Consider the following 139,238-nt stretch of genomic DNA (forward strand, 5'->3'; position numbering starts at 1 on the left):
GACAGGGTGCGGGTGGCGTCTGGCTGAGATCCGGCACCTTTGCTGGCGTGGCTTGAACGTGGCCCTCGCTCCTCCCCAGTCCAGACCTGCCCGGAGAGGGGGCCCGGGAGGCTGGGGAGGGGCTTCCCGCCTGGGCTGCTCTGCACCGCCACCCACCCAGAATGGCTCCCCTCAGCCTGTTGGGGTCCCCTTCTTCTCCCCTCCTCTCCAGCTGCAGTTCCACGGGGCCCACCTGGAGGGCCCCCCTCCTGTGTGACCCCTCCCAGCTCCAGCCCTTGTTGCCAGCCACAGACACCCCTGGGGGCCTGAGAAGCCTCCGTGGTGGGGGCAGGGATTTTGAAGCCCCCCCCCCAGGCTGCTCTACTCCCCCAACCCTGCCACTGAACCTCCGTGTGCCCAGACCACGTGGGCCCCAGTGAGCACTGGTCACCTCATGGAGCCAGGTTCCTCCGTGGGGGCAGAGGGGGCCCCTCTCACCTGCCCCAGCCCAGCCCTGGAGCCCCCAAGGGCTCTGGGAATCGAGGCCCACACAGAGCCCCAGCCGCTGTGCCCACTACTCCCTGTCCCCAACCCCCTTGGTAACAGCAGCAGTGGGCCGGGGGCCACGAGCTGCAGGGGGCAACGGACCAGGGTGGGGCCTTTTTCTGACATTCCCCCAGCCTCAGTTTCCCCCCGGAGTGGGATTCGCCTTTCCTGTGGGTGGCATGAGACACACAGGACTCCAGCAGGTCAGTCATAGCAGCACCAAGCCCTGGCGTGAAGGTGGCCACGGCCCAGCCCCCACCCCCGCCCTCCCCCCAGGCTCAGCTCCCAGGCCCCTCCCCCACCCAGCGCTCCTGTCCCTCTGTGCCCGGAGCACAAAGCGCCAGGACAAAGCCCCTGGGTCCTGCTGACACAGCAGCCTCCTCCCGGGAGGCTGACAAAGGGACTCGCAGAGGCGAGCTGGGATTCGGGGACCCAAAGGGTCGGATGCCTCAGTTGCTTCTGTCCGCAAGGCAGCCAGAACCAAGGACGGGCAGAGGGCAGTGGACACGGCACTGGGGGCAGGGGCCCGGCTCCCCCTTCTCGGAAAACCAGGAGACTCAGCCGGGCTGAGTGGCCGTCCCAGGCCAGCAGGACCCTGGTTCATGATGATCCTCCCAGCCCCCGCCAGCCAGGGCTTGCAGTTGCACCCAAAGGCCCGGAGCTGGGGAGTGGGTCCTCGCCACGCTCCCTCCAGCCAGGCGGGTGGCCAGACACGGCATCTGTGGGTCCACCCCACCCTCGTGGGCAGGCCAGGTGGGAAGGCTGAGCCCAGGACGGAGCCCGGCTGGTGGAGCAGGGCTGGTGGCAGGAGCCGGCCCTGAGAGCTCAGCCTTGCGCTGCGCAGGGTCAGCCACACCGGGGACAGGAAGGCTCAGTGCTCCGTGGCCCCAGCCCCTGGGGCGTTCCTGGTGGGACAGTGTGGTGTGGCACCTGCAGGACAGGCTGGCTCAGGGCGACCCCAAACCGTGAACCCAGGGCGGGGGGATGCATTAATGCAAAGCCCTGCGCAGGCCCACGGCAGCTCAGAAAGGTCCTTGTGGACACGGCCAAGGAGCAAAGGGCTGGGCATGGCTGCTGGCTTGAACCCCAGGGAGCAAAGGAGTGGGAAGGCTGCCGGCTTGAACCCCAAGGAGCAAAGGGGTGGGCATGGCTGCCGGCTTGAACCCCAGGACCCCAGCAGCCGCTGGCCCTGAGGGACACAGCCAGGGAGAGGGAGAAGGCCCAGCCCCAGGGGCTATCAGGGCCTGGGACCTGCTCCGCCCACTTGCACCTGCGCCCACGTGGGGGCAGGTCTGGACCAGGGAGGTAGTTGCACACTGTGGGGGTGGCAGGTAGCCAGGTGAGCCGGGTGAGCCGCCCCCCACTTCCCAGACAGTAAAGCCAGGGCAGAGAAAAGGAGACCCTCCCTCCCCCACCCCAGCCAGGTCACCCAGGGCTCGGTGCAGGGCCCCCCGACAGGCACTGACACCCTGGGACCATCTGCCCCTTTCCCTTGTAAGATGTGGAGAGGAGGGGAGATGAACCCCCAAACCCACAGCCAGATCCCTGCCCTTCTGTGGGCAGCAAGCCTGGGGCTGGCTCCAGCAGCTGGGGGTCCTGAGGGCGTCCTTGGAGGATGGTGGGACACCCTGTCCCCAACAGCCCAGCCCCCTTCTCTGGCTCCTCCCTGTCTCTCCCCACCCCCCAGCTCCATTGCCAAGCATGAGTCCAGAAAGCCTAGGTTTGAACTGACTTTATTATTCTGTAAATGTGAATTTTACAAAGCGCTTTACAATTAACATCACATCCTTCTGTTTGTAGGAGTTCCACTCCCTGGAACGGCTCTGGGCGCGCTTGGAGCCCTCGGTTTCCCTGGTCACGCGCGGATGTTTCTGCTGAGCTATTGGTACAGTGTCAGCCGTGGCTAAACGTAACAGTCTGGACGCGACAGTAACAGCCCGGAGGGAGTGAGGTGCACAACACAACTGAGGCTTCCGCCCTAAAAGAAACAAAGAAAGCTGCGACTTCCGTGGCTGAGCTCTAGCCAGTGGTGCTGCGAGGCCTTCCCCGACGACGCACAGGAACAGTTTGTTTTATTTTTAACAGTCGTGAGTTACAGTACTGCTTTAACCCTACGCAGACTCTCCAAAACCACCGCCTCCTTGTTGAGAGTCTCTCTTTCCCAAACATCCCGTCCAAAGGATGAATGTTCTATTTGCACCCAGCGCCACCCAAATGTTCAAGTCAAAAATATTTATACATTTTATACTTAGTTTTTTTTTTTTGTTTGCTAAAAATAGTATTGCAAGTTTTGGCTTCTTTTGACATAGAAATCACAATCATGTGCAAAATGCTAACAATGGAAGCGACTGATCAGAATGTGAGCAGGTCGTCCAAGCCAAATGCTTTAGATTCTGCATAATTTTCCTTTTTATCCCCAAAGAAACGAAACGAACAAACAAACAAACACAAACAACCTTTGCCATTTTAGAAACATCTTGTACCAAGCCCTAAATGCTCCAGTGTGGGGGCTGTGTGTGTGTGTCTCTCTCACTCTCTCACACACACACTCACGTGTGCACACACACACATGCACACACGTGTACACACACGCACTCAGTCATGCACATGTGCACGCACGCGCTCACACACGTGCACACCCCATACACACATGCACATGTGCACACACATGCATGTGTGTGTGCACGCACATGCATGTGTATGTGCACGCACATGCATGTGTGTGTGCACGCACGCACTCACACACGTGCACACACGCACGGAGCCGGCTGGCTGACAGAATGACAAATCCATGCAGCAGCAACATTCTGAAACAGTAGTTAAAGCTGGAGACAGCTACGAGCTCTCCATTCTGAGCGTAGGACTCACTGCCGGCAGAGGCAAACAGAGGTTTTCTCCGAGTTTTCACTTGGTTAATGGGCCATCGGCCTTTTCCACTTGCAGCAAAGACGTTTCCATAAAGGTAGCTCATCGGAGGGGACCCAGGCAGTCAATGACTGAGGGGGGCGGGTGGCACTGGGCCTGTGCTCAAAGTCCCAGCTGCTGAATGAGGACTGGTCAGGGCCAGGCACACCAGAGTCCCCTCGTCCCCTCGGAGGGGACGGGCCACCCCTCAGCGTCCACCTTCCTTTTGCCTTCCTCCCAGCTCTGGACACAAACACTTTCAAAGAATGAGTTTTCATGGAGGAGAAATGACACCTGACAGCCAGTTTCACCTTCGTGGAGCCCCCTCCCCCCGCTGCGGTCCCCGAGCCCGCGCCACCCGGCGGGGCCGGTTGGCCTGCCGCCCACGGCTCCACCCACATTCGGGGGCACAGACAGACACCCAAGTCCACGCGGAGGAGGCGACGACAGAGAACGCGGCGAGCAGACACAGTGCAGGACACAGACAGAATTCAAGTACCGAGGCGCGCCGGCCGGGCGGGCCCGCCGGCTCACAGTATCTGTCCCATCTCCGGCGCTTCTCCTGGACCTCCGCCCTCTGCACGGCTGCCCCGCCCGGCCCGGCCCGGGGAGCCGAGGGCGGGGCAGGAGAGGGTGGGGTGGAGGCTGGGTCCTGGGCCGGCCGCCCACCACCCCGGCAGCTCCGTCGCGGCCCAGTCCCTTCCGTCCCCCCCTGAAAAGGCGTGGCTATCGCTTAGCTCTACAATAGACTCTATACAGGGTAAGCGTATTGCTAATAGTCAGGCGTAGGGATGGAGGTGCAGGCGCCGCATAAATACCGAGTGGCTGTCTCTCGCCTACAGGGTCTGGGTGAGCCAGGGCCTCGCTTGCAGGACGGGACAGCCCCGGACTCTGGAATTAGTCGTCTTGTAAACAAAGGAGAAGGGAGGGTCCGGTTGTCTTAATTGGTTTTCCTTGGGAAAAATGATCAAAAGATGCTAAGGCACTCTGGAAGGCCCCTCCGAGCCCAGGCCCGCCGCTGCCGCCGCCGCCCCGCGGCACATCCGGGGTGCGGAGGGGGCACCCCGGCCGGTACAATCGTCACCTGCAAACGCTCGCTCCCACCCGCGGCCACCGCCACGGGACACATTAGTGCAAAACGCTCGGCCTGGCCCGCCCGGGGCGCAGGGAGAGCTCAGAACCCATTCACATTAAATTGTCACCGTGGAAGTCCCACCCATCACAGCTCCCGCCTTCCTCACCCAGAACAACAGAACCGAAGGCGACCGCAAAGATAAGGGACAGAGGTTGCGGGGCGTTGTGCTAGCCCGAGCGGCGCCAGTGTCCCCCGTGCAGCCACCAAGTCCCGCTGAGGCCGGCGGCACCCCTCCCTGCGCCGGGGGGCGGGGCACAGCCCTTCTGCTGCCACCGGGTCTGCCTCCCGCAGGCCCCCAGGGGTGGTCAAATTAAAGTGCAAACGTGGGTGGGGCGGCGATGAAGGGAAGCTCCAGAGGGGACAGGGTGCAGTGCCACCTCCCGCCGTCCCCTCCACACCCACAGCCGCTCCTGATGCAGAGGAAGTCTCGGTCCTGGTCCCCAGCGGGCCGCACGGGGCTCCGACCCCACCTGGGCCCACGGCAGGGGAGGAAGAGGCCACGTCTGGGCCAGGTGGCTCTCTGTGGCCACCTTCGCCCCCGGAATGCAGGCCTTGGGGCTCCCTGGACGTGGCCCCGAGGGGGGGTGGGGGGTCGAGGTTGCCTCCACGGTGCCTGCCCATGGTTCCTTCCCCCCTCCCCCCGGCCCCCTTCTGGAAGGCACCGTGTCTTTCTGAAGGGCAGGCGCATGCTCGGGCTGGCTGGAGGAGCCCAGGAGGCTGGGTGCAGGGCAGGAAGCAGCCCCCACTGCTGCCTTGGGAGGGTGCCCAAGGCCTCCCCACACAGGGAGGGTAGTGTCAGCACACGTGGTCCCCACGCCGGGGCACAAGCACAGGGCCCCCACTGCGGGGCGGGCCGGGCCGGGCCTGCTGCGCTCGCTGAGCCAGGCCCGTCCGGCCCGTGCCCTGCGGGGGCCGAGTTCCGGGTGGGCTGGGGGCAAGGGGGAGCAGCAGACCCTTCACGACCTGGGATGGGGGGTTCCTCTGGCCACACCTGGGGACCTGCCTGTGTCTCTGAAGCCAGGCAGCCCCCAGACAAGAGCAAAGGCACCTGGGCAAGTGGCCACACCCGCAGCTCACACCCCTGTGACCCTCACCACTCAGGAAACAATGCCTAAACGTCACAGCGAGCACTCACCCTCCAGCAGGCCGCCCTCCGCCCGGGCCTCCCCACCCCTGCACCCCTGGTCCCCTTGCAGCGCCCACACCTGCAAACCTGCAAACCGCACCACCCGCAGGCTGGGCACCCGCAGAGGCACCCACACCCCAAGTGTGGTGGCCTCCTGCCCCCGCAGAGCCCCTCCCTCCCCGGGCTGGCCCTGAGCTCGGCCTCCACACGTCCTGGCTGCACTTCCTTGGGACCCCTCGGCCCCCACCGGGGGGTGAGTGGACCCTGGCCCGGGCCGGGGGCGTGGGCATACACCTGCCCACCAGACGTGACCTGCCCCAAGCCACGGCGGGCTTGGCACAGGGACACACATCCCCCCCCAAATTTTTTGCTCTGTTGGGTTTGACGATTTCCAAACAATATATGAAACAGACCTAAGTTACAAAAACAAAAAGACAGACAAGCACATTCCCAAAGTGGCAGAGGAGGCAGCGGGTGGTGTGGCCACACCAGCCACGCATGTCCACGGTGGGGCTGGTGGACCACGGGGCCGCAGAGCCCAGAGGGTCCAGCAGGGCCAGGACGGTGCGTGGGGAGCTGGACAAGCACCCTGCGTCCACCCCAGAGTGGCCGGCCACGGCCACTGCTGCACCCTCACGGCGGCCCCCGCACGCACACACGCCTGCACACACACGCCCCGCGCAGGTGGAAGACCCGGTGGGCTCGGCCCCCTCTCCCCCAGCCTCAGGAAGAAGGAAAATAAGGAGTTTGGCGCCTGGGGCCGCAGCCCCGCCCACCGTCCACAGGGGCCCACCGGGAAGGGGCAGAGTGTCACGGGACGCACAGCCCGGCCCAGCCCAGGCCTCCGGGGTGGCGAGGGGGCAGGGTGGGCACCAGGGCCCTGGCAGCCTCTCGACCCCTCCCCGGGGAGGGGGGAGCCCCAGCTCGGAGACTAGCCTTGTGGATGTCCAAAGGGAGCCCCGGGGCTCTGCAACTAGGTCCCCCGGGGCCTAAGTGTTTACAGTATAATGAATGCATTTGTTTCCTTCATCAGTTTTAAATACAAGCAGAATAAAAATCACATTTTTCTCAGGCAACAGTAGCAGTTCAGTAGGTAAGTGGCTTGATCACATTGGTTCGTATTAGTAACGCATGCAAGCAGCTCTAGTATCGGTCCCTCCCCCGCGGCGCGGCGCCCGGCCCGGCTCACAGAGTCCCCGCGTAGGCGCCCTCGGGCCTCCTGGCGGCGGCGGCCGGCGTCTGGGGCCTGCCGGGGCTGGCGCTGCCCTGCTCGAAGGGCGGCGGGGGGCTCTGGCCCTCGGCGGGCGGCGGCTCGGGGGCGGCCACCTCCTGGATGACCGAGCCGGCCCCGTCCGCCTCCTCGCCGGCGGCCTCGAAGGCGGGGTTGGCGGCGCTCAGGTCGACGCTCACGGCGTCAGTTCTCAGCGCCACGATGGCGGCCGCGTCGCCCCGCCGCTCGGCCGCGTAGATGCGCTGCTCGAACACCTGCGCGGCGGCGGGCGGGAACTCGGGGTCGAGGGGCACGCCGGCGGCCGAGGCGCCCATGACGGTGCGGTACATCTCCACGCCCTCCGGCAGCATGGACTTGATCTTGGGCAGCCAGCGCTTGCGCACCCGGCGGGCGTTGGTGCACATGTCCGCCGCGATCACGTTCATCTCGCTCTCCTTGAAGCTGGGGGCGAAGTTCTGGCAGTACACTGCGGGGACAGGGCCGCGGGGAGCGGGGCGTGAGCGTGGCCCTGCTCGGCCCACGCCTCCGGGGGGCCACGGGACCCAGGCGCCTTGGACCAGGCCGCTGCAGACCGGCGGCCACTCTCCCGCTGCCCAGGCCGGCGGGCCCCCCGCCCTCGGTCCTCTGGGACGTCTCTGGCCTGCTCAGGTCCAGCAGCCCTGGCCTCCGCCCACCTGTTTCAGCCTCTCCCGGCCTCCCCCCTTCCTCCTGCAGACTGGGACTGGTGGGAGGGTCCTGGCACAGGCGTGGGCAAGGACCCAGCCTCTAGAGTCCCTGCCCTGTCCCCGTCCCCAACCTGGAGGAAGAGAGTGACAGATGGCTACCGCCATCATCGGCTAAAGCCACTCTCCTCCCTTGTCTGTGGGAGCCGGACCGAGGCTGGGCCTGATGCTCCGGGGGCACCAGAGCCAGAGGCAGGTCCCCGGGGCCAGCGCCAGCCTCACCCCCTCCCGCACCTGGAGCTTGGGGGCCGCGCTCACCGGCGGCAAAGGCCCCGTGCTGTTGAGAGCAGAATGAGCCTCACAAGGCTTTTTTTTTTTTTTAAAGCAAGAAGGCAAGACAGCGTTTCTCAAGCGGGCAGCCCTAGGAGGCCGTGGTCTCGGCCGGCCCAGCCTTGCGGGCGGCAGGCGGCCTTGCCCACGTCGGGGGTCTCGGGGCAGGCCTGGCCCCGCCACGGGCTGGGCCCCGCCCGCGTGCCCAGGAGCCGGAGGCAGAAGCCGGCCGAACAGATGGCACAGCCTCAAAATAACTGCGAAATGTAAATAAGGGGTTTTGTTCAAAAAGGAAAATTAGATCTATTTCACGTATTAAAATAGTTTCGCAGCTGAATTCATCACACTTGGAAACCTACCAAGAACGTTAGCACCTCGAGACCTGGCTGCCAGGGCTGCCGGCGCTGCTCTCTTTGCCTCCTCTCCCCGCCCCCGCCCCATCCCGCGGCCACCCCCGGGCACCCTGCGTGGCCCGAGCTCCCCTCCCCCGGGGCCCTCCGGCTGGTGCCCGGCCCCAGCAAGCCCGCCCCGCCCCGGAGGCCCCGCCCTCACGTTTCACGGCGTTCAGGACCCGGCTGTCCAGCGGCTTGCGGCTGGGGTCGCTGGTGGACGATCGGATGCCGGTGCCGCAGCTGTTGGCGAGCGTGTTCCTGCGGAGAGACGGGCGGGGCGGCTGAGGCGGCCAGAGCGAGAGCTTCCCTGCCCCGCGGCCTGCCCGTCCACCCGGCGTGTGTCCCAGGGGTCGTGGGCCCAGGGCAGGGGCAGGGGCGGGGGCAGCCACCCTCCGAGGGATGAAGGAGAAGCCCCCCGACCCCAGGCTCGGAAGGGGACTCAGGTGACAGGGTGGGGAAGGTGACAGGGCCAGTCTTGAGCCGTGTCCCCGAGGACCCTGGTCATGGGAGCGGGCTGCTCCGCCCTGGGGACGGGCTCGGCCGACCCTTCGAGCATTGGAGTGAGTGCCGGTCTTCACCTCGGGGTGCATGGGCCCTCGGGGAGACGCCAGGGGACCCCCCAACCCCCCAAGACCCAAGTCCCAGTCTACGCCCTTCCCAGGGGCCCCCGACATCCCGGGTGCAGGGGAGTCAGGGCGCACAAGGGGCTTGAGCGCCGAGGCTCGGAGCTGGAGGAGACTGGAACCTTCCGCCGCCCACTCGCCGACCCACCTGTCGAAGAAGGTGGCCAGGAGCCTGCGCAGCAGCACTTTGTGCTTCACGCCCGCGCAGAGGTGGCAGTTCATCAGCTGGCCGCGCGTGATGTACACTCCGGAGCCTGCGGGCGGCAAACGCGGGAAGGCGAGGCCTTGAGTTCGCCTCCGAGACCCAGGGCTCCCGGCCTCCCCAGGGCAGGGGCAGGTGAGCCGGGGCCACAGCAGGTGGGGGGCAGGGCGGGGCCTCTGGGCCTGTTTCTGGGAGAAGCAACCTCCTCTCCTGCCTGCTGGCCACCAGGAGGTGCCACGGCCAAGGCCACGGCCCAGCAAAACCTCGCAGGCTGGGGAAAGCCACTGTGGCTCCCGCCCCCCCAGGGAGTCCCAACCTCCCAGCTGTCCTCGCTGGGCTGAGGCCCTGTCGGCAGGACGTGGCTGCCCCACGTGGCTGCCCCCACGTGGCTGCCCCGGCCACCTTCCTGGGAACACACTTCCAGGGGCCGTCCCTGGCCTGGCTTGGGGAACACTCTGTCCCTGCCCAGATGGGAAGAGCCTCGGCCGGGCGGGGGGTCTGCCTGCAGCCTCAGTGGGCCCAGCACTGACCCCCCCGGGTGCTCTGCAGGGGAAACAGAGTGAGGCAGGTGCGGCCGGGGCCACGCCGCGCTGCCCCCCTGGGGAAGTGCCTGGGTGCCCTGGCGACCAAGGCTCTGAACCCACAGCAGGATAGGACCCTGCGAGGAACAAAGGGGACGTCGCTGCCTGGAAAGGGAGCTTGGGAAAGAGCCGGAAGGCTGCCCGACTTGGTAAGGGAAGGCAGAGTGAGGGTGCAGCGTGACGGGCCACGGGAAACCCTCCCGGTGCTGGGGGCTCCGGGAACTTGGTCTCGTGTGGCTCCTCCTCTAGCCTCACATAGCATGCCCGGAACCTTCCATGGGGACAGAGGCTCGGCCGTGCTCTTTCTGGAGGGCTGGCCCGAGGGAAGATATGAGGACCCTGTTCTTGTGAGGGGACCCTCGGTGTGGCAGCCTCAGGGCCGACTGGTCCCCGTAGCGGTCGCTGCCCCTGCCCAGGGGCCTGTTTGGCCCGCCCAGGGGCAGCCAGTCTCCACGACCCTAAGCACCCCACTCCCCGACTGGGGCTTGAGCCTACGAGCCCCCCCGGGTCAGGGCCCATCTCTGGCCCCTGTGCAGGCGCTGGTCCGGGAGCTCTCCTGGGAGCCACGCTCCGAGCCCAGTGGCCCCCCCAAACACAGGCCACTGCTGCCGGCGCTGGGACAGCCAAGGGCCGCAGCCACAAGGTGACAGGAGCCCACCTGGCCTGTAGAGCCGCTGCAGCCCCACCTCGATGGCCAGGTGGCCCGGGAAGCTGCTCTCCCTCCCGCAGGACGAAAGGGGTCCCAGGCGGAGGCTGGTCCCAGGTGGGGCTCCCAGCGGAGGGGACAGCACCCGGGGTGCCCAAGACACCATCCAGGGACTGGCCCCTGGGGCACGGGGCAGGGCGGGTGCCTCAGGAGGACACTGGGCTCTGGGGCCAAGGCCAGGCCTGAGGGGCCTGCCCAGGAGGGCTTGGGACTTCCCGAGGGGAAGACTGACCAGAAAACAGCTCAAGAGTCACCAAGGAGGGCGGCCGCACGTTAAGTCTCATCTTTCTGCAGGACGGCCTTCAAGACCCACGGGAAGATGAACCTTTGGGCGGGGACGGGACTGGCGGGCCCGAGTCTGCTCAGAACCCCGTTTCTGCGACTGGCTGCCGTTGGGAACCTGGCGGTCGCCCCCCGGGGCGGCAACTGGATGCTCGGGGTGGGGGCTGGGAACCTGTACTGGACGTGGCTGCATCCGCGCCCTAAATTAAGGCTCCTCGTGACGCAGGCCCTGCCAGCGAGCAGTCCCAGCCCAGGGGACTCAATTAAAATGCGAAATTAATTCAATTGAATAACTCCTCTTAATGACACATTCTTCTAAAAGGAAATTAGGGGAAATATAAGATGTTCTATCCTTTTTCTTTTTTTTTTTTTTTTTGACTAATTGGTGATGAGTACATTGTTCATGGCTCTGAAAAAAAGTAAACAGCGAGGACATTTGCATACAGTAGGCAGCCGGACGCAAGGCCTCACCTGCCACCAACTCCAGCTTCTCCCCAGGGTCCCCCTCGGAGTAGAGCTTGGGGTGGCAGCGGTACCCGATCTGGCTGATGAGGCTGGCGGGCAGGGCCACCAGGTCTCGGCGGATGAGGACGCAGGAGCGGCTCTCCAGCGGCACCGGCTCCGGCTTCTCTTGCACTGTGGGGCCAGAAGCGAGTAGGTGAGTGGTGACCGCTGGCCGGTGGGCGGGTCCCAGCGCGCTTTCGGGGCCCGCTCGTCAGACCTGCCCCGGCCACCCCCTGTGCCCACTTGGGGTCCCCCTACCCTGGCAGGGAAGCCCCAGAGTGGAGGGATGCAGGAGATGCAGGGAGCGGTGCCCGCCCAGGCCGGGGACCGGCCGGTGGCTGAGCCCAGGCGGCAGGCGTCCACCCAGGCTGGCCTGGCCTGGGGCTGAGGGGGGCAGGGAGGAGAGTGCAGGTGCACAGGACAGGGTGGGGGCCGGCCCTGTGGGAGCGTCGAGGCTGGAGGTGAGGCTGGCACAGCGGGGCCCACAGTCGGGGTTCACCCGGGCGGGGTGGCCCCCACGCTGCCAGGAGACTGGGCAGAGGGGAGGCTGGGAGCTAGAAAGGGTCCCAGGTATAGTCGCCCCGGCTCTGTCCTTTTTTTTTTTTTTTTTTGAGACAGAGTCTCGCTTTGTTGCCCAGGCTAGAGTCAGTGCCGTGGCGTCATCATAGCTCACAGCAGCCTCAAACTCCTGGGCTCAAGAGATCCTCCTGCCTCAGCCTCCCGAGTAGCTGGGACTACAGGCATGCGCCACCATGCCCGGCTAATTTTTTCTATATATATTAGTTGGCCAATTAATTTCTTTCTATTTATAGTAGAGACGGGGTCTCACTCTTGCTCAGGCTGGTTTCAAACTCTTGACCTTGAGCAATCCGGCCGCCTCGGCCTCCCAGAATGCTAGGGTTACAGGCGTGAGCCACCATGCCTGGCCTGGCTCTATCCTTGACGCCTCCCCGTGCCAGAGACAGCCGGGCGTGGCCAGCTGTGTCACAGGGGAGGGGATGTGGGGCCCTGGCACTTCCAAGGACACAGCCCATCGGACCTCGCCAGGCAGGTGGGAGGAGCAGCCCCGCAAACGTTTATCAACTGCAGGCGGAGCGTGTCGCTGGGGCAGCCCTCCCGGCACCCCCGGGAACATTCCCGACAAGCTGCTGCCGCCGTGGGGCAGACAACAGTCCGGGGTCCCGAACATGCAGCTGCGCCAGCGCGTGCCCCCAGCTCTGCTCCCCGACAGGCCCCTCGGCGTCCCCATGAGGCTGGCCAGCTGGCGCTGCTGCTGTGACCCCAAGAGCTCCGCAGGCCACCTGCCGGCCCCGCCCTCGGTGCCCTCCCGGCCCGGCCAGGTCCTCTGGCAGGACCTGCTGTAGTCGGGCCGAGGGTGCCCTCTAGGGGTGCTCAGGGGGGAGGGGGGGCTGCGGCCCAGAGCCCTCGTGCCACGACCACCACGGGAGACTCGGCTCGCTCTAGGCGCTGTGAGGAGACGGGGCCCCGCCCGGCACCTGCCGCTTCCCCATTGCCCCTCCTGCCCCGAGTCCCAGGAGGCCTCACAGGCTGAGACCTCACTTGGAGCCTGCACAAGGCCAACAGGGCCCCAGGGTGAAGCCCAGCTCCCCAGCGCAGCCCCCGCCCCAGCTCCCATGTGCCACGAGGCCACCAGCCTAGCGCTCACCATGAGGCCAGCAGGCTGCCCACGTGGCTGCCTCCCTCGTCCCTGTGTCCCCACCCATGAGGCGAGGGCCTGGGGGGGCTCCTCTCCCGGTCTGCTGTCCTCGTTATGACATCACACCTGCTCTGGGGGAGGTCCCCTCGCTACCCACTGAGCGCCCGGCCCTCCCCCGCCCGGGACCCGGAGGTAGCTCTGCAGGTTGGAACAGGCCCTCTAGCCACTGACGGCCACCCGGGATGGGGTCTTGCTCCCCGGGGGTGGCGAGAGGTCCTTTTTGCACCCCTGGGTGGAGGGGGTGGCCTGTAGAATGCCCTGGTGCCAGGACACCCGCCCAGAAGGCTCAGACCAGCCCCCACCCTGCACCTGCCACCCAGGCTGGGCCAGCACCCCTGTCCCGCTGTGCCGTGGCCCCACCTCAGGGAGTCGCAGGGAAACGTCTCAGCGGGGGCAGCTGCCTGGGGCGTGGGGGTGCAGGGGGTGCTCAGGACAGAGGGTAGCAGGAAGAGTGTCGGGGCAGGAATCCACCCAAGTTATCTCCCTGTGGGGGAGCCCCGGAGTGCCAGCGTCCTGGCTACCACGGTGGCCCCACGCGTGGAAATCCACGGCGAGAGCCACGTGGGAGAAGGCAGGGTGGGTTCCAGGCCTGAGGACGGGGTGGGGCGGGGGTGCTGGGACCCCCTGCAGCTCTGCCCCCCCCACTGTGTATCTGACCCCGCCCTGCCGCCTCCCCCCGCCCCCCGATTGTCCCAGGTTGACAGACACTTGGTGGAGGCCGAGGCAGGATAGGGACAGAGGCCGACACCGGCGCAACCCGGGCATTTCCCGCCTGACACAGCGACGGAGACCCTTCAGAGCCCAGCGTTCCCGGGGCGCAGGGAACAGGGCAAAGACAATCCGGGTGATATTTTAAAACATAATTACGGGCCCCGCCCCCAGCACAGCCTGCTGTGATTACACATGCAAATGAGCAGCCAGCCAGCGCCGTGGCATTTACATAAAGAGAGTGCGCCAACAGAAATAATCTCTCACCAGCACCGTCTTGAGATGTTTTTCTCAACAGCAGAAGTTGTTTGCGCTGCGCGCGGCCCCCCTCCCAGTCCCGGCCCGGCTCCCCGGGAGCCAGCGACTGTCAGCACCAGAGCAGCCAAAAAAACCTCTTCTATTTCTGCCCTGCGTGTGCCGGATCCGCCGCCGAGCGCTGGATGTGCCGTGGCTAAAAATACCCCGGCCGAGTTGTAGCTGGTCCGCAGAGGTGCTCCGAATGCTCCCTGCGCGGCCCCTTCCCCGGCCGGGGCCCCAGGCAGGAGCTGAGTGTCAGGGGCCCGGTGACAACCGGGCTTTGAAGACACTCAGGAGGGACTTGTTCACGGCGGTGGGGGACACCTGGCCCTGGGGGGGCTGCGGGGAGGCCGTTGGGACCACAGATGCCATCCCGAGGGTGGCGGGACCCCTCTGGGCTGTGAGCCGGGAACAGGCACCTGCCCAGGGTCCCTCCCGGGCCTGGGTCTCAGGCGCTGTCACCGGGACCGGCCGCCTCTGCCACCACCGGCCCTGTGGGTGGGCCTGGACTCCGGGATCCTGCATTCCACGTCCCGGCACCCGGCATCGGGGGACAAGTTCGCGAAAGAGCAATTAACTGTCGTGTGGAGCTGCAAGTAACTGCTCTCAGCGCAGAGGGGTGAGTCCCCGCCACCACGGAAAGTTCCGGAACAGCTGCTCCAGGCACGTGGGGCCACCCGGGGAGGGCGAGCAGGCAGCTCTCTGGGTCACCCCGGCCTCAGGGGACCCGACCTGGGATCCGGAAGGAGCCCCTCTGAGCCGACGTGGACGTTGGGCGCCAGGGCTGGGACGTCAGCGTTTCATGGGACAGAGCATCAGGCCGGGACGACGGAAAGTTCCGGAGGTGGATGGGGGTGACGGCTGCACAGCAGTGGACGTGCTCAATGCCACTGTACACTTAGAAGAAATGATTCTAACGGTCTGTTTTATACTTGGCGTATTTCACCACAATAGAGTTTTTATTTTATTTTTTTGACAGAGTCTCACTCTGTTTCTCGGGCTAGAGTGCCGTGGTGTCAGCCTAGCTCACAGCAACCTCCAACTCCCGGGCTCAAGCAATCCTCCTGCCTCAGCCTCCCGAGTAGCTGGGACTACAGGCATGCGCCACCATGCCCGGCTAATTTTTTCTACATATTTTTAGTTGGCCGGTTAATTTTTTTCTATTTCTTAGTAGAGACGGGGTCTCGCTCTTGCTCAGGCTGGTTTCAAACTCCTGACCTTGAGTGATTCTCCCGCCTCACCCTCCCAGAGTGCCAGGATTACAGGCATGAGCCACCGCACCTGGGCCCAACATTAGAGTTTTAAAAAATGAGACAGAACGATCGAGAGGAGGAGGTCACGCATGCAGGTCTGGAGGGGAACCGGGTCCCGGTCCCGGCCTCGGCCGCGACCCTCCTCGACCTCCCTGCTCACTGACTGGGCTGTGAGGGGCGAGTCCTGGGGACTCACCCAGGGGCCCCGTCAGCCCAGGCAGCCCCAGCCGGGGCCCCACGAGGGATCCTGAGCCAAAGCAGCCACTTCTGCAGGGGGCGGGGGGCCTGGTGAATCCCCTCGGGGCCCACTCCACGAAAGCACCTGCCGCCTGCTAAAACGCAGAGTCAGTAAATGCACCCCGAGGCCCCAGGTGTGAAGGAATGCACAACTTCAATCCAAACCGACAGGGGAAAGTGCTGACTCACGCTGATATTAGGAAGCTCTGCTTCCTGCAGAGCTACAGTAACCGAGCCCGCGTGGTACAGGCACCCGGGGACACACAGCTCCCCGGCGAGGTGCGGCACGGCAGGCCGCCAGGAGCCCAGGGAGCCTGTGCGGCCGGTCCTGGCAGAAGCGCACGGGCCGGGCAGCGGGGGCGCGGGGGGCCGGCCACCCACACTCGGGCCAGAACCGAGCCACCGCGATACTCACACACTTGCACAAAAACGGGCCACGGACCTAGATGCAAAACACAAAGCTGCGCAATGTCTAGGAGAAAACAGCCGAGAGTCCTTGTGACCTTGAGCTCACCTAGAAGCCCGGATGTGACCCCAGAAGGACAGTCCCCGGCAGGAGCAACTGGCACGCCGGGATTCCCGGGAGTGGCACGCTGCGGTCTGCGAAGGAGGATGGCCGGCGTCGGTCGGGCCAGGGGAAGAACCCCAGAGCCAGCTCTCCGAGGGGGGACTGGGATCTAACAGACGCAGACGGCTCTCACGGCCGCATGGGGGAACCAAGCCATCCCGTTCCGAGCGTGCGCAAAGGGTGGGAGCAGACAGACCCCCCGCCAGCGGCCGCAGCTGGAAAACCAGCACGAGGAGGGGTGCTCAGCGCGGGGCACGTGCGCAATGCAGAGGAGAGAGCCCCGAGGAAGCACCGGCTCGCTCCGCGGCTAAATGCCGGCAACACCGAGTGCTGGCAGGACGCGGAACGCCGGCACGTCCCCGTGTGCCGGCAAGAACGCGAAACGGGGCCGCCGCTCTGCCAGCAGCCCTGCGGTTTCTCGTGGAGATAAACACACGCGCGGCACGTGACCCAGCACATGCGCTTCTAGGAACGTGCCCGGGAGAAACGAGAAGCGGGGCGTTATCCCCAAAGAGCCCCCCGTGTACGTGTAGCAGCGGCCACCAGCGTTTTGGCACTGGGGACCGGTCTCACGGAGGACCATCTCCCACGGACTGGGCTGGGGGTGATGCCAGCACGCCACGTTCACTGTGCGGTCGGCCCTGCCTGCCAACGCCAGCCTGCACTTGCAGCCGCTCAGAGCCATTTGCGGCGGGGTCCGCGCTCCTGGGAGAGTCCAGCTCCGCGGCGACGGGAGGCCGGGGGCGGCCGTACACACGGACGACGCTTCGCCCGCTTGCCTCCTGCTGCTGCTGTGCGGCCGGCTCCCAACAGGCCACGGTCCCGGTCCGGGTCCCGGTCCCGCAGTGGCACAGGATGCTCACGTTCACGAGCGCCCCAGACCAGAGACAGCCCGAGCGTCCTGCCGCAGGAGAGGGGATGCCCCCGCCCCGCCCCGCTGAGAACCACCACACGACGCTGCTGTCCGGCGACCGAAGGAACAAACTACTGACACACGACGTGCACGAGTCTCACGTTCTTCCTGCTGTGCAGACCGCGCTCGTCTCCACGGCGACACGCCGGCGTCCGACGTCCTCCGGAAGACAAAACAAGAGGGACGAGGACGGACCCGGGTCTGCGGGGCTGGGTGTGGGCGGCTACCCGAGGGACTGGGGGTCGCGGCTGTCTGTGTCACGGGGGGTCAGGTCACACGACACCTGTGCCCAGGTGGCTGCCCGGCCCTCCCCGGCCCACTCTGCTCGGCTCCGGCACAGACGCAGGGCTTGTGACCTGTCACCCGCCTCTGGGGCTGCCCCCCTGGCGCAACCTGGACACGGCCACGCCCGCGAGGGACCCAACAGTGCACAGGGATGCCCAGCATGGGAGGGGGTGCGGGGATGCCGTGGGGGGGCTGGCGTCACGGGGGAGACCGGAGATGGGGAACCAGGTGGGCTGGGGACACTCTCAGGATGGGGGCCCCGTGTGAGGAGCAAGGGGAGCCCCAAGTGCACCAGGGAGCCAGGAGGAGCCCCCCAACCTTCTGCTGCTGGCAACACACGCCTGTGCATGGCACACCCTCCTACCAGGCCGGGGCATGCCTGCTTTCCTGACGGCCAGCGCCTGGGCAGCAGCAGGGCCACTGTGTGTGGCCGTGGCACGTGGCATCTGACGTGGTCAAGGCCACCTCAGAAAGCTGTCCTCCCTGGTGCCACGGCTTCCCGAGCTCGGCCTTAGGCGGCGGCCCCACTCCCAGCTCTCTGCCCACTGGCTGGTGAGCCCGTCCCGGCCCAGGGCACTGGCAGCGCAGGGGACCACCTGCTGGTCAGTGTCCCCGGGACGTGGCCTCGTCACCGGCAGCACTGGGCTGGGGCGGGGCCGCTGACGCCCACGTGGGCCCTGCCTTGTTCTCGAAAGGCCCCAAGAGACTCCAACACGCTGCGTTCGGTGGAAGCAAAGAAGCCGCGGATGACGACCAACACATCGCTCCTTCATGCGGCAAAGGACAGAAAGATGCTACCGGTTTAGCCACGAAACACCACGATTTGTGGCTCTAAACCACGTGGGAAATAACACATCTCGGAAGCACCGAAGGGCTGCGCGTGTCGGACAGGAACAGCGAAAGCCCGGCCGGGAAGCCAGGGAAGGGCAGACAGAGGTGGGCCCAGGGATTCAGAGTCAGGACTGAGGGAGGGTCCGCCCGTGCCCACCTCCCACCCTCTGGGCTCCCGGAGCGGGGACAGAGGGGCACACGGGGACAGCTGCTGGGGGGCCGGGGGCCGCGAGAGGTCAGTCCCTCACGGCACCCCAGGGCCCTCCCGGCTCAGCTCCCAGAACACTGGGGAACCCCTGGGTGATGCGGCCCCCCTGGGGTTCTCCCTCCAACTGGACCAGGCCCTGCACACGCCAAGCGGCACTGGTCGGTAGTGGCAGTGGCAGGGCTCCGCGTGTCTGAGAACGACGACTGGGACACGTCAGGACAAACCAAGAGCAAGGGGCAGGACGGCACCAACACCACATGTACGCACATGTGTGTGCATGCGTCAGACACAGACGAGGCACCCCAGACACGGTGCCGGCTGCGTGTGCCCCACGGTAGCATGGCCTTTCCCTCCGTGACCTTTTTCCAGTCTTTACGGCGGTGCGCACACGCTCGCCACGCAAAAGTAAATACGCTCACCTTGCAAACATTCCGGAGACTTCCCCGTGGCTGTGCGGGAGGAGCCAACATCAGGCTGAGCCCTTCACGAAAGACAACTATAAAAGCTGCGTTTCTGTTTGAATGCCGAGGAAGCCGGGACTTGAGGGGCCCGGACCCCGAGGCGAAGGAGCCCCGGCCACGGGGCTGAGCAGCCGGAGGCGGCCGGGCAGGGCTTGGGGAGCCTGGAGGGGCTGAGATCCCGACGGCATCTGGGTGCAGCCTCACAGCTTTCCCCGGGGGTTTTGCAGACGACCAGGCAGCACCGTATGTGGGCTGAGATTCAGAAGACACAACTGCCAAGAAACTCACAACAATGAAGTCTAGAATTTGGTGTCTCACATGTTGGGGAGACAGAATTAGATTTCGGGCCCTGCCAAGGGGAGGAGTTCTGGGGAACACCAGGCTTTCAGCTGAGACCCAGACACGGCCGTGGCCTCGGTGGGGCAGACCAGACACACCCAGCCTGGGCCGAGGCTGTGCCCGGCACTCTGGACAGAGCCAGCTCCCTCCTGCTGAAGATCTTCAACCGACAGTCCCCAGACCCTGCTTAGAGCTCCTACGGTGTTTCCAGGTGACGTCCAGCAATCAATACAGAAGTGCCAGGAATACCAGAAAACCAGCACCAAAACGACAAAAATCAGATGACTAACAGACATCGACTTTAAAATACCTATTCTTCCAGCCTGAGGAACACAGCAAGACCCCATCTCTACAAAAAATTTAAAAATTAGCCGGGCGTGGTGGCGCCTGTAGTCCCAGCTACTCGGGAGGCTGAGGCAGGAGGATGGCTTGAGCCCAGGAGTTTGAGGTTGCTGTGACCCAGGCTGATGCCACGGCACTCACTCTAGCCTGGGCAACACAGCGAGACACTGTCAAAAGAAAAGAAAAGAAAAGAAAAAAAGAAAAGAAGAAAAGAAAAGAAAAGAAAAGAAAAGAAAAGAAAAGAAAAGAAAAGAAAAGAAAAGAAAAGACGTTTATCTGCACGGTAAGAAAACTCGACGCGTCATAACGGGTTGCGTTAAGCGGTGCTGACCAGGAAACTCGCGGCCCGAGTGCTTTATTTTAAAAGGCTAAGAAATCAGTGATCTATAGATCAGTCTCAAAAACTAGGAAGACAGCCTATTAAACTCAAAGAAAGTAGAAACAAACTGAGACAGAAACACACATAAATTATATATAAGGTAAAAAAAAAAATCCAGAAGCTGGTTCTTTGAAAAGACCAATGTTAACATAACGGAGGCTCGGCGGCAGACCTGGATGAAGGAAAAACAGAAAAGACGTACACAAAGGCTACCGCGATCGCTGCCCTGCGCAGGCTCCGCAGAGTAAGGGCGTAGAAACTTTCGCCGCCCCGAGGGCCGCACGGTAGATATTTTAGTCCGTCCGACCGCACGTGGCTGCTGTCGCCCGTCCATGCTTGCCGGCTGCAGACAAGGAGCCACGGCACAGATCTGCCACGGCACAGCCTGCTCACACACTACAGACATGAAGCTCTTAAGAGGATATTGGATCAATTTCATGCCAATAAACCTGAACACCAGACGAAGCTGACAAACTTACAGAAAAACACAACTCACCAACACTGACACAGGAAGAGCCAGAAACTCTGAGCTCCTACAGCTCGTACAGAAAATGAATCCCAATAAACATCTCCCTACAAAGGACTCCGGACCCAAACGGCTTTGCCTGCGAATTCTTTCAAACACCTAAGAAACAGCACAGTATCATACAGACTGTTTCAGATTGTTTTTTTTTGTTTGTTTTTTTTTAAAAAGGAAGGGTATAATTCTCAATCCATTGTGTGAGGCCAGATAACCTTAATATCAAAATATGAGACTTTAAGGGAAATTGGGATGCAATCTCGTTCGTGAACACGGTGGCAGAAATGCTAAAGAAAATTCCAGCAAATAAGGAAAAGCATGAGCTCGTCCTACACAGCCAGCGTCACAAACCCGAGCGGCCTCGATCCCTGCTCAAGGGCCTGGCTCTGAATTCCCACCTCCTCTGCTCCTGGGGTCTGGGGCGCAGCACCGGCCCCCACTGCATGTGGCATGCCTGGGGGTGGCTGGGAGACAGGTTTCCCAGGAGGCATGTCCTGCCTCTGCGGCACCTCTGGTCCTCAGGCCCGGCCAGGCTCCACTGCCCACCTGGCCCTCACCTGGCCGTCCTGCTCCAGGTCTCTTCCGGGATATTAACACCGATCACGTCTCACCTCGGGAGGGACAAGGATACCTGAAGGTGAATTCAGAGGCATGTAGAAGGACACCACGTCCCAACCAGGTCGCATGTATTCCACCGATACACGCGTGTTCCGATGTTTGAAAAGGCGGTCAGTGCAGCCGAGCACGGGAACAGAGCCGAGGAGGGAAACCACACAGGCATCTCAGATGTTTAGAGAAAAGGCGTTTGTTAAAATTCGACACTTATTTATGAGACAAAAAAAAAAAATCCTCTTAACCTAAAAGACATTTCGTCCGTCTGATAAAATGTATCACAGCCGGGCCTCGGGTAAACATCCCACTTACAGATGAAATCCCAAGAGCGTTTCCTGAGCTTGGAAACGGGACGGGATGCGTGAAAAGTTCTGGCTGCTTCCACGAGGCGAGATAAAAAGGTTAAGATTAGAAATAAAGAAATAAAATTGTCATTGTGAACAGATGACATGATGATACCGTGTTTCCCCGAAAATAAGACCTACCCATAAAATAAGCCCCAGCGGGATTTCTAAGCATGTGCGCAGTAGAAACCCTATCCGGAAAATCAGCCCTAGCGACGGGCGTGGCTGCGCAGCATCTGCACAACCCGTGCATTTCGTCGTGGAGCGGGAAAGAAGACGAGCAGCCCTTCTCATCCGCCCCGTGAGAGCTCTGCTGCTCGACATGAGAGATCGGGGCCGGTGGTTCTAAAGGAAATAGAGTCGCAAGACATTCAGGATGGAATTCAGGGTCTGGAGAGTGATGATGATGTTCCAGAAGACGACTTCACTATATTTGAATAAATGTAGATTGTTGTACTGTACTTAAAAAAAATAATACATGCCCTGAAAATAAGCCCTAGGGTGTCTTCTTGAGGAAAAATAAATATAAGACCCTGCTTTATTTTGGGGGAAACATGGTACACATAAAAAATCCCAAAGAATCCGCAGGTAAGTGCCTACAGAAGTCAGTTTAGCAAGGGGAACAGATTTGTAAAATAATCCCATTTGTTTCTCTCTGTGAGCAACAATGAAAGCAAGAAAGGTGAATACTGTGTAACTTAAACAAACAAGCGAGTCTCTAGGAACCAATCTAAACAGGCTAGAGTGAGTGCCGTGGTGTCAGCCTAGCTCACAGCAACCTCAAACTCCTGGGCTCAAGCGATCCTCCTGCCTCAGCCTCCCGAGCAGCTGGGACCACAGGCATGCGCCACCATGCCTGGCTAATTTTTTCTATATATATTAGTTGTCCAATTAATTTCTTTCTATTTATAATACAGATGGGGTCTCGCTCTTGCTCAGGCTGGTTTCAAACTCCTGACCTCGAGCTATCCGCCCGCCTCGGCCTCCCAGAGAGCTAGGATTACAGGCGCGAGCCACTGCGCCCAGCTGACGGTAAGAAACTTTTTTTTACAAAAGCAAAAACAAAAAACTCTACAGTGACAGTAAACAGATCATAGCAATAAAGGAAGAAATAAAATCAATCAGTGGGGAAATGGGGAGAGCCCGTCCCACAGAAGACGGCTGACTAATCCACAGAGTTGTAGGGTCAGAAATGACCTCATCTGTAACTATCCGAGCAGGAAATGGCTCAGGCGAGAATCGCCAATAAACACTGCATTTCCCCGAAAATAAGACTGGGTCTTATTTTTATTTTTATATTTATATTTATATTTTAAATATCTTATATTTATTTTTCTTCAAGTAGACACCCTAGGGCTTATTTTCAGGGAATGTGTTATTTTCCCCTCAAAGCCTCAGCTTGCAGCACGCACAGGATGGCCAGAACCTGACAAGGGGAGCCGACCTTGTTGGTGGGGCTGCCCACTTCTTTCCGGTCATCTCTGGGATAGTAGCTGTCACGATGGGCAGGTGAGAAGGGCTCCTCATCTTCTTTCCCGCTCCGCGACGACATGCACGGGTTGTGCAGACGCGCTGCGTAGCCACGCCCGTCACTAGGGCTTATTTTCGGGGAAGGGCTTCTATTGCGCACATGCTTAGAAATCCTGCTGGGGCTTATATTATGGGGAGCTCTTATTTTCGGGGAAACACGGCATTATACGAGGGTGAAAAGTTGGTGACGCAAAAGACGTTCACACGGCCTCTTGTCACGAGGGGGAACAGCGGCTCCGTCTGGCAGAGCCGACCGCAGCCAGACCCTCCGTGGCGCCCTGAGCGATACGGAGCCCGGCGGGATGGCACGACTCCGGACGGGACGCGCTGGGAGGGACACGCCGCTTCCCCTCGCGCGACGATCTGCGGAAGAGACTGAGAAACTCCTGCACGCACGGAGGCCGAAGAGAACAGCCGCGAAACGGAGGAGCGTGTGGCTCCGGATTGCACGCCCGGCCAGGAAAACAGTGTTGCCATAGAAACACGGAGTTGGGACGCCGGGGAAGCGTGAAAGCAGACCGCAGACCGCAGGATGACGCCGCGCGGGGGGAGAAAGCTTCTCGAATTTCAAACTCTGCGCCGTGCCTACGCAGGAGAACGCCCTGGTCTGTAAGGAAAGCTCAGGGTTTTGGTGTGAAGCAGCAGAACACCTGCAACTCACTCCCCGATAGTTCAGGGGAAAACCTACACACGTACAGAGGAAAAGAATGAGAAAGCAAACGTGGCAGATTCCCGCCGATCGGTGACTCCGCGTGGACGGGTGTACAGGGGCTCTTGGTACCCGACTCACAACTTTCCTGAAAGTTCGAAACGATTTCAGAACAAAGTGAGTTTTCGCGTCTTTGTGAGCATATACGGGGGAACATCATGATGATCTCGAGGTGAGAAAAGGCTTCTCTACGTAGGACGCAAAACCTGCTATTAACAAAACAACCGATAAACGTCACTTCGCCAAAACGGTATTAAGAAAACGAAAAGTTGCGCCGCGGGAAAAGGCATTCGCAACACGTCCGACAAGTCATGCCGACTCGCAGCATAGCGTGTAAAGTGTTGAGAAAAGGACAGAAAACTCACCGTGGGGTAAGGCGGGGACAAAGGCACTTCACAAAGGAGGACGCCCAAGGGCTCATGAGCTACAAAAGGTGCTCGACAGACTCACGCGTCACCAAATTTCAAGTCAATGTCACTGAGACTCAAGACAGTGAACTGCCCATCAGTGGAACAGTCACAGTGTCTCTGATCTATCAAAAAATTATCAAGGTAATTATTTCATAGGAAAAAAAAATTCATAGACACATTTGTGGCTCACGCCTGTAATCCTAGCACTCTGGGAGGCTGAGACAGGAGGATTGTTTGAGCCCAGGAGTTTGAAGACAGCCTGAGCAAGAGAGAGACCCTATTTTTCAGGGGATGTGTTATTGTTTTTCTCTACCAAAAAAAAAAAAATAGAAAGAAATTAGCTGGACAACTAAAAATATGTAGAAAAATTAGCCAGGCATGGTGGCACATGCCTGTAGTCATAGCCACTCGGGAGGCTGAGGCAGGAGGATCGCTTGAGCCCAGGAGTTGGAGGTCGCTGTGAGCTAGGCTGACACCACAGCACTCTAGCCCAGGCAACAGAGCGAGACTCTGTCTCCAAAAAAATAAAATAAAATAAAAAAAAATAGACACATGAAGAAGCACAAAAGGTGATCCTGAGCGGAAAAATCTGTCAATTGAAACAAACTAAGAAATGACCAAATGACGCAGCAGCTGACAATGTTTACACCGGATGCTACACATACATTGAGTGTGTTATGCACAAAACAGGAACTCAAGGAGGACAGACGGGAAACACAAAAACAAAGGAACTGCAGAGCAGAAAGCCCGTGAATGTGAAGAAATCACAGTAGAAATTATTCAATCCGAAGCCCAGATCGGAACCAGGCCGCTGAATGATGAGTAACCAGAGCCTCCCCAGCAACACAGAGTTTAATTGGGGGAGGGGCACAAAAATATTTGAAAAAGTGATGGTAAAAAACATCCCCAAATTTGGTTTTTGAAAAAGTATAAATGCACATGTCCAGAAAGCTCAGCGAACCCTAAAGCACAATAAACACAAAGAAAACAAACGCATGTGATAATCCAGTTGCCGGAAACTAGAGACAAGAGCCCCTGAGAAGAAGACACAACAGACATGGAGACACACGAGAAAGGCGGTGGTTTCCCGGGCAACTTGGAAGACAAGCATGCGGTGTCTTTAAAGTACTGAAAGCAAAAAGGAACCGTCAACCTAGAATTCTATACCCAGCAAAACTATCCTTCAAAAATGAAAGCAAGGATAAATTATTCAAGGAACAGTGATGGCTTCTATCATAAATAAAAGTATACCTCAAAAAGGCAGGGTTTTGTTTTTGTTTTTGTTTTTTTGAGACAAGGTCTCACTTTGTTGTCCGGGCTAGAGTGCCATGGCATCATCATAGCTCACTGCAGGCTCCAACTCCTAGGCTCAAGTAATTCTTCTGCCTGAGCCTCCCAAGTAGCTGAGATCACAGGCATGCACCACCATGCCCACTAATTTTTATATTTTTAGTAGAGACGGGTCTTGCTCTTGCTCAGGCTGGTCTCAGACTCTTGGCCTCAAGCAATCCTCCCTCCTTGACCTCCCAGGGTGCTAGCATTAAAGGCATGAGCCACCAAACCCAGCCTAATTTTTCTATTTTCGTGTAGAGGCAGGATCTGAATATGTTGTCCAGGCTGGTCTCAAACTGCTGGCCTCAAGTGATCCTCCCAACTGGGCCTCCCAAAGTACTAGGTTTATAGGAGTGAGCTACTGCCCTTGGCCTGTAAGCCAGTTGTTTTTTTAAAGGTGACACAAAGACATTTTTTATAATTTTTCAGAATTCACCACTTAGTGTAACACTAGGACTACAGGAAATGTTAAAGGAAACTCTCAGGCAGAAGGAAACTGACCGCAGATAGAAACTCCAATCTGCACAAAGTGTGGGGAGCTGGGTTAAGGCCAGTATGGGGGGTAAACACGTATTTTGGTTTTTTTTCATTTTAAAAATTTCTTTAAACAAAAATTGAATTGGACCCCCACATGAAAAACCCCAACCCATACATCCCACTTTGGTATAATTTGAGTTTTTCCCACCAAAATTCATGCCGAAATTTGACCCCCAACGTGGAGGTGTTGGGTCATGGGGTGGATTTCTAATTCCTGGCTTGGTGTCCTTCTCCCCCTCTGGATTGGTTCTCTAGGGAAGGTTTCCTCACCAGTGGGTTGTTACAAAGTCAGGGTGTCCCCGGGTTTTGCCTCCTGGCAAGTGTCCCCTTCCATGTTCCCCTTCCCCACCACGCGGACATGGCCCAAAGTGCTCACCGGAGGCTGGGCAGGTGCTCCTTCCTGCACAACCGGGAGCTCAGAAAACCTCTCTTCTTCCTACATCACCCAGCCTCACAGACTCGGTTCTAGCCACAAAACGGACCGAGACACACCCTGTACAAAAGTTAGCTCGAAATGGGCCGTGGGCCTAACTATTAAACACAAAGCCACAAGCAAGCGGATATGCAGATGGCAGGTAAACACATGAAAGATGTTCAACATCCTTAGATCCTAGAAAAGTATGAATTAAAATCGCAATGAATACATGTGGCGCTTGTTTTTCCATTCTTGAGATACTTTGGTTAGTAGAATGGGAGGAGGGCGGCGGGTATATACAAACACAACGAGTAAGATGTGCAACGTCTGGGGGGTGGACACACTTGGAGCTCGGACTCGAGGGGGGAGGGGGGGCAAGGGCAATATGCATAACCTTAACATTTGTACCCCCATAATATGCTGAAATGAAAAAAAAGAAAGAAAAAATAATAAAAGCTTGTTTAAAAGTACGACGACAACAAAAAATCGCAATAAAATATCACTTCGGACCCACTGGAATGGCTGCAAGGAAAAACCCCGGGAACTGTGGAGAACAGGGACGCTGCTGGTTGCAACATGAAAAGACAGAACTGTTAAGGCTCTGGAAAGGGCTCGAGTGGTTTCCGTAAAGTCAGACGCACACTCGCCCCACGGCCTGCGACCCTACCCCTGGGTAACTTACCCAGTGGAAATGAAAACTTACCTGCACACAGAAACACACTTGCAAATGTTTATATTGCAGCCGCTGCATGCACGATTACTAAAAACCTAACGTCCTTTAACCGGCAAGAGCGTTCACAAACCGCGGCGCGGCCGCACGGAGGAATACCACGTGCTCGGCAATGAGAAAGAATGAGACACTAACAGGCACGGCAGCGCCAACGGGCCTGGAACGCGTTCGGAGTCCACAGGCAGGTTCTGCGCATGATCCGCCCACACGACAGCAGCAGACGAGTGGTCCCCAGGCGCCGGGCAGGGATGAGAAATGACCACACGGGGCAGGACGGGTTTCAGGCTATGAGCAGTTCTGCATCTTTTTTTTTTTTTTTTTGAGACAGAGTCTCACTCTGTTGCCCAGGCTAGACTGAGTGCCGTGGCATCAGCCTAGCTCACAGCAACCTCAAACTCCTGGGCTCAAGCGATCCTCCTGCCTCAGCCTCCCAAGTAGCTGGGACTACAGGCATGCGCCACCATGCCCAGCTAATTTTTTGTATATATTTTTAGTTGGCCAATTAATTTCTTTCTAGTTTTAGTAGAAGACAAGGTCTTGCTCTTGCTCAGACTGGTCTCGAACTCCTGAGCTCAAACGATCCTCCCACCTCGGCCTCCCAGAGTGCCAGGATTACAGGCGTGAGCTGCCATGCCCAGCCCGGTTCTGCATCTCGACATCGGAGCCGGTTACACGGCTCCTAGTTGCATTTGTGTGAGCTGAGAAACCCGCACCAACGGGTACCTGTCGGTGCAGGTGAATGTTAGGTGACCAAACGTGGAAAAAAGACAACTGACTGTTCATGGTGAAATAATAACATATTGCAAGGCTCACAGTGTATGGAGACGTAAAACACACAGAAGGAACATGAAAACATGCTGTTTCAAGAGCCCTGCGTGGCACAGGTGGGCTCTGGCAGGCTGAGGAAGCCACAAACCATAGGGCAACCACCGAGCAGCTGATGGGAGACAGGAACAACCAACTGGTAAGTTCACAGCAGAGCTGAAAAGCAACACTAGAAAGCACTCGATAGGCCGGGCACGGTGGCTCACACCTGCAATCCTAGCACTCTGGGAGGCTGAGGCAGGCAGATAGCTCGAGGTCAGGAGTTGGAAACCAGCCTGAGCAAGAGCAAGACCCCGTCTCTACTAAAAATAGAAAGAAATTAACTGGCCAACTAAAAATATATAGAAAAAATTGGCCGGGCATGGTGGTGCATGCCTGTACTCCCAGCTACTCGGGAGGCTGAGGCAGGAGGATCGCTTGAGCCCAGGAATTTGAGGTTGCCGTGAGCAAGGCTGACGCCTCGGCACTCTAGCCTGGGCAACAGAGTGAGACTCCGTCTAAAAAAAAGAAAAAAGAAAGGGAACATCTAAGTGGTTCTGTGTCTAAAGTCAACTGTGATTTGTAAGAATACCGGTAATTACAGCAAATCGGTAATTAAAAACCTTCTCATAATTAACAACAGCAACATACTCCAGGCCCAAGTGGCTTCATTGGTAAAATAATTCTATCAAAGACTTAGGAAACATCATCAAACTTACACAAACTCTTTCGGAAAGTGACAGAAGGAGCCCAAGGTCTACCCTGATGCCAAAACCAGACCAGGACACTGCAGAAGTATAGACCAACAACCTTTGTGAGCAGAGGCACGAAATTCCTTGAGAAAATATCAGCAAACTGAATCCAGCAAACTCATATACGACATAAACACCGTAAAACGAAATGGCCAAGCGAGGCTTATCCCAGGAATGCAAGGGCGGTTCAACCTTTGGACTGTAACTGACGGGATACCCCTTATTAATGAAATCAAGGAGAAACCCACATAGTCACTTGGACAGAAAAGTTTGTGGAAACTTCCACAAATCAATAAAGGCGTCTACGCAAAACCCACAGCAGATGTCGCCCTTACGATAAGCGACTCAACGCTTCCCTGACACTGAGAATGTGGCAGAAAGTTCTGTCTGCTTCGCCGGTCTCCACTCCAGCCCGGGTGCAGAGAGCCGCACAGACGGGGCAGAAAGCAGCAAAACTGTCTTTATTCAAAAGCAATGTGGTTCGTGTAGAAAATGCCAAGGAGTTTACAGAAAGCTACTAGAACGAATCACCAAGTGCAGCATGGTGGTAGAACACAAGGTCAATGCACGAAAAAATCAATTTAGACCGGGCGAGGTGACTCACGCCTGTAATCCTAGCACTCTGGGAGGCCGAGGCGGGAGGATGGTTCGAGGTCAGGAGTTCGAAACCAGCCTGAGCAAGAGCGAGACCTCGTCTCTACTAAAAATAGAAAGAAATTAATTGGCCAGCTAAAAATATATAGAAAAAAAGTTAGCCGGGCATGGTGGTCCATTCCTGTAGTCCCAGCTACTCGGGAGGCTGAGGCAGGAGGATCGCTTGAGCCCAGGAGTTGGAGGTTGCTGTGAGCTAGGCTGACGCCACAGCACTCTAGCCCAGGCAACAGAGTGAGATTCTTGTCTCACTCTATTGAGTGAGACAAGAATTTTTTATGTAGGAAAAAAATTTTTTATGTAGGAAAAAAACATTTTTTTCCTAAATTTTTTATGTAGGAAAAAAAAATCAATTTATTCCTACATACTAGTGACAAACAGCTGGAAAATGAAATGATAAACAATATAATTCACAAAGGCACCAGATTAAACAAAATATAGGAAAGAAAACGTATGTGCAAAAAAATATAATGCCAGAAATTCCACTCCTAGATACACAGCCAAACATACGATAACATGTCAGCCAAGCATACGATAACATGTCTGTCAAAGCTCGTACGCCAATGTTCATAGCTGCGTTGTTCATGGCAGCCTAAAAGTGGAATGCCTGTCCACTAACGACGTGATAGATAAAGTGTCCATACACAATGGAATTTTATTAGGAGGAAAAAAAAAATGAAGCACTGACATTTTGTTCACTGTGGATGCCCATGAGGCCAAACGAAAGAAACGGTCGCAGAAGACCTCATATCGTACGAGTCCCGTTCATCTGAAACGCCCAGAACAACCTACAGAGGAAGTAGACCGGCGACTGCCCGGGGCCGAGAGGAACGTTCCGGAAACGGAAGTAACCGCCAACCGGCTCTAAGTTTCTTTGGGGGCTGACAAAGCGTCACGCATAGTGGCGATGGCTGCACAGGTCTGAATACACCGAAACCCACCGAATCCTGCGTTCTGAATGAGTGAGGGGTGGGGCGGGTGGGTTAGGTCTCGGTGGAGCCGTCACACCCAGGATTAGCTCCAGTGTTCTACTGAACACTCGAGATCACAGGTGAGAGAGACCGGGGGACACCGTGCTCCTGGATGAGAAGACCCAGCGCCGTGAAGAGGCCAGCTCCTCTTGCACCCACCCCCGGATTCAACACCACCCCCGGATTCAAAGCCACCCCAGCAGCCTTGTCATCAGGAACCAGCAGGCTCGAGCAGGGCTCGAAGGGGACCCGGCTTTGCGTAAGAGCAAAGCAGCTCCGAGAGCTCCCGAGAGCTTCCGCAGCCCAGACCACACATGGACGGGACAGGACGCAGGAGCGGACCTGCACACACGGCCACCTGGGCCTTGCGAAGGTCACCCGGTGGGGACACGGCGCTGGGACAGCCTCACGTCCCCGCGGAAGGGATCGAACCTCGCCCCTTGCCCGACTGCTCACACGGAAATGCATCCAAAGTGAACCATCGACCAGAACGTGCGAGCAAAGAAAAAAAAAAAAAAAGCAAAAAAACACGACAAAACTTCTGCAAGAACACACACACACACGTTAACAAAAGAAACCTCTGAGTTCAGGTGAGCAAAGATTTCTTGAGCAGGCCACAGGAAGCACTAGCTATAAAATGAAATATTAATAAATTGGTCTTCATCAAAATTTAAAACCTCTGGTCTTTGAGAGACACCATCAAGGTAATAAAAAGGTAGCCGGGCCAGCAGAGGATGTCTGCACGACAGGCGTTTGGCGAGGGGCCGGTCTGCAGATGCCGGGAGGAACCCCTAAACCCACTTTGCGTAAAGGGGCAAAAGATCGGAAGAGACGCCCACAGTGAGGTTGCAAGGTGAGCTGCTGAGAGCCTGAGACACGCTCGGCCTCGGTGACCATCGGGGACAGACACGCAGCCGGGACCGCCACGGGCTGCGGCTGGCGCTGCCCCCGCCAGGAGCCGAGGACGGGAGGATGAGGACGCTGCCATCCGGGGCTGCAGAGCACCTGCCGGGGAAGGTGGCCTCCCTCGGGCCCTGGACGTCACCGGCGCGTGCACAGTCTGTCCCAGCAACGGCTGCTCCTCGTCACTCACCCAGGAGCGATGAAAACAGAGTGACCCCCCCCACACAGGCACCCCTGCTCCCTAACGGGGCAGAACCTTCTAGATGGTGCTGAGCTAGGAGGGGTGGGCAGCTGCAAGCAAGACCACCCCAGCCGGGAGCCCTGTCTCCACTCTGGTCCTGTGGTCCCGGGCCGGAGCCCGGGTGCTCACCTGGGGGGGTGGGACTCGGCCAGCGCTGACCTCTCGGCCTCTGCCGTGCCCCCTCCGCCCCCCGCCGGACACACAGGAGCCCCGCCCAGGCGCACCTGCTCAGCGTGCAGGGGTGTGGACGGCTGGGCTGAGCCGCACGGGGGACTCCCGGGGTCCCTGAGCGGCCCCAACTTTCTCCACGTTTTCCCTGAGTTCAGGCAGCCCCCGCTCGGCGCGATTCCCCGGCCGCCGGAGCAGCGAGGAGGGCAGGCGGGCAGACCCCGGGAGCCAGGCGGCCCCAGAGGGAAGAGGGGCGAGAGGCACAGGGACCCCAAGGCCAGGCAGGTCCCCCCCGGGACAGGGCGGCAGGGGAGGGCGAGGCTGGTGTGAACGCCACGGTGTCGTCTCTGACAGCCACGGAGAAAACATCTGCCAGCGACAATTAAACATCTGGCTGCCCGAAGTCTCTGCCGGGGGTGGGGCAGGGCAGCTGGGCTGAGGACAGCGCCACACGCTGGGGCGTCCCGGGGCCTGGGCCATTCGTACGTCCCCGCCAGTGGGGAGGGCAGCGGCCACACCCGTCTCGGCCACCACTGCCTGGACCTGCGGGTCCGGGTGTGCTAACGGGACCCGTGGACACGTGGAGACCACAGAAGTGGCCCGGGACACCCCGGGAGCCCTCCGCCCCGCCGGCCCGAAAGGCGTCGTCCAGTCCCCGTGCCGACCCCCAGCAGGCCGGCGGCCTTGACCGGGGCAGCCCCAGCTCCGGGGTGGGGGACACGCAGACATCTCCCGTCCCTGGCCCTGCGCCCCCCGGGGGAAGCCCAGCAGGCTCGGGGGGAAGGGAGGACTCGGGGGACGCCGGGGTGGTGGGGGTTGGGGGGTGCTGCTCAGGCCGTGTTCTCAGCTGGACCAGGCCCAGGACTGGGGCTGCCTCTGCGGGGGCCGGCGCCCTGCTCTCTCCCCACGTCGGGCTGGGCCCGAGGCAGAGGTCTCAGTCCCCAGCTCGGGGCCCCGACACACCTGTGCTGTGCCCCGGGAGACCTCGCCATCGGCCTCAGAGGAGCTGCGCCGGCACCCCCACTCCTGGGGACAGGGGCGTGCTCTGCGTCCCACCCTCCTTTGCCCCGGGTGGCCCGTCAGCGCTGTCACAGGGCTGGGAGCAAGTCGCCCACGTAAGCCACAGCTCGGGCCCTGCAGGCGGGCCCCGAGCCCCCTGCAGGTGTGGACAGCGACTCAGTCGGACGGCAGAGAGCACCCCAGGCCGCACGGGGGACGAGCCTCCCTGGGTGAGGGCTGAGCACACGCCAGCACACGCCCCCCACACAGGCCCTGCCCAGCACCATCCCTCCAACAGCGACCACCGGCACGTCCTCCAGCAGGGTAGGAAAACCACGGGCAGAAACACCTGACGCCGGGGAGGCCCAGAGATGTAAACAGACGGGCCGCGGCGGCACAGCACACGGCAGGGGCTGCTGCGCTCCAGGGGCAACTAGCCCGACCTGCGACGTCTTAATTCCAACAACAAGAGGTGACCACGCAGGACACGCTGCTCACGGGCTCCTAACGGGACGGGGCAGGACGGGGCTCACCTGTCCCTGCACTGGATGCAAGACTCCGGAAGATCACTCGGGCCAAACTCTCACCTAGCAGGTGGGGAAACTGAGGCCAGAGAGGAGACGGGGCTCGTCATGGGGGCACCTCGGAACATGCTGGAATCCACCGGGTCAAAGACAGCCACCTGCTCGGCTCCTGCGCTGGCCCTGGTGGCTGCCCCTGGGTGGGTGTGAGGACGGGCCCCAGAGAGACCAGCCCCAGGGCACGAAGGGACCCGCAGCAGGGGAGGGGTGGCACCCCAGCAGCACCCCGGGGGGCAGTTCTGCGCAGGGGACAGGCCCCGCATCCCCGCTCACCCCGAGGCACCGCTGTCCAGCACACCCGGTGACGCCGGCCACGTCACTGCCAATAACCTAGATTTCAACCAAGAAATCTCACACCCCCTTTCCCTGCCCCACTTATGGGTTTGCCGAAGACAAAACCACGACGAGAAAACCCAGACTGCAGCGCCCAGAGCCGGACCGTGCGGCAGGCAGGGGGGCGGGGGGGGGGAAGCAGGGCAGCCCCACCAGCCCGATTCTTTCCTCCCTGCTGTCCCACCGTTGACACACCTGCAAAGGCGGGGACCTGTGTCACCAAGGCACGGACAAGCCCCCGCGGGAACACAGCCCTGGGGGTCCCCACCCTGCACCCCATCTGGGTGTGGGGAGCTGGCACAAAGGCCTCCTGGCGACACCTGCAAGACCCGGGACCCTGCAGCCTTTTCACCCACTGTCCCGCTGGCCCCCGAGACCCCCGTGAGGCAGTGGGCTGTCCCGGAGCAGGAGTGAGGCGGGGGCTCCCGGCTGACCCAGCACCAGGGGCCGGTGCCTGAGATGAGCTAGCAGACCCCGCTGTGCTCCAGCAGTCCTGCCACCCTGCCCTTTTCCTCGCTGTCCCAAGCGTGCCGGGCCAAGGTCACGCCAGACCGGCAGCGCTTGTGCAGGGAGGACCCTGGGGAGACGTTCAGGGACTAGAGTCTGTTCCCTGCTCCATGGTGCTGGGCACTGACCCACCCGTAGGGCCCTGTCTGGCCACTGCCACTGGGGGGGGCCTCAGGGACTATAGGGGGTGCCCAGCCCGCCAGGGGGGCTGCGGGGACTAGAAGCCTTGTGGCTGCTGGGGCAGGGGGTCCCGGGTGGCTGTCGGCAGGGACAGGAGAGTGCACACTGGGTAGATCCCCCCGGCCCACGTTGGGGACGTGACTTTAGTGTCCTGCACTGGCTCCGTGGTCGAGCCAGAGCCACGTGTTCTCCCCCCTCTGGAAGGGCCGGTTCGGGGCTGCCAAGCCCTGCTGCCGACCACAGAGAAAACCAAAGCCTGGAAGCCCTACAGTCTGCGGGCCGGCGGTCTGCAGGGTTCCCGAAAATGCAGCAACATGCCCTTAACCTGAGTAAGGGGTCGAGGGACCCACCAGGAGCTGGGTGTTTGGCGGGGGGCAGTGGTCCCTCCCGGGCTGGCCGAGCAGAGGCCTCTGTCCAGGCTGCCGAGGGGGGACCAGCTCCCTCCGCCCCCACGGCACCGACCAATGAGGGGAGGTGGGATGGGGGAGTGTCCCACCAGGGCACAAGGAAGTGGGGTTCACAGGGGAGGAAAGAGGCCTCACGCTGCCCCGGGGCGCCCACCCACTGCTGGCACTGAGCCCAGTCCAGGCCACTGTGCTGGGTCCCGCATGCAAATCGGCCCAGGCACACAGCGGGGTGCAGGGACACCCAGTCCTGGGCCCCAACAGCAGGACGCTCTGCCCGGGAAGCCCCGCACGCGCTCGGGGACCGCGGCCCCGTCTGTGGTGCCGGCGTCTCAAGCCGGGGCTCCCTGAGGTTGCAGGTCCCCAAAGGGGGAGCAGCCCTCCCTTTGACGAATGAACTGGAGCTCCCCACCCCCACCCCCTGCGTGGGGCTTGGCGGGGGGGGGCAGCACAGAGGGGGAAGGTCAGAGCCAAGGTGGGACCTCGCAAGTGAGGAAGCAGCTGAGGTCAGAGGGAAAGGAGGCAGGACCTCCACGGTGCACACAGCACCAGGCACTTGACGGACAGAGAAACTGAGGCCCTGAGCCCTCAGGCAGGTCCCTGGACCCAAGCAACCCTCAGTTTCTTCATCTGTCCAGAGGAAGCTGGGCCTTCCCTGCACCTGCACCCGCACCCACATCTGCACCTGCACCCGCATCCGCACCCACATCTGCACCCGCACCTGCACCTAAACCTGCACCTGCACCCACACCTGCACCCGCACCTGCACCGCGGGTCTTACGCGTCTCCCGCGGCCTCCCGTCCCAGAGCTCAAGTCTGGACTCCTTGCTTAATGGAGCCTGGCCGGGTGGGGGCCCAGCCCGCGCCCCAGCTAGCTCCTGGCCCGGCCGCGTTACCTGCGTAGCCGCCCGAGGCCTTGATGTACACCTGGCCGTACTGCTCCTCCACCATGGTGTCGTAGGCCTCGTCGTCCTCCTCGTCCTCCTCGTTGTGGTAGGAGGTGGGGCTGTCGGTGGTGGGCAGGCTGCTGGCCCCCGGGCTGGCCCGCTCCCCCTGGGGGTAGGGCACCTGCTGGATGCCGGGGACCAGGGTGGCCAGGCCGGGCACCCCGTAGTAGGAGACGCGGGGCAGTTTGAGGGGCGCCGCACCCGCCACCACCGCGGCCCCCGCCACGCTGTCCCGGGGCCCCGTGTCCAGCGGGCGCTTGGAGGCCAGGCCTGGGCCGGCGGCGGCCGGCGGCAGCTCCACGGCTTCGTGCTTCACGCGGGCCAGCAGCGGGATGGGCACGGAGGGGGACGGGGCGTAGGCGGCGGCGGCGGCGGGCTGCAGCTGGTTGCAGGGGCTCTGGGGCTCGGAGCTGGCGTCCTCGATCACGGCGGTCTGCGAGTCGCAGTGGGGCGAGCTCACCTTGAACATGAGGTCGGTGCCGCGCTCGATGATGTGCTGGATCTGCAGGAAGCCGGCCGTGTACATGACCACCAGCTGCTCGCTGGCCGTCATGGTGAGCCGGCCCGTGTAGCAGAAGGACAGGATCTGCTGGAAGCAGGCAGGCGGCACCGAGCCCGGCAGCTCGAAGGCGCTCTTGCTGTTGCCGCTGAACAGGTCTCGGAAGTAGAGGCTGCTGGCGGCCAGGACGGCGCGGTGGGCCTTGAAGGCCTGGCCCTTGACCACGATGGACACATCGCAGTAGAGGCCCAGCAGGCGCTGCTCGTTGAGGCAGCCCAGCACGGTGCTCCCGAAGTTGGGGATCTCGATGTGCAGCGTCTGAGACATGGCGGGCGGGCGCTGGCGGCGGGCCTCAGACTCTCAGCGCGGGGCGGCCCGAGCGGGGCACATCTGCGGGGGTGGGGAGACAGGGCGGTCAGTTCCCGGCCCCCCCAGAGGGGCGGGAAGGAGCGAGCCCTCCCCACGCACGCCTGCCCCCAGCCCCTCCCCGCGGGGACAGTCCAGACGGGTCCCCGGGGACCCCGCGGAGGGACCAGGCGCTAGAAGGGCTTGGCGGCTCAGGCCGGACTGCACTACCCTGCTAGGCCCCTAGGAGGGGGCTTCCGACACCCCATCACGGCACAAGGCAAGGACAGAGGCCCGAAGCCGCCGCAGGACAGGACAGGATGGGGCGCGAGCCCAGCCGAGCGGGGCACATGCGGACAGGGTCAGCAGCAACTCCTCTGCCAGGAAAAAGTTCCCGGCCCCCCGCGTAGCCCCCTGCACTGCCCTCGGGAGGGACGGGCGGGGTGGGGGGCTCTCGGAGGCGTTCACTTTCTGGCGTGTTTCCCTTCCTCCCGGGGCAGCCGGCCCTTGGGGGAACCAGGACAAGCGTCCTGCCAGCCCCCACCCTCCGCCCCGGCCCCCCGCAGGTGGGGAAGGGGGTGCACGCAAGTGAGCAGAAGCAGGGAGAACTCCGAGAGGCTCCTGCGTCCTCCGTGTAGGGGGAGACCTCCCTGGGCGCGCCCCGCTCTGCTCCGCTCCGTCCTCCTGGGTCCCCCAAGCTGGGACCCCAACCCGGGTCCTGGAGCCGCCCGAGTTGGGTGCCCTCCCTCCTGCCGGCTCCCGGCTCCCGCTGATCCCCGCTGGCTCGGTCCCAGCCCAGGTGACTCGAGGGGTCCCGGCCCGAGCCTCGGCACCCGGGCAGGGGAGGCAGGGCGGCCGCGGCTGTTTATCTGCGCCCGTCTCTGCGAAGGGGGGCGGGGGCGCCAGAGGAGGCGCCGGCCAACTCCGCAGGGCCGCACAAAGGGCCGCTGTGTCCGGCGGGAGGAAAGTGCGGCGGCCGGCCGCAGAGCCACTGGGCTCGGGGAGGAGGGCGGAGCCTCCCTGCACCAGGAGTTGGGCAGGTGGGCGCCACGCAGAGTGGCCCGCAGTGGCCCTGCCTCCGAGAAGTTGCCGGGCCACGGGCGCCAGCCGGCGGGGAGACCTACCTTTGGCCGCTGCGGCCAGCGGCCCGGCACTGCCCGCTCGGCCCGGCAGGGCAGGCTCCCCGCACGCCAGCCCGCCTGCCCAGCTGCTCCGGGAATGCAGCAAACGGAGCGGGAGCCCTAGGGTGGGGAGGGCGCGAGGAGCCGGGGAGGGGGAGCGGGAGGGGGGGAGGAGGAGGAGGAGGAGGAGGAGGGCAGAGCGCGGGGCGCGGGCCGCCGCAGCTCAGCTGCACCCAGGCCGGCTCTCCCGGGCAGTGCACCGCATCTCAATGAAGCGGCCGGATGCAGACGCACATTCAGGCAGCTCCCGGGAATGAATAGCCGCCTTTGATTTCGGAGCCCAAGTAAATGCCAGCTCCCAGCCCCGGCTTTAAAAACAGTGGAGCGCCGGTGCCAGAGGAATGCGCGGCTCCGGGTGTTGGTACAAGACAGACTTTTGATGACTCACTGCAATGCAAACAAAGATGGCAGAAATACTGTACTGTACGCGGAGAAATGCTTCGTGGTGCCACGGCAACTGAGACAGCCTGGAAATTTATGGTGCAGTTTTGCATATGAATTACCCAGTAAACTGCCTCCTGGCCTTCCAGGACAGCCCAGTGTCAAAGCATTTAAACTATTCCAAACAGTCTGCAGGGCTGGCAGAGAGCTTAACTCCTCCAGGGCAGGCAGGGCTGGTGGAGAGGGCCGTGGGAGGGCGAGGGGGACCCAGGGCCTGGGACGCACTCATGGGGGGCTGGGGGAGGGCGGGGTGGGGGCACAGCCAGGGGAAGGAGGCAGGAAGAGGGGCAGCACCCCACTCCGAGCTGCCACCACCCCTCCTGGGGGACTGGCCTTGTCCCCTGCCCTGCTGGGGTCCCAGAGCAGCTGGCCCTGCTGGTGCAGCCCAGAACCCGTCCCCACCCCACGCCCCAGGCCCCTCCTGGCACTTTCAGAAAACAGCAACTTTGTGGCCCGGCCACCAGGAGCTGGAAGGACCAGCCGGGCCCTGACGGTCCGGGCAGAGGTGGCAGTGAAGGCGCCCACTGCTCGGGCATACCCTCGGCCGTGCCAGTCCTGCAGCCCACCCGCTCAGCCGGAACCTGGCCATGCTGCCCGCCCAAGGGGTGCTCAGTGTCTGACCTTTATTGAGCCTCTTTCTGGGAGGGGCAGGCACACAGGCTGGCGGCCAGCCCCAGGCCTGCTCGGGAGGACAGGCTCACCCCCCGCTGCTGAACTGTGTGGGCCCCGGGGCAAACCACTGGACTTCCCAGCCTCAGTTTCCCCACCTGCCACCAACAGTGACCCAGGAAGAGCATATCCACCCCAAAGAAGGGGAGCAGGGTCCAGGGTGGAAAGGTCAGGCTTGCTCCTCCCCACCCCACCCCCATTTAAGGAGTTGTCACCCCCACCGCAGGCCTGGGAGGAGGGGAGGTGACAGCTCCCTGCTGTTCACCCCAGTGTCCCCTCCCACCGACCTGGCGCCTATACACGCACCTGGGCCTCCCCATCTGAACACCAGACAGACCAACAGCCACCGGACAGGAGCAGGAGGAAACCCTGGTACAGGGAAGCCACCAGCACAGGGACCCCCAGAGACGGCTTTGCGCCTGGTGTTTTGATGACAGAAATGGCCCTTGCTCAGCTGTTAACCCCCGGCGAAACCCTCCACCTTGTGCTCTCTGCTTAGTTGCTGCCTCCTCCAAGAAGTCTGCCAGGAGCCCCTTGTGAGCTCAGCGGGGGCAGGGCCGGGTCTATCCGGTGCCTGGTGGGCGACTAACTGAATGCTGGGCGCAGCCAGCCAGGGCCACTCGGCAGGGGCTGTCGTGGGCGGCGACACAAGGCATGGCCGTCCGCCTCACCCCAAGGGAGGTGGGGTCGCCTGAGCCAGGCAGGGGCTCTCGGGCCACGGCAGGAGTGGCTCGGCCTGGCCAGGGGTGGGCAGAGGCCAGGTGCCCGGTGCACAGGCCCCAGGTCCTGCAGGCCACCGGCCACTTCCTCAGGACGCTGCAGCCTCACAGGCCGATCCGTGACTTGGGTCACGGTTCACGCTCAGATGGCCACAGGGGTAGGACAAGGGTATGTCCGTGAAGACTGCAGCCCAAGCCTGGTGCATGGACACCGGTGACGTCCACTCCTGCCGTGACCGGGCAGGAGGGCGCCGGGGGGAGGGGCGTCTCCATCAGTGCCAGGCCGGCCCGGCTCACCTCTGCGCCCCGAGCCGGCCCCCCAGGGCTGGGCCAGACCAGCTGCCCCAGAGAAGGGGCCATTATTCCCCTGGAGGGTGCTGGGGCCGCCGTGGTCCCCGGGGACCGAGGACAACTGGCGCCTTTGCTACCCTGTCCTTAAGCCACCTGTGCCGTGAGCTGCCACCCCACGCCCAGCCGCCGAAAGCTGGGCAGGGGCTGGTTTCAGGTTGCTTTCTTCGAAGCCTCGAGAACAAAGCTGAACTTTAGATGGAAGAGCACACTGGAGGCTTGGCGACGCTCCCAGGGCCGTGAAAGCGGACGCGGCCACGGCTGACCCTTCGTCTGCAGCCGGAGGAGGGCCCGGCCTCAGTGGGCCCCGGCTGCGGGCAGGGCTGTCTGCTGCGGAGCGGGAGGGACCTAGCCTGGCCCTGGGACTCCAGGGCCTCCTCCCCTCCCAGCACGGGGGGCTAGCCCTGCTCTGTGACCACATCGCCTCTCTGTGACTCAGTTTCCCCACCCCTTGTGTCCCGGTTCCCCTGCACCGTGAGAGTACCACGCCCATCTGTTCAAGGAGGGTTCCAGGGGGCCAAGAAATCCGAGCTCTCGGTTGCCCCAGCCGCCACACTCAGAACAGCCCCTGGTGACGGCCCTCCAGTGGAACCCACTTCTGGAAACCTCTGCAGACCACCCCGACCCCAAGTCCAGTCCCTGCAGCTGTGCCAGCCTCGGGGCGCCCCCACCCCACAGGGAGACACGCAGAGGAGGAGGGGCAGGTGGGTGGAGGGAGGAGCCCTCTGGACGGGCATGCAGGGCGGGTGGTGGCGGGCGGAAGGGCTGCCCCCACCTGAGTGTGGTCCCCAGGTGGGACTGGAGTGACACGCGGTACCCAGGCTGGGGCAGCCACGCCGGCTCCAGCGGGCGCGAGACCACGCCGAGGGCGTCCGCCGGGCCAGAGGACGGGGACGGGCGGCTGTCCCTCGAGCAGGGGCCCCCCTTTCCGGGCCCCCACCCCAGCCACAGCCCCACAGCCTGGGGGGTCCTGCCCAGAGTCCCGGGGAACCCCACGTCCCTGGGCGACTCCCGGGCGGGAGCACAGCCGCACGGAGTGGGGCTGACTTTCTGCAGATCGCCACCAGCCAAAGGCGGCGAGAGAGATTAAATTAAATAAAATTATTTTGCAGGATTTAATTTTACCAATCTAATAAGAGGTTCTGGACCTCGGGAAACGCACAGCCATTAAACACGGGGGAGAGGGCAAGGAGGGGGGGCGTGGGGACATTCTGCAGGGAAAGAAGCAGCTCCCCCTGCCCCCGCCCCGCCCCGCCCCGTAGGGAGGCCTGTCCCCACGGAAGCCCCTCCCACGGGGCCAGGCCAGTGCAGCCCGCCCCTCCCCAGGTCCAAAATAGCCCAGGGCACCTGCTACAGGTGGATCCCAGGCTTTGGCCCCAGGACAGAGGACGGGGCACACGTGAGAGGCTCAGGGACCGGGAAGACGCTGGGGACTGGCCCACTGTGGCCTCAGTCTGCTTCCACCCCATCCCTAAGGGGGCACAGCCCTGCTCTACGGGGGCCTGGGAGGTTGACCCTTCCAGGGTGGAGGCTGCCCAGCTCGGGTGTGCCCAGGCCCAGGGAGCCGGGCAGGGCGCCCGTCTGACCCCAGCTTTGCATCAGACTCCTAGGACGCCGAGCACAGGGCCGGCTGGAGCCACCAGCAGGAAGACGCAGGAGCTCCGGGGCAGGGTCTCAGCTGCCAGGAGCCGTCTCCCTGCATCCCCACCACTCACCACCGCACGCTCTATGTGCCTGCTCCCCAGCCCCCCAGACCAGGAAACCGAGGCACAGGCACAGTGAGCCTCTTGCCAAGGTCTCGGAGCTGGGAGGCAGCTGTGTCCAGGCACCTGGTCATCACCTTTCCAGGTAGTCTTCCCTCATCCAGTACGAAAAGCCAGAAGGCAAGGACTGGCCCCGGCCCGACAGACCCCGGGTCACCGAGACTCCCGGAACTCCACGCAGGGATGAGAATTCCATCGGCCTTTGCACGGGCTGTTCCGCCAAGAATTGGGGCACACAGGCCCCCGGCTTCAGGGTCAAGGGAGTTGCCCAGCCGGGGGGGAGCGTCGCTGCAGTGGGCACGGCGCAGGTGAGCCCCTCCGTTCAGCCAGGCCCCCGGGTCCCCCCACCCCGGACCACAAGCTCACCGAAGCAGCTTTAACCGCACTGACTTTAGTGCTTGCCTGGGAGCTTTGTTTTTCCAGTGGGGAAGGGCAGCTGCCACAGTCTGCAAATTCAAAGTCCTGCTTGTCAATCCTCAGGTACAAGCATGGCCCTGCCCAGGGCCACGGCAGGGCCACCAAGGCCAGGGGTGCACCTGCCACCAACGTGCGTCTCTGATCTTCACTCTCGAAATATTTTGACCTTCTCAGGGGTCAAGGGCCGGGGGCCGCACAGAACACAGGGAAGCCAGCCGAGCGGACCACTCAGAAGAGGAGCAGCGGAGGGTGGGGGAGGGCGGGGGCGGGGGCTGGGTGAGAAGTGGCCCCCAGAGCCCACCGACCCCCCTCTGTGCCTGGAACCATCATGCAATGCTCCCACGAGCTACCATCGATTCTGGAAGGTTCCCAAGGAATTGGGCGTTGTTTTGAAAGGAGCCAGCAGTCCCCCTCACCCGTATGTGCGACTTAGATAGACTGAGCTACACGCGTGTCCCTGGGCACAGCCTGGTAACTGCAGGAGCACACGGCAGGGTCTCCCAGCACACGGCTCACAGGTAGGGCAGCTCCCCGGGCCCCGTGTCCGGAGGGGCAGGCAGGTCCCAGAGCAGCCCACACCTGACCATCCCCGAGGCTCTGAAGCGGGAAGACCCCAGGAACTGGCGGGCAGAGGCGGGCTCTGGGGGGCCTGGCACGCAGGGGCCTGTCGGTCACCCGACCCGTTAAAGACAGCACGGGCAGCAACTCCCTCGTTAATATTCATAGCTCCCTCATCTGCATATCATGCCATAAATAGTCGAGGGGAGGTGAGACACAAAGCTCCCTGCATTTCTAATTATGCTTGAAAGTCTAATGTAAATCAGACCCACACAGAAATCCCAAATCAGCGCTGGGGGGGGCCAGCACACGCGCTGCCCCCACCTCTCTGGTCCTCTCTCCTCTGGTCCTGGCCACCTCGGCTGGAGTCAGGTGGGGGGCCCAGGCTGTGCGCTTGGGGGTACCGACCCCCCATGTCTTCTCTGAAGTAAGAGTGGGGTCATAGGGCAGCTCAGATGCCACCTGGCGTCCCCTCCCACGTCCTTCTGCTCCCCGGGGGCTCCCAACCAGGGGTCGCAGGCCTCCCGTCCCACGCAGGTGCGGCTCCCATGGTAGCAACAGGCACCTGCGCAGGTGTGGTGGTTCTCGGGGGTCCCGGGCCTGGCCGCCCACACTTCAGCTCTCCACACCCCCGTCTGCACGGGGCCTGGGGCTCCCGCAGCTCTGCAGAAGGGCGGGACTCACGGCCCGTCGATTAGGGACGGCCCCTCCCCCGCACTCCGGGGCAATGCCTCACTCTGGGGCACGGAACCGGGCAACAGTCCGAGGCAGAGCTCGGGCCACCGAGGGACCACTGGGGGGTCACAGGAGCGAGGGTGCCCCCACCCCAATGGACAGCACTGGCCTGTCTGCAGGGAGAGATGGCAGGTGCAAGGGCTGCAGGACGGAAGGCTCCGGGCCAAGGACGGTCGGCCTGGCCCCAGCCTAGCACCCACATCAGAGCTCAGGATGGCACCAAACCCAAGGGTGGCACCGAAACAGACAGCAGGGTCCCTGTGGGCAGAGCTTTAGCTGGGACTGCAGGGGCAGCTGGGGAAAGCTGCCACCCAGTGGGGCTGGGGCCGAGGGACAATTCTTGCTGCAGAAGGAGCCCGCCCCTGGGACCAGGGGACACCTTGGGGCCATAGCCAGGCTCCAGGCCCTGAGCAGCACACAGGCCTGCAGAGCCCAGCAAGGGGCCTGAGCAGGTCCTGGTGGCATCAGACAGGCGCCCCCGCCCTGAGGACTCCCAGGGTGGCCCCCCCAAAGGCACGAGGCAGGCTGGGCAGCAGCCGGAAGCCGGGCCTGGAGCTGCAGAGAGAGGCAGCCCGGGGAGAGCAGCCGGATTGCACCTGCGAGACAGGGCCACCGTGTCCACCACAGGGCCCCTGCACGGCCCTTCCCGGCCTCGTCACTGGGGTGTGGCTCAGGGACACCCAGGAAGCCGTGGGCTTGCCGGAGTCTGTTAGACGTTAAACAAAAGACAAGCCTCGGCCGGGCGCGGTGGCTCACGCCTGTAATCCTAGCACTCTGGGAGGCTGAAGTGGGAGGATCGCTCGAGGTCAGGAGTTAGAAACCAGCCTGAGCAAGAGCAAGACCCCGTCTCTACTAAAAATAGAAAGAAATTAGCTGGACAACTAAAAATATACATAAAAAAAAAAATTAGCCGGGCATGGTGGCGCATGCCTGTAGTCCCAGCTACTCGGGAGGCTGAGGCTGGAGGATCGCTTGAGACTAGGAGTTGGAGGTTGCTGTGAGCCATGTTGACGCCACGGCACTCACTCCAGCCCGGGCAACAGAGCAAGACTCTGTCTCAAAACAATAAAAAGACAAGCCTCTTCCTCCGAGAAGCACCCAGGTCAGCAGGCCCCGCGGCAAAGCCAACCAGGCCGCAGGGACGACGGCCTCCGCGCCTCTGGCCTGGGTATCTGTGCATGACGTGGGCAGCACGGTCTGCACTGACCGAGTGTCGGCCACACGGGCACTGCGGGCCCGAGAAGGCGTGTCCAGCGTGGCTGTCCGTGTGGCCTCGGGCAGGTGACCAGGCCCCGAGGTGGTCCCCCCCAGCCAGCCCAGCCTCCACCTGACCTCCGCGGGGGTCCCCATCTCCCACCCCCCAGACAGACCTCGAGCCCCAGCCTCCCCTTCCTGGGCGCTCAGAGACCAACCAGCCCAGGCCGGACCCTCGGCTGCAGCCAAGACCCGGCCGCCCACAACCTGGGCGGAGGGGGCTGCGCCCCGCCCTGCCCCCGGGGACTGCGGAGGCACGCCCGAGTGGCGGGGTTGCCCGCTCTGCCGTGGGGCGGGGACGCAGGGATGCCTGCCGCCCGCATCTGCCCTGGCAGCACGCCCAGACCTATTTTTAAGCCCATTTACTAGAAATCCCACAAATTAAAGGAAATACGGATAGTGCCGTGAGAATCCTGGGGGCCAAATAAAAGCTGCGCATAATCGTCCTGGCGCTCCGGCGGTGTGAGGATCTTAACCACAAACCCCAGCTCCCCAACGCGCCTCTGCAACAGGACGCGGCCTCACGCAGAACGGGGATGGCGGCGTGGGGTCCACGCCGGGCTCTGGGGCCCGGGGAGGCTCAGAGCGGCTGGGGCCGCCGTCGCCGGGCCATAAAAGGTAATTGCTGATATGAAAAATAAATAAAGACCATAAACGCACACGCCCAGTTTTATGGCCCGGGACGGCAGCTGTGGGACAGAGGCAGCACCGCCCAGCCCCGACTCGCCTGGGCCTGTCCTGGTCCCCGGCCGGAGGCCAAGCCCCACGCGGGAGGACGGTCGCAGCTCGTGCCGCCTCGGGTGGGGCTGCCAGGCCCTGGCTTTGCGGAAACTGAGTCACAGGGAAGAAGACCGCCCAGCGGGGATGGTCCCAGGACACCAAGGCACGTCACGTGTCCGGCTGCCCAAGAGTCCGGCTTGGGCCTGCTGCTGCTGCTCCGAGGCTGGGGACCCCGCCACCAAGACCGGGGATGCCGCCTCCAAGACCGGGGACCCTGCCACCCTCCCGCAGCCCCTGCCAGGTCTCAAAGCAGCATGGTGGGGCCGCAGGACACACCCAGTGAGGGGCATGGAAGACGCTGCGGTGGGCACCCACCCCTGCGGCCCCGGGCACATCCTCGCCGGCCTCCCTGCCCTCCCCTGCTCACTCCCCCCTGCCAGATATCCAGGGACCAGCCAGCCCTGCACCACAACCTCCCCCCTGCAGCCCTGCAGCCCCCAACAGGGCCAGCCCCAGACACTCCAGGCCCCAGGACACGGTGGGTGGAGCTGGGTCTGCCCAGGTGGAGGACGAATGGGGGAGGGGTGCATGTGAGTCACCTGGTCCCCGGCCTGAGGCCGTCCCTCATCCTGCACTGTCGTGGGGGGGGGGGACACCACATCCTAGGATGGAGCAGACCTTCCCCTCCATGTCTAGGGGAGAAGCAACAGTGTGTGTGGGGGGAGCCGGTTCCTCCCCAGGACTGGTCCACCTCCTCCACCTCCTTTTTTTTTTTTTGAGCCTGAGTCTCACTCTGTTGCCCAGACTAGAGTGCTGTGGCGTCAGCCTAGCTCACAGCAACCTCAGACTCCTGGGCTCAAGCGATCCTCCTGCCTCAGCCTCCCAAGTAGCTGGGACTATTGGCATGCGCCACCATGCCCGGCTAATTTTTTCTGTATATTTTTAGTTGGCCAATTAATTTCTTTCTATTTTTTTTTTTTTAGTAGAGACAGGGTCTCACTCTTGCTCAGAGCTGGTCTCGAACTTCTGAGCTCAAACGATCCGCCCGCCTCGGCCTCCCAGAGTGCTAGGATTACGGGCATGAGCCACCGCGCCCGGCCTCTCCCCTTGACACCCCCAAATCCCATAGGGGTCAGGGAAGCCACAGCCATGAGCTCACTCTTTGCCAAATGCCAGGTGTCTCGCGCTGCCTGGCTGGGGTGGACAGGCAAGAGCTCCTGGCACACCAGGTTCAGCAGAGCGGTCACCAAGCACCTGCTGCCTCCAGCCACCGCCCCCTGCGGGCATGGGCAATGGTGGCAGCTCCCAGCCCCCTTGGGCACTCACTGCGTGGGGCACTTCCCTCTGGTGAGGTCCCCTCCCTGCAGACCATGAAGCTGAACCCTGCCAAGCCTGGCTGCAGGGACCCCAGCCACCGAGGGTCCCCTGGGAATTCCGCCTGCAGGGAGAGGCTGGGGGCAGATGGCAGGGGGAGCACCAACCACGCCCAGGATGACGGGCGGTCCCTACTCAGGGGCTGTGCTGAGAGGCCCCTGCGGCACCTGGCCCCAACAGGTGGACTCCCGACCCAGGACCCACAACCCAACACCGCCAGGTGGTGGCCCCTCCTGGTCAGAAAAAGGCCCCGGGCTCTGCAGCAGGCAGGCAGTCTGGGCCCAGAGACACAACAGCTAGGTCTGGAGGGATGGCAGATGGTTGGGAAAGTTGTGGAAAACTGGAAATAAAGCCAACTGGCGGCGCAGGGCCTTCACCCTCAGGTCCAGGGTCCCCAGCCACCATTCCCTTCTCGGGGATGCCCCTGCATCTTGCACCTACCTAGGCTCTGTCGAGGCACAGGTAAACACGTGCATGTCTGCCCAGGAAAAGATGCAAAGGTTTCTCTCCGTAGAAGAGACAACCCGAAGACGATGGTTTGGGCCCTCAGGACGCCGGCCAGGGGTGGGCCTGGGCTGGCAGGACCCGGCAGGGCAGAGCAGAGCTCGGTTCCTTCCTCAACGCCCAGGTGCAGGGTCCCGGGTGCTCCCTGGCCAGGTTTCCTGCCCCACCGGTGTCTTCGCTAGCGGGTCAGACAAACACGCGACACACACTTCCTATGTATTTGCACAAGTCTCGTTTACAGCTTTTTAAAAATTATGCTTGGGCAGGATACCAGACGGGACACACCTGCCAGGGCGGGGCAAGTCGCAGGCCAGCTCTGTGCCCCACACCTGTCTGCCCACGTCACCCTGGGGGACCCAAACCACAGCAGACCTCGGACGCCACCGTTTTGTCTTTTTTTTAATTAAGACAGAGTCTCACTCTGTTGCCCGGGCTAGAGTGCCGTGGCATCAGCCCAGCTCACAGCAACCTCACACTCCTGGGCTCAAGCGATCCTCCTGCCTCAGCCTCCCGATTTTTCTCCTTTTATGTCTGCTTTTCCCCTGAGACAGGTCATGTTGTCACTTGCATCCCGTCTGACTTGTGGTTCAGGTCATGTCCCTCTCTCTTGATGAGGACCAGGAATGAGCAGGTGACCAGGACCACTAGGCTGGTCTCGGCCACACTGCCACAGCACCCTGAGGCCAGTGGGGCAGCGACAGCTGTGTGTGGCTTCATGGTTTGGCTACATGGGGACCTTTGCAGGACCTACTCCTGTCCCTACAGGTCACCTCTGTTCACTCATGATCCAGGAAGTAGCCCATGCACACTACAAAGGAAAACGTCTCTCTCTGAGATGAGAACAGGTGAGCCACTTTCCACAGTCACTTGTGACCTGTGGCCAAAGCTGCAAGTTTTCTGTGTGTGTGACCGAGACGAGCCTCTCCCTCCCGTCAAGTGTGCAATTTCTTCCCCCTCCTTGGAAGCGTGTTCACAAAGTACATTACCAAACCCCCTCACGATCTGTGCCCTCACTGGCCAGTAGATAATATGCGATTTCATAAATCTCATGTTTTCAGAATTCCCAGAATATACAGGAACGGAATTTCTAATATTTAAATGAGCTAGGATTTAAGGGGGAAGGGGAGAGAAATCCTTTCAGGAAAACTACTAGCTCAAAAAGCATTTCTCCATCATAACCCAAATTCTTCCAATCTAAAACCACAGGACACATAATACACAAATAACACATGAATTGCTCAGCACATGAAAAACACTCTAAGTAGGAACAAGCAGGAACTTCCTTAAGGTGATCGTGGGATCTTGGTGGTAAGATTTCGTGTTCCCCGAGAACACAGCCCAGAGTGTCTGCTTGACAATCCTTGACAATCCTGCTCAGCATTTTACTGGTGGTTCTGCTGGGGGCCTTAGGCAAGGAATTGAAATGAGGCATCCAGCTGGAAAGGAAAAATTAACACTATCTGTAGATGATGTGATCATGTATACAGGAACCCTAAGGAATCAACTAGGAAACTACTAGAACTAATGAACGAGTGCATCAAGTTTTCAGGATATATGACCAATATACAAAAAATCAAATGTATTTCTACACACTTGCAAAGAGCAATCTAAAATTGAAATTGTAAATAATTCCATTTACAGTGATGTCAAAAATTATGAAATATTTAGGCACAAATTTAACAGAAGTAGTGTAAAACTTATACTTTGAAAATGGCAAAACTTAGTTGAAAGAAATGAAAGGTCAAGATTCATGGAAATATTAATATTCCCACATTCATGGACTGGAAGACCTAACATTGCTAAGTTGAGAACACTCCCCAAAATGATCTGCAGATTTAATGCATGCCCTGTCAAAATCCCTGCTGACTTCTTTGTAGAAGTTGATGCAAAAATTGATATGGAAATGCAAGAATAGCCAAAACAACATTGAAAAAGAGGAACAAAGTGAGAGGGTTCACATCTCCCAGTTCTAAAACTTACTGTTACTATAAAGCTACAGTGATCGAGACAGTGCAGTACTGACACAAGGACAGACAGATCAATGGACTAAAAGTGAGTCTATAAACAAATTCATGTGTCCGTGGTCAGCTGATTGAACAAGGATGCCAAGACCATTCCGTGGGGGAAGGGACAGCCTTTTCCAGATGTGATGCTAGGACTACTGGGTACCCACATGCAAGAGGACGAAGTTGTACCCTTTCCTCACACCATATACAAAAATTAAACTGAATCAAAGACATAAATGTTACAGGTAGAACTATAATATTCTTATAAGAAAATATAGGGATACATTTTTTCTACCTTGGGTTCTTAGATATGACAACAAAAGCATAAGTAACCCCAAAGGAAAAAAAAAACAAACAGATAAATTAGACTTCATCAAAATTAAAAACTTTTATACTTCAAAGGATCAAGAAAGTAAAAAGAAATCAAAGAACAGAAGGGAATATTTACCAACCGCATTTCTGAGAAGAAACTTTTATCTAGAATACGTAAAGAATTCTGAAAACTCAATGATAAAAAGACAAATAAACTAATTTAAGAATGGGCAAAGCACCTGAAGAGACATTTCTCCAAGGAATATCCACAAATGTCCAACACACACATGCAAAAAACACTCAACGGCAGTAGCTATCGGCAAATGCAAATCAAAACCACAAGATACCACCCTATACCCATGAGGATGGCTATAATCAAAGACAGACAACAAAGTCTGGTGGAAATGTAAGACTATGCAGTGGCAGTGTAAAAAGCTATAGACGCTTGTGGAAAACAGAGCCCACGAGTTCTTCAAAAAGAGGAACCACATGACCAGCAGTCCCACTCCCGGGTACGTGGCCGAGAGAGTGGAAACACATGCCCACAAGAAAACCTGCCCATGAAGTGTTCCTAGAATATTATTTGCAAAAAGGGGAAATAACCCGAATGTCCACCAAGCAATGAACGGACAAAGGAAATGTGGGCTGTCCACACAGCGTCACTTAGCAGTAAGCAGGACAAGGCACCAACTCCACACAGATGAAGCTACACTACACTGAGAGTAAAGAGCCAGTCACAGGAGGCCACAGGTTGCGAGATTCCATTTGTATGAAACGTCAGGAACAGGCTATTTGTAGCGACATAAAACAGATCAGTGGTTTCCAAGACCTGGGAGTGGCAGAGGTTGGGGAGAGACAGAGGGCAGGGGGACGACCACTATAGGGTACAAGGTTTTACCTGGAGTGATGAAAACATCTCAAAGTTTACCATGCAGATGGCTAAACAACTCTGAACACAGTCATGTGCCGACTAACAATAGGAATACATTTTGAGAAATGCACTATTAGACGATGTCCTTGCTGTGTGAACATCGTAGAGTATACTTACACAAACCTAGAAGGTACGGCCTGCTAACCCCTGTGGGTGGCACACCAATAGGCTATGTGGTGTAGCCTACTGCTCCTATTAACAGGTAACAAGCATATGGCATGCTACTGTATGTGCACATACTATATACTGTAGGCAACTGTAACACAATGGAAAATATCTGTATATCTAAACATATCTATACATAGAAAAAGTACAATAAAAATATGGTATAAAAGATACAAAGTGGTACACTCCATAGGGCACTTACTATGAATTGAGTTTGCAGGACTGGACGTTGCTCTGGCTAAGTCAGGAGTGAGTGGTGAGTGAATGTGAAGGCCTAGGACATTCCTGTATACTAGCGTAGACCTTATAAACACTATACACTTGGGCTACGGTAAATTTATTTTTAAAAAGAAATTGTGCTACAATGTTACTATGGCTATGACATCACTAGGCAATAGACATTCTTTAGCTCTATTATAATCTTACAGGACTACCATCATATACATGGTCTGTTGTTGACCAAAACATTGCTATGCAGCACAAAACTGTATAATAAAAACCAATGAATTGTACACTGTATGGGTGAATTGAATGGTATGTGAATTGTCTTGATAAAAAAGTTATTTCAGTCTGGGCGTGGTGTCTCACACCTGTAATCCTAGTACTCCGAGAGGCCAAGGCAGGTAGATTGTTTGAGCTCAGGAGTTCCAGACAAGCCTGAGCAAGAGTGAGACTCCTGTCTCTACTAAAATTTGAAAAAAATTAGCTGAATAACTAAAAATATATAGAAAAAATTAGCCCGGCATGGTGGCGCATACCTGTAGTCCCAGCTACTTGGGAGGCTGAGGCAGGAGGATTGCTTGAGCCCAGGAGTTTGAGGTTGCTGTGAGCTAGGCTGACCCCATGGCACTCTAGCCCAGGCAATGGAGTGAGTCTCTGTCTCAAAAAAAGAAGAAAAGAAAGAAAGAAAGAAACAGAAAGAAAGAAGGAAGGAAGGAAGGAAGGAAGGAAGGAAGGAAGGAAGGAAGGAAGGAAGGAAGGAAGGAGAGAAAGGAAGAAAGGAAGAAAGGAAGAAAGGAAGAAAGGAAGAAAGGAAGAAAGAAAGAAAGAAAGAAAGAAAGAAAGAAAGAAAGAAAGAAAGAAAGAAAGAGAAAAGAAAAGAAAAGGCTATTTCAAAAAGGAAAAAAACTACAGATAAATCAAAATGAAATTTAAAAAATTTAAATGGCTCACAGGTAGGCAGAAAAAAGAAACAAAAGATAGTACTAATTAAAATCAAAATATAAAATAGCAGATTTAAGCCCTGGGCATATCAATAATTTCATTACATGTAAATGATTTAAATGTACTAATTAAACACAGAGATTAATAGAGTAGTTTAAAAAGTGTGACCCAGTTATATGCTGTCTATAAGAAAGTCATTCCAAATATAAAGATACAGTTAGCTTGAAATGAAAGGATACAAAAAGATAAATCATGCAAACATAATCACAAGAGAGCAAGGGTTGTTTTATTTCTATCAAATAAAGCAGATCTCAGGGCAAAGGAAATGACTGGAGACAGAGCGGGACATAACATAAGGATCGAAGACGACGCGGCAATCCTAAATGTGTACACACCAGACGACAGAGCTACAAAACAGACGCAACGCAAACGGACAGAACGGGAGGACGACAAATCCACAATTCTACTGGAGACTTCAACAACCTCCCCTCGAAGATGACAGAGCCACTAGACAGAAAATCGGCAAAGACACCAACTCCGCTCAGCAGCAGAACACACATTCTTTGCAAGTGCTCCTAAAACATGCCAGGACAGATGATATCCTCGCCCGGAACGCTGACCTCAAGGGGTTTTAAAGACCTGGAATCATGCAGAGCGTGCTTGCCAATCACAACGGAATCGAACTCGAAATCCTAAGGGAAAAGTGACGGGAAATCTCCAGACACAGAAATAAGCAACACATTCCACGTGTCAAAGAGGAAGACTCAGGAGGTCTCACGGCATGAGATGAAGGCACGGCATGCCAACGCATGCGGGACACGGCTGCACACGGCAGGGAGAAAAGTTCACACAATAGAAAAGAGGAAAGTCTCATATCGATAATCTAAGCTCCCACTTCGACAACCCTAGGAAAAAACCCCAAAACTCAAAGCAAGCCGAGGAAAGGAAATCAGGAACAGCAGAAATCAATGGCATTGACGACAAAAGCGATGGGTGAATCAGTGAAACGGCTGGTTCTTTGAACTGATCCATTAAAAAACTGACAAAGACAAACAGAGAGAGAAGACGAAAATTAATTATCAGTGTCAGGCATGAAAGAGGGGATATCACATTCATTCATGATAAAACTCTCGGAGAAATGAAAACAGGCGAGAACTTCATCAACTTGATACAAAGTATCTACTGAAATTCGAATGCTTTCTCCCCCGTCTAAGCAGGGCAGGCAGGTGTTCACACCACTCTCTCTGCAACCAGGCAAGAAAATGCACACAGAGTGGACAGGAAGAAATAAATAAACCTGTCCCCTTTTGCAGGTGCAGGAAATCTACAAAAAACCTCCGAGAACTAAGAAGTTAATCGAGGTTACAGGACACAACAAAACAACCCTATTTCTGTACATTACCAATAACCAAAATTCAGAATGCGATACACCATTTACAATCGAAGAAGGAGGAGGGGGGGGAGGGGGAGGGGGAGGGGGAGGAGGAGGAGGAAGAAGAGGAAGAAGAGGAAGAAGAAGAAAGTGATATCTACACATGAATCTAACAAAACACACACAGGACCTGTTTGGCAAAAACCACAGAACACTGGTGAGAGACAGGGAGAGCTAAACGAATGGAGGAATGCCCCGAGTTCGTGGACCGGAGACCCGATAGAGCTGAGCTGTCAGTCCCCCCCAGATTCACTCATGGGTTTAACGCAACTCCTTATAAAAATCCCAGCAAGACTTTCTGTAGATATAGAGAGGATAATTCTAAAATTTATGCGAAAAGCCAAAAGAACTATGGATAGAATAACGAAGACGACTTTGAGAAAGAATTAAGTGGGAGGAATCGGGCTACCTGCTGTGGAGACTTATTATAATGACAGCGCTCGAGACCACGTGGCATGGCCGGGCGTGGTGCCTGGAGTCCCAGCTAGTGGCTGAGACGGGAGGATGGATTGAGCCCAGGAGTTGGAGGCTGCAGTGAGCTATGGTCTTGCACCACTGCACTCCAGCCTGCGCGACAGAGCGAGGCCCTGTCTCTGAAAAACAATTTAAAAAATAAAAGTATAAAAATACTGTATGGTATGGACAGAGGGACAGACATATGGGTCAATGGGACAGAACAGAAAACCCCAAAAGAGACCCACAGAAAATCTGCTGACTGATTTTTTTACAAAAGTGCAAAAGCAGTCAGTTCAGTGGAGGGCAGGTGGCCCTGGGGCAGCTAACTGTGCAACTAGAGGCAAAATAATGCACAAACCTTGACCTGAGACACCTCATCCTGTACACAATAATTAATTCGAAGTGGATCAAGAACTGAAAAGTAAAACAAAAAACTAAAAAAAAAAAAAAGACTATCTTGAAAATCTAGGACTAGGCAAAGAGGTCTTCTATAAAAGGAAAAACTGATAAATTCGACGTTATCGAAATTAAAAACGTTTGCTCAGCAAAGACCGTGGGAAGAACAGACTCCTACAGACGGAGAGAAAATACAACTGACTCTTGAACCTCACAGGGGTCAGGGGCGCTGACCCCCCTGCGGTCAGGAATCTGCAGGCACCTTCTGATTACCCCAAACTTCTTTCCACTTTTTGGTACTTAAAAATTTTTTTATTTGGGCAAGTTTATGGGGTGCGTAAGAACTATTTTTACGTGTATATGATGCATAGCAACCAAATCAGGGGATTCGGGGTGTCTGTCCCCAGAATACAGCACTCAGACACTGACCTGTCCCTTCCACCTGCCTGCACATTGGTGCCCTTCGACCCGCCTCCCTCCTCCTCCCCCGGCCCTTCCCTGTTTCTCTGAGTTTTCAGCCCCACAAATGAGAACAGGCGACAACATTGGTCTTTTTGTGCCTGGCTTATTTAACTTAAGATGATGACATCCAGTTCCACCCATATGGCCACAAATGACGTCATTTCATTTACACTGTGTTTTTACAATAAAGTAAGCTGGAGAAAGGAAGCTGTTATTAACAAAATCATAAGGAAGAGAGAATATTTACTACTCACTAAGTGGATCATCATAAAGGTCTTCAGGTCTTCTCTTGGCGGGGGTGGGAGGAGGAACAGGAAGGGGAGGGGAAGGAGGAGAAGAAGAAGAAGGGGAGGGGTGGGGGAGGGAAGGAGGGGGAGGGGAGGAGGGGGAGTGAGAGAGGGAGGAGAAGAAAGGGAGGGGGAGGGGAAGAAGGGGAGAGGGAGGGGGAGAGGAAGGAGGAGAAAGGGAGGGGGAGGGGAAGAAGGGGAGAGGGAGGGGGAGAGGAAGGAGGAGAAAGGCAGGGGGAGGGGGAGGGGGAGGAGGAAGAGTTGTTGGTCACCCGTGGAGGAAAATCCACGTACAAGTGCCCCACACAGTTAGAACCCGTGTTGCTCAGGGGTCAACTATACACGCAAATGACACGTCCCACACAAGACAGTGCCTACACTACGTAAAGAATCCTCGGATCTTTCTCATATTTGTTTCTGTTAAGTAGCCTAGAGGTGAAAGAATCCTCAAATCTTAGTAAAAAAAACCAAACGATTCTATTAGAAAGTTGGCAAAAGACAAGAAAAGACACTTTGCACGTAGGGTCCACAGGTGGCACGTGAGCCATGAGGGAGACGCAAATGGAAGCCACAATTTGGCACCACTGCACACCTGCCGGCAGGGCCGCAACTCACAGCAGCCAACCCCAGACACCGGCGAGAGGGGGGAGGCCGAGCCCGGGTTGGGGGGGGGACCAGAGCGCAGCCGCGGGGGGGGGGGAGGGGGCGGCACAGCACACAGCGGTCTCTCGGCCGTGTCTCTCTCTCTCTCTTTTCAAAAACAGCTTCGTTAAGATATAATCCATACACCATAAAATGCACGCACTCAAATAGCACTCCATTCCTTTTCATGGTTAAATAATAACCCATCACAGGGCTATACCATTTTTGTTTAACCATTCATTATTATTCACAGCTGCATGGGAATCTAGAATTGTCTCCAACAAACGTTTGAAAAAAAAAAAAACAACAACAACAAAAAACAAAGTAACTGTGCTGCTCTATGGTGTGTCATCTTAACCAAAACTTCCAAAACCCTTCATTTAATACCCTATATTATTATTTATTAATTAATATTTAAATATCTGGATAATTTGCAAGTATGGGACCAAAACAGTGGGCAGTAGGCAGAGCCCTAGAGCACATGCACTGTGCTTATTGTCATTCACCACAGATGAATGACACATTCACACGTTCCCGGTCACTTTTGCACGGTGTGAAAGGCATGCGTGTGCGTGTGGGTGCTGAGGGGCTCAGGCCAAGCGTGCTCTTGGTTCGCCCCGTGTGCTCAAACGCTGCCTGAGACAAGCAGGTCCCCGTCGTCCCCTGGAACCTTCAGTCCCCTTGTTGGCGACAGCAGTTAAAAGGTTAACCCCATGGGGACCACCGTGGACTGTGGATCAAAGTCTGTCACGTGGGGCTCTGCTCATCGACGGGAAAAGAGGGGTTTTGACTTGGAGCAAAGTGCACGGCGGGTCCGGCACACCAAGGGGACAGAAGACAGGAGTCCCCAGGCCTGGTGGCAGCTGTAGTCCCAGCTACTCGGGAGGCTGGGGCGGGAGGATCGCTTGAGCCCAGGAGTCTGAGGTTGCTGTGAGCTAGGCTGACGCCACGGCACTCACTCTGGCCTGGGCAGCAGAGTGAGACTCTGTCTCAAAAAACAAGAAAAAAGAGCCCCGTGTTCAGCCTGTGGATGGAGACACGCAACCTCGAAATGTGGAAACCGACGCTCCTCTGCGGCTTGCCAGCTCTCCAGGCGGCCTGGCTGTGCGGCCGTCCAGCAAGAACCCGCCCTGCCTGCTGCCCCGGGATACGTCTTCTGTTCCCAGATGGGGTTCCCTGCGGTGGGGCTCTCGGCCTGGGACAGAAGAGCCACAGCGTCACTCTGGAGTGAGACGGGACGCTGGGATCCGAGCTCCTCGTGAGACGTGGGGAGCAGCCCGAGCTCCCGCTCCTCCCGCTGCCCCCGAGACGGCAGGACAGACCCTGCGGCTCCCTCTCCTCCCGCTGCCCCCGAGACGGCAGGACAGACCCCAAGGCTCCCTCTCCTCCCACTGCCCCCAGACGGCCGGACAGACCCCGCGGCTCCCGCTCCTCCCACTGCCCCCAGACGGCCGGACAGACCCCGCGGCTCCCGCTTCTCCCACTGCCCCCGAGACGGCAGGACAGACCCCGCGGCTCCCTCTCCTCCCGCTGCCCCCGAGACGGCAGGACAGACCCCACGGCTCCCTCTCCTCCCGCTGCCCCCGAGACGGCAGGACAGACCCCGCGGCTCCCGCTTCTCCGAGCTGCATCCGGGGCTGTTATGATCACAAAGAGGCCCTGCTGAGAGCGGCTGTCGAGACCTGGGACCAGAGTGTGAGTGGCGCCCACGTGCCCGCTGGCTGCCAGGGCAGGTCCCCCGTGAGGGCTGGACGGCCGGGGGACGTGCTCCCGCCTGACTGGCCGTCCAGTTCCAATCACACCCGGGCTCGGTGACGTGGTGACTCACGGGCGTGGGCCCAGGACAGACAAATGATTTCAGTTTAGGAGCAGAGAGAGCCTCAAAGGGTGTGGTCCTCCCACCCACGGTGACACTGAGAGATTTTTTTTGAGACAGGGTCTCACTCTGTTGCCCAGGCTGGAGTGAGTGCCGTGGCGTCAGCCTAGCTCACAGCAACCTCAAACTCCTGGGCTCAAGGGATCCTCCTGCCTCAGCCTCCTGAGTAGCTGGGACTGCAGGCATGCGCCACCATGCCCGGCTAGTTTTTTCTCTATATATTTTTAGTTGGCCAATTCATTTCTTTCTATTTTTTATTAGAGATGAGGTCTCACTCTTGCTCAGGCTGGTTTCGAACTCCTGACCTTGAGCGATCCTCCCGCCTCGGCCTCCCAGAGTGCGAGGATTACCGGCCTGAGCCACCGCGCCTGGCCACACTGAGCAATTTCGTAACCAACTGAACAACCGTGCAGCCCAATGTGCATCCTGCAAGGCCTGAAGCACTCAGTTCCTCAAATGCCTTTGGGCCTGTTTTACCGGCTACGTTATCCGGCACAAAGAGGGGAGACGTTGTGACGCATCCCACAACTCGGGGATCTGAGTGAAGGACACAAGGCGGGGAGCACTGCGCCTCCCTGACAGGAGGGACCTGGGAACGGGAACCAACAGACGGGAAGCAGCACGGGCTGCGGGCGGGGGGAGGGGAGTTACTGCTTCATGGGGACAGAGTTTCGCTTGGGGTGATGAAAACTTCTGAAAACAGACAGAGGTGACGGTTGCACAACAAAAAATGTGAACGTACTTAATGCCACCAAACTGCACAGTTAAAATGGTAAATTTTCTGTTATGTGTATCATGTACATTTTATTACCATAAAAGGTGTTCTTAAAAGTCATGCTTTGGCCGGGCGCGGTGGCTCAAGCCTGTAATCCTAGCACTTTGGGAGGCCGAGGCGGGTGGATTGCTCAAGGTCGGGAGTTCGAAACCAGCCTGAGCGAGACCCCGTCTCTACCAAAAATAGAAATAAATTAATTGACCAACTAAAAATATATATACAAAAAAAAAAAAAAAATTAGCCGGGCCTGTAGTCCCAGCTACTCGGGAGGCTGAGGCAGGAGGATCGCTGAGTCCCGGAGTTTGAGGCTGCTGTGAGCCAGGCTGACGCCACGGCACTCACACTAGCCTGGGCAACAAAGTGAGACTCTGTCTCAAAAAAAAAAAAAAAAAAAAAAAGGTCATGCTTTGATCAGACCTGCATGTGAAAAGTCAAAGAATAAAGCTTCAAGAGCATAAGAGAGACATGACTTTTGGCCAAAACAAACAAACAAACAAACACAAACAGGGTGAAAACAGCACTGACCACGAAGGACATGCAGGCAAGAGCGAGAGAGACCCCGTCTCTACTAAAAATAGAAAAAATTAGCCAGGCGTGGTGGCTCACACCTGCAGTCGCAGCCACTTAGGAAGCTGAGGCAGGAGGATCTACTGAGCCCAGGAGTCTGAGGCTACAATGAGCTTTGGTGACACCACTCACCGCACAAGAGAATGGCCCAAGGAACATCCCCAAAGAAGACATGAACAGGCACCTGCACTGTCACCAGGCAAAGGCAAGGAACCCCAAGGAGACAGGGCCACACACCCACTGCTGGGGGCAGGTACCTCCCTGGCCTCCCAACTGACAGACGCGGGACACTCCTGACAGTGGCTGTTCGCTACGGGTCCCGGAGTGGAAAGAAGCCAAAAGCCCGGCAGAGCAGACACAGGGGATGTGGGCGGCCCCCAGTGGAACATCACCTGCCCAGAACCTTCCACCCCTACACGCGGCGTCTCAAAGCACAGTGCCGTTCCCCTGATGCTGCCATCAGGGACGGTGAACCCCTCGTGGCGCCCCAAGTCAGGCTGGGGGATGTTGGGGCCACACCTGGATCTTCACTGCGGCCACACAAGCATGTGGGTTGTGTACAAATAGACCAAAGTGAGCATTTAGGATTCACGCGCTTTTGTGTAAGTTACAAACCAATAAAAGCATGTTTAAGGCTGGGCACGGTGGCCCATGCCCCTAATCCCAGCGCTTTCGGAGGCTGAGGCAGGAGGATTGCTTAAGGCCAGCCTGGTAGTGAGACCCCGTCTCTATGAAAAATTAAAAAATAAAAAATTAGCTAGCGTGATGGGGAATACCTGCAGTTTCAGCTACTCGGGAGACCGAGGTAGGAGGAGGAGCCCAGGAGCTGGAGGCCGCAGTAAGCTGTGATTGCACCACTGCACTCCAGCCTGGGCGACAAGGCAAGACCCTGCCTCTAAAATAAAAAAGTGTGCTTAAAATACTCACTTATACGGCAATAAAAGGCAAATGAAAGTAGTTTGAAACTAAATAGCGGATCAATGATGAATACCCGCGAGCACTTCAGTACCCAACAGTGGGCTTTTTTTTTTTTTTTTTTTTGAGACAGAGTCTCACTCTGTTGCCTGGGCTGGAGTGCCGTGGCGTCAGCCTAGCTCACAGCAACCTCAGACTCCTGGGCTCAAGCGATCCTCCTGCCTCAGCCTCCCGAGTAGCTGGGACTACAGGCATGCGCCACCATGCCCGGGTAATTTGTTTTATATATTTTTAGTTGTCTAATTAATTTCTTTCTATTTTTAGTAGAGACGGGGTCTCGCTCTTGCTCAGGCTGGTCTCAAACTCCTGATCTTGAGCGATCCTCTCACCTCGGCCTCCCAGAGTGCCAGGATTACAGGTGTGAGCCACGGCGCCCAGCTTCAAAGGTGAAGATTATGTAAGTAGTGTCAATCCGATCTTCGCCTTTTAATCATAAACCATGGAATACTACTCAGCTTTAAGAAGCAACGGTGATCTAGCACCTCTTCTATATTCCTGGATAGAGCTAGAACCCATTCTACTAAGTGAAGTATCTCAAGAATGGAAAAACCAGCACCACATGTACTCACCAGCAAATTAGTATTAACAGATCAACACCTAAGAGGACATATAGGAGTAACATTTATCGGGTGTCGGGAAGGGGGAGGGTATATACAACCACAACGAGTAAGATGTCCAATGTTTGGGGGATGGACACGCTTGAAGCTCTCACTCGAGGGGGGAGGGGGGCATGGGCAATATATGTAACCTTAACACTTGTACTCCTATAATACACTAAAAAAAAAAAAATAGGTTCTCAGCACTGTCTCTAAACAACCCATGCACAAGTTTTAAAAAAACAGTGGTGGGGGTGGACATTGAGCAAAGACCCTTCACCCCCATCCTGAAAGCCCAGGACCCCGCCCAGGCTCCTGCGTGGGTCTCTCCGCTGAACCCGAGACACGAACAGGAGAAACGCCATCCCCTGCCGTGTGGCCAGGGCCCGGCGCTGAGCTGGGAAGTCGCTCGCTCGCCGGCCCCCAGATCCCCGGACAGACGCCGGGGAAAGTGCCCCCCAGGCCCCTGAGGGCACGTGGACGACAGGGACAGACAGAGACAGAGCGGGCAGTGTGGGAGTGGCCGGGGGACAGCTGCAGGCCCTGGGGTCAGCCGCGCCGGGCCGAGGCCTCAGGGGGAGCTGCCGTCACGGGTGGGGCCGCACAGTGACCCCTCGCCCTGGTCCCCGCACCCACGGCCTGGCCCTGGCCTCCCTGCCCGCGTCCGGGTGACCCGTGAGCCTCGAGGACACCAAGGGGAGGCTCTGGAGTGAGTGCTGGTTCCCGCGGGGACCAGCCTTGTCACTGTCACCTGTGCGTGCGGCCGCCGCACCTCTCTGATTCCCTAACGGTTCCCGTGGGAGCAGTGACGGTAAATATGTTAATTTGACTTCAATCACGGCTTTACAAAAAAAAGAAAGTGCGCACTCCGTGAGTTTAGGGCACAGAAGCTGAAAGCTACTTCTGCACGCCCCGTCCTGGGCGGGTGAAATCTCGAGCTCCCGCCCAGAGTGCCGGGGGGATGGGGCGGAGGGGAGAATGAGGGGGCCACGGGGGTGTCCCCCCCAAGGTAGGCCACTTGCCAGGGTCCCACACCGGGCAGGCAGGGGCAGGATTCCCTCCAGGTCTGGCTGGCGCCCGGCTACCTGCCTGGCCTGGTGCTGCAGGGAGCCACCTTTGCGTTCCAGGCAGGGGACGCTTCTTGCAGGCACCGAGGGGGCCAACCCACCGGCCTCAGGCTGTGCAGGTGGACAGTGCTCTGCTGACCCTGGCGGGAGGCCGGCCACTCCCCACCTGCAGTCCTGGGCTCCCCCGTGGCCACTGAGGATGCCACGAGGTCCAGGCTGACTCACAGCAGGGAAAAGCCACTGGGATCCTCAACTGAGGGTGGGGGCAAGGCCTGAGGCCCCCGGACCCTCCCTCCCTTGCCCCTCAGAGCTCTTTCCAAGGCACCCACCGTCACCAGCAGCCCCCGGGTGCCAGCCGGGGTCACCAGAGGCCTGGAGTGTGGCTGCAGAGCAAGATGGTCCCAGCCCTCTCCTAGGACAGGGAATTCACTGAAGTCTGCAAGCTCGTATGCACCTAAGGCGTGGCCCCTCCAAAATCCAGGCCCCCAAGGCCCCAGGGCCAGCCCCCAGCCCTGCCTGCCTGTTTCCAGGAGAGCTTCCACGCTGGTCCCTGTCGCGGGCCAGGGCAGCGGGCCTGGAGAGCCACAGACAGGCACTGCCTGGGGCGGACGGGACCCTTGTCCTGTGGACCCACCTCCACCACCCACATTGCTGTGCCCTGCAAAAGCCAAAAACTCTCCTACAACCGCCCTGCAACCACAGCACACCCACCTCTGTGTGCTCCAGCCTCCCAAGCCAGCCCCTTGCCGCCCCCGGGGTGCCCTGCCCCCAGCCATGGAAAACCCAACGGGTTCCAGGAAACTCACAGCGCAGCCCGCTGCAGCGGGGGCTTGAGAATGTCGCCCCCTCTCCTGTCGGCCCCCACCCTGCAGATGCTCAGGACCAGCCTGCAAAGGATGCCCTGAGTGCTCTCGGCTGATTCGGGACAGCGGGGTGTGGACAGGGGGGGGGGTCCTTCTCTGCGGACACGTGGGGAAGGGGGGCTGCGGCTCACGCTCGAACCCTGGTGGAGCCCCTGCCGGGGGCAAGGAAACAGCAGACGGCCCCAGTCAGCCTGCGAGAGGCACCAGCTCAGGCCAGCCGGGCCCCGTCCCTGGGGCAGCCGCCCCGAGCCCTCGATCCCGGGCACACTCGGACTCACGTGGGGACGGAGGGGGAAGCTTTTACTGTGAACACCCTGGGCCAGGGGCAAGGCCTGAAAGCAGCCATGGGGGGAAGATGCTCCTACATTCCGGAACCAAAGAGGCCACGGCAATGGGGAACCTGGGGGGGACCCCTGGGGACTCTCCAGTCCCCCAGGCCCTGGAAACTGAGGAAGGAGCCAGGTGGACACGGCCTGACCAGCACCCGGGGGCTCTGCAGGGCGGGGGGAGGGGCCGGCGCGGGCCTGGCCTCAGAGTTAGTGGGGTAACACACACGCCACCCCAGGGAGGGCAGCCAGCCGAGCAGACCCGTGTTCTCCAGCCGGCCTGGCCTTGCTCACGGGCAGGTTTCTGCTCCTGTGCACGCCCCGCCAGGACCGTGGGCACGCAGGGGTGCCCGGGAGGCAGTGCCTGGCGTCTGCTTCCAGCCCGGGCTGTAACAGAATTCCCTCGTGACGTTTCTGGGAAATCAGCGGCTGTAATCACAGCTGCCAGAGCTCTGCAAGGCCCTCTCGGCTGCTCCGTTTCGGCTGCAATCACCGCAAAAGCGCAGCCACGGCGAGGACGACCATGGCCTCGAGGAAGACCCGAGAGCCCAGGCAGGGCGGCCCCGGCCCCGAGGACACACGGCCCCTCCTCGCCGGTCCCTGGAGGAGCCGTCCCGACCCAGCCATGGCAGCTCCTGGCCCCAGCCAAGCTCCCTCACCTGGACGGCACCTGGCCCAGGTGACCGGGCAATCCCAGGGCGAGGGCAGGGCTGGTGGCCGGCCCCACCCCACTGGCCCTGGGCTCCTGCTGCCTTTGCACGCACCCCCCTCCCCCTCCCTGCGCCATGGCAGCTCCCTCGAACTCAGGACGCCGGCAAAACCGGGCGACACCGTGGGCGGAGCTGTCTCGACACCCAGCTCTGCTGCAAACACCGCTCTGCTCTGAGCCTGGCGTCTGCTGACGCCTCCTGACCTTTGTTTCCTCTTCTATGATACGGGGGGCCGGGGGCATCAGACACTGTCCAAAGCCCCTCGGCCCTGACGTGACTTGCCGGAGGCTCTGGGCCAGCTCGTCTCTGAAGCAGGACCCTGACTGCCCAGGGCTCGTCCTGCACTCCTGGGGCCAGCGGGTGTGGCCCTGCCCTGGGGGTCCGGTGACGGGGAGGCCTCAGGTCCAGCACAGGCTCGGGGCTCGGCCACCCAAGTCCAAGTCCAGCTCTGCCCCTCCCTGCTTGGTGGCCTGGCCCGTGGGCTGCCCCGGTTCACCTCTCCCCAGCCTGGGCCTGCGAGGGGCCCTGGCAGGCAGGCACAGGGCCGGGCCGACTGTGAGCTCACCTCAAAGAGTAGCACCTGCAAAGCACCGGGCAGGGGACCCCCAGACAACACAGAACGGAGCCAACGGGCCAGGCGTGGTGGCTCACACGCCTGTAATCCTAGCACTCTGGGAGGCCAAGGCGGGCAGATTGCTCAAGGTCAAGAGTTCAAAACCAGCCTGAGTAAAATTGAGACCCCCATCTCTACTAAAAATAGAAAGAAATTAATTGGCCAACTAAAAATACATAGAAAAAAATTAGCCGGGCATGGTGGTGCATGCCCGTAGTCCCAGCTACTTGGGAGGCTGAGGCAGGAGGATTGCTTGAGCCCAGGAGTTTGAGGTTGCTGTGAGCTAGGCGGACGCCACGGTACTCTAGCCGAGGCAACAGAGTGAGACTCTGTCTCAAAAAATAACAAACAAAAACGGAGCCAGCACCTCGCAGCAGGTGCCACTTAGCCAACAGAGACCCTCTGTCCCACGGCCACCGGCTGACTAGGCTCCCCGGCCAGCACCGACCCCCCTCTGCGGACCCCCACATTGGCCACCAGCACCTCGGCCCTCCCCTCTCTCCTGGGGGCAGGGGCGCCTGGCTCGGGCCACTTCGTCCTCTGGGCATCAGCCACCTCCCTCTCCGAGTGACAGACAAACGCCGGTGCCCGTGAGCTGGGATGGTACCTTTGCCCATTTCACCACCCTGGAGGGCTGCTGATGACCAGGACCTGCCTCAGTCCGTCAGATTCAGAGCGAGAGGGACACACTGCGCGTCTCGTGGCTGCGATCACTTCCGCCCTGCTAGACACACGGGCCGCCAGGGTCTTCCCGGAACCACTTTTCCTCAGCGCCAGGCAGGGAGCTCCCCACCCCCCCGCTGGGCCGGAGCTGCCCCCACCCCCGGCAGAGGAGCCAGGGGCTGAGCATGCCGGGCCGGGGGGCTCCCAGGAACCTGGGGGCGCTCAGAGGCCACCAGGAGCTGTTCTCAGAGTCAAGACTCGGCTGTCGTTTCACCCCACATTTGGGGTCACCTCTGGCACTGCTGTTCCCTCCAAGACTGGGGGCTGTAGGGGGGCAGTCATGGAGAAAAGGGAAAAGGGCAGGGGTGAGTTGGCCTTCACCCCCGTCCTGGGTTGCATAGCGTCTCCCCAAAGTCCATCTGTGCCCTGAAGCTCAGGACGGGGCCTCACTCGGAGCCAGGGTTCTTGCAGACATAGTTCCTGGAGGTGAGATGCTCCCAGGTTTGGGGTGGGCCCCAAGTGCAAGCACTGGTGTCCTCCTAGGAAGGGGGAGACAGGGACATGCAGGACGGTGGCCAGGGGAAGGCCTGGCAGAGACTGGCGTGGTGCGACCACGAGCCCAGGGCCACCAAGACACGGGCACCACCTGGCCTCAGGGCTCCTCCCCTGGCACCTCGCAGGGAGCCCGGCCCTGCCACACCCCGATCTCCAACTCCCGGCCTCCAGAGAGGTGCAGGAGTAAGTGCCTGCTGTTCTGCCCTCCGGCTGTGCGGCTGTGCGGCAGCAGCCCCCGGACACAGCACCCTGCCCTGACCGACGCCAACCGTGACCACGGCTCCAGGGCTCCTGGGGACTCTGCCCCAGGCGGTCTCCTCCCTCCTCCCTGGGAGTTGGGGGCCACGGGCTTAGGTGCACCCCGACTCCCGCTTCCTGCACGGGCAGCACCGGCCGCACAGCTCGAGGCTTCTCGCCGAGGGAGCCTCACGCGCCCACTCGCTGCGGCGCCAGGGATGCCTGAGGGACCCAGCCGCTGCCAGCCGGGACAAGACCTGCCTTTCCGGAGCAGCTACTTCTGCCACGACCCTGTTCCCGCCCCAATCCTTCATGCACCCACCCCAATCCCTCCACGTCCGGCCCCCACGCACGCCCCACGCCTTAACAGAAGGCCCAGTGACTCCGGGGTTGCCCCGGAAACTCATACATCAGACGGGCATTTCCCCCAAGTGACCGGGAGCAAAATTTGCGACGTCTCATCTGCAGGTGGTGGGGGCAATGCCCCAGGACGCGGCAACTGTCCCTGGTGTCCACACCCAACGTGCCAGACTGTGTGGATCACAAGGAAGCCACAGACACTCCCAAAATCGGGGGGCACTCTGTCAAACTGGGCCTGCACCCCAGAGTCAGGGTCACGAGAGCCGAGGAAAGGCCACAGAACGTTCCAGAAGAAGGAGCCTGAAGACGCAAGATTCCAACAGATACATGTGCGCCGCATCCATGGCAGCCGAGGGCTGGAGGCAGCCCAGCATCCATCGACAGACGAACAGATGAACAAACTGGGTGTGTACGCGGATATGTACGGCGGCATCTCACTGAGCCCCAAGAAGTAACGGGCTGGGCGTGGTGGCTCACACTTGCAATCCTAGCACTCTAGGGAGGACTAAAGGCAGGAGGACTGCTTGAGGCCAGGAGCTTGAGACCAGCCTGGGCAGCAATGCAAGACCCCGCCTCTAGATGAAATTTAAAAATTGGTCTGGTGAGGTGGCTCACGCCTGTAGTCCCAGCCACTTGGGAGGCCAAGGCGGGCGGATTGCTCAAGGTCAGGAGTTCGAAACCAGCCTGAGCAAGAGCGAGACCCTGTCTCTATGAGAAATAAAAAAGAAATTAATTGGCCAACTAATATATATATAGAAAAAAAAAATTAGCTGGGCATGGTGGCGCATGCCTGTAGTCCCAGCTACTCGGGAGGCTGAGGCAGGAGGATTGCTTGGGACCAGGAGTCGGAGGCTGCAGTGAGCTGTGACTGCACCACTGCACTCCAGCCTGGGGGACAGAGCAAGACCAACCCAGATGAACCCTAAGGACATTCTATTGAATTCCATAAACCAGCCACGAAGAGACAGACCCTATACGACTCCCCTAACACGAGGTCCCTAGAGTCGCCAGATCCACAGAGACCGGCGGGGAGAAGGGAGGCTGCTGGGGCTGAGGGAGGGGGATGGGGAGTTAGTGTTCAGTGGGGACAGGGTTTTCGGAAGATGAAAAGAATGATGGAGACAGATGGCGGTGATGGCTACAGTGTGAATGTGCTCAATGACACAAAAGTACTTAAAATGGTAAATTTCATGTGCAATTAATCAGAAAGTTTTTAAAGTTTTTACTTTAAAATAGAGAGACCCAGCAAGTAACCAGACCATGGACCGTGCAAGGTGACCTTGCTGTGAAGGACCCAGGTGTGCTGGGCAGGGGCGGGGGGTCCCGGATGGGGTGGGGGTGGGGCGGCAGCTCTCAACCCTCCTTCAATAAGACACGCTGAACCACACAGAAAATTCACTGTCTGATTGTTTGGGAAAATGTTCCTCATATGGAATGTGGGGTTCCTCTCTAAGTTTAATGATTCTTATCATTTACTTTTTTCTTACCCACTGGGACCAAAGTCCCCACCTGCCAGTGCTGGGCACCCAGGTGGGCTGGGCTGGGGCCTACTTAACCCTGAACGTGCTGTGGGCACAGGCCTAGGACAAGGGTCACCAGAGCCAAGAACCGAGGCCAGGGCCCTGCTGCAGACAGGGCCACAGCCGGGAGAGACCCTCTGCCTCGGCTGGAGAATACCAAGTTTGTTTGTTTTTTTTTTTTTTTTTTGAGACAGAGTCTCACTCTGCCTAGGCTAGAGTGCCGTGGCGTCAGCCTAGCTCACAGCAACCTCAAACTCCTGGGTTCACCAATCCTCCTGCCTCAGCCTCCTGTGTAGCTGGGACTACAGGCGTGCACGACCACGCCCGGCTAATTTTTTCTATATATATTAGTTGGCCAATTAATTTCTTTCTATTTATAGTAGAGACGGGGTCTCGCTCTTGCTCAGGCTGGTCTCGAACGCCTGAACTCAAACGATCCTCCTGCCTCGGCCTCCCAGAGAGCTAGGATTACAGGCATGAGCCTCCACGCCCAGCCGAAAACCAAGTTTTGGCCCCTGTTCTGACGCCCGGAGGAGAGAGGCCCACACCTCAGGAACCCCCAGTCAGATTTCTAAACCCTGCAGAAGCGATGCCCTGCACGTGGCCAGAAGCCCCAGCGGGGCCTTCCGCGCAGCAAGCATGGCGCCTGCCTCCCTCGAGAGGAACCCCACGCCTCACAGCGGGGTACGGGGTGAGCGGCACCTCCAAACACCCCAAGACCTCCGAGCAGAGCTGGGCGACTCCCAGGGGGTTTGGGGTGGGGGCGCTCTGCATGTTCCTGCGTTGACAGGAATCGGCCAGCCTCCCAGCACCTCGGGGCCACCGGCTTCTGTCCTCCCGCCAGGCAGGCCCTCGGCACCGTGTTGGCCCACGTGGCCTGGGCAGCTGGGACCGGCCAGGAGGAAGAGAAACCCGGGACCCTGCTCGCCCACCAGGAGAGGCCCAGGCCCTGCCCTGCCACTTCTCCCCAGGTGTGGAGAAAGGCCCCAGCCCTACTCTCCAGCCAGGTAAGGCTGCCTGCTGGTCTTTCTTATTTTTTTTTAATACAAGAGTCTCACTCTGTCACCTAGGCTGGAGTGCAGTGGTGCAATCAGAGCTCACAGCAGCCTCAAACTCCTGGGCTCAAGCGATCCTCGCACCGCAGCCTCCTGGAATGCTGAGACTACAGGCGTGCGCCACCGCTCCCAGTCTTGACGGCACCCAGGCCTGGTGCCCGTGGTCCCGCTACAGCTGGGCTCCCAGGGTTGCTGTGGGCCCCACAAGGGGCGTCACATCTCCCCGAGTGCCCTACAGCCACCTGTCCAGCACCTGTCCGGCACCTGTCTGGCAGCTGGTCTGCACCAACGTGCCAGATCCCGCACCCAGCCACACCCCCAGGCTCCGCCGTGACCCACACGCCGTCTTTCCAGGCCACTTCATGTGACACGGACTCACCGCCTAAACTGGGTTACAATAATTAACACAAATCCTGCCTCTCCTGTCCCCAAATTTACATAACCACAGACGAGGCGCCAACTCTTAGGAAAACCCTCCTCCTCCTCCTCTTCCTCCAGTGGCCCCATTTCGGTCCCACGACCCCCCGCCCAGCTTTGCTCCTGAAAACCAAGCTCCTTCCCCACACCCCAGCCTGCGCCGGACCTTCACGCCCCACCCGGTGCCTGTCCCGGGGGCAGCTCTGTGTGTCCGGCCACCGAGCCTCCCGGACAGGGCAGGGACAGTGTCCCGGGATCCCGCAGCAGTATGGTGGAAAACGGGGCTCAAACCCCAAGAGGAGGCTCACTAAAACCTGGCAGTGGCCGGTAGGTTGAGGACAGCTCTGGATGGCCCTGCAAGATCCCCGTCAGGGGCACGGAGCCCTGTCTCCCTCATCTGAGCTGCCCCGAGGGACGGCAAGCCCAGGGACGGGCAGTGCCCCCAGACAGGTCTCTGCTTCTTGGCCCCAACACTGGGAGGACCCTGTGGCCGAGGTGCCAGCTCCGCCACACTGGAGCAGAGCGGTGGTTGGAGAAATGTTAGGCTTCACTGCCACCAAGCAGATGCTGTTCCTTTCCCTTTCCCTTCTTCTTTTCTTTTCTTTTCTTTTCTTTTCTTTTCTTTTCTTTTCTTTTCTTTTCTTTTGAGACAGAGTCTCACTTTGTTGCCCAGGCTAGAGTGAGTGCCATGGCATCAGCCTAGCTCACAGCAACCTCAAACTCCGGGCTCAAGCGATCCTCCTGCTTCAGCCTCCCGAGTAGCTGGGACTACAGGCATGCACCACCATGCCCAGCTAATTTTTTCTATATATTTTTAGTTGGCCAATTAATTTCTTTCCATTTTCAGTAGAGATGGGGTCTCGCTCAGGCTGGTTTTGAACTCCTGACCTTGAGCGATCCTCCCGCTTCGGCCTCCCAGAGTGTTAGGATTACAGGCGCGAGCCACCGTGCCCGGCCTAAATGGAGGCCTTGGCGCCCGGCCACAGACACTGTTTCTGAGAACCACACGCAGACAGATCTTCTGGCTACGCAGGGCCTGGGCTTGTCTGCTCTAAACTTGCCCTGCCGGCCTCCTTACAGTGGGACAGAGCATTTGGGAAGAATCTCCAAGCTGGAAGACAGTGACACCCCCACACCAGGACCGGCTGGAGGAGCTGAGGGGGTGTGGGCGGAGGACACTGTCCTTGGTAAAGGGGGAAGCCACCCTCAGCCCGGCCCCTGCCCTGCCCCCAAAGGCTCGGGTGTGCGTGTGCGTTCCACGCCATGGCGAGCCCCACAGCTGCCCGAGCCCCCGGGGCAGCAAAGCCACACGGTCAGTCTGCAAGGCGAGCTGGTGTGGCCGGGACAGGCCCTGTCTGTGACCGGGGTCCCTTCCCCAGGGGCCACCAAGCCCTCGGGTCTCATGAGGAGCCAGGTCCGGTTACTGCCACAGCCCGGCTCCACCAGCACCGCGACCTCAGGCAGGGTCCCCACCCGCCTGCTCTTGGAGACATGGTGGACGGAGCTTGGGGACAGGCCTCCCCCCACTGCTCCTGGGGTCCCCCATCCGGCCTCAGATGAGAGTGGGCAGAAAGGAGGAGGCAGACCCAGGCTGGGCGTCACCCAGGAGGGACTGCCGAGCCCCCCGGGGGAGCCAGCCAGCCCGAGTCCTGGGAGAAGGTTCCCGGTGGAGACAGCCGGCAATTTGCATAATATTCTTTGCAAGTTAATATCAGCCTCTGATAATGATCTGCATCTCGCCGCGCGGCTGAGGCGGCTGTTACAACACTAAGTAATCATATTTTAAATTATGTTTCCCTTTATAGAAAGGTGTTGCAAAAACACAGAGACATGAAATCTGTCTGTCGCAGCCCCGCTGCCAACCACCTGACCAGCCTCCCAGGCGCGATGGTCGTGCCTGCAGCTCTGCAGCCCGAGGCAGCCGGGGGACCCCAAGCCCCCCACTACAGAGGGTCCCCCCACCTCCCCAGAGACACTGCCCAGCAGGGGACACTGTCAGATCGCTCCGGCCAGGGTCGGGGCCTCAAGGAGAACCTACTGCCCACTCCCACCCGAGGTCCCTGCGCCATTACTCCTGGGAAGGTGACAAGGGGGCTCCCCTCCCCAAAACCCCACGGCCCTCACACTGGAAACCCGGGACCCACCTGACTTCCAGGAGACTCAGACTTCCCACAGCTCAGAACCCCTCATGGTTGCCTCCTCAGGAGCCTCCATGTGTCCCCAAGCCTGGCCAGGGGCTCCTGTCACCCCCTTCCCACCCTCCCCCAGGGCACCCCTGGCTCTGCACACTCACAGCCCAGGGGCCGGCGGACTCAGGTGGCCCCAGCCCCAAGCAGAAGGGCCCAAGCCCGGCAGAGGAAGCCACGTTCCTCTCCTCTCCTTTTTCTTCATTTAGGAGCCACGACGACCACTCAACCTCTATTTTCTTAAAAGCTTTTTTTTTTCTTTTTTTATTAAAAAAAAAAATCCAATTATAGCACAAATCTCTCAGCAGGGGTCAGTGTGGAATAAGAACAGCCAGAGTTAATGGACATGACACAGGCGAGATTAATGCCTAAAGGGTTTCAAAAGTTGTATGATGCGGATTTCATTAACATTTTAATTGTAATGTATCTTTTTAATCTTCTCTCACCCTAATGGCTCTATACCCAAAAAAAAAAAAAAAAGAGGAAGAAAAAACTGCTGACAACAACAAAAAGTATCAATATACAAAATTTAACAAAGGCGCTTAGCACTGCAATGGAAACTAAATTAAAAGAGCAAAACTATGTTAACATTGTGATTTTTTTAACTGCACAGAAGTCGGGGGTGCAGCAGAGATGGTCACTTCCCCTGCTCCGCACAGACGTGGCCTGGGTGGGGGCGGGGAGGGGCTGGCCACGGCAGAGCCCCCAGAGCAGATGCCAGGGCCCTGGGGGGCTCCCGGCTGGGGGCGCCGGGCGGCAGGCGAAGAAAGATGTCCCTCCTGCTCTGAGCTACAGGCCAGGCCAGGTGGGCATCCTCCATGTATGCCCCGACAGCTCGGGGAAGGGCCGCTGCCCCCTGACTGCCGGGCAGTATCCCAGAGACGGAAGGGGGGGTGCTCTTCTAGAACACACCGGCCAGCAGGCACAGCCCCACCCCTCCAATGTGGTGTCACTGTCAAGACAGGCACTAGCATCTTATGGGGCGAAGGCGAGTGCTGACAGCCTCACCCAGCAGCCTCCTAGCCCCTAACGCCCACGGTGCGGGACCCCAGGCAGCTCTGGCCGACATGGCCCGGCCACAGACAGCCTCCACCTTGCAAAGATGGGGTTCCCGGAGCACACTCAACCCTGAACATGGAGGACCCAGGAGATTTTTATTTTCAATCAACAAACATGTCGAGGGCTGACTCTGCCGTACCTGACCCCTTGCCCCAACCCAGCCCCTTCACTTCCTGCCACCCCCACCCTCCCCCCGCCCCAGGGCCTGACCACCCTCGGGGACCAGGGGCAGGGCCTGGGGCGGGCCAGACAGGGCCTGGGTGACGTCCCTGCAGCACCAGCTCGCTGCTCACCCTGGTGACTATATATGGGCACTTTCAGGCCCCTCTGCTGCCCGCCCCCAGCCCTGCCTGCTTCCCAGGCACAGGGGCAGGCGCTGGGCGGGCCGGGAGGGAGCTCGGAGCCCGACTGTGCCATGTGCCCTCCTGGATGCCAGGACCCAGCACCGAGGGGGAGGGGAGATTCCTTTGGAGAGACCAGAGCCGGCCTCTCCTCCCCTGGGACCTGCACACACCACCTCCTCCGAGAAAAGGCTGCCTCCCATCCTCCCTGGGGACTGGGCCGCCGCTCCCCTTAAAGGGCTATGAGCCCTGGCCAGACCGGCAGCTCCATCACCCAGCGGCCCCCAGGCCAGGCCACTCCCATCCAGCCTGCCAGTGGGACTCAGGGAGGGTGGGTTACTCTCTCAAGGTCACACAGTGACCTCGGGAGGCCCACCCCAGGGCTCCGGCGTGGCACCAGGCCCAGCAGCCCAGCCAGGCCCTTTCCCTCTGCAGCTCGGACCGGCTCCCTGGCCCACCCCTGTCTGGGCAGGGGTGAGTGCCGGCTCCAGCCTGCATGCCCCCGGATGACAGGGACCCGATGTTCCGTGTCCGCCCACCTGCGGCCCGGCGGGAGCCCGACACGCAGGGCGTGCGGTCCCAGAGCCCGGACTTTAAACAATAAAGGCAAGAAGGCCACAGCTGAGGAAACGCCGCCGCGGCTCCCAGCAAACAAGCAGCTGCAGGTGACACAATGAGGAAGCCCTGGCCAGCCGGGAGCATATTTTGCAAATGATCTCATCTCACCGAGAGCCAGGCCTGGGGAGAGCACGGGGAAGGCGGGAGCAGCACCCGGCCTGAGCCCAGGCCCCCGGAGGACACACCCTTCCAGTCGCACACCTGGGGCGGGGGCCGCACATCTCTGAAGTGGGGTGCAGTGGAGGGACAGGTGGAGAAAGGCTGGCCAAGCTCCCCCACCTGCCCACCTCGGGGAGCACCAAGGGGGTGCCCAGCAAAACCTGCAGCAGAGGGAAGTGCCAGGGGGACCCTGAACCTGGGCTAGCGGAGTGGTCTCTGCAGACACCCAAGGCAGGCGAACCTGGCAGGAGCCAGCCCTAAACATCCCTGACGCCCCCTCGGCAGCCCCGGCCCCAACCACACTCCGCAAACTCCCAAAGTGGGGCTGGCTCCAGGCGGCCACACTCACCAGACACAGCTCAGAGTCCAGACAGGGCCTGTGGCACCCCTCCCTCGCCTGGGGGAGCCCCTCCCCGTGCCGTCACACCATAGGGCTTTGCCTCCCTCTTCTAAAGACCAGACCCAAAAGCCCAGCCCCAGCTATCCCCAGCTCAGGGCGCCCTGTGGGGACACTGGCCAGCTAACACCCCACTGGACTGGAAGGTGGCCCATCTCGTCCTGAGACCCCAGGCACAGTAGGTGGCCGGCCAGCCGGGGCCACCAGACAGGCGCATATCAGTTGCCACCGTGCAGGCACTCAGGGGACCGTACCGTGGTCAAGTTCCTGACAGTGCCCGTCACACGGGGTCTTCAGAAGGCCCTGGTGCTCGGGATAAACACGCTGAGTGTGGCGGGGCGAGGGGAGGATCTGTTGCCCCCCCGGGGCTTCTGAAGTCTGGGCGGCTTGTCGCAGCCCATGCTCCAGACCCCCTGCAGGGCCCGACTCGGAGAACTTCCAGGACGGGACCAGGCTGGGGGTGCAGAGCCCCAGCAAGGGAGGGGTGGCCTCCAGGGGCTGTGACATGCAGAGAGGCCACATGGTGCCCGGTGCGTTCCAGGGACGCAGGTCAAAGGCCCAGACCTTGGAGGAAGGGGCACAGGGGCCCTGGGAGCAGAACCTCCTCCCAGGAAAGGACACCACCGGGGATCTTAAGTTCTGTCCCGCAAGTACCAGCCCCCTCGGTGTGACAGGGAAGGCCCTGGAGGTCACACTGCCCACCCCTAGCCCGGGACACAGACCAGCCAAAGGTCAAGATGAGCCCAGGCCCCCAGACTCTGCTCAGCTGTGAAACCACCGCATCCTTAGGGGAATGAGGCCGGCTCCCGTCCTAGCCAGGAAACATGGGGAGGTCAGAACAGTTTTGCAAGAAGCCCAAGAAGCCCGCACAAGCCCCGGCCCCGGGAAGGCCACTGTGCATCCCTTCACATCCTCCCAGCAACCAGCGGCAGGCAGAGGTCGCGCCTCAGGGCCGAGGGGCCGCCCGGCATGCCCATAGCACAGCACCGGCACCTTCTGGAACATTCTTCGGGAGACGCTAAGTGGCTGCAGAAGCAGCACTAGCAGCCACCACGATCAGCCCTCACGCAGGCGCACGGCCAGTGCCACCCTGCCCTGGGTGTGACTGCGGAAAGGTGACAAGTGGTCTTGTTCTACTCTCTCGTTCATTCCAGCTGCCCGGAAGGACAGGCCAACCACCTTGGGCCGTGGGTCGTGCCTCTTTTAGTTCCTCTGCTTGGGCTCCAGCTGAGATGCCCCCGACAGTGACCCAAGAGGAAATGCCAGAGGGCCTCCTGGGAGGGGCAGGCAGTGAAGGGCACCACAGAGGACCAGGGGGCCACTGTGGGAAGAGGAAGACTATGGAGAGGTGGGTCAGGGGCAGCGGCTGCCTGACCCTGCACCTGACTCCTTTTCTCTTGGGTTGTGAAACTGAGCAAACGGTTGGCTGGTCGCAGCCACCCCTCCTGGAGACGGTGTGAGGCTTAAACCCTGACAAGGGGCTTCGGCCAGCGGCATCTGGCCAAAGTGGAAAGTGGGGGGGAGTCTGGAGAGGAGCAGGGCCTGGGCGGCCACCCTTTCGGGGAGACGCTGCTGTGCCCACCGGGGGCCCAGCAAGGGCAGCTTTGCAGAGCAGTGGTCCAAAGCAGGGCAGGAAGGACGTCGGCCTGGGGCCTCCCCCGGCCCAGCACCGCAGCTGCCCAGTACAGGCTCACCCTGCAGCCTGAGAACACTGCAGGGTGCCCAACGGGCCCCAAGAAATGCCATTAGAAAGATGGGGCCCAACCACCACGTGGGCAAAACACCTCCAATCCGAGGCCCCAAGAGGGAGGAGGCGGCCGGAGCAGTGGGAGTGGCCTGGGAGGCCAGCTGCAGGGGACAGACCTGACAGGGACAAACCCACAGGTTTAAACTGCACCACAACGACAGTCCAAGACCAAACTTCCCACAGAGCCTGGCACAGGGCCAGGGGTGACCTCTGACCTCCGACCCCCGCACTACCCCGGCAGGAGAAGAGGAAACTCAGTGGGAGGCCTCAAGTCCCCTCAGCTGGGTGCGCAGCGGCCCCAGTTCCTGGAGAGGCGCTTGGCCAGACCTCAGCCGCGGGCAGTGACGGCGGAGGCGGGACCCCGCCCACTGCCGCCGCACCCCCGCTTCTGCCCAGGCTGGGGTCCGACGGGAGGCAGAGGCGACCCAGAAAGGGGCCCAGCTGGACCGGGAGGGAGGGCGCAGGCCCGGCGAGCCCAGCCTGCTGCGCAGACGCGCGGCGGCTCCGACGCGGCCGGCCGGGCGCGCTGGGTCGCCCCCCGCCTGGCCCGGGGCCAGTCCCGCGGGCCGGAAGGCTGGCTCGCTCGGTCCGGTCCCGGTCCCGGTCCTGGGGACGCCATGGGACTCCAGACGCCCAGCGGGGCGGGGGAGACCCGCAGGACGCGGGCCGGGGTCTCCCCAGGACGCGCCGCGCGGGGTCCCGGCCCGGATTTCCCGGCCCGGGGTCGCCCCGCCAGGACCCCCGGCGCCGCCCGGCCGCCTCGCTGCGCCGCGCCCGCCGCTGCGCGCACGCCACGGCCCGCGCCGAACTCGGCCGCACCCCGCCCCGCGGCGGCCGGCGGCGCTGCGGCAGGGCGGCCCGCGCCAAGTTGGGCGGCCGCGGCCGCGGAGTTTGCGGGAAGTGCGTCCGGGCCGCGGGACGACCCCGCCCGGCGCAGAGCAGGGGCGCGCGCCCATCGGCCGTACCTGCGGGCGCCCGGCCCGGTCCGGCCTGGCAGCTGCGGCGCGCCGCCCGCGGCAGGAAGTGCTCCGGCGTCCCCGCGCTCCGGCGCCCATGGACTTTCTCCGACCTCGCCCAGCACCGGCGGCCGCACCGCGGCGGGGGCGGGGCAGCGGCGGGGGAGGCGCCCGCGGGCCGTTTAAAGGGACAGCGCCGGCCGCGCGTTCCTTCGCTGCAGGTGGGCGCCGGGGCCGGGCCAGGGGCTCGGGCGGGGCGGGGAGGCAGCCGCTCCTCGCCCCCGCGCCGGCCTCCGGGAGTCCCGGGCGTCCGACCCTGCGCCGGGCACCGGCGGCACCGGGCGCGGCCGCGCGGAGGGCCCGGCTGGCGGCCCGGCAGGGGAGGTACTGGGCGCGCTCAGCCGGGAGAGTCCCCCGACCCCCGACCCTGGTCCCGAGCGCCCCTCCCGCGGCGGCCGCGTTCGCACGTGCAGCTGGGGGACGCGACTGCGGGCGGGCGCGGCATCCCCGCAGCCACCATGGAAGACGCGGTGCTGGAGCGCCCTGGACCGGCCACCGCGGGGCGCCGGCGCCTCCTGCCCATGGCCGTGAGCTGCCTGGACAGAGCCCGGGGCTGCATTCAGGCCTGGTGTGATCTGGGCGCGCTAGCGCGCTAACGCCCCTGCTGTGCACAGAAGTGCGGTTTTAAAACACGTGCATGGAAATAAAACCGGCCACACACCCCAAAGGACACAGACACTCCTCAGCACCCCTGCCCACCGCACCTGGGGCCTGGGGTGGGTACTCTGGGGCCAGAGCCAGCCTCACTCCCCCACTGCACAAGTGTCCTTGCAGGAAACTGGGGGTGTCATCACTGCAGTGATCCTGAGCAGGGTCACCGGGAAGAGGGGTTCCGTGAGGAGCAAGCTGCCCCACCACCCTCCCAGAGCACACTTGGGGACCAGGCCTGGGGCTGAAGCCCTCCTGGCACGGTAAGCCAAGGTCATCCCCAGGACAAAGGACCAGAAGCTTGGCCAAGCACACATCACCCCAACCTCAAGGTAGGTCCTTGACCTTGGTCATACACTGACCCTTGACCCCAGCTTTAGGTTCTATACAGCTGAGCTCCGCTGGCAAAAAACACCACACCCACCAGCTCCCTCCCTGGCTTGACCTGGGGAGGGGAGGGGAGTGTGGAGCCCCACAGGGACTCTGGGCTCACCCCGGAAGCCCACTTAGACCTAGCCCACAGCCCCCACACCCCCTGCCCCAGCCACTGCCTCTTCTAGGCCTTCGGGGCAGTCTGATGTGTTCAGGCAAGGAGGGAGGACTCTACAGGCTGGAGACACTAGGTCACACGTGGCTTGGCGTGTAGACATGTGGCCCTGGCCCATGAGGGCAGGGTGAGAGGGACACCTGGACAGCCAGCAGTGACATGGAGTGCCACCTGCCAGGCACAGGTGTAAGCAGAAGGCTCTGGGCTCAAGACAGGAGGAGGGCTCTGAGCTAGAGGAAGCCCCAGGGGAGCTGCAAGGTTCCTGGGGGCTGCTGGTGGCTCCCTGGGCCTGCACACCTGCACACCTGCCCCAGGGCCTGGGACTAAGGCTCCGTGAGTCCGGCAGGCTCCCTGCTCCTCCAGGGACCAGGGCTGATTGTTTTCGCCACTTTTGCTTTCTAAATATCAAAGAATTTCTTTAATGAAAGATGTATGGAAAACATTGAAAAGTTTTTAGAAGATGACAGGTCCCAGAAACGTGTTTCCCGAGCATGCTGAGCTCAGTGCATTCTCCGTACGTGTGTGGGTGCACCAGTATACACCTGCACATTTTAAATGCAAACACAAACACTGAACTCCAGGCCCCTGCCACGTGTCCCAAGTGTGCGAGCACATGACCTGACTTAATTTTCACACCCGTCCTGTGGGGTCAGCTCCTTCCATTCTCGTTTTACAGCTTGGCTTGGGGCTCACTTTCTCAGGGTTCCCAGGGGGGACTCTCGAAGGGAGACTCAAAACCGGGGTGTCGGGGTGCCAAGCAGCTCCTTTCCTGCCTTTGCTCATCATGTTTCCTAAGGTTGTAAACAGTCGGCCTGCTGTTGGCTGACATGCGGGCTGGGCGGCCACAGTCCCACCTAAGGGATCTGAGTAGCACAGCAGCACCTCTGGGTGGCTTCCAGCTCCAGGCCCCCCCCCCCCCGTCTGGTCCTGAGCTCCCATCCAGGAAGCATCAGGCTAGGGGAAAGGGGAAATGCACACACTCCTCTCCCTCTGCAAACAAATCGTTGAGCCACAGAGGTGGTATCCTGGGGGTGCACTCAGGAGCCGGGCAAGGAGAACTGACCCGGTGGCCTGGCTGCCTGGCTATCCTCCCTGGACCGCAGAAACCTCTGGTGGCCTGCCAGGTGCTGCTGCCATGGCTACGCAGGTGATGACCTCGTCTCACAACCCACATCCAATCTGTCCCCCACGCTGACAGCTCTGCCTTAAAATCTCAAGACCGCCAAGTCACCTCCTGGCCCACACCCGTTTTCCTGCAGGCAACTGCCACAGCCCCAACTGGTCCCCACCTCCTCTCTTGCCCCGCCCAGTCTGTCACGGCACAGCAGCTCAGGGATGCTCCTGAACCTGTCAGAGCCCCCCCCCCAGAACCCTCATGGGCTCCCCATCCCGCTTCTCCCTCAGAACACAAGCCCAGGCGTTGGCCGGGCGCGGTGGCTCACGCCTGTAATCCTAGCTCTCTGGGAGGCTGAGGCGGGCGGATTGCTCAAGGTCAGGAGTTCGAAACCAGCCTGAGCAAGAGTGAGACCCCGTCTCTACTATAAACAGAAAGAAATTAATTGGCCAACTGATATATATGTAAAAAATTAGCCGGGCATGGTGGCGAATGCCTGTAGTCCCAGCTACTTGGGAGGCTGAGGCAGAAGGATCGCTCGAGCCCAGGAGTTTGAGGTTGCTGTGAGCTAGGCTGACGCCACGGCACTCACTCTAGCCTGGGCAACAAAGTGAGACTCTGCCTCAAAAAAAAAAAAAAAAACAAGCCCAGGCGTTTCAGTGGCCGGGGGCCCAGCCCCCACCTCACACCTCGCCCCCCTTCGCCCCCCTCCCAGGGCCTTTGCACCTGCTATCCTGCAAGCTGTGCCTTCTTCCCCACAGTTTTCAAGGCTTGCTCTGTCACTGCCTTGGGGGCTCTGCCCAGATGTCCCCGGCTCATGAGGGACATCTTCCCCAACCCTCCCATATAGAAAACCCACCTGGCACTCCCGATCCAAGCCCTATCCCCGGCCCGATGGGACGTGGGCACAGAGCAGGGCCGGTTCCCGCCCGTGCTCTGAGGCTGCTGGGGGATGCTGGGCCTTCTCTGGCAGGGGCTGGAGTCCCCACCTGCCCAGGTCCTCGCCCTCTTCCCTGTCCTCAGAGTGGCCAGGGGTGCTCGGTCAGCAGGAAGGGAAGCGGCAGGCGGGGACCCCAGGGTCAGACCGTGGCCAGAGCCCCAGCCAGAGCCCCTGCACCCCAGGCTGGGGGTGGGGGGACAAACTCTCTTGCTTTTCTCTAGACCATCAGGACAGAGACAGGACACACGGAAGCGCCTGGTGGGAAGGTGGTGTGTCTGTCTCTGCAGGAGAGAGCCGCTCACCAGGGGCGAGAGACTCCTCGGGTCCCAGCTCCCGCTCCACGGGGAGGCTGGGAGGGGCTTCCTGCTCGCGCTGGGAGCCTCCGTGTTCCCAGCTGAGACCCCAACCACGAGGGGACCCGTCAGAAGGGCGGCCAGGCCACTGGCGTCGGGCGCATGTCCGGAGGATGGGAAATGCCCGGGAGAAGCACCTGCTCAGCGGGAAAGGTGAGGAAGCGGCTCCTGCTCGTGGGGGTGGGGGGGTGCCCAGGAGGAAATGAGGGGGCCACCCACCCAGGCCCCCACCCCCACCGCCACGCAAGGGCTCCCGAGGGGACAATGTACTGCAGAGTGTGCTGGGGCCCGGGGTTGGGCCCCGGACCGGAAAGGCTGAGACTGACTGGGGCGGGCTCTTCTTCTTTTTATTAATAATTGAGGTGAAATTCGCATAACAAACCGTTTCCGAGTGAACGGTCTGCAGCATTCAGCGTGTGCCCAGCGTGTGCATCAGCTCCGTCCGCCCCTGCCCGGCCTCTGCGGCGTCCCCTCCTTTGCCGGGAACTCCCCGCCCCCACCCAGTGCTCACAGGTTGCCGTCAGCTCCCCTCTTCTCCCCCCCACGCCCCGCCTTAGCCAGGTGCCCCTTTTTGTCTAAATGCACACACTCCTGTCCTTCATCATAATCCAGTTACATGTTGGGGTGCCGGCTTTGTTCCCGTCCCCCAACTAGAGAGACCCCGGCTGTCCCCAAACCTCCCCTTTCTTAGGACCCTGCTCTGTGCCCACCAGACAAAGCGGGGCGGGGGCAGCAGCCTGGGCCGTCCCTCGAGGTTGGGGGGGGGCCGCCTCACCCTGGACTCTCGGGACAGCCCTGCCCTCCTCAGCCCCCAGGCCGGATCTGCAAACTCGCAGAAGCCCGGCCCTGTCTCACCAGCGGGGTTCTGCCTGCCCCCCACCCCCGGCTGTAGGTTCAAACTGAGGCTGCACCACTATCGGTCTGTCCCTGTCCCATAGCCCCCTCCACAGGGAAGCCAGAAGGACCCCAGTAGGCCGAGCAGAGGGAGGGCGGGAGCCTCGGACTATGGCTGGCTGTGGCTCCATGGAGGGGCCACGTTGGCCCCAGGCAGGAACGGGCAGCCGCCCGCAGCCACTTGCTTATCACTTGTCGGATGGTCAGCCCCGGGCTGGGCCAGGGTCAAGGACGCAGGATGGTCTTTAAGGGTTGCCCTACCTCCTCCTGCCAGTCTTGGGTCTTTCTCCACCTCTTGCCGTCTGGCCACACACCTGGCCCACCCTCCTCCTGCAAACACCTTCAGTGGCCCCAAGCCACATCACAGTCTGGTGGCTGCCCCCCACCTGCCCTCCCTCAGCCCTTGAGACCCCCAGGGCACAAGAGCGGCAGTGACGAGAGCCGGGCCCCCAGACCAGCTGGGTCAGAACCTGCATTCGGCGGGACCCTGGGGGGTGACCAGGTGCACAGCCGAGTCCGGGACACAGGCTGGTCCGTGCTGGGACCCGTGGGGGCTGCCCTGAGCCCAGCCTGGGCTCCCCCAGCTGCAGGCCGGTGGGCTCCTTCCTGAGCCCTGTTGATGCCTCTGGGACCCAGATCAGGAGCCCGGAGGACAATGAGGTCCTTGGTGGTTTGAAGGTGTCGTGGTGGGGGGGAGGAGGGGGAGCAGCAGCCAGAGACCCTGGGAGGCTCCACACGGTGAGAGGAGTGACCTGGCGCGAGGGGGTCCCGCCAGGTGCCCACGGTCAGTCCACACTCTGCCGTTCACCTTGCTGTACCCAGCAGGCTGCACGCCACCCTCCACACCCCACATGTTGGGGCCTGCCCAGAGGAGGAGGTGGCCTGGCATGGTGGCTCACACCTGTAACCCTGGCACTCTGGGAGGCCAAGGCAGGAGGATCACTTGAGGTCAGGAGTTGGAGGTTGCAGCGAGCTGTGATGACACCATGGCACTCTAGCTGGGGTGACAGCACGAGACCCTTTCTCAAAAAAAAAAAGAAAAAGTCCAGAGGAGGAGGAGCCGCCAGGCATCGCCTCTGCACTCCTGGCTTCCTGCCAGTGCTGGGGTTCAGGAACCTAGGAAGGCTTCAGGCAGTGTACCCCAGAACAACCCAGCCTCTTGCAGAAGAGGTGCCTTCGTTCAATGATGGGATGGGGGACTGTGGGCAGGAAGCCGCCCCAGCTGAGCCCCTCACGGCGCTGGGTGGGGCCTGCTGCCCTGCCGCTAGAACAGCCCCCAGAGCTCCCAGGTGGGCCCTGCACACCTGTGGCCTGCGTGCCTGGCGCCCAGGACCGGGCCCCCTGGGGGGAGCAGTGAGAATGACACATGGGCACTCAGGGGAGCCCCCCCCCCCGTAGAGGAACCTGCCCTCCTTGCTCCCCCCGCCACGCTGGGCTGGCAGGGAGCAGGGAGCTGGCCCGGAGCGGAGCCCGGTGGCGGGAGCAGGTGTGCAGGTGCCTGGCAACCTGGAGACGCTGCCCCAAGGCAGAGCGGCCCCTCTGGTCTCCAGGGCGGGGGCGGGGGGGTTGTTTCAGGTGCTGTGTGTGTAAGAGCTGGTTTCCATGGTGCTGAGCACATAAACCACGTCTCCTCCAAAGCCCCGGCAGGGCACGTTCGTTTTCACGATGTTAATTCATCTCGTAAGGACCAAGCGCTGGTCCATAATTGAGGCACAAATTCGCTCCGGAGGGTCTGAAACTGCCCTGAGCAGGTGGCTGGGTGGGCCGGCGGCTGGGCCCCACTGAGAGGGTCCCAGCTCACTCAGCAGGGCCGGGCCATGGATCCGGCCGGCACCTGCCCTGCAAAGGACCCTGGCAGCTCAGACTGGGTGTGTGATGGGCAGCAGGAGCCAGAGCACCCCTCCACCACCCAGCCCCCACAGGGCCCAGCTGCTCCCCAAGAGCAGAGGGTCAGGGTCCCCAAGCCACTGGCCTCCCTTGGCCAGCTTCTCCCCAGTCTCTGTGGTCCTGTGGTTAAACTGGGGGGGTGGAGGGGGTCCCAGTTAGCACCTGGACGTTGCTGAGGGCTGGTCTGGACACTGGGGCCTGCTCGCCCGGCCCAGGCTCCTCCTGAAAACCCTTCTCTGTGGGCAGCCTCTGCTTCCATCGGGCCATCTTCTCAGCCGAGAGTCCCGGGGACACCTCGGAGCCAAGGGGGCCACACCCCAGTGCCCCCCGGGAAGGTACGGCTGCAGATGCTGGCCCGAGAGCAGAAGCTCTGTGACCCAGGGCCCAGGGAGGCTGGGGTCGGCCCCCCACCCCGTGCAGGCCCTGCCTGGCCTGGGACTGAGCTGCCTACATGGTCGGATCCGGCCCCTTCCCTGACGCCTCCTGGGCCTCAGCCCTGGCGAACAGAAGGTTCCAGGCCCCCGCCCAGGTCCCTGGGAGGATGGTGACCCGGGAGACCCGTGTGCCCCGGGCCAGCTGACGGGCGCCCGTCACCCTGCGGGATGAGGCTGGCTCCCGAGGGGCAGGGACATCTGGCGTGTTGAGATCCTTCGCAGGAGAAAACTGGGTGAGTATTTTGGTTTCTCATCAGTGGCTGCAGAACCTGTGACTCCCTCTGCTCCCGAATTAGGGCAGTGCCGTTCTGGTTTCCTGTGCCTCCCCTCGGTTCAAATTGGATGCTCTAATCTTCTCCTCTTTTGTCCTAAATTTCCCTCTAACGTTCTGTGCAGCTGTGAAGCAGCTGCTGCCTCCTCCTCCTCCGGAGAAGGCTGAGGGTCGGGCCGGCTGCAGATTCCCTCCGCCCGGGAGGGACCCCAGAGCCTCGCCACGTGGTGCTGGGGTGCCGGCCGCCGGGGGACGGCCCGCCCTTCGCAGGGTGCAGGTGGGAGCTGGACACACACATCCGGAGAGGAGTCCGGACAGGACTGGGGAAAGACGTCCGCTCCGTCTAGAGACACCCAGTGAGACGAGAGGAGGCCTTCCGGGGGTCGGGTCCCAGACAGCGTAGCTGCAAACGGCAGGCACCTGCTCCCACGCGGCGTCTGCCTGTGCAGCCAGCTTGCAAAGGCCTCGGGAGACCCGAGACACAGTTGCTCCGAAAAGGAGCCTCGAAGGCTGCCAAGAGCCAGGCCCTGGGGCCACCAGGGACGCTAGCCCCGCTTGGCCGACCGCAGGCTCGGTGCTCCGTGCTCTGGAGAAGACCTGGAGCCCCACAGACTGGCCCTCGGGATGCCACCACCAGGACGCCTCCCCAGAACAAGACCCAGGAAAGGGTTTGGGCGACGGAGGGCCTGGCTGCCCCGGCTCAGGGCCGCCCGCTCTGCCCCAGGCACCTTCCCCTGAGAAGGGGGCCACTGAGTCTTGGTGCAGGGCACAGAGCCTCCAGTGCTGCTGCGATCCTGCAGCCCGGCCCAGGCCCCCGCAGGACGTAGTAGCCCAGGGGACCGGAGGGCTCAGGCCTCAGCTTCGATCCACCCCCCGCACATGCTGCTTGTGAAACGCTGGCCTTGGGCAGTGCCTGGGAGCAGCCCCCAGAGGCTGGGCCTGGTCTGGGAAGAGCCAGTCCAGCCAGCCGTGGGTCCTGCCCCCGCCCCGGGGTTCTGCCCCCCTATCTCGCAGGGAGGGCTGGTCCCGGGGGGCCGGTGCTGCAGACCCCGCGCAGGCAGCCAGGATTCGGCCCGTCCTGCGGGGCGGGCAGCGCCGAGGAAGGACTCCTGACAGCTCCGAAAGCCAACTCGGTCGCCTCAGCAGGACTGGGGAACAGGCTGCAGTGGCCATTCCGGGCTTCCCTGGTCCTCGAGGGGCCTGAGGACGCCCAGACACAGGGTGGCAGGGCCGGGATGCGAGACTGGGTCCAGTGGAAAACACGCCAGCACGCCGCACATACGTGCACAGGGCCGACCGGGCTCTGGGCTGTGGCGGTGCCAGGTCGCTGGGACCCCTTCCCGCGACACGGGAGCCAGGAACGGAGACGGGGCTATCGCAGGGCAATTTGAAAAACATACAAACAGTCCATGAGTCCGTGATGTCATGGTGTGGTGGTGAATAATGGACCCACACTTAACCCGGGTTTGGCCATCGAAGGGCCGCCCCGCTGGGAGGCAGGCTCAGGGCCCGGTTCCGAGACGCCCAGCAGGCCCAGCAGGGGCTCCTGGAGTGGGGGCAGCGGGCCGGGGTGTGTGCAAAGCCGGGGGCCTGGACAGCACCCGGGTCCCCCCCAAAGGCCGTGTGCCCCCGCCCGGGACAACGGGAAACCCACACCAGGAGCGGGCGGGAATGCCTCCTGCCCTGGGAGCCGGGGCCAGGGATGGGCGTGAGGGTGCCGACCGCCCAGCACACCTGACCACGCCTGGCCCGGCCTGGGCTGTGTCCTCATCAGGGCCTTGACACCAGGTCGTGGTGCAGGCGCCCTCGAGGACAGGGACGTCACCACCACTGGTGCCTGGGTCTGGGGACACGGCACTCGCCACAAAACCCGAGCCGGCCTCTCTGGGAGATGCCCGGGCCCAGCCCCTGGCTCCCATGCCGCCGCCCACCCTGCCCCGAGGGAGGCAGGACCCGCTGGACCGCTCGGGATTCAAGGCCCCCCCACCCCCCCAGCTGTGCCCGCTCAGTGCTGGCCGCTGCCCACCTCGGCCCCTCCCGGCGCTGTTGCCAGCATGGACTGGACTGATCTCCGTGTGGACGGTTCACGTGGCCAGTCACGCACGTCCTGAGAAAGCAGAATGACACTGTCCTCAGTGGGCGGGTGGCGGACTTTTCAGGGCCAAGACGGTGGGGAGGGCACCCGCCCTCTGGCCACAGACCCCACCCGTCCTGGGGCCTGCTGAGTGCTCCAGTCCTGTCCCAACCAGACCCCTCACAGGCCCTCCCCATCTGGCCCCCGGCTCCTGCCCAGCCCGGCCCCTCTCCCCACGCTACACGGGGGAGTCTGCCCCAAACCGCGGCCAGCGCATCACGGGCACACGCGTCCCACACAGAGCTGACACCTCCTGCCCCATGCCCTGGGCCAGGACAGTGGCACCCACCGTCCCCGCCTGCCACCAGCACCCGCAGCTGGAAGCAAACCCAAACCCGTGGGCCAGGCCAGGTTCCCTGCCCTCCCTCTCCTCTGCCCAGGGTGCTCCCACGGGCGGCCCCTGCTGGCCTCTGCCCCGGCCTGGGCTTCTGGGAGCCTGGATGTGGCCGGGTGGGTGTGCCCACTAGCAGTCGGATTGGGAGGCGGTCACTTCCCGGGGACTGACGCTCCTCCGGCACCTCCCAGAGGCCTCTCCTCAGCAGGAGGCTGCACATCGGGGAGCCGGGCCTGAAGAAGGGGGTGCCTGGCGGCCGCTGCCACAGCAATCTGCCACCCCGCCCCCAAGCGCAGTGCGGGCCACACACCTCGAGCCACAGCAGCCCTGCCAGAGCCCCGTGTGACAGCTGCCAGCAAGCCTGGGCACCCTGCCCAGCTGGGCTGGGGGAGGGGCGCCTGCCCTGTAGCTGCTGAATCAGCTGCTGGGGACTGTCCCCTGGGCAAGGATGCTGGTGGGCGGCGGCGCTGCCTCTTGGCAACTGGCAGGGGCTGCCAGGCTGCCGGGGGTTTCCCGCAGAGTGGCCTGCAAGGCGCTGCTCCCTGCAGCTGGGGGCACTGGCGGCGGCCGAGCTCCTGGGGGAGGAGGGCTGGGAGGGACCCTTTCCAGACAGGACCACGGGAGAGAGAGCAGCGCATGGGCCTCTGCAGTCCCAGCCTGGAGCACGTCCCTCCCCCGGAAATGCTGAATCGGCACTCGCGCTCCCTCCCTCTCCAGCGCTGGGAGTGACGGCTCCCAAGGTCACCGAACGTCTATACTGGCAAGGAGCCACCCAGCCCCGGGGCTGCGCCCTAGTCCAGAGCACCCACCTGCCCGGCTTCCTGGTGGGGCTGCGTCTAGGCCCACCCTCAGCCACGCTGTCTGTCCTGTCCTGCCACGGCCAGGGGCCACAGCCAGCTCAATGTGGGTGCACCCTTTGTGGCTCTGCCCGTGGCAGCTGCGGGTGGGGTCCCTGCCAGGGGCAGCTGCAGGGTATGGGGACCAACAGAGGCACCCACGACAGCACCCCACGCACCCCATGTGGGGACCCCATGGGCGGGCACCCAGCCCACCCAGGTAAGCACCGTCTTTCTGGGGACTCCCCGGCACGAGCCCCTCCCCGGCTCTGGGTACCCCTCATCATCAACAGAGACCCCAGATCCTCCAAGCTGGCGTCCCAGGACGGTGGAGAACAGTCGGGTTCTCGGAGCTGCTGGGCGCAGTGCCCCTGGCGCAGGGACAGGCTGGACACCCAACCTGGCCGCCTGCTCCCCACCCGTGCCCGGCTGTGCTCTCCCGGCCCAGCTCTTCTGCTGACCTCAGAGGGAAGAGGGGCTGCCCGTCACCTCCGCTGCCCTCCCTCCCAGGGCCTCTGCTCCTCCCGCCCCTGCAGCAGCCTGCCCCCACCTCAACGCTCGGGGTCTGGGCCAGGGCTGCCCAGCCTCCTCCAGCCTCCAGGCCAAAGACGGAGCTTCCGTGCTCAGCTCGACTCCCGCACTGCTGGCCCACTGCCACCACCTCCCAGGTGCTGTCACTGGGGTCCTCTCATCTGCCCGTGCTGGGCAGCTCTGATTCCAGAACCCTGCCAGCAGGTGCCTGGCTCCACGCCAGTCTTCGGGGACCCTCAGGGCCCACCCTCCCCGGCCCTCTGTGCCTGCCCTCCCCTCAGGCCCGGCCTTGGGCTGAGCGCCCGGAAGTGTCCCTTTCCTGCCTCGAAAGCATCCTGGGCCATCTTCGGGGCAGGACAGGAGCAGGTGACTGGGCGGGACCTGGTGGGGACTGTCCCTGTGTGCTACACCAGCCCCCGGCCCTGTGCAGTTGCCAGCGCCCATGTGCTCAGGCCCGGTTTTGTCTCAGCACCTTCCCGTCCTTGGCTCCTCGCCGCCTGGGGAGCCGCCAGCACGAGGGAGGGTCATCCCCATTTTGTCACCACATGTGGAGTCCACGATGAGCAAATAGATCCGCTCTCAGTGAGACCCCCCAGCGGAGGCCCTGCCCCCTTGCATTTGCCCACCTGGCGGAGGTACAGCCGCTGCTGGGGTCCCTGGGCTGCCCCAACAGGCAGCGCCACCAGGGCTCCCAGAGATCTCTCCCTGAGCAGGCCTTAACCAGTGCGCGGAGGGGCTGGGTGACCGCCAGGCAGGTCTCGCTCTCGTCTGGGGCCTCCATGGGAACAACCTTGAAAATGGTGCCTGTCCCCTGGTTCACGCAGCCAAGGATGCAGGCCTGCTGCGGAGCAAAGCCCCTCAAGTCCCCGGGTAAGAACTGGCTCGGCGGGGACCCCCAAAGCCGCCTTTTGACCCCTGGGAAGCCCCTCGGCTGCTGGAGCCCACGACACGCCCTGGATATGATCCAGCCACGTGTGGCTCTCCACGCGGGAACCGCCACCTGGGGTCTGATTATGCAGTTTGGTCACAGCAGCGTCACTCCCTGTGCTCGGGGCCACACAGGGCCGGTGGCTCCCGTGCTGGACGGCACAGGTAGAGCGTTCCCCCCCGCTGCGGGGAGTCCTGTCCTGTGGAGATGGCCCAGACAAGGAACTCAAGAAGACTGAAGACACCCCAAATCCCCAAAGCAAGGGTGAAGCTGGGTGAGGAGGCCCAGGGAGGCTCCCCGGGAAGGCGGGGGGCCCCACATGCAGCCCCGGCACCTGCACCCCGAGTGGCCTGCCATGGCTATTGTCACAGGCGCAGCCACCCCCACCCCCACACAGCAAAGCAAAGTGCCGGCTGCTCTCCTGGGGCCAGGCGCCCCAGAGGGCGTTTGCTAATTGGCCGGGCTCTAGGTTCACACCGGCAGCAGCGCACAGCACACCGGCACCGCCCTCCCAGGCCCTGCGCCCACCGCCACGCTCAGCCGAGGCTGGCATCGCTCTGCCACACGCGAAGAGGCCCGGCCCACCACCCGCCCTCAGGTCGGAAGCCCCGAATGGGATGCAAGGCTCCGAGCGAGGCCTCAGCCCCGTTTGGTGAGGCAAACTCGCCCGCCTACGCGCCCACGCCGCTGTCAGGGACAGAGGCTTGTGCAAAGATTTCACAAACTCTCGGCCATCAAAAAACAAACCCCAGAAGTTTAGTTTTGTGAAACGCCTAGTTCCACGAAATCCCACAAACAACGGAGAGCTGCTGTGTGACTGAGCCCACAGTTTTCCTGGACACTAACGGCTGCTTGGGGGAAAGTCGCCACCATCCTCATCACATTGGGAGACGTCTTTGCAAGGAAAGAAAAAAAATGAGAAACGCAACGTTTTAATTCACAGAAGCTAAGGAAGCCTTTACAAAATAAAGATTCTAGATAATAAAGCCGCTCCTTTTTCAAACTGCTTTTTGGCTGAGCAAGAACTGCAGCTTTGGGGCCGGTCGAGGTGGCTCACGCCTGTAACCCCAGCACCCTGGGAGGCCGAGGCAGGAGGACCACTTGAGCTCAGGACTTGGAGAACAGCCTGAGCAAGAGTGAGAGGCCCCGTCTCTACAAAAAAATAGAAAAATTATCCAAATGTGGCGGTGGTGCATGCCTGTAGTCCTAGCTACTCGGGAGGCTGAGGCAGGAGGATCGCTTGAGCCCAGGAGTCGGAGGCTGCAGTGGTGAGCTACGATGACATCACTGCACTCCAGCCCGGGTGACAGAGCGAGACTCTGTCTCAAAACAAAACAAACAAAAACAAAACACCTGCAGTGTTGGTTTCCTTTTCCTCCTTTTTTCTATGCCACGCCTTCTCCCCCGAAACTGAGAGCACCTGTATTTACCGTCCCCAATCCCACTTTCCTCCCACAGCGTGGCAGACACACGTCCCCATCTTTGTCTGACGACTCTACACCACCCGACCAGCTGAATGCAGCTGCATCCCGGTGACCGGGTGACCCTCCCCCCTGACAAATTCCCACCGCAGAACACTGGCCTCAGGGTTCCTTCCCATCACCAAAAGCGAATGCTTTCGAAAACCCTCTCACTTTTATAGGAAAAGATGGTTTCTAGGGTGCTTTTGATTATCGTAGCCTTAAAAAAGAGAGGAATAAAAATGTCACGCTTTAAACAGTCACTCCGTCAACACGTTAAGAAAATAGGTTTAATGCAGGTGCTTCACCTCAGTAAGAATTTCACAGGCACCGGGACACGAAGCAGCGTGGAACGAGGGGCCGTGACTCCCTGCGCCGTGCGCCCACGGCCCGGGCGGCACAGCCAGGCCCCCGCCACCCCACCCCGTGGACACCCACCCACCTGCACCCTCGGGGCGAGGTGGTACTGAGTAACGCGTTAATCAACGAAAAGCTTCTTTGAGGAAACAGCATGATTTAGTGCAAACGATTCTCTGCAGCAAGAAGGGATCCGCTCGGCTGAGCTCCTCGCACCCGCCCGCCCTCGGGGACCCGGGCAGCTGCCCTGCCGGGCCGTCCGCTGACCTCGAGTCGGAAGATCAGCGAACACAAGCTGGCTGCAAACCACATAGCGAGATTTGCAGCCAAGTATTTTTTGCTTTCTCTACCTGATTTGGGTTTTCCTAAGTGTCTCTTCCAGCGGTACACACTGTCCTGACCGCCCCAGGGCCGCTGGTCTGCCTGGCAGGCCAGGGTCAAAGGGGCCACCACCCATGCCTGGGGGGAGAGGGGCAACAATTTGGGGTGAATCGAGTGTCGGCCCCGTGCCTGCTCCCGTGCTGTCTCTGCCTGCAGCGACTGCCAGCCCCTCAACAGACAGGGTCAGACCCGGGGGCTGGGGAGCCCCTGGGCCCCAGGTGTGTCCTTCTTGAGGTGGAAGCCCACCCTGAACTCCGTCCCTGTGCCTCTCCCCGGCCCACCAGCCCCTGCCACGGGGTCATTTTGGCTTTTTACATCCCAGATGCCTTGACCGAGCCACTCAGGGCAGAGGGGCAGCTGCGCCCTTCACCAGCACCGGACACGCAGTGGGGAGCCCAGCCCCTGTGACCGGGGTGCACACTCAGGGCCGCGAGGAGCCCCGGGGAGGCCTCTGCCATCTGATCCAGACACCAGAGACAAGCGTCTCCATCCTGGGTGTCCTCTTGAACAGAGAGCCCAGCCCCGTTCCCCCAAAGCCAGAAGGGAATGGAATTGCCTCCCTAGAAATCCACATTTGAAGGGATCTACAGCATTCGCTAACATTCTCAACAGCCCTGCCAGGCACGAACACAGATCTGCCGCTGCCTGCCCTGGAGCCGGCCCTGAGCCAGGAACCTGCCGAGGTCTCCTCCAGACTGAGCCCCTCTGTGGCTCCCGATAAACTGCATCCAAGCAAACCAAGGTGACCCAGGACCCACCTCAGGGTGAGAGAGGAGGGTGGTCTTTGGGCCCTGCCAGGACTCAGGTAGCCCAGGGCAGAGTGGACAGCTTAGTGGCAGTGTGGTGCAGCAGCTAGTGAAGCCCGCCTCCTTCCTGAGGCTGAGGCGGGGACCAGAGGTGCGAAGGAAGGGGGCTGTGTGGCCATGAGGGTGCCCCTCCAGATTCGCTTCTGACCGGCAGACCCCACTGTATCCATGGGTCTCCCGAGCCGCTGGTGATGCCCAAAGTCACCACCAGACGTGGTCCTGTAGGGGGGACGGGGGTGGGGGGGCCACATGGAGGCAGATAGGACAGACCGGCCACCCTCCAGTACAACCTGGAAAAGTGCAAGCAGCAGCCACCGGCGGGCGGCCACAGGGGACACTGCCCCAGACGTGCACACAGGGAGGGTCGGCGTGGAAAGCCAGCCCGAGGAAGGTGCCAGTGTTCCCATCACGGAAGAGTCTCAGCCCTTTTCCCCTGCGTGGGAGGCGGGGCAGCACCGCCTCACTCCTGTGCTGCAGCCCTCACCTGGGTGCTGGGCAGGGCAGACGGGAAAAGAGCCCTGACCACCCCGCCCAGAACGGAACATGGCCGCAGGGCGGCTCGGCTCGTGGGCCACGGGGGAGGGCCACGCGGCGCCCTCACATGTCCACGAAGACCATGAAGCACCAGCCCAGGCCCCCGACCAGCAGCATGGTCACGTGGATGCCGTAGATGAGCAGCTCGTTCATCAGGCGGAAGTCCACGCGCCGGCGGCCCAGCAGCAGCAGCAGCACCGACAGCTTCAGCTGGAAGCGCAGCAGGACGCGCACGCCCAGGTACTGCAGGCAGAAGAGGGCGGCCAGCGCGCCCCAGAGCGCCGCCGTGAAGAGGCTGCAGCTGAAGTAGAGCAGGAAGCGGATGAAGCCGTAGAGCCAGCGCGTCTTAACGTAGACGTCGAAGTTGTTGTACTTGGTGCGGGCCAGGTGGGAGGTGCGCACGGGCCCGCAGGCCGCGTGCAGGCAGGTGGTGTGCGGGCCGTGGAAGGAGCGCACCCGCCGGGGGATGGGCATGACCGGCATTGGTCCCGGCGGCGGCGCGAGCTTGTGGCGGCAGGGTCCAGGCGGCGGGCAGCTTACGGGTCATGGGCGCCTAGGCCTGGGAGCCCACAGCTGAGCCCTGGGGGTAGTGTCGGCCTGCAGAGAGAGGACAAAGGCTGGGTCACTCTGACCGCTCCGAGAGGGCGTTCCTCCCCCGGAAATCCGCCAGCGTTGGTGGGCACAAATGCCAGCCCTGGGGGCCCAGGATCACTGAGTCCAGGACTGGGATCTAGGTGGGCACCTGGGGCTTGTGCTTCACAAACCCTCCCCAGGATACTTCCATGAGACCCACAAACCTCGAAAACCCAAAGTGCCAGTTCTGCCCACAGCAGTGGGGTGGGGGGCCTGCCTGGAGGGGTCAACGCCCAAGCCCACCCTGAAGGGCCAGAGAGACCTGGCTGACAGCTCCTCCCCACAGCTCCCACCCACTGGCCGACCCTCCCTCCTTCAGCAGCCATCGCTGCCCAGCTTCTGTGGCCGCTTAACCCAGGGATCAGCAAAGCCCTTCAATGGCACCAGCAAGGAGCCACACAAGAGGATGGGGATGGCGGACTGGGGTGTCCACAGGTGAACTCAGAAGGTGCCAGGAGGAACAGATGACTTTCCAACCTGACAAACCAAGCCAAGTGACAAGCCAAGTGCCAGAGGGACCATATGGAGGGGTGGGGGGGAGGGGCGGGTCTGGACATCACATGCGGGGCCTGAACCCTGGCGTCGTCATTCCCTGGGAATGACCTTGGGCAGGCCACCGAACCCCAAGACTGCTCCCTCCGTCCAGCGGGGAGCCGTGCAGACCGTGCTGCGCAGGGGCGCCCGGGGGTGGCAGGCCCTACAGGCCGGGCTGCAGCGAAGAGAGAACCGGCAAGGGGTCCCCTAGTTCCACCCACTAAGGCCATTTACAGCCGGCCCAGGTGGCCGTGGGTGGGAATGCACTCAAAGTCGGGGATGCATATTAACAAAACCGGCCGGCGCGGGAAAGTTGGTAACAGGACTGGGGCCCGCGCCTCCGCGCCCCGCTCGCTCCCGCCCGCGCGGACAGCGCCCGGCCCAGCGGCTCTGCAGACTCGGCGGCGTCGGACTCGCTGCCCGCCCCGGTCCTCCGCAGACCCGCGCCGGCGGGGCCTCCCAGCCGCCCGGAGCCTGCCCCGCCGGGCGCCACTTCCGGGTCCCGCGCCCGCGTCGCCGTGGAGACGGCCCCGCCCGCCGCTCACCCGCTGCCTTCTCCGCGGCGGCGCGGGCGGCCCGCACCGTGGGACAGGCCGGCGGAGCCGGGCGCCGGGCCCGCGGGCTCCCCTGTCCGTCGGCGCTCCGGGCGCAGGGCGGCCGCATGGTGCCGAGGCCGCGGCAGGGCGCCGGCGGGGCGGCTGCGGGCCCGGCCTCACGCGCCCCCGGCTCGGGCCGCCCAGGCGGGGAAGGGGCGCGCGGGCGCGGCTGCCGACGGCGTTTGGCCCAGCGTGGGCGCCGTACGCGGTCCCTCGGCGGCCACCGTAGGACGGGCCCCCCGCCCCCTCCACCCGCGCCCGGCACCGCGAGCGCCTCCCTCCTCCTCCTCCGTGGGCCCGCTCCCAGCGCCCCGGAATCGACGCTTCCCGAGGGCGTGCGTGCGCGCGCGCGTGCGTGGGCTGCTAGCGGCCCGCAACGCCTCCTCCCTGTACGCCGCCGGCGCCGCGGCTGGCCCTGGCGCAGGCGCAGATAGTGGCCCTGCGCGCTCGTCCCCAGGGGTCTCATCTGCGCACGCGCGGCAGGCAGTGCGCAGTGCGCAGGCGCGCCTCGTGGGCGGGGCCTGGCCGCGAGTCTTCCTCTGGCTCCGGGGGTGGGGCCTCGACCTGTTCGCCTCGCGCTCGGGACTGGGAGGAGACGGCGGCGGCGGAAATGGGGGCGACCTCCCGGGTCAGCAGAGCTAGGAGGGGCGGCGGGGCGGGTGGGGGCAGCCCCCAGCGTGGGAGTCGGGGCGGGGCTCGTCGACCCCGGGCCTCGGTGCAGGCGGGGCAGGAGGTGGTGGGTTTGTCTGGGTGTCACCCGTGGGCCGCAGCGGAGGGGACAGCCCCGGAGCAGGGCATGGCAGCAACCCCGAGTTCCAGGAAGCCTCCAGCGAAGGAAGGGTGAGGCTGGGCATCCCACTGTGGAGGGACCCGCCCTGCATACGGTCCTGCCCAGTCCCTGTCCGCTGGCAGACGCAACAGGTGGGGTTTCCAGCACGGAGTTTACTGGGGTGGCTGGTGGGTGGGAGGGGAAGGCGGGATCAGGCAGCCCTGCTCACGGGGATTCAGAAAGTGGGTGGCCATTCAGACGTGTCGGGAACTGGAACCAGGGGGCTGGAACCCCCGCCCCACCCGGCCCAGTCATTGGATACAGGCGGCTCTGGATTCTGCACGCTTGCTGTTGGACTGGGGCTGGGGCCTGTGGCCTTGGTTGCATTGGTGATGAGACCACACCCCACCCACAGGACCAGAGCCACCTCTGTCCTGGCCTGAGCTAGAATCCAAAGAGAATCTGGACCAGCATAGTCCATCAGTAAGTGGTACAGCGCCAAGAGCCTTTCTCTTTTGCTGGCCACCACTTGGTGGCTAGCAGCAAGTCTTCCGAGAGAAACAAGCATCCTTCCGTCCTGGGTATCCATCGTGGGTCACCTGTCCATCGCCCAGGCTGTGAGATCCATGGGTTCGAACACTGAGATAGTAAAAGCATCTTCCTGGCTGGCCTCGTCTTTTGTCTGTCCTCAGGGGCACTAGAGCCAAGCCAACCCAAGAGGGCTCTTTCCTCCTGTGCGGCACCTGGTAAGGTCTGGGCACTGGGACATGGTACCCACCCATGGCCAGGATGAGGGCAGCAGGTAAGCCAGGTGGTCGCCTGTCACTCAGGGCTTCTTGCATGCTGCTGAGGGCTGTCTCGTGTCCACGTGCCACGGCTTCACACCTGGTCCCCCAGGTGGCTGATGCCGTTGGAGGAGCAGAGCCAGTGGCCCCCCTCACTGTGGGTTTCTGAGTCCCTGCGGGCCCCCAGCCTTGCTTTCAGTTTGCGTTTATGCTGCCTGCAACCTGCCGTGTGCTGTGTAGACACTCACTGGAGGATCAGGGACCCCCCACACCGCTACTCTGGTCTGGGTACCAAGGGCACAGATAAACGGAGTCCTCACTTGAGGTGCCTTCCACCTCGTGACAGGGACAAGCTGAGGAGCAAATGACAGGATAGGGTAGCAGGTGCTGTGCCACAGGTGTGAGCTTCAGACAGGCTGAGGTCCCAGGACCACCGGCCAGAGAATGCCTCCAAGTGGGTCAGCTTAACCCGAGGCCGAAAGCGGAGGGGATTGTTTGGGTATGGTGGCCGTCACAGTAAAGGTTCTGACCGTGGCTGTCACTGGTTGCATCCAGGCCCTAGAATGTCATGCAGGTTTTGCGGGACCTCAGACTTCCACGGTTCGAGAGACCATCCTTAAGAGAAGAATACAAAATTACAAATAACAAAATTTGGTGCAGGCCTTGGGAGAGGCCCTGAAGCCCACACTGCTTCAGGGCCAGGTGAACCCCCTCCCTGCGTCGAGAAGACACTCCCCCTGCCCCCCCCCCCCCACGCTGAGTCAGAGGCAGGTCACAAAATCAGGTTCAGTGTGACCCATTGTCAGCACAAGTGTGTTCTTAAAGTGTTGGCTTCTGGGTGGAGTCCCGAAAGTAGATAGTGTTTGCAGAGGCCGTTTGTGTATAGTGGGGATTACAGCTAATTCTCACTTTCTTTTTAATACGTGTCTGTATTATCTGATATTTTTTTCAATATGACAAAAAAGCTATTTTGGAAAATAAAAAGAGGTGTAAGTCCGCTGGAGTAGATGGAACAGATCTCTCCAAGAAAGTGGCGATGCTCACTGGCCAGTCCTTAGGTCACAGGTAGGACAGGACCTGTGGGTTCTGCTTCCTGAATTGCCTGCACGGTCCAGCCCCGGGCAGGCCCTTCTACCACTCTGGGACCTTGTCCGCAGTTGACGATCCCACACCTTGGTAAGACATCCCCCCAGCCAGGCCCTGGTCACCCAGGCCCAATGGTAGCTCAGCTGTGTGTGCAGCTTCCCAGGTGACCTGCGCCCTGCCACCCCACACCCCACTGTCCCAGCTGAGCCCCAGACAGTGGGGCAGAGAAGCCCAGTGTGGCCTTCCCCATCTCTGGGCATGACAATATGGCTGCTGTTTTATGCCACCAAGTTTGGGGTGGTCCGTTATGTGCCCAGATGGCTATTGTGGAGCAACATGCAGTTTGACATCCTTAAAACCACCCAGCACTCAGCACAGGTACCAGCCACCGCTCTGACACGCTAAGCCATGGTGCCGAGCTGTCTTACGGGGGCCACTTCTCCGCTGGTCCCTGGCTACAGAGTCCCAGCGCATGTGGGTGCCCTGCCAAAGGACCCCAGCATCTCCTCCTCTGCCCTGCTTGCTCCTCGACCCCTGTGAACCTGGACAGGATGCCCTTCTCCTTGGGGATGGTCAGGTGGCGCCCAGAGGTGGCCACAGAAATGACAGGCGGTATTTATGGAGGTCTGAGCGGAGGAGTGGCCGAGAGTGGATGCTCCAGACCCGGCCTCCCCAGTTTGGCTCCTGGCTCCGCCTCTTCTTAGCCACGGGCAATGTCTCAGCCTCTCGGGACCTCGGTTTCCTCGTCTGTAAAATGGGGACAGGTGACACAGACCTCCCAGGGTTGCTGTGGGACTAGCTTGGCTGGCCTATGTGAAGCCCACAGAAGAGTGCTCAGCTACCGCTAGCTGTTGTGCAGCCATCCCCCAAGTGGCCCACAACCATACCCTCCTGCCCAGACAGGGCGGCCAGTGTGACTCCTGAGGCTGGGCTACAAAAGGCATCGCAGCTTCTGTCTTCCTGTCTTGGACGCTCGGGAGAAGCCACCATGTCGTGAGGGTGCTCAAGCAGCCGTGGGGAGGCCTCCACCAGCGGCCAGCGCCAACTTGGAAACAGACCGCGCAGCTCCTGCCAGGCCTTTGCCCTGTGCCCGTCGGTTCTGTAGCCACGTGAGAGACCCCGAGCCATACCCGTCCACTGGGCCCTGCCCTAGTTCCAGACCTGCAGAACCAGGAGAGAGACAGTGTTGTCAGGGGCTGAATCCTGTTCCCTCAAAATTGTATGTTGGGCTGGGCGCGGTGGCTCACGCCTGTGATCCTAGCACTCTGGGAGGCCCAGGCGGGAGGATCGCTCAAGGCCAGGAGTTCGAAACCAGCCTGAGCAAGACCCTGTCTCTACTGAAAATAGAAAGAAATTAACTGGACAACTAAAAAAATACATATTTAAAAAAAAATTAGCTGGGCATGGTGGTGCATGCCTGTAGTCCCGGCTCCTCGGGAGGCTGAGGCAGGATTGTTTGAGCCCAGGAGGTTGCTGTGAGTTAGGCCGACACCAGGGCACCCTAGCCCGGGCAACAGAGTGAGACTCTTGTCTCAAAAAAAAAAAAAAAATCGTGTGTTGAAGCTCTGAGCCCTGGGACCTCAGAATATGACAGTGTTTGGAGACGGGGCCTTTAAAGAGGCCACTGGGGTGAAATGAGGCCACGAAGGTGGGCCCTGGTGCGCTCTGACGGGGGTCCTTGTAAGAAGAGAGGAGGACACAGACACGCATGGAGGGACGACCGTCGGAGGGCAGGGAGGAGGGAAGAGCCACCTGAAAGCCGCGGGAGCAGCGAGTCCGGCCCACACCTTGATCCCGGAGCCTCCGGCCCCACGAGCGAGTAAGTTCCTGCTGTGCCCGCTGTCCAGCGCATGACGCTTGGTTATGGCGCCGCCGTAGCAACGTTGTGCAAGCGCCTGCCATCGTTTTGAGCCATGGCATTTGGGGATAATACGCTACGTGGCCACAGAGAGCTCGGTGGCAGACAGCGTGTGCTTGGCGCTGTGAGTGCGTCACCTGAGGGCATCGGTCGCCAGGACCCGGCAGAGGGGCAGTGAGTCTCAGGGGCTCACGGGTGCAGTCACTTGCTCGGGGTCACCTGGGTGGTAAGTCGGGTGGCAGGGACTCGGGCCAGGGCTCTGGGCCTTGCTGGCCTGAACAAAAGCGACGGCTGTCCCCACAATTATCGCCGCAGGAATGCTGAGGGGCCCCCACTCCGCTCACCAGCAAACGCCCAGGTCAGGGAGAGGCCTGTGGCCCCAAGTGCTGCCTCCTCGCCTCCTTGCCGCCCCCCTGTGCCGGCTCGGCCCCCCAGATCTCTCCTAGCCCCCACTGCCGCGCCTTGGCCTTGGTCAGAGTGTCCTTGTTGTTTCTCGTGCTCTTCTTATGGTCTGTCCTGACTCGGCGCTGTAGGTCGGTGGCCGCGTCCGTGTTCTGCCGTGTTCCTGGGGCATGCTGCGGGCGCCGGGTGTTCGCTCACTGGCTGGTTAAGGCACCCGGCTTGTGCCGGGCATCGAAAGTGGAGCCTGGGGGCTTCAGAGGGCCGCAGGCCTCGGCCTGGCATGGCCCAGGGGCAGCCCCATTCCCTGCGGCTGGCAGTCTGTTCCTGCCGCTTGGGGCCAGCTGTCTGCTCCAGCGCTGGACACCGGGGACGGGGCGTGGGCCCACGTGTGTGGGCCTTGTGGGTGGTGTCAGGGACTGTCAGAATTGCCGTAATTTCAGAAGCGTCCCCTCGCCACCTCCCCAAGCTGCGGGGGTGACTCCCCCGTTGGGTGAACTCCTCAGCCTTCCTGAGTGTGCACGTGTTCGTCTGTGAGCTGGGCGGCTCTTCCTCGTGGCCACGGGTGGGGACCTCGTGATGCAAAGTCCTTAGCCAAAGCCGGGTAAGTAGGTCTCGGTAAATGCCACCACTGGGAAGTGGGGAGCACTCGTCGAACGCAGGCCGTGGGCTTAGCTCGTGGACCCCAGGATTTCAGCACAGGGGCGAGGGGCTGCTCACCTTCCTCTTGGTGCCCGTGGTCTTCTCGGGGGCATCTGGCCCTTGGCCACCAATGGGTGTGTCCTGACACCCAGGCTGTAAAGGGGGCTGGAGAGGCTCCAGTTCCAGGTTAGCGCTCACACCGGGCCGCCCGCCTCCCCCTCCCCCGACCCAGACCTGGGCTCCGTTTTCTCCGGTGCTAATTTCACAAAAGACACAACTCATATTCCTGTTGATTGAACAGTTTTGTGTTGACATCACTGAAGATTTGTGACCGAGTTTATCATTACCCCAGAGCGTGGGCGATTTGCGCGGCTCCGAGGAGCCCGCACTGGCAGATGTATTTTATGGCCCGCTCGGAAGACAAACACACACATTTATATGTCACTTGTTGCAGCATAAATGCTAACTTGTACTTCTTTCAAAACTTTTAATGAATTGTATACATTCTGGAAGATTTATAGGGTGAATGGGATGGCTCAAAATGTTACTTTAAACATATTTGTCACTTTGGCAACAGCACCAAAAAAATCTGGAAGATATTGCATTCGGAAATAAATCATAAATAGATGCATCTGAAAAGAGGTTTATTTTGGTCGTTAATGGTTGATGGCCCCCCAGTGCAGGATTTAAAGTTAAATTATGCAAAATCAAAAACAAACCTTATAATACTTAATCAAACATGCATAAAACTGTCAGGCCCAAATAAATTCTCTCAATTAACTGGCTTAAGATTGTGATTGCATTCGCTAATTTAATCACCCCGGAGCAACCTGAAGGCCGGGAACTGATGAATTCCTGCGAACTGCACCCCAGGGGGGGCGGGCAGGGTACCCCAGCCGGGCAGTGGGGCAGGGAGGTGGAGCAGAGATCGGGCCCTCTTTCTACCTGCAATCTGTTTCCACTGCCGTGAGGCCCCGAACTTATCCCCAAGTCTGCTGCTGACCTGGGAGAACCTCCTGGAACAAACTCTACCTGGTTTGCTCGGATCCACCAGCCACAGCCCAGAACACACACATCTCCCCGTTGGAGCGGAGCCTGCCTATTCCTACCAGAGATTCCCCATTAAATCAGGATCGTGTCCCGTGGGGGGTGGCCGAGGCCCAGAGGCGGTGCCTGCATCAGGACACGGAGCTCCCAGCGAGCCTGTGGCCGAGGCTGGGCCGTGGGTTTTATCAGCTGCCGTGGGGTCCGCCTCACCCCACGGGGCCACCCCACCCTAGCAAGCTGCACTGAGAGCCCGAGTCCTGCATGAGTGTTTGTGCTTTAAAACAGGATCAAAGTTTTGTGGGGCGTTTTGTTTCTTTTCGTTAAATTTAGTGAATGTAATTCAACCAGAGCCAAATCTGCGTTTTGTGTGATTCAAGCATGTAAGGAGGGGACAGCGGGACGGGGTGGGGGTGGGGCGAAGGCTCGTGTCCCCCCTGTCTGAGCCGAGCGTGGGTTGGTGCAGTCCCAGCCTGTGGCTGCTGCCTGTCTCTGGTCCCAGCTGGGACCCCCATCCCCTCAGGGCCCCCGTGCCCCCTCCCCAGATTCTGGAGGAAGGTCTCCGTGAAACCCTCAGCCGCCCTGCTGGGCCCCTGAGTGGACAAGGCCCAGCCCAGGACACTGGCCAGCAGGGTCACGACATCTCCGCCTGGCCGGTGCTTTATTTAATTATCAAAACGGGGCAGACGGGCCACACCTGGGCTTGTTTGCCCCCCGCCACTTGCCCCTGTGTGAGAACATGTTTCCACGTCTGTGAATACTGCTCATAAATCCAATGTCCCAAGGCCACAGAGGATCGGCACCCGGGTGTTCACCTCGTCACCCTCCGACTGGACGTGTGAGTTGGTGCCAGTTTTTTGCTGTTATAAATAACGCTGTGATGAACATCCTTGCACGTAAATCTGTGCACACACACATTTCAAATGACTCTGGAAGGGTTTGCTGCCGGGGCTGACCTTCCTTGGGTTCCTGACACGTGCCCCAGCACTGCCGCTGCCACCGTGGCCGGCCGGGCTGGCGGCTCCCTGCCTGAAGTTCCCACCCCCACGCGCCCTCGCTGGGGACAGACGCCGTCTCCTGAGAACCAGCCGGGCCGTTTCCTGCCACGGGAACCTCACATCAGCCATTTCTTTTTTTTTTTTTAGACATTTCACATACGTTTATTTATTTATTTTTTCCTGTTTTTTTTTTTTTTTAGCGTATTATGGGGGTACAAGTGTTAAGGTTACTTATATTGCCCATGCCCCCCTCCCCCCTCAAGTGAGAGCTTCAAGCATGTCCATCCCCCAAACGTTGCACATCTCACTCATTATGTTTGTATATACCCATCCCCTCTTCCCCCTTCCCACCCTCCCAACACTCGATAAATGTTACTCCTATATGTCCACTTAGGTGTTGATCCGTTAATACTAATTTGCTGGTGAGTACATGTGGTGCTGGTTTTTCCATTCTTGAGATACTTAATTTAGTAGAATGGGTTCCAGCTCTATCTAGGAATATACAAAAGGAGCTATATCACCATTGTCTCTTAAAGCTGAGTAGTATTCCATGGTATACATATACCACATTTTATTAATCCACTCATGAATTGATGGGCACTTGGGTTGTTTCCACAGCTTTGCAATTGTGAATTGTGCTGCTATAAACATTCGAGGAACACTCCTACACTGCTGGTGGGACTGCAAACTAGTTCAGCCTCTGTGGAAAGCAATATGGAGATACCTCAAAACGATACAAGTAGATCTACCATTTGATCCAGCAATTCCACTCACTACTGGGCATCTACCCGAAAGATCAAAAGTCACTTTATGAAAAAGACACCTGCACTCGAATGTTTATAGCAGCACATCGGCCATTTCTAATGCACGCAGCAGAGAGCGCGCACGCTGGGGGCAGTGCCCATGTTACTGCTGGACAGGGGCTCCCGCCAGGGGAGCGTCTCCCAGAGGGGGGGCCTGAAGCCCCCGGGGAGCTGCTGAGCCCTGACCTTCCTGGAAGGTGGGAGGTGCCATCCAGGAGGGGAGACACTGGCGTGCTTCAGGGGTGCTCATTTGGAAACTCATCCGGGCGCAGGTGGCCCCAGCAGCAGGTGCAGTGGCGGGGAAGCCGCCGGGCAGAAGAAGCACAGCCTGCTGCCTCGAGTGCCGGCCCATACAGGCGCCAAGTTCGTGAAAATGAAATAGAGGACGGGCCAGCCTTGAGGACCTCAGGCAGAGTGGAAGAACATCACAACACAACGCAAGGATCCTGTGTGGTCCCCGAGCCGTGACGTAGGTAGAGACAAGGAGTGGAAAGGTGGGTGCCAGGTCTGGGGGCAGGGCTTGAGGAGTCAGTGATTCCTGGGGACAGAGCGCCAGGGCCCCATGTGACGAAGGACAAGCTCTGTGGGTAGACAGTGATGGCCGCACAGCTATGTGAGTGTCTCCAATGCCGGTTTTGAGAGTGCATTCGGCAATGGTTGGGGTGGGAAATTTCACACTGTGTGTATTTCGTCACAGTAAAAAGAAAATGGGACTGCAAACTGGTTCAACCTCTGTGGAAAGCAATGTGGAGATACTTTAAAGTGATATGAGTAGATCTACCATTTGATCCAGCAATCCCATTACTGGGCATCTACCCAAAAGAACAAAAGTCACTCTATGGAGAAGACACCTGCACTGGAATGTTTATAGCAGCATAATTCACAATCGCAAAGATGTGGAAACAACCCAAGTGCCCATCAATACATGAGTGGATTAATAAAATGTGGTATATGTGTACCATGGAGTACTATGCAGCTTTAAGAAACAATGGTGATCTAGCACCTCTTGTGTTTTCCTGGATAGAGCTGGAGCCCATTCTACTAAGTGAAGTATCCCAAGAATGGAAAAATAAGCACCACATGTACTCACCAGCAAATTGGTATTAACGGATCAACACCTAAGTGGACATATAGGAGTAACATCTATCCAGTGTCAGGCAGGTGGGGGGGAGGAGGGGACGGGTATATACAAACATAATGAGTGAGATGCGCACCGTCTGGGGGATGGTCACGCTTGAAGCTCTGACTCGAGGGGGGAGGGGGGGCAAGTGCAATATATGTAACCTTAACATTTGTACCCCCATAATATGCTGAGAAAAAGATTTAAAAAATAATTTAAAAACTTAAAAAAAGAAAACGACAAGAAAAAAGCTAAAGGACATGGGAGAGGACAGACAGGGAGCCCCGGGCAGAGGAGGCGGGCGGGGGGTCCTGGCAAGAGCCGGCTCCAGCATTGGGGTGTCCGGCTCCCTGTTTCCAGCCTGGCGGGGCCGGTTCTGTCGAAGCGAACTGGAGTAAAGGCTTGGCCCGGAGAGCAGTTCTGCAAGGGACAAGCCCTGGGACACAGGGAGGCCCGGGGCAGCATCATGAAGGGCGTCCCCATGCCTGCCCAGAGTCCCCAAGGGCCACCAGGGTGTCTGGGTCCAGGCTGGGCCAGTCAGAGCAGACCAAGCACAGCACCATTGAGGAGCCGCTGAGCCGCCATTGACGTCTCCCACTGCCGTCCCCAGGGCTGCTGTTGCCATGGTGCACCTGGAAACGCCCCTTCCCTGGGGCCAGTATTCTGCGGTCCCCCACCCACAGCCACAAAAGGCCTCCTGGGGGGCTCCTGTGTCTACTCGCCCCAGCCCATGGGCGGGGAGGGGAGGGGGGGTGTCCTAAACTCACCTCCCTACTCACCCCTGACAGCCACCCCTGCTGTCAGTGACATTTTTAAATTTAAATTTTTAGTAGATACGGCATTTCCATGATGGCGGAACAATGCCATCCTGGCCCAGATTAGGGCTGTGTGCTTTGATTCCCACTGTCTTTCTTTGTTGTGGCGAAACACACGTGACGTCAAGTTCACTGCCTTAACGTTTCCTTGTGCACGGCCCTGTGGCACTAGGGACAGTCACAGTGTCACCCAGCTGCGGTCACCACACCCCACAGAGCTGCTCTGTCTTCCCAAACTGACACTGTCCCCACGAAACCCTCACTCCACGTGCCCCTCCCCCGCCCCGGCACCCACCTTTCTACTTCCCGGCTCTGTGATCTGCCTCTGGGGTCCTCCTGCCCACGCACCCTGCGGGGTTCGTTCTTCTTTTTCTTTTTTTTTTTTTTTTGAGACCGAGTCTCACTTTGTTGCCCAGGCTAGAGTGAGTGCCGTGGCGTCAGCCTAGCTCACAGCAACCTCAAACTCCTGGGCTCAAGCGATCCTCCCGCCTCAGCCTCCCGAGTAGCTGGGACTACAGGCATGCGCCACCATGCCTGGCTAATTTTTTCTATATATATTAGTTGGCCAATTAATTTCTTTCTATTTATAGTAGAGACTGGGTCTTGCTCTTTCTCAGGCTGGTTTCAAACTCCTGACCTTGAGCGATGCGCCCGCCTCGGCCTCCCAGAGTGCTAGGATTACAGGCATGAGCCACCGCGCCCAGCCCAGGGTTTGTTCTTACCCATTGGCCCCCTGCAGTATTCAGGCCGGGAGGCGTCCCAGGCCTGCGGTCAACCCGAACCCTGGTGCCTGTCCTGGTCAGAGCAGGGACACCCTCACCTGTCTGCACAGCGGCAGGGCCTGCCTGGTGGGCAGAGGGGGCGGCCTGGCGGCCCTGCTGTTGGACACTGTTGGTTCCTACAGGTGCACATCCTCGTACGGCTGTCCCGTTAAACTGCTCAGGTACCAGCAGTGTGAACGCCTCTCCAATTGTCACCTGTCCCCTCCCTCCACCACGCCCTGCGCCCTGGTCCCGTCCTTCCAGGTGCTTCGAACGCGTCCTCCTGCAGCTGCCTCCCACGAGGGGGGATCTTCTCAAAGACAAACCTGACCCACACGTGGGAGTCCAAGCTCCTTTCTGAGCCTATAGCTTGGCCCGGTCGCCCCTCAGGCCACCCTGTCCCCCGGAAGCCCAGCTGCCTGTGGCTGCCAGTGTGTGCCACGCCCCTGCCCACTCAATCCTCCTCTTCCTGGGCCCCTCCTGCCCTACGCTCTCATCCCTGGCCAACTTCCTTCCTGACCCTGCAAACTGTAGCTCAACCTCCTCTTTCAGGACCTTCCTGACCCCTGGGCTGGACCCAGCCTGGGCCCTGTCCCAGAGCCTATGGGTGGGGGTAGCTGTTTGCCCACCTGCCACCTGCTGGCTGGCTCTTTTCGGGCAGGCCTGGGGCTAGTGGAGCTGTTTGTCCCAGGGACTGGAAGGAGCCGCAATCACTCCCCAGGAGTGTCTGAAACAGAGCCCTGCCCGCCGACAACTGTCGCCTGTGTCCCAGGCCGCAGGACCCTGCTCGCTGACCCTTCAGTCCTCTGCCCTGGAAGGACTCGTAGAAGCCAAAGTGAGGCTGGCCCGTCTCTGGGAGTGCGCAGGCAGGGAATGGGGTGGGCAGGGGTCCTCGAGGTAACCAGGCTGGGCACAGGAGGGCAGAGGGAGGCCTGGGCGACAGCAACCTCGCCAGGCAGGGCCCGTCAGAGCAGGGCATCCCCTGTCCTGGGGCTGCTGCTGGTGCCCCGCCTCCCACTGGGGTCACAGTGTCCCTGGCTGGCACTGGGCGAACATAGCCTGACCGGCAGCACGGGGGCAGCAGTCATCACGGGAGGGGCGTCTGTCCCAGCACCAGGTGGAGATTCAGCCCTGGTGGGAGAAAACGCCCACTCCAGCCAGTGAGGCCAGCCGGGCCACGTGTGGGACAGGCAGGTGTGGGGGGGGTGGGGCTGGCCCGCGGGGGTGGGGGCAGGGCCCCCTCGGGGACCGCTCACTGGACAGGTCCAGGACACCTGCCCAGGACACCTGCTGGGGAGGGCCACGGTCCGGCCTGGCTGGAGTGCCAGTGGCCAGCAGGGGGCGCCCCGGCCCAGACAGCGCCTGTCCCCACATCCACGGGGCCACTGGGGGATGGCTGCGCCACCCTCGGCCCCCCCCCGCCCCCGAGACTGTGCAGACTGAGCAGCTCCTGCTCCCTGGAGCACGCCGGCTCTTTGTGCCTCAGTTTACTCCTAAGATCAGCTGGGCACAAAAGGGCCCTCGGTAGGTCCAGTGCCCCGGGCGGAGCCGCTGCCAGGGCTTTTCTGGGGTACCCGTGCCCGGGGTCCCTGGAGGGATGGGTGGGATGCACAGGTGGGGGCTGTGGGCAGCACCACGTGGGGGGTCCCTCCACCCCCCCGGCTCTGGCCTAGGCCAGCCGAGCTCCCGGCAGGCGCCAGGGGGCGGCCTTGCTCTTCCTGCAGCTCTCAGCAGTCGGTGGCTGCGGGGTGGGCGGGACCCCGGGATGGGGGGCGACTAGGGGAGGGTGGGGGTGCTGTGGGGAGGGCCGCCCTGCCGCTTCCCTGAGCTGCTGCTTCTCCCGAAGGGGCACAGCGGGGAAGACGCCCGGCAGAAGACCAGTGTGGGCTCAGCACCCACTCGGGAGGGCCCCTCCTCAGTCACCAGCGGGAGAGGGACAGAGACAGAGAGACAGAGAGAGAGAGAAGGATGGAGAGACAGAGAGAGAGAGATGGAGAGACAGAGAGAGAGAGAGATGGAGAGACAGAGAGAGACAGAGATAGAGACAGAGAAATGGAGGGAGAGAGATGGAGAGACAGAGAGATGGAGAGACAGAGATAGAGACAGAGAAATGGAGGGAGAGAGATGGAGAGACAGAGAGAGAGATGGAGAGACAGAGAGAGACAGAGATAGAGACAGAGAAATGGAGGGAGAGATGGAGAGACAGAGAGAGAGATGGAGAGACAGAGAGAGACAGAGATAGAGACAGAGAAATGGAGGGAGAGAGAGATGGAGAGAGACAGGGATAGAGAGAGAGACAGAGACAGAGAGGTGGAGAGAGAGACAGGAGACAGAGACAGAGAGATGGAGAGAGAGACAGGAGACAGAGACAGAGAAATGGAGAGAGAGAGAAAGAGATAAAGACAGAGAGATAGAGAGACAGAGACAGAAATGAAGAGAGAGAAAGAGACAGAGACAGAGCTGAAGAGACAGAGACAGAGAGATGAAGAGAGAGACAGGAGACAGAGACAGAAATGGAGAGAGAAAGAGACAGATGGAGAGACAGAGACAGAGAGATGGAGAGAGAGACAGGAGACAGAGACAGAGATGGAGAGAGAAAGAGACAGAGATGGAGAGACAGAGATGGAGAGAGAGACAGGAGACAGAGACAGAGATGGAGAGAGAAAGAGACAGAGATGGAGAGACAGAGACAGAGAAATGGAGAGAGAGAGACAGAGACAGAAATGGAGAGAGAGACAGAGAAATGGAGAAAGAGAGAAAGAGAGACAGAGACAGAGATGGAGAGAGACAGAGACAGAGAAATGTAGGGAGAGAGAAAGAGACAGAGATGGAGAGATGGAGAAAGAGACAGGAGACAGAGACAGAGAAATGGAGAGAGAGAGAAAGAGACAGACAGAGAGAGGGAGACCCACTTCCCAGTGAGAACATGCAGGGGCACGGGGTTGAGCGGGACACCCCACTGTGCCCCGGGGCTCTGATTAGCAAGGCTGGCATCCGGACACAACCTCGGGAACGGGGTGGGGTAACAGTTCCACCAGGAGGGTCAACAGTCTCCTTCCCGCTGGTGCAGTCAGTGGCCACGGCGACAGACGCATCTCAGGGGAGCCCGCGTCTCTGCGGCGCCAGCGTCTCCCCTGGTGGCGGGGGCTGCTGGGCAGATGTGGCGGGAGTCCCCGGCCCCAGGGGCAGCGCATGTCCTTCCCTAGGGGCATTTGGGCTGTGTCTTGGACACGGCCTGGGTCATCTGCCCCCAGGAGGCCCCGCCCTGTCCACTGCGTCCCCTGCCGTCCAACTCGGCTGCTCGGGTAGAGTCGGGCATCCATGGGGCAGATGGCTCTTCCAGATACAGATGTCCTGGGGTTTCCGGAAAGATGTTCTATTAGGTCTGGGGGCCGGGAGGGGTGAGTTCAGAAGGCCTCTCCTAAGGAGATGGTGCAGTACAGGAACTGGAGTCATGATGTCAAAAGGGTTATGCCCTTTAAAAGTATAGAGAGACTGTATTTTTCAGAGCAGTTTTAGGTTCACAGCAAAATCGCCATCACCCGAAGTCCACAGTTTGCATTCGGGGCCTTCCTGGCGTTGGACACTGTGGGTTTGGACGATGCACAGTGCCACCAGCACAGTGTCCTACAGAGCAGTCTCACTGCCCCAAACCCCTGTGCTCACCTCCTCTCCCTCCCTCCCCTGCCCCGGGTTTCATCCGCTGGGTTTTCTCCTGGGACTCTGGCCAGGCAGGAGGCACAGGCTGCAGGGGCCTCAGGACAGGCCAGCCCGGCCGAGGACTGCCCGGCGGCCTTGGCACACGGCCGCCAAACAGCACCACAGGCTCCATGCCGGGGACACGCGCTTGAGAAGCGTGGCTCAGCCACGTCCTGCAGGCGGCTGTGGTGGCCTCTGGGCGGGCCGCTCACACCCCTGGGCAGAATCACAGCCACGCTGAGCTGTTTTGTTGTCAAACACTCAGGTCACGAAGAGCCACGGCGGCAAATACAGAAGGCCACGGGGCTGGCATGGCACCTGGCGGGCTCCATCCAGTGCTCAGGGAGTGTCCACGGGGGACTGTCACTTGGGCCTGGGTGGGCAGCTCGGAGGTGGCCCCAGCACTTCCCACCACTGCCAAGCAGTGAGGGTGGGTGACCTGCCCGGGTGTCCAGCATCTCCCCTGCCTGGCCAGCACTGCTTGCTGCTGAGCCCACGCCTGGTGACCAGGAGACGCTTGTCGGACGAGTGCGTCAGGGCTATAGGGCAGTAGGGTGGTCTACCTGTGTCCCCCCTCCCACCTCCCAGGGGCCATGTATCTGCAGATCCAGTCCCCACTGGGGACAGGGCTCAGCCAGGGCTCCGGTGTGGCCAGCCTCAGAAGGCTCACCCATCGGGTGCCAGGCTCCTGGTGACATACCAGCTCCTGGCTGGTATCCCTGGAGTGACACCCGTGACACAGGGCAGGCCTCAGTAGCTCTCACCTTGGATGCCCCGGACCCAGGCTGCGGGGGGGGGGGGGCACGAGTGTGGGGTTAGCCTGGCAGCAGGGGCCCGTGACTGTTGATATCAGCACTTTGGGGTTATTTATGAATTCATCTATTTCCTGGGACAAGCCTTTCTGTATCCGGTTGCCATGGTAGCCTTAAACCTGGAATCTTATTAATTCTGCACGTTATGAAATAAATATAGATCAGACAATCGCAGTGAAGGTTCTATTTTTTTATTATGCATTTGGTTCTCGGCGCCCGGGGAGGGAAGCTCCCAGCACACAGCTTCTCATCCACACATCATCGCACTCTGGGTGCGGGCCCGGGCGCGGGGCCGGCCTCGGGGAAGTGAGCGGGCACCCCGCCTGGAGTGGGGGTGAGGGGAGGATGAGGCTTGAAGGGCCCAGGGCGTCGGCAGCTCCCGCAGGAATTCCTGCAGCCCCAGGGGAGAGGGAGGCCGTTTCCCTGGGGAAGTTTAGTTGGAATCGCAGGCACCCTAGGGTTGGGACGGCCCCCAGCTGCTGGGTGGCACCATGTGGCCCTGCTCAGCCCAGGGTGCCTGGGTGGGGGCTGCTCTGCTGGCCTTGGAGCTGCCTGAGCAAAAGGCGACACTTCGTTAGGGGCAGCAGGCCCTGATGTCCGAGGGTGCTCAGCTGGGCTGGGAGGGCCCGGAAGTGGAGGGGCACCTGCTGGTCTCTTTCGGTCAACCTGGTCTTCACTTTGCACCTCGTGGGGACTCAATAAGCACTTCCCATGCCCAGACGGCGCTGAATCCCCCGAGGCCCCATGGGGCAGGGCTGTGCCCACCTCCAGCCCGCAGAGTGCAGGCGTGAGGTCACAAGCACGCCGTTCACGGCGACCAGCACGGGAACCCAGGCCCGCTCGCTGCCCAGCTCTGAAGCCAAGCCCCCCACGCACCCCTGGAAAGCAGCCCCACGTCTGTTCCCGCTTGCCCACTGCAGACTGGGCAGGGCAGGTGGCCCCATCCTGCCTGGCCACCTGTCCCCCCCACGGCAGTCAGCACCTGGGGCTGGGCAGCTGGCAGTGAGGCCGAGTGGGGCCACAAGCCGCGCCTGGCTCCCAGAGGATGTTCGGGAAAGACATTTGCTCCCCAAGCCCCTCCTGCCCCGGGGTCAGGGTTCCGGCACCGAAGGTGTCTATGGAAACGGCAGCAGCCTTGGCCAGGGTCAGGCCTCTGCTTCCTCCGTCCACTGGTGACCCTGGGCTCGGGGCCGGGGGAGCACGAGGAACCCAGATGGGCAGGGCGGGGTGAGTGGAGTCGGGGGACCCCGCGCGGGAGCTGGGTGGGGAGCCAGGCTTGGGGCTCTGCAGGGAGCCACAGGGCAGAGCCCAGACCCTGGGGATGCACCCCCTGAGGCCTGGTGGGGGCCCCCGGGGCCAGCCCCTCTGTCAAAGGCCGGGAGGGTCTCCAGGGGCTCCAGCGGGAAGTCACTGATTCTCTGCAGATTCTTGTGCCCTGCGGCCGGCTGGGACGCTGGTGGCCTGTCATCCCGCCACGGCCCGGTCCCACGGCGGCCGATCGATCCCCCCACCCCCTGCGGGCGGCTGGCGGCCAGCGTGGGCCATTCAGATGCTCCCAGCCTCCGGGGCCCGATCAGAGCATCGACAGAGCCATGGGCTCACCATTTAATTAAGCTTAGTTTAATTAAAAACCTGGAGCTCTTTATTAGACTCGGTAATTGATTTAATTTTCTGCGGAATTCGAGTGCCAAACACCTCTGTCGAGTGAGCTCCTGAATTCTGGGTGGGGGGGTGTAGATGCCTTTTCCTGCCATGGGGGAGGGTGGGCGATGCTTGTCCCCAGCCCTGGATTCCCCTCCCCCACCCCCTACCTGCCCCTCCCCCTCCCCCCCACCTTCCTGCCTTTAACCATTGGGTTCCCCCAGCGGGAAAGGAGCCCTGGCTGCACAGCAGCATTGCCGTTGGTGTCCCGGGCTGAGGGGTGGAGGGGGGAGTCCTGGAAAATGGGGACACATGCTCCGATGTGGGGTCCTCTGGGTCAGGGGGGAGGGTGGGGCGTGGGGGGGGTCCATTTGTGGGCCTGTAATCCTAGCACTCTGGGAGGCCTAGGCGGGAGGATTGCTCCAGGTCAGGAGTTCGAAACCAGCCTGAGCAAGAGCGAGACCCCGTCTCTACTATAAATACAAAGAAATTAATTGGCCAACTAATATATATATAGAAAAAACTAGCTGGGCATGGTGGCGCATGCCTGTAGTCCCAGCTACTCGCGAGGCTGAGGCAGCAGGATCGCTTGAGCCCAGGAGTTTGAGGTTGCTGTGAACTAGGCTGACGCCACAGCACTCACTCTAGCCTGGGCAACAAAGAGAGACTCTGTCTCAAAAAAAAAAAAAACCAGATACATGGGCATCCCGTGTTCAGCTCAAGTGGACACGCAGCTAAGCCCCACACACAGCTCAACCAGTTCTGCGTGGGCAGCTCGTGTCATTAGGACACTCACACTGTGCAGCCACTGCCACCCACAGAGCGTCACCTTCCTGCCGGCCGCTCTGTCCCCAAGAAACACTGACCACCACCACCCCGCCCCCCGCCTTTCTTTCTCCTGTCTCTGTGGGCTCCATGGCCCTGGGACCTTCTAAGAGCGGATTTATACAGGATTCGTCCCCTAGACTGACTGTCTCACTGAGCACAGCGTCCCCAAGGCTCATCCCTGTGTGGCACCTGCCAGCATTTCCTAGTGCTTCTTTCTGAGGGGAAGAAACGTTCTAAAATTGACCATGCTGAGGGCTGCACACCCGTGAATATTCGTGAATATGCAAGAACCGTTGAGTTGTGCACTCGCGCCAGGTGAGTGGAACTGGTGCGTGAATTATTAATGTCTCTCAGCAAAGCTGTCATGGGAAAGACACAGGCTGAGTTCAGGCCACCTGCCCGACCGGCCCCAGCCCGCCCCGCGCTCTGAGACTGAGCTTTAGGGACCAGAGCTCGCGGGTTTTCCAGCCAGGCCCTACACCGAGGCACACACGGGGGTCCCCTAAGAGCTGAAGCTTTTGGAAACTGGCGGCTTGGAGACCCAAGCCAGCTTTCTCCACCACCCCCGCCCCCAATGAGATCTCTCCGTCTCTCCTTCCCTGCAGGGCCCCCAGCTGTCTCTGCCCACTCCAGTGTGGCCTCCTGGCAGCACAGGGAGCCTTCCGGAACTCTCTGGAGCTTTCTGAGGCTGCAGCTGCCCAGCCACAGCAGTTCTGCAAAACTGCTGGTGCCCGCCTCGGAGCCCACAGCCCAGGCCACCCTCCCAGCCCAAGGGGCAGCTGTGCCACCTCTAGGGGACGTGTGGGGAGGGGGCCCCGTGGGTGGCCGTAGGAGAAGGCTGGTCGGATCCACCAGAGCAGAGCGGGGCCTGGTCCCCACCAGCCTCCCGCTGCCTAGAGAGAGTTCCCGGCACCCGCGTCCCGGTGCAGTTGAAGGGCCTTCAATGCAGTGGAGGGCGTGAGGGCCAGTGGGGGGCCCGTGACCCTGCACACTGGGCGATCAGAGTCTCTGTGCCTCGACTCTACCTCTGCCAGGCACCCTCCCCCTGCGGCACCCCACCAGCCCAGGAGCCCCACGGAAGGCCGGCGCTGAGGGCCCTTGCCGCCGCCCGCGCAGTGCCCTCTGCCTACTCTCCAACACGATGCCGCCGCACCCGTCCTGCGGGTATTGATTTTGCTCTATTTCACTGTTTTTAACTTAATGACTAGAAACCCCAAACAAATAAAATTTGCTTTAAAAACTCGCGGAAATCAATGCGTGAGGCCAGAATCACTATTCTACGAGCGGAGGGACGGTCCCCCCGGGCTGTCCGGCACCGTCGCTCGCGGCCAGCGGCTCCCTGGGGGCTGGGTTAGGATCCTCGGTGGGCTGGGGGCCTGCACAGCCTGGTGCTCGGGGCCGGCCCGCTCCCCGCAGGGAGTAGCCCCCCGCTCTCTGGCTGCTGGGGCTGTTTAAAAGCCTGTCTCCAGGTTGTAAAACGGGAAAAATTTAAGACATGTTTTTCCTCTGTCTCCAGGGTCCCAGGTGGCCTCCGGGCGGGACCCGGGCTCCGATGTCCAGGCCGGCCCCAGACTCCTGGGGAGGAGGGGTTTGGGTCAGTGTGGGTGGCCCGTGGGCAGGCTTGGGGACACAGCTGCCCAGGTCCCAGGAAGAAGGGCCATGGGGACATGTCCCTCAGGGACAAGCCAACGTCAGGCCCGACGCGGGGCCGCTGGCCGGTGTGGACGCAGGTGCTGGAGACGTCCCAGAAACACCCAGCCCGAGTTGGGCCTGAGGGTCCCACCTTCCCTCGCCGGTGGGCTGGGCCTCCTGCTGCTCCCGCCCCGGCCGGGAGGGCACGCCCGTGTTCTCCTGGAGGCCACCCCTGGCCCGGCTGCCTCTGTGATGCCCAAGGTCTCCTGGGGTCCCAGGGCAGCAGGGGTACCAGTGCATTTTGTATAGGGAGAAACTGAGGCAGAGCCTGGCTCTGCTCTTCCCGTGAGGCCTGGAGCAAGTCTCCTATCCCTGAGGCAGTGTGCATGCATGGTGACGTGTGTGTGTGTGTGTGTGTGTGTGTGTGTGTGTGTGTGTGTCCCATGCACCGCTGGGGAGGAGCGTGGCCTCCAGCACGGCTGCAGGGGGCCAGGAGTCCCCTTGCATTGAGGACCCCGTCCCCAGGCAACCCCAGGGCGGAAGCAGAGCCGGCCTCACGCGGTGAGCCAGTGGCGGGCAGAGCTCACCTCCCAGGCCCGCCAGGGCGGCCCCGGCCGGCGCCCTCCCTCTGCCCAGCCGGTGTCGTGCAACTGCCGAGGACGGGCGAAACCCTCCCTGCCTGCCAGATGTTCCGCAGGGTTCGATTGTCAATACCAGCCATCAATTATTTACGGGGAGGGATCCCTCTTTTCTTAAAAAAGCCGCAGCCCAGGAGCACAGGAGTGGTTCGGGTTACCTGGTCTGCAGGTGCCAACTTGGGGCGGCGAGTGGGGCTGGGGGGGCGGGGCCCTGGGGGGAACAGGCAGCAGTCCAGGGCAGACTGAGGGTCGGGAGGGGGGCCCTCAGCTGGAAGCCCCTCCCCTGCGTGGCACTGCAGGTCCTCACAACAGCCCAAGGAGGGGCCCACTCGGCAGAGGGTGTCAGCAGGTGTCTCCCTGGGCCGGCATGTCTGGAGGACAGAGGTGGGGGTCGTGGCTGCCCTGTCCCTGCACGTCCTGGGTGTGTGTGGCCAGGCCTAAGCCCCCCATGGACTGGCCGGCAGCAGGGCCATTAGGGGTCAGCGTCCATCCAACCCGTCCCCTCCATGGGCCGTGGGGCACTGAGCTGTGTGCTGGGGCCAGGATGCAAAGCGGTAGCTGCCCTGACTCCAGGGAGGCCCACGGGCCCTGGGACACTGGCACGGGGTCACAGCAGCGTGTCCACCCAGAGACACTGTGCGGCCCATGTGGCGTGGTCGTGGGCCTGGGCAGTGCAGGAGGTCCAGGACCTCCTTTTAGAATCAAACAGGAGAGGCTGGACTCACCTCTCGGGTTTCGTGGAGGGCGGGGGGTGGGGGGGAGGGCAGTGGTGTCCTCAGGGCCGAGGTTGGAGCCCAGAGCCCTGGCCCAGCTGCTGGGCCTCCAGGGGTCCCTGGGTGGTCACCCCCACACCCCCTCCAACGCCAAGAGGCAGGTGCTTCCCTGGGTCCATTTCAGAGAGGAGGAAACTGAGGCCTAGACTGGGGGTGCAACCGCGCAGTCATGGCGGGGCTGGAATGGGAGCCCACCACGGCCCGCCGAGCCGGCCAGCATGCGGCTGTGTCCGGGGCACTAGCAGCCGACCTGGCCCCCGAGGCCGGACGAGGAGGCCACCCACGCTGCTCCCTGCCCCGCCTGTCCCCGCAGCACAAACGGGGCAGAAGGACGCATGCCACCTCAGCGAGTGTCTGGTGTCGCGACATCTGATCGGGCCACTTGCTCGTCAATACCCGTCCTCGGGGCCTCTCGGAGGAGCCTGAATTATGCACGAGGCCGGGCCACACGGAGGCAGATGGAGCCGCACGCGTAACCCGAGCCGGGGCAGTGGGCACCAGCCCAGGGGGACGAGGACACCCCCGTCCCAGGGATTCCGCTGCTGGGGACAAAGAGCCGCATAATACAGGTCCCTGGGACGTCCCCTGAACTGTGTGTGCTCCTCTGTGAATCCCAGATGGCCCGGGTGCGGCCTGGTGTGTTCTGCTGGCCGTGGGGGCTCTGTCGCAATGTGGGCGGGGCGCCCGGTCCCACGGTGGCCGGGAAGGCAGGCAGAGAAGGGCAAGGCCTCGCCCAGCCTGGGGGCGTGCTGCCAAGGCCCGAGTCTCCCCGGCAGGTGAGCCCACACCTGCCGGGCACCAGGCTGGGCTGCGGTGGAGGGACACAGGGACGCCCTGGGACTGGGGACACCACACCTGGCATTCCCCGGCCCCGGCGCTGTGTGGCCCAGCCACCTCCGAGCTGCCGGCGGAGCCTGGCAATGCCTGACTCGCGCTGTGACAGTCAGGTGGCAGTGGTGCAGGGCACATGCCCAGGGACGCTAAGGGACAGGTGCTCAGAGAAGGAGGCGCCGCAGCCTCGCTGGGCCTCCAGGAGGGCAGCGGGCACCCTGGGCACAGGGTCTAGGGAAGCCCGCCCGCTGCAGGGTGGGGGCAGAGGTGTGGGGCACTCCTGGGCCCCTCGGTTTGCACTATGACGTTAATAGGGGGTGTGGAAGAGGAACAGCTGACTGGAGTATGAGGCGTGGAGTGAAAGCAGCTGGTGAGAAGCATGGCGTCGGCCACGGCAGTGAAGTCATGATCCTTTGTGCAGTTTCTAGATCTAAACTAGTTCTCAGGGCCGGGCGCGGTGGCTCACGCCTGTCATCCTAGCTCTCTGGGAGGCCGAGGCGGGCGGATCGTTTGAGCTCAGGAGATAGAAACCAGCCTGAGCAAGAGCGAGACCCCGTCTCTACTATAAACAGAAAGAAATTAATTGGCCAACTAATATATATACAAAAAATTAGCCGGGCATGGTGGCGCATGCCTGTAGTCCCAGCTACTCGGGAGGCTGAGGCAGGAGGATTGCTTGAGCCCAGGAGTTGGAGGTTGCTGTGAGCTAGGCTGACTCCACGGCACTCACTCTAGCCTGGGCAACAGAGTGAGACTCTGTCTCAAAAAAATAAAATAAAATAGTTCTCAGACCCAGAGCCCATTGCTTGAAGATAAACAACTGCATCTCCCTGAAAGACGACTCCAGAATGCCACCTAAGTGTTCTTCTAGGCTTTTGCCCGAGGAATTCTGTGGCCATTTCCTAGAATTGCATACTGGAGAGCCACAGAGGCTATGAAGTCTAAGCTGAAACCCACAAGATGTTCGATGTCATGTTGGTTCCCCGGGAGGCCTGGGCAGAAGAGGGGTCACTCCAGCCCCTTCCAGCCGATGCCAGGCCCCCCCAGCCCCCTCGTTCTCTGGGCAGGGCGGGCCTGGTGAGCGTCAATCCAAACAATGATTTATTTCAGAATTAAGTGTATTACACCAGGAACTTGCCAGTTCCAGCCCTCTGTCTCTCCACGCAGGAGATCCGGCTAATTAAATATATTATGCAGTGTAGCCTTGATTGTTGGAAATGAATCAGTTTAATTACGGCGAGAATCACGCATCGTAATTAATGTTACAGCTTTAAATCGAAGGCGGGGGAGGGGCGCCCACCCTGGGCCTTGGCATGGGGACGGGCACAGAGCCCAGGGCCCAGCAGGAGAGGCCGCCACGCCGGTCCACAGCAGCCCAGGGCTCCTGTCCTGCCCCCACAGAGGGGGCCCTTGGCCACTTCACGCAACCATCCCTAACGGGAGGACAGTGGCAAATACATGGCCACGGGCTGTCGGGAGGGCAGAGGCCCCGGGACTGGCGCCGGCGGCCACCTAGCACAGGGAGTGCCAGCTCTGCTCTCCTGTATCCATGGGCTGCCACTCGCCACGTGGGCAGGTCCCGTGGCCCTGCTGGCTGTGGGTCCCTGGGGTGGGTCCAGGCCTGACTGTCCAGCCCCTCTGAGCACCAAGAGCCTGGGTGGCCTCGGGTTCATCTCCTGCCACCCCCGTCTGTCCCAGGCCCGTCCCAACATCCCCCTCTTGCTCCCGCCCTGGGAAGACACCCCCACTCCTCGGGAAGCTCAGGTTACCACCCAGATGTGCCCGCTGGTCGGGCAGACATCCACCTGCCTCTGCAGGCCTGGGTGGGGGGAGGCTCAGGCCAAGAATCCCTCCACCCTCCTGTCCCTGCCCCGTCCCACATCCCAGAGCCAGGGGACCCCTTCCCTCAGTCTCCTGGGGGTCCCTCTTGGAAAGCTACTACCCGGTCTGCACCGAGATGTGAGCGCTCCGGGGGACACTGGGATCCGGGGCCAGGCGGGGCACGGGGCAGGAGTGCTGGATGTCTGTGGAATGAATGAGTGAATTAATTAATGCTTTAGAAAAGTGGGGCTCTCAGAGTTGTTCCTGGAGCCCCCAGAAGAGGGAAAGTGCAGGCCCCCTGCAAAGCCCCAGGCCGATTTGCACCTGCTGAGCTGAGCTGAGCTGCCATCACCCGCAGGCTGACCAAGCTGGGGGAAGTGGATCTGGGGGGGCCCTGAGCGGGCCCCCCCGAGCCGCCCCCACGGCCCGTGTGGGATCAGACCAGCTCCAGCGGGCAGGCAGCCCCACGCCAGCTACAGCCTTTGCCTTCGCCTCTCAAGCTCTCAAGGTCAGGCCCGCCGAGGAGCGGGGTCAGGCCCGGGCTGGCCGCGTGTGTCCAGAGAATGCCCAAGCAGGTGCCGAGGCCCCCGGGAGCGCTCGGGGCAGCCCAATAACCACCAATTCCGTTTCAATTTTATTTCCCTGATGAAAACAGCAGGATCAATCCTGCGGGCCATTTAGCAAGGTGTCCCCATTTGCATACTTAGAAGATACCGCAGTGGCAGGGCGGGCGGAGGGGGGGCGGGCTGCGGGCTGATTGAGCCGGGCTGGTTCAGGCTGCAGGGAATCTAATCTCCCGGTGCAAACGCAGAGTGGATCCCAGGACACCGCCAGGAGCCTGTGGGGCTTCCCTTCAGCGCCTGGGCAGCTCTGGTTTTCCCTCCAGTTACGGCTCACCTGTGGACTCCAGAGGTCTGGAGGAAGGGGAGTTTGGTCCCCGAGAAGGGGGCGACGGAGCGTCCCACCTCCCCGAGAGCCAGGCTGCAGGCTCCCCCACCCCCGCTGTTGGGCTGGGGGGTCTGGGCAGCTGCCTGCGGCGGGAGGGGCCCACCTTCCCCGGGGCTGCGTGGCGGCGGCGGCTGCCCCCCGAGAGGCCAGAAGAGGCGGTCATTGGTGCAGGGTCCAAACATGCGGAGCCCTGAGCAGGGGGTGGGGCTTCTCCCAGGGGGACACCCCGGACCCCCACTCTGGTCACCTGCACCAGCCTTGGACCCCTGCAGGGAGGGGACTGCCACCCCCAACAGTGCGAGGGGCCCTGCGGGCCTCTGCCTAGGGGGAGGGCTGGCCACGTGCAGGTACGGGAGCAGCTGGGACGGGGTCTGGGCTCAGGGCTCAGGACAGGCGGCCAGGGGCGGGGGTCACAGTGTGATAGGAGTGGGCTGCATCAGTGGCCTTGCTCAGGCTGGGCCGGGGAGGCCGGGGCGGGGGCACTGGGGAGAGGACGGAGGCGCAGATTGGTCTCTTGCTGCTCCGGCCGCAGCAAGGGTGGGCTGAGACGGTGGCATTTCTAGGCCAGGTCACAGGAGCGGCCCTCGCCGGGCCTCAGCCTCAGACGTCCACGTGGCCACCGGGAGAGCCCTCGCTGAGCGCAGGGGAGGTGAAGCCCCTCCTGCAGAGCCACAACCCAGCGCCCCGGCCCCGCCCCACGGCCCCACCTCAGGACTTTGTGGCCCGGGGACCCCAGACATGTCCCAGGACTGGGCCCCACTGTCCCCACCGCGATGGCACCTGCACCTAACGCCGGGGCTCAGGGGGACACACAGCTCAAAGACCCCTCTGAGCCAACCCAGGCCCTGAACCCCGTTTTTCAGAAGGGGAAACTGAGTCCTGGAGCCAGTAACATCCCAGAGCTGGTGAGCGGCTCCCTGCTCTGCCCAGGCCAAGGCTGGGGGCGGGCGCTGCCCCCCGCCCCCGCCACACCTCCGCCAGGGCTTCCGTGACCCAGGCGTGGGCAGAACTCTCAGGCTCCTGCTGGCCTGTGGTCAGTGCCACCGGCCCCCTCTCTGCTCTCCATGCGGCTCCCGGAGTGGGCCAAGGCCACCCAGGCCACCCCTCCTAGAAGGCCGCCGGGCAGGGGCAGGGGCAGGGGGAGGGTGACCGACCAGGGACCTGCTGTGAAACGGGCCACCCAGGGGTGCAAGCTCTGCCACCTGCCAGCCTCGGGGCCCTGGGGAGGCCACGGCCCAGGGTCTCACCCAGAGTCTGCTCACTGGGCGGTGGGTGCATCGGTGAGAGGGACACTCAGGTGCCAAACACTCAGGCCGGAGCCTGGCGCAGGACGGGCTCTGCGCCCACCACCCTCGGTCTCCACGTCCCGTGAGTGCTGGGACAGGGCTCGTTCTTCCTGGGACACAGTAGAAGCTGCTCCAGAACCGGCTTAAGATGCCGGATCAGACCCCGGAGCCAGGGCCTCCCAAGGCCAGGCTTCCCGGCCGGCCCCCTTGTCTCCTTGGCTGGGGCAGGGGGGGGCAATGGTCCCCTTTGGACCCTCTCGGAGAACGTTCTCTCCGGGGTCGGTGGGCCCCAGCGGGAAGGACAGGCCCCCGTGGGTGGAGGCTGCTCACAGAGGGAGGGGAGGCGGCAGGTCCCAGCTGCATTTCGGGCCGGCGGTTCTGCCCTGGTCTCCGTCACTGGGCCCCCGGGCCGGCGGATGCCTCAGCCAGGACCTGGTTCCCAGGGGCTGAGCAGGTGGCCGTGACGGGCTGGATGGCGCCTCCAGGGAGGGCTCTGCCCAACCCCGGCACTGGCACTGTCCTCTGGGCCCCCAACGGCTCTGGAAAGATCCGTGAGGCAAACGCAGGGCCTCCATTGCGTGGAATATTATGCAGCTGTCAAAAATGACGTGTAGGAAGAGTTCTCGACAGCACGGAGCCTGCGCTGAGTAGGAAGCCGTGATGAGGAAGGGGCAGGTAAGGAAACCGAGTCTCCAGAGGAAGGACCTTGGCGAGGGAAGAACAAATGGGGGGCGTGGCGGCCCGCGCGGGTGGTGTGTTATGCCTCCACACGCGCCTGGTGTTCTCAGGCCTGGGAAAACCACGGATCTGACTTCCGTAACCGGGGAAGGGGGACGGTGAGGGCCAAGCTGTCAGCAGGCAGCGACCGGCGCTTCCGCCAACTGCTCCGATAAACACGGTCACCACCGCCCAACCGGAAGCTTCCGCCCTGGGCGGAAGCCCCAGCGGGACGGAGGCAGCCCAGGCGGAGACTTCCGAATGGTTCACAGCAGCCGAGGGCGGGCGGGGCCCGGCGTCCACGGCACGTGCAGGACACACGGGCGTGGTCTGCGTGTGCCGAGTTGCCGCGCTCGGCGGGGCGGAAGGCAGGGCCCACACGGGCCACGCCGCACCACGGGTGGCTCTCGGGGAAAGCCACGTGTTGTGCGGGTCCCTCTACACGAAGCGCCAGAGCAGGGACGTCTCATCAGTGTGGCCCGGGCGGGGCTGGGGTCGGGAGCTAGAGGACACAGAGCTTCTTTTGCATTTGTTTATTTATTTGCATTTTCCATTTTTAGTAGAGACGGCCGCGTCTCGCTCTTGCTCAGGCTGGTCTCGGCCTCCTGAGCTCGAGCGGTCCTCCCGCCTCGGCCTCCCGGAGTGCTGGGGTGACAGGCGTGAGCCACCGCGCCCGGCCCCCAGGGCTTCTTTTCGAGGTGGTGGAAAGGTTCCAGAACGGTCCGTGGAGCTGGCCGCACAGCTGAGAACAGACCGCGAAGCCCTGTTCCCGAGGGCGAGGGGCGTCTCGGTGCAGCCCGGCTCTGCACGGCGGCATAGGGGGAGCACGGATGGACCTCTCCTCCCCGCGGGGACAGATGGCGAGGCAGGCGCCCGGAGCCGCACCCTCGTCCCGGCCGCGGCGGCGGGCGTGGGGGTGAGGGGCTGAAAGGCCAGATTAAAAGCCTTGAAGGGACCTCCGTGGCTGAGGCCAATAAATCTCCGGGCCGCGCGGCCTCCCTCCCGCCCCGCGCCGCAATCTGTCCGGCTGCCTTTCACCGGCCCAGTTGCTCCCCGTTACCTCGGGGGAAGAGCCACAAATCACCGTGACAGACCAATCAACAGGACGGGGATTTTTATACACGCCGCCTCTTGAAGGATGAGTCACCCTGAGCAGCACATCAGAATAAATCTCCTCAAAAACTTTCCCCCACGCCCACCGCCCCCGGTCCCCGAGCGGACAGGGGCCTCCCCCGAGCCCGCCGGCCGTGCCCAAGCTCCCCTCCGGCCGGGCCCGGTCCCTGCCTGCTGGACACGCCCAGCCCGCCGTCCGGCGGTGGGTGCGGGGTCTGTGCTGACCCGGGCGGAGGGGCCGGGGCTACCTGTGACCACGTCCCTCCTGCACCCGCCATGCCCAGCCCCCCGCGGGGACCCCCAGGCCCTGTGGCCCCCGGCCTCGTGGTTTTCCTGGCCCTCGCGGCCCGGCCAGAGCGCCTCGTTGCAGCAGAAGAAAGAGAGCCTGGCGAGATAATTCATAGGAAACTTAAAACACTCAGACACCGAGAAATTGCAAATGGGGAAATATGATGGATTGTAGGTTGAAAGAAGGCGACTTCCACAGGCAAAATTGATCCCTTGGAAAATGTTTTTGTCTGCTATGAAAAATGGGTAATATCTCGCCGGAGCTCGAGGGCTATAATCCCGAAAATAATTTGCTTTTGATTTCCTCTTAGCCTCTGTTGCCTTCCCCTCCCCAGCCGGGAGCCCCGGCCCGGCGTGGGAGGCCCGGGCAGGCCACGTGCTGTGCGGGTCGCCGCGTCTGCCGGGCTGCTCAGGGAGGGTCTGTGGGCAAGCGGCAGGGCTGCCGGGGGTGGGCTCCCGCCCGGTGGCCCCAGGCCTCCTCTCCCCCATGTCCCATCAGCTCTTCCTTCCCCAGGACGGAGCTACGAGCACTGGAGCAGAGTCTCACTGCCCTCTGGGGTGAGCGTGCAGGAAGCCCGTGGCCTTCTCCCACCGGGGACAGGGAGCAACATCTCAGCCATCGATTGGTCTCTACGGCAGCAGCAGCGAGGCCCCCACACCCCTCACGCTAGAGAGGAGGAAGCTGAAGCCGGGGGCTGGGTGGAGGAGGGGGTCTCCCGAAAGAGTCAGGAGTGGATCCAAACCCGGGGAGCGTGGCTTTGGTGGAAGGCGTGGCAGCCCACGACCTGCGAGTGGCAGAGCTCTGAGCCCCTCAAGCACCCGCCCAACCGCCCAACGGGGAGATGCAGGCTCTGCTCCTAAGCCGGGTCTCCATGGTGAGGGCAGGGGGCGGCCATCCCGCACTCCCTGGGTGACGCCCGGTGCCACTGTCCCCACAGCCCAGGGCCCAGCACATGCTTTGAAAAGAACCCCCCATGGGAAAAGAACCCCCCACGTCCCCAGCCACACGGAGGGGCCCCTGCTGCCTGAAGTCTCTGCCCTTCCGTGGCCACGTGGCCCTGCCTAGCAGAGCCCCGGAGACGCTGGCAAGGCGCAGGCCCAGCGTTGCGGATGGAGGGCCTTGGGGGCCAGGGGTGCAGAGTGGTGTCCCCGGTGGTGGCTTCGATCCTGCAGCAGCTGTCAGGGTGCGGGGTGGCCAGGCCGGTGGGAGGGGGTGCTGGTCCGTCTCCTGGTGGCCTGCGAGGGCTCCGCTCCCGGGTCTGCACGCAAAGCCCAGCTGAGAACCCAGCCACGGGGAAGGCGTTTGCAGGGGAAGGACGGGCCGGGAGAGTTGGCCAGTGCTGTGACCAGGTGGAGGCCCGGCCTATAGAGGCGGCGCAGGCAGACCCTGCTTCAGGTCACTGAGCGCCAAGAAGAGGCCGCGCCGGCCGCAGACATGCACGAGAAGCAAACGTGTGAATTTGTCTTGGAGCCTTCTGGAAAGAAGCATCTATAAACCTTCCAAAGTTCACCCAATGGGGTCAGGTGCAAGTGGAGTTCCGGCCTCAGACCTGGCCGTGCTCGGCACTGGACTTGTGGACCGACTGACTGATGGATTGGCATCCACCCCTTCCCGAGACCTGCCGGGTACCCAACACCACAGAGACCCCCGCCCCCGCCCGTGGACCTCGCCCAGGCCCCTGGGTAGCCAGCGTGCCCCGTGTGCAGGGGCCGGGTTAAATGACCCCCCATCTCCCTGGGAGGGGCGGGACACACCCACCGGCCTGTCCGGGAAGACCGTATCTCGCCAAGGGCTCCGTGACGCCAGGCCCCGGCGCCGGGTGAAATTTACCCGCCTGGTACATTTCACAGGGACGTTAACAGGCGTGGCTGGCAGGCCGGGGCCACCGCGCCGAGATCGACGTCCACCGCCCTCCAGACGCCGGTGGGGCCAGTCCCGCGGAGTTGGCCGCATGCGCACACGCCGGCCTGCGGCGTCTCAAGCAACGGATGCTCTGCAGCGGCGCCCTGGCAGTAGATCATCACCTGCCGCCTGGGTGCCGCCGGCCTGCCCCTCCTCCCGCCGTTAATATCCCGCCGCCGAGGCCGGAACGCGGCACACTCCCTGGAAAAGACCAATTCTGGACGTGGCTCGAGCCATCAGTCACCGTTATTCTTAGATGCCGGCTTTGAAGGCGAGAGGGGGGGCGCCCAGAAAGCAGGATCGTCACCAAGAAAGTGGGGGGCTGGCTGGCAGGGGCGGCGGGCGTATGCACAGCACAAGGTGGAGCCTGGGTGACCCCAAGTCTCCCAGACCTGGCCTGGGGACTCCTGCACATCATGGCCGCCATCAGCTCCCCAGGTCTGGGGAGGGGGCGGCGGCCTCCCCACCAAGCCGTGGACAGGTGCCGGGTGCCCGTGTCCCCCAGTGGGACATGCCACAGGTGGCAGGGGGCCTGCCTAGCATGCCCGAGAATGTCGAATCCACATCCTGGAGCTCCCGCTCGTGCAGGGGACCTGTTTATCTTGTTGTCTTGTCCCAGCTGCCCCATCTCCCCAAACCAGGGGCCTCAACCGGCTGCCCCCAGTAGAGGAGGGGCCGAGCCTGGCACACCAGCTTGGTTGCAATCTGCAGGCGCCCGAGCTCGGCAAAATCCGTGCTGGTGACTCCACCGCATGCAGCTGGGTTGGCAGCCCGGCCTTGGAACACGATGTCGGTCTCTGGCTGCTAATTTTTTTTTTTTTTTTGAGACAGAGTCTCGCTTTGTTGCCCAGGCTAGAGTGAATGCCATGGTGTCAGCCTAGCTCACAGCAACCTCAAACTCCTGGGCTCAAGCGATCCTCCTGCCTCAGCCTCCCGAGTAGCTGGGACTGCAGGCATACGCCGCCATGCCCGGCTAATTTTTTCTATACATATTAGTTGGCCAATTAATTTCTTTCTATTTATAGTAGAGACGGGGTCTCGTTCTTGCTCAGGCTGATTTTGAACTCCTGGCCTCAAGCAATCCGCCCGCCTCGGCCTCCCAGAGTGCTAGGATTACAGGCGTGAGCCACCGCGCCTGGTCCTCTGGCTGCTAATTTAAAGGGGACAACCTCTCCCGAGAGCCGGGCACCGAGTCAGCCGGCTACCTGGGAGCTCACACGCAGGGGACACCAGAGCCGGGCCCTGGCCAGGGCCGGTTTCTCCTGGGACCAGCGGCAGGTGGTTGAGAAGGGGTCAGAGGACGCAGCGAGGTGCCGGCCCCACGTTGGGGAGCGGGCCAGGCAAGCTGGGGTGTAGGGCTACTGCAGCGTGTGGCCGCACGGAGGCTGGCTGGGGGGTCGTGGCCTGGGGGGCTGGCTCTGCTGGTCCCTGAGCCTGGGACAAGGTGGTCACCTCTCTCCCGGGAAGGGGCTGCCCTTGGGAAGGGGTGCCTGGGGCAGGCTCAGGTGGGGGCTGTGTGCTCAGGTGTGTGTGTGGGGGGGTTCCCAGAGCGGGTGGCCAGGGCCCCGCCCCTGCAGGCCTCTCGCCTCCTGGGGTCACCTGGAAGAGGTGGTGGAGGCTGGCGACCGGCTGATTGTATTAGACAGACCGTTATTGATCGGATCCGATCCCCGGTGCCTCATTTCAATAAACAGCAGTTTGGAAGGATTAGCAGGGGGCGCCGGCTCCCTCCCCCTCTCCCGTCCTCCTTTGGATTTGTCAGGAATGGAAGATTTATGAGGATCCGAGTAAGATTCTAATTTGTCCCTGAGACGGCAGGACCCGTGCGGTGAGGGCGCGGCCGAGCCCTGTTGTGTGTACGCCCTGACACGGGTACACGGCGGGGACACGCTGCTCAGCCACAGCTGCGGCCCCCGAGGAGCCCGGTGGGGTGGCAGGAGGTGGCAGGAGGACGCGACCAGACCTCGGGGGTCGGGTCATCCTGGGAGGAACAGGAAGGGGCAGCCTGGGGTGGGAGTGTGTGTGCACGTGTGTGCATACATGGGGTGTGTGTGTGTGTGATCATGTCACATCACACAGTCAATTACAGTCCCTGGTTTTTACCCCATGAAATAGACATTTCCCCAAGTTATTCAAACTCAATTTCAGAATTACATTTTATTTATTTGTTTGTTTGTTTGTTTGTTTAGAGACAGAGTCTCACTCTGTTGCCCGGACTTGAGTGCCGTGGCATCAGCCTAGCTCACAGCAACCTCAAACTCCTGGGCTCAAGCGGTCCTTTTGCCTCAGCCTCCCGAGGAGCTGGGACTACAGGCATGTGCCACCATGCCCGGCCGATTTTTCTATATATATTAGTTGGCCAATTAATTTCTATTTATAGTAGAGACGGGGGGGTCTCGCTCTTGCTCAGGCTGGTCTCGAACTCCTGAGCTTTAGCAATCCACCCGGCTCGGCCTCCCAGAGTACTAGGATTACAGGTGTGAGCCATAGCGCCTGGCCACCTGTTTGGTGATTTTTAAACTAGATTCAGACAATGAAGTCTTTAAAAAAAAAAAAAAAAAAAAAACAGCTTTATTGAGATACAATTCTCTTTTTTTTTTTTTTTTTTTTTTTGCGACAGAGTCTCACTTTGTTGCCCAGGCTAGAGTGAGTGCCGTGGCGTCAGCCTACCTCACAGCAACCTCCAACTCCTGGGCTCAAGCAATCCTGCTGCCTTAGCCTCCCAAGTAGCTGGGACTACAGGCATGCGCCACCATGCCCAGCTAATTTTTTCTATATGTATTAGTTGGCCAATTAATTTCTTTCTATTTATAGTAGACATGGGGTCTCGCTCTTGCTTAGCCGGGCATGGTGGCGCATGCCTGTAGTCCCAGCTACTCGGGAGGCTGAGGCAGGAGGATCGCTTGAGCCCAGGAGTTTGAGGTTGCTGTGAGCTAGGCTGACGCCACGGCACTCTAGCCCGGGCAACAGAGACTGTCTCAAAAAAAAGAAGTCACCATCATCGCCGGTTTCCGGACATTTTTTTTTTTTTGAGACAGAGTCTCGCTTTATCGCCCAGGCTAGAGTGAGTGCCGTGGCGTCAGCCTAGCTCACAGCAACCTCCAACTCCTAGGCTCAGCAATCCTCCTGCCTCAGCCTTCCCAGTAGCTGGGACTGTAGGCATGCGCCACCACGCCCGGCTAAGTTTTTGTTTCATATTTTAGTTGACTGGCTAATTTTTTCTCTTTTTAGTAGAGACAGGGTCTCGGCGCCTGGCTGAGATACAATTCTCATACCACACAACTCACCCACTTAAATTGTACAGTTCAGTAAGTTTTGGTATATTGCATGATTAATTTTTTTAAACTGTGGTGAGACATGACATTTGCCATTTAAATCATTTTAAGTGTGTAATTCGATGGCGTTTGGCACATTCACATTGCAAATACCCCCACTGTCTATTTTCAAATGCTTTATCGCCCCAGACTAAACTCCATGCCCATCCCCAATAGCTCCCGTCCTCCCTGGCGACCACGCTCCACTCTCTGTCTCTGTGACTTTGACGACTCAGGTGTTTCACATACAGTGTTTGTCTCTTTGTGGCCAGTTTATCTCACTCAGCAGATGTCCTCAAAGTTTATCCCTTCTGGGGCACGTGTCAGAAATCCACTCCTTTTATGGCTGAACAAACACAACCACTGCCTTTTAATTGTGTGTCTGTGCCATTTACATTTAATGTGAGCATCGATGTCACCTGCTACTTGTGTTGATTTCTCCCACCTGCTCTCTGTTCCCTTTCCCTCCTTTTTTTTTTTTTTTTTTTTTTTGCCTGCCTTTGGAGTAATCAAGTATTTTTATGATGCCGTTTTATCTCCTTTCCTGGCTTATTAGTTATAACCCTTCGTTTTGTGTTTCTAGTGGTTGCTTTAGGGATCATACGTCTTAAATTTGTCACAATCCATCTCCAAGTGACTTTGCACTGCTTTACACGCCAGTTAAGAAGCCCACAGTGGCACTCCGCGTCCCTCCTGGCCGTTGTGCTATTGCTGTCACACTAGTGCACGTGACATAAACCCGCAACACGGTATTTTCACTTTTCCTGTGATAGTTCACTATTTTTAAAGAGTTTTTTTTTTTGTTTTTTTTGTTTGTTTGTTTTTGTTTTTTTTTTTCTTGAGACAGAGTCTCACTTTGTTGTCCAGGCTAGAGTGAGTGCCGTGGCATCAGCCTAGCTCACAGCAACCTCAAACTCCTGGGCTCGAGCGATCCTTCTGCCTCAGCCTCCCGAGTAGCTGGGACTACAGGCATGCGCCACCATGCCCGGCTAATTTTTTATATACATATCAGTTGGCCAATTAATTTATTTCTATTTATAGTAGAGACGGGGTCTCGCTCTTGCTCAGGCTGGTTTTGAACTCCTGACCTTGAGCAATCCACCCGCCTCGGCCTCCCAGAGAGCTAGGATTACAGGCGTGAGCCACCGCGCCCAGCCAAGAGTTTTTTTTTTTTACATTAAAAAAAGTGTTTTATATTACCCACGTAGTTACCTTGGATCTGCCTTTTCATCTGCTACACTTTCCTTTCTTTTTTTTTTCCTTCTTTTTGAGACAGAGTCTCACTCTGTTGCCATGGTTACAGTGCCGTGGCGTCAGCCTAGCTCACAGCAACCTCAGACTCCTGGGCTCAAGCGATCCTCCTGCCTCAGCCTCCCGAGTAGCTGGGAATACAGGCATGCACCACCATGCCTGGCTAATTTTTTTCTATTTTTAGTTGTTTGGCTAATTTCTTTCTATTTATAGTAGAGACGGGGTCTCGCTCTTGCTCAGGCTGGTTTCGAGCTCCTGACCTTGAGCAATCCTCCCGCCTCGGCCTCCCAGAGTGCTGGGATTACAGGCATGAGCCACCGCACCTGGCCTGTTTTTTTTTTTTTTTTAAAGAGACAGGTTCTCGCTCTGTCACCCAGGCTGGAGTTGCAGTGGCGTCATCACAGCTCACCGCAGCCTTGATCTCCCGGACTCAAGTGATCCTCCTGCCTCGGCCTCCCAGCTAGCGGGGACTACAGGTGTCACCGCACACAGCTAATTTGTTTTGTAGAGATGGGGTCTCACTGTGTTGCCCAGGCTGGTCTCGAACTCCTGGGCTCAGCAGCCCTCCTCAAGGATATTCCTAAGCTCTGCTCTGGAATGTAGTTAAATTACTGGAGAGAGTTAGGGTCCTTCAGAGGCTTGCCCTTGAGTCTGATGGTCCGTGAGGCCAGAGCATCTTTGTTCAGGGCTACTTTTGCTCCCGTGCTAAGGAAATGCCCTCCGGCTGCTCCAGCCAAGGTGCCGAGTGTCCTGGGGCCTTTTCACTCTGACTCTCGGAAACATAAACTGCTCCCAGCCCCGTGTGAACTGCCCGGTCCTCCGACTGCTCCCCTCCGGTGGCTCTTCCCCAGCACGGGCGGTTTCCTGGCCCACATTTGCTGATCAACACTCAGCCGCAGACTCGGGGACCCCTCTGCTGACCTCTGGGGCTCCCCACTCCGAGTGCCTCTCTCCTGTGCTGGGGCTCCCCGGCCCGGCCTCCCTTGCGTGTTCAATGTAGTGAGACAGGGGGACTCTCGGGGTGCCCCCCCCCAGCCGTGGCCTGGCGGCGAGTGGCGATGGCAGGGCTCGCCCCATCTGCTCCCTCCTGCAGGGGTCGCCGCCCTGCGCCATCTCCCGACGTCAGAAAACCGTCATCTCGTACGTTGCCGTGTTTGGTTGTTTCTTCCCGGCCCGAGAGCAAACGCAGGGTCAGAGGCAACGATACGATAAATATTTCTGCATGAATGAATGATGCTCCCGGGATGCCAGTAAGCAGAAAGCTTTTCCCCTCCTCGGCTCCGCCGTGGGCGGTCAGGGCCGGCTGGCTGTGGTTTGCTCCCCGCAGGTGCAGCGAGAAGGTCAACAGGTATGGACCTGGTGAAGGCCCTTGACCTTGACCATGTGACCCGCTGCTGTCGGCCCCTGGGCCCCCCCACACCCAGCTCGCTCCTGCGGCCGAGGGGAGGCGGGGGCGGGGAGGGGGCTCTGGCAGTGGTCGGCCCTGGCCGGTCCCCACCCGCCGGAGCTGGGAGGAGGGGCTGGGGCTGTCCCTTCTCGTCCTCCTCTGTCCAGTGGGAGCAATGGGGTGGCCGTCCTGGTGCCCGGAGGGGCTCCTCCCCCAAGGCACTGGGCTGGCGGTGGCTGGGGTCCCCCAGCAGCCTGGGCTGTGCAGCCTGCAGGCCCGAGGGGAGGGCCGGAGGTCTGGGCAAGCCCTGGGCTCTATCGTGAGGGGCCTGGGGCTGTCTTCGGGGAGTGGGGGCAGAGGAGATTTATTTCCTCCTGACGTAAAAAACGACAGCCTGTTGTATTACGGAGGAATTATGGAGATCCCAGCATTTCTGGGGCCTGTGCCCTCCCCAGGCACCTGCTGGCATCTTGGGGGACATCACTGAGAGAGCATGCTGGTCTCCGGGGGAGCACCCGGCCTGCTGTCTGGGCACCGACACCCCAGATGGGGCCTCGCCGGGCCCCGCCCCACAGGGGGAGGCGTGAGCTCAGCTCCGTGCATTCAGGGTTCCACGCGGGGTCACAGCCTCATGCTGGGTTGGGAGAGGCGGGGACTGATGGGGGTCGGAGGGACAGAGGTCATGGTGCCCCGAGCTTACGGCCAGTGGGGGGTGGCTCTCCCACAAGGCCAAGTGGGGTGCTGAGGATGGGGAGGGGGCGGGCTCCCATACTCCCCCAGCCCCTGCCGTGACCTCAGGGCGATGGCCCCTCGCCGGGGAGGGACCCCAGAGCTCGCCCAGACTCCAGAAGTGGGGCGGGGTGCCGGGCGGGGCCTGCAGGTGCTGGGGGCCCCCACGCCCCCTCCCCGGCTCCCCCCCCAGGGCGCCACAGCGGTTGGGCATGACGGATCACGGCGTCTGCCCTGATGCAGCAGATGCGGGGCTGCACTTGGCCTCAATTGCTCCCCGGAGGCCCCGATCGATGGCGGCCCGCGCGCGGCCCCAGCAGCCCGTGATGAATGGCCCGGGATTGATTTTCACTTAATTGACAATTTGGTGAACCTGTTTGCAGAGCCCCAGGTTGGGCCCCACGCGGAGCCGGGGTAATAGATGGTCAGGTCGATGCTGCCCGGCCAGGGTGGCAGCCAGGGGGCAGCAGAGGCCACCCAGCGACCCAGGGACCCTGCAGTGCCCGGCTGCCCCCACCTCCGTCGCCCGGCAAGGGTGGTCGCCAGCGGGCGGGCCTGGCCACAGTGGTCACTAGGGCAGGCTGCAATGCCCAGGCTGGGCACCCTGCACGGTGTCACCAGGGCGCTGCCTCTGGCCCTGTCTGACCCTCAGTTTCCTCCTCTGTGAAATGGCGCCACTCAAGCCTTCCCAGCCCCCTGCAGAGCCCGTCTCCCTGCCAAGGCCACCGCCCGCTTTCTGCTCAGCCTAGGCAGCCCCACGCTGACCCCGGGGCTGCTTTTGTCCCCCTCCCCACACGGACACAGGCCCCATCCTCCTTCCCAGGGGCCCACAGATGAGGTTGCTCCCTGCCTGGAAGCCCCCCTCCCCGCCCCATCTGGGGGAACCTCAACCTCTGACCTCTCCCCACTCCCCGCCAGGTTCTGGCCCGTCTGTCTCATCGGTGCCAGCAGCTTCCTTCTGGCTGCCGAGACTTGGCCTACTGCTCCCAACCTCAGGGCCTTGGCACGTGCTGTGCTCACTGGCTGAAACGCCCCAGCCCTGACCCCACGTGGGCATGTCCACTGAGTCGCCAAGGCCTCTGTTTAGGCTGGGCTCAGTGGCTCACGCCTGTGATCCCAGCAGTCTGGGAGGCCGAGGTGGGCGGATCCCTCAAAGTCAGGAGTTTGAAACCAGCCTGAGCAAGAGCAAGACCCCGTCTTTACTATAAATAGAAGGAAATTCATTGACCATCTGAAAATATATATACAAAAAATTAGCCGAGCATGGTGGCGCATGCCTGTAGTCTCAGCTACTCGGGAGGGTGAGGCAGGAGGATTGCTTGAGCCCAGGAGTTTGAGGTTGCTGTGAGCTAGGCTGACGCCACGGCACTCACTCTAGCCTGGGCAACAAAACAAGACCCTGTCTCAAAAAAAAAAAAAAGGCCTCTGTTTACGTGGCCCCCAGGGACCTCCCCTTCCCTCCACCTCTCAATGACAGGACAGCGGGCCGTCTCGTCCCTTCAGACACCAGCGAGAGCATCTGTCTTCCTGGGGTGTGGCCGCGTGTTCGCTGTCTCTCTGCTGCCAGCCCCAGAGCACAGCGCCCCGGCCTGCCTGCGCCCCGGCCCGCCTGCACCCTGGCCCACGTGCGCCCTGGCCCTGTGCAGGAGCGGCCGAGGTTCCCAGGTAACAGGAAACCAGGCCTCAGGGTCACCTCTGCCGCCACCCTGAGCGAGCGCATTAGCAGGGGGACTGGGAGCCGGAACAAGACCCCCGGTAATCCCGCTGAGCTGCCTGCAACAAAAGCCCAAATTAAGTTGACCCAGTCGCAGCGGGGAGGCTGAGAGGCTGGAGTTGACCCCCCAGGAGCAAAGAGCCCCCCTTCTCAGGGAGGCTGCTGGGGGTCTAATTTCCGTCCTGTGCAATTTAACACCAGCCCAGAGCCCTGGACACGTCCCCCCCACCAGCAAGAGAGCGCCAAGCCCAGCGCTTGGCACCCAAGGCCCTTGGCAGAGCCTCCGCACGGCTGGGACGTGGCCCCGCGCCCACCCCGCGCCCACCCCGCGCCCACCCCGCGCCCACCCCTGCCCCTGGGAGGAGCCGGACCCCAGGGGGCGGCTCTGGACCCCCAGCCTGGGCAGACGGCGATGTCCTCCTGCACCCGGTGCCCAGTGGCCCCTGCAGCCCGTCCCCTAAGCCTCAGAGGCTGCTCTGGGAAGAAGGCCTATGTGGTCCTGGGGGTGTCGGCCACCCCAGGGGCCCCCACTCTGCTGGAGAACGTAACCTGGTGGGTGTCAGAGACGGGGCAAGCAGAGGAAGCCCAGCCTCTGGCATCATCCGGACGTGGCCTTGGCCTGGCTCCCCGCCCCTCCCCGCCAGCCCACCGCCAGCTACCCCATGAACTTGAGCAGATGGTGCCCCCTCTGCAACCGGGGTCAGGGGGCCCAGTGCGTCGGTTATCACGAGGGGCTGCTGAGGCATCGAGGGTCCCCATTTCTCTTGGCGCTACTGGCCGTGGCTGGCAGGGTGCGGAAGCCCCATGCGCAGACACGAGGGCCTGGGGGTGGGGTAGGGCCCCCACCACAGACCCCGCGGGCAGGAGGGCATCCAGGTGTGGCCTGTTCTTGCTTAACAATGGCAGGCAGCCTCTGCACTTGCCGAGCCCGTGGCTCTGCCCGGGTGAGCCGTGGCCCCTGAGGTCGACAGGTGGCGGGTGAGGGGCAGGAGCCCAGCAGGTCTTTGGTTCGTCTGCTCAAACCCAGCGCCTGGTGCCCCAGCAAGGAAGGAGGTGGGTGCCCGGGTAGAGCAGGGCTGTCGGGGCGCTGCCTCGAGCACCCCTGGAGACGGAGGCCGCAGTGAACCCCACTGGGCTGGTCGCGTGAAGGCAGCCACGCCGTGGTCTGCCGTGTCCTGCCGCCCTGACGGCTCGGAGAAGACAGCTGACGTTCACCGGGGCGGGCGCCCCGGTCTGGCACCGCACACCCAGCGGGCGTTGGGAGCCGTCTCTTTGAGACCAAAGTCTGCCTTGGGAGAGCAGGACGCAGCTGTCGTCGGCCCACCCCAGTGGCCTCGGGGGGCCGGGCTCACCGGGCTGTCGGGGCTTTGCTCAGAATCCCAGAGTCTCAGGCAGGAGGTTCCTGTGAGGGAGGCCGGGACTCAAGTCTTGGAGACGAAAACGCGGAGGCGTCCGGGGGCGGCAAAACTCTCGCGGGCTCACCACGGCCCGTGAGCAGCAGACCCGGGACCCGGACTGCAGCGGGCTGGAGGGTGACCCCCAAAAGGGACGAGTCCAAGCCCCAGCCCCCAGAGCCTCTGAACGTGGCCCTGTTTGGGGAAAAGACTTTGTGGTCGGGCCCATCTTGCGGTGAGATCCTCCTGGCCCAGGTGGGCCCTAAATCTGGGAGAGGTGTCCTTGCAGAGGGCAGAGGGAGGCTGACACACAGGAGAGGCCTCGTGAAGACAGAGGCACAGGCCGAGGGCCGCCGGGAGGGCAGGGAGGGTCCTGGGGCCTCCGGAGGGAGCCCAGCCCTGCAGCACCTGATTCTGACTTCTGGCCGCCAGAACCGGGAGAGAACCGACTTCCTGTTGTTTTACGTCCCCCAGTTTGTGGCACTTTGTTACGGCAGACCCTCGTCCACGGACCCACGGGCGTCTCTGCCCTCCAGGCCCCTGCTCTGCCCCGGACTCTCCTTCTGTGTCCCAGGACACCGAGACCCCACTCGGCCACACAGGCCGGGGCCACACTCCAGCGATCCCAGGTGAGGGAGCCGTGTGGCGGAGACCAGGCAGGTCGGCCAGACAGCTGAGCGATGCCAGGCAGGCCTGGGAGGGGCGCCTGGGAGCAGGAGGAGAGTGTGCAGGCCAGAGAGACGGCAGGTGCAAAGGCCCTGTGGCCGGCCACAGACTTGCAAAGGAGCCAAGTCTTTGGAGAGGGCTGTGCTGGCGGGGCCGGGCGGAGGGGGCGGATTGCACAGGGGGAGGTGGGTCCCCGGCGGGTACCCCTGCTGCCGACCGCGCACCCCCAGGGCTGCGCAAGATAATGATATGAACAGATGCTGTGGACGCAGGGAGGGGCCTTCCGGCCGCCCCTCTGAACGGGCTCCCAGTGCTTCTCTTGGGGCTCCCCTCGCTCTGGGGTCCCTCCCTGTGGCTCAGGACAGCCGAGGACGCACTGGTCAGCTTGCCCTGCAGGCCAGCCTGCACAGCGCTGGGGACCTGCCCCTCTCCAGGCAGCAGGGCCCCGGGCCTGGGTCCCCCAGCTGGGGTAGCTCCAGGGGGAGGGGTCCTGAGTCCCCAGGAGCTGGAACTCAGTGCCCTCCTGGCCCCTTCCTCCCCGAGCTCAGCACAGACGGGCCCACAGCGTGTCTGTCCTCATCCGTGTGAGGATTCGTGCTCACATCACCAGCGTCCCGTCTGGGCCTGGCTCCCACCAGACGGCAGTCAATTGCCCATCCGCACCCCACGCCGGCCCCACCAGCCCGGGGGACCGGGGGACGACTCCCCACCCCCTCCCGGCCCAAAACCAAAAAGAGTAAATAGCTGGGACTTCCGAGGGGCCTGCAAGGAGGGGCTCCCCTGAATCCAATCAGCCAAAAAGGCCTGAGAGCTTTGGAGACAATTCGATTCATCAGCGTAATGGCTTTGCAACCTGAGTCCGAGGAAGCCGGGGTTAGAGCTTTTGTCTCCGGTGCCAGCACCTAAGCCCCTTCCCCGGGCAAGAATGTGGGCTCCCCAGCCCAGCCCCTCCGCCCTGAAACCGGAGCGCGGGCCGGGCCCAGTGGACTCGGGCTCCCAGGCCCGAGAGGTTTTGTTCCCTGCAGAGCAATTTGTTGGGCTCTTTCCCTGGGATCGAGCGTGAGCCAGGCCATAAATCTTTTGTCCCGAAATGCAGACCTCATTCCTTTTGGTTTCCGACACAGATTTGCAGTAAATTAAACGGAGGGGGCCTGGAGGTGGGGTTCCGAGTCCTGAACCATGTGGGCGCCGTCTGCAGAAAGACTTGGACCAGTGGCTGTGGTTCTCTGTCTCCTCTTGGTCACGCCGGGTGACCTTTGGGCCAGGGCCACGCTGTCCTGGGTGCCAGCTTCCGGCGTTAGCCAGCATCGGGGCTGGCAGGGGACCCCTACCGCGTGGTTCCGGAAGCTTCCGCCACACAGGGTGTAGGATTCGAGGTCCCGTTCCCCGTACCTTAGGGCAGCCACCGGCCAGGCCCCAGGCCCTGCGCCGGCCCCGGGCGGTTCTGTCTCCCTCTCGCAGGTGAGGGGTAGAGGCTCCACCAGTGGCCAGGGAGGCTTTGGAGGCTGAAGCCAGCCCAAGCCCAGCGACCCCCGGCACCTGCGCCCCACTCCTGCAGGTGGCCTCGCTCCTGGCAAATGTCACCTGGAAGTCCCCGGTCCCGAAGGATCCTGAGGCCACCCCCAGGCGGGGCCTGGGCAGGGGTCCGAGGGGCCTGGGCAGCGTAGCTCCCACCCTGCCCTCTGAGAAAGGCAAGAACAGCTTCGTCCTTTATTGCTACAGAGATTTCTGGAACTTTTAGACCAGAGCCAAAATGCCAATGGTGGTACAGGATCTGGGGGGTCTCAAACACCTGGAACGGCTTGCTGCAGAGGCCAGCCCTGCCGTAGAAGCACCGTGAGTCCTGGCTGCCGGCCAGCGAGCCCCCGTCATGGGGACGCATGTGGCCGGGGGTGGGCAGCGGGCCCGGCCCGGCGATCCTTCCCAGCCACTTACCTTGGGCAGACTCGGTGACCTAAGGCAGAGCCGGGAACTCCAACCTTTTCATCAAGAAAGATCTAATTTACTGGGCGCGTGGAGCCACAAATCACCGGCCCGGAGATTTATGGCCTCCGGGGGCGGAATTGACCACAGGGAGAAGGCGGCCTTGTGGGGCCGGCTCGCTCCCTTAATAAAGTTGAAAACGTAAAATATGCCCGTCCCATGCCGGGCGCCGAGGCCGCGCTTGCTCAGGTTTATGGAGGAAGCAGCGTGGCTGCTCGGGCGGTCGTCAGGGAGAGAGACGCAGGGGCCTCCTGGGCCACCGCTCGGGCCCTGCTGATTTCACTGATTTAAGAAAGAGCAGGTGGCCGGGCATGGCGGCTCATGCCTGTGATCCCAGCACTCTGGGAGGCTGAGGCAGGAGGATCACTCGAGGTCAGGAGTTCGAGACCAGCCTGAGCAAGAGCGAGACCCCATCTCTACTATAAATAGAAAAATTAATTGGCCAACTAAAAATATATAGGAAAATATTAGCCGGGCATGGTAGTGCATGCCTGTAGTCCCAGCTACCCGGGAGGCTGAGGCAGGAGGATCGCTTGAGCCCAGGAGTTGGAGGTTGCTGTGAGCTAGGCTGACGACACGGCACTCACTCTAGCCTGGGCAACAAAGCGAGACTCTGTCTCAAAAAAATAAATAAATAGAAAAAATTAGCCGGGCATGGTGGTGCACGCCTGTAGTCCCAGCTACTCGGGAGGCTGAGGCAGGAGGATCGCTTGAGCCCAGGAGTTGGAGGTTGCTGTGAGCTAGGCTGACGCCACGGCACTCACTCTAGCCTGGGCAACAAAGCGAGACTCTGTCTCAAAAAAATAAATAAATAGAAAAAATTAGCCGGGCATGGTGGTGCACGCCTGTAGTCCCAGCTACTCGGGAGGCTGAGGCAGGAGGATCGCTTGAGCCCAGGAGTTGGAGGTTGCTGTGAGCTAGGCTGACGCCACGGCACTCCAGCCCCGGGTGACAGAGTGAAACTATGTCCCGACCCGCGGGACCTTCTGTTACTCGCGGGGGCGAGGGGGACCAGTGCCTGAAAGAGATGAGCGAGAGAAAGGAACGAGACCAAGCGAATGATTGTCAAGGTCTACTTTACTTGGATTTTTAGTAGGTTTTATATACAGAAAACAGGGAAGTAGAAACAGAAAAATAGAGTGGGGGAATAATGAGGCTTTCCTGTGGGCTAATCAGCCCCAATCAGCATCCCAATGGCACCGGAAGCTCTTTGTGATGGATCTCGCAACCCCAACCTGGCAGGGGGTTGGGAACAATTGCAGGTGGCATGCCCTGGAGCAAGCATGGCATGGAATGCATTCTTCTTGGAACTACAGCTGGGGGGCTGGGTGCTATTTTCCCGGATGAGGAGGCCCGTGCATAGGGCAAGTCGTAGGGCAAGTCGTTGGAATGTGAAGGGTCTTAGTCTCCAACATCTCCCCCTATCTTTATTAATATGAGGGAGATTTACACAGGTTGGTGGAGAGCCTGTCTTAGGCTACGCGATGGGCTTCCGTGACCAGCACCCCAAATATAAGATCGATCTAGCGATCGAAATGTCGGTGAGGCCTCTGTCTTAGGCTATGTAGGTGGCATCCAGCTCCGGCACTTCTGATTATGAAGTGTGCCCCCGGGCATGGACCTACAATATTCCCGTCATGGAGTTACCTCACAGCTGGCGGGGTGTGCACCTGGTACGCGGCATCGCGATAATCCCGTCATGGGCGTCTCCACAGCCTTTGGAACCAACTGCGTTCCATGTCTGAGGCAAGGTCTGAGAAATTTAGACCTTCAGTGGGTGTGTTGGGAGACTCTTCATGGAGGTCTTCTCTGGAGCCTCTTAGTTCTAGCCGTTGGTAAAACACGGAGACCGATTTTTGTGTGGCTGCATCTACCTGCGACTTGACAAAGTTGGTTAGTTTTTTGAATGCCCAAGGCCCAAAAGTGAGAAGCAACAAGAAACCTACAAATGGCCCTAAGACACTGGGAAGCAATGTGGTTAGCCAGGGGGATGTGGAAAACCAATTTTGATACCATGCCTCACTTTGTTCCCTCTGTTTCTTTCTATTTTCAAGGCTTTGTCTAACTCTCTCAATGCTATCTTCTACCAGGCCTGTTTTGTCTGCGTAGAAGCAGCATTCTTCTTTGAGTGCTGCGCACAAACCTCCCTCTTGGAGGAACACTAAATCTAAGCCTCTTCTATTTTGTAACACTACCTCAGAGAGTGAAGCGAGGGACTCCTTAAGATATTTTAGACCTTGCTGCAGCTCTCGGAGGTCATTATCGATGGCTACAGAGAGCTGTAGGTATTGCTGATTGGAGGTGACCAGAGAGGCTATGCCTGTTCCAGCCCCTGTGGCACCAAGGCCTAGAACAACTGCGAGTGTTATGGCCGTGATGGGCTCTCTTTTTTCCCGGGGCATTGTGGTGCCTCGCTCCCAAAACTGAAGTAACTCATTAGCAGGATGTACAGTGAGTCTGGGAAAGAGCATGACTAATACACAATACTCTCTATGCTCAAGAAACGTTGCAGAGACTACATACGGGGTAAGGCCAGAAGAACAAGCAAAATAGGAGGTGTTAGATGCCTGAATATACTGAAAAGTGGAGTTGACAGTAATTGACTGATTGCATATTTTCTCTAAGGGTGCGGGAGGGAGCATCCTTGGGCTAAGAAGGCAAAGACCTAGGCCTGTGACTTGGCTGAGTGTCAGGCCATCATGGGTCTCTAGACCCCATCTGAGTCTGCTGGTGTCATTAGTAAATAATGGCTCACCAAAAGTAGCGACGCCTTCATAGAAGGGAGGCCGGGGGGAGTAGCATACCCAACATTCCTGATATTCTGAATTATTGGCCTCTCGGATGGTCCTGACAGAGGCGTTGACTAAGGAGAGAATTAGTTCTGCCGAGGAAGGGGGCCCCTCGGGCAGGGTAGGTTGGTATAGGGAGGTGCTGAGCGGAGGAGGGGACACAGTTGGGGAGGAGGGTAGGTCCCTGGAGGGACCGTGAGGTCGAGGTGGGTGAAGGTTGTTATTAGGGCCTAATGCGACTGTAGGACCTCTGGGGAGGCTTTTAATTAACTTGATTTTAAATGTGAGACCAATATCTCTCCCAGATATGTAAAGTCTGAGCCCCCATTCAAATCCCCTGGACTGGTCCCAAGAAGCCTTTTTTCCAGCTTCAGTGAATGAAATTAACAGGGGGTTGCACCACTGGTTGCTACACTCTTTTTTAAAGGGGACCGGACCGCTGTTGAGGTGGTATGGGGAAGGGGATTTTCTTTTAACTGTTATATAGTCCCAGGAGGAGGAGGGCCTCCAGTAGGTATCGCCCGTAGTCTCACAGCCCCAGGAGGCACAAAAGAAGTCAGGGGCATAGCCACATGCTTCAGCAAGAGAACGGTCTCGATGAGCCCCAGGGCAAACATATATAGGGGCCATGGTTAGATAGGTTCTTCGAACCCCAGAGCTACAGCCTGGCCGAGAACTGGTGTCTGGTTCTCCCGTGTTAATGGGTTTTACCTGTGGTGCAAAATGTGAGGGCGTGCCCCAATAGTCATGGGCTCCAAGGGCCAACACGCATAGGTCAATTTCTAGTGGATCTCATGGCGTAGTGGCAGAGAGGTGCGAGGAGGAATTGGCAACGTCTCCTGCCTCATTAATTATTTGCCATGTATAGTTGTAGACCTGGTGGATGTTGGCTGCGGTGGTGTTCTTGACCGTGGCCAGAACTAGGCACAGGAGGATCAGCGTCTTCTCTCGGGGAGTCATTGTATTTCTGGAAGAGAACAGAATTAAGAATTCTTCTCAGGGGATTCCCTGGGTGGGTTATATAACTTAATCGCTCTCTCTGGTAGCCAT

At 60.8% G+C, this 139,238-nt stretch overlaps 2 protein-coding genes and 1 long non-coding RNA gene across 6 annotated transcripts; 1 reads left to right on the forward strand and 2 right to left on the reverse strand.

Annotated features, from left to right (window-relative positions):
- Positions 1–2,242: 2,242 nt before the first annotated feature.
- NACC2 (NACC family member 2) lies at positions 2,243–75,906 on the reverse strand. Of its 3 annotated transcripts, none has more exons than XM_076009192.1 (6): positions 75,749–75,905; positions 35,271–36,210; positions 11,171–11,335; positions 9,077–9,182; positions 8,466–8,563; positions 2,243–2,503 (listed from the first exon to the last, which is right to left on the reverse strand). In XM_076009192.1, exons 2-6 carry the CDS (start codon positions 36,145–36,147, stop codon positions 2,262–2,264), a joined length of 1,488 nt encoding a protein of 495 aa, XP_075865307.1. In that variant the 5' UTR covers positions 36,148–36,210; positions 75,749–75,905; the 3' UTR covers positions 2,243–2,261. The 3 variants fall into 3 exon arrangements, with proteins under 3 accessions (XP_075865307.1, XP_012637528.1, XP_012637527.1); XM_012782074.3 differs by lacking the exon at positions 2,243–2,503 and adding an exon at positions 2,766–7,387 and having other exon boundaries at positions 75,749–75,906; XM_012782073.3 differs by lacking the exons at positions 2,243–2,503; positions 75,749–75,905 and adding exons at positions 2,766–7,387; positions 37,290–37,651.
- An 11,207-nt stretch (positions 75,907–87,113) lies between these two features.
- LOC142874333 (uncharacterized) lies at positions 87,114–88,941 on the forward strand. The gene is made up of 3 exons (XR_012922159.1): positions 87,114–87,592; positions 87,753–87,924; positions 88,120–88,941. It is a non-coding gene; the product is annotated as an uncharacterized LOC142874333 (long non-coding RNA).
- A 445-nt stretch (positions 88,942–89,386) lies between these two features.
- TMEM250 (transmembrane protein 250) lies at positions 89,387–93,419 on the reverse strand. Of its 2 annotated transcripts, none has more exons than XM_012782071.2 (2): positions 92,901–93,419; positions 89,387–91,785 (listed from the first exon to the last, which is right to left on the reverse strand). In XM_012782071.2, exon 2 carries the CDS (start codon positions 91,669–91,671, stop codon positions 91,252–91,254), a length of 420 nt encoding a protein of 139 aa, XP_012637525.1. In that variant the 5' UTR covers positions 91,672–91,785; positions 92,901–93,419; the 3' UTR covers positions 89,387–91,251. The 2 variants fall into 2 exon arrangements, with proteins under 2 accessions (XP_012637525.1, XP_012637526.1); XM_012782072.3 differs by lacking the exon at positions 92,901–93,419 and adding an exon at positions 92,425–92,865.
- Positions 93,420–139,238: the final 45,819 nt, after the last annotated feature.

The sequence above is a fragment of the Microcebus murinus genome, chromosome 12, assembly GCF_040939455.1.
Source record: "Microcebus murinus isolate Inina chromosome 12, M.murinus_Inina_mat1.0, whole genome shotgun sequence".
Taxonomy (NCBI): domain Eukaryota; kingdom Metazoa; phylum Chordata; class Mammalia; order Primates; family Cheirogaleidae; genus Microcebus; species Microcebus murinus.

What these genes read in the sequence shown, in the direction of transcription:
- NACC2 (XM_012782074.3), bottom strand. Translation starts at nt 36,147, where the DNA reads ATGTCTCAGACGCTGCACATCGAGATCCCCAACTTCGGGAGCACCGTG. An exon ending in GAAGCTGGAGTTGGTGGCAG is followed by an intron (nt 9,183 to 11,170) that starts GTGAGGCCTTGC and finishes TGCCGCCCGCAG; the next exon opens with GCTCCGGAGTGTACATCACG. An exon ending in CTGGCCACCTTCTTCGACAG is followed by an intron (nt 8,564 to 9,076) that starts GTGGGTCGGCGA and finishes GTCTCTCCGCAG; the next exon opens with GAACACGCTCGCCAACAGCT.
- TMEM250 (XM_012782071.2), bottom strand. Translation starts at nt 91,671, where the DNA reads ATGCCGGTCATGCCCATCCCCCGGCGGGTGCGCTCCTTCCACGGCCCG.